This window comes from Aythya ferina (genome assembly GCF_964211825.1).
Source record: "Aythya ferina genome assembly, chromosome: 16".
NCBI lineage: Eukaryota > Metazoa > Chordata > Aves > Anseriformes > Anatidae > Aythya > Aythya ferina.
The window spans coordinates 15,536,429-15,663,401 of record NC_140315.1 but is presented as its reverse complement, the minus strand read 5'-3'; the positions used below and the strand labels follow the sequence as shown (position 1 = coordinate 15,663,401).

General features: G+C 38.1%; 3 protein-coding genes and 1 long non-coding RNA gene across 16 annotated transcripts; 1 reads left to right on the top strand and 3 right to left on the bottom strand.

The window, feature by feature from the left end:
* Positions 1 to 8,048: 8,048 nt before the first annotated feature.
* STAU1 (staufen double-stranded RNA binding protein 1) lies at positions 8,049 to 38,935 on the bottom strand. Of its 11 annotated transcripts, none has more exons than XM_084538473.1 (17): positions 38,785 to 38,935; positions 33,990 to 34,056; positions 28,611 to 28,887; positions 28,274 to 28,398; positions 26,375 to 26,531; positions 24,814 to 24,952; positions 23,921 to 24,086; positions 18,217 to 18,315; positions 16,667 to 16,897; positions 15,998 to 16,141; positions 15,200 to 15,346; positions 14,365 to 14,437; positions 12,158 to 12,477; positions 11,285 to 11,407; positions 9,676 to 9,761; positions 9,529 to 9,576; positions 8,049 to 9,037 (listed from the first exon to the last, which is right to left on the bottom strand). In XM_084538473.1, exons 3-17 carry the CDS (start codon positions 28,801 to 28,803, stop codon positions 8,950 to 8,952), a joined length of 2,139 nt encoding a protein of 712 aa, XP_084394599.1. In that variant the 5' UTR covers positions 28,804 to 28,887; positions 33,990 to 34,056; positions 38,785 to 38,935; the 3' UTR covers positions 8,049 to 8,949. The 11 variants fall into 11 exon arrangements, with proteins under 11 accessions (XP_084394599.1, XP_084394603.1, XP_084394604.1 ...); XM_084538477.1 differs by having other exon boundaries at positions 16,667 to 16,879; XM_084538483.1 differs by having other exon boundaries at positions 8,941 to 9,037; positions 9,529 to 9,571.
* A 459-nt stretch (positions 38,936 to 39,394) lies between these two features.
* Positions 39,395 to 43,007, top strand: LOC311445440. The gene is made up of 3 exons (XR_014698407.1): positions 39,395 to 39,651; positions 39,790 to 39,915; positions 42,163 to 43,007. It is a non-coding gene; the product is annotated as an uncharacterized lncRNA (long non-coding RNA).
* A 2,364-nt stretch (positions 43,008 to 45,371) lies between these two features.
* On the bottom strand, positions 45,372 to 67,719 carry CSE1L (chromosome segregation 1 like). 3 transcript variants are annotated; one of them, XM_084537544.1, is made up of 25 exons: positions 67,603 to 67,719; positions 65,086 to 65,181; positions 64,391 to 64,533; positions 62,551 to 62,652; positions 61,990 to 62,135; positions 61,594 to 61,684; positions 61,210 to 61,317; positions 60,336 to 60,428; positions 58,824 to 58,991; positions 58,595 to 58,724; positions 57,806 to 57,871; positions 55,744 to 55,946; positions 54,776 to 54,860; positions 54,003 to 54,064; positions 53,007 to 53,143; positions 52,743 to 52,846; positions 52,177 to 52,274; positions 51,191 to 51,341; positions 50,465 to 50,673; positions 49,644 to 49,741; positions 49,350 to 49,435; positions 48,225 to 48,306; positions 47,649 to 47,795; positions 46,597 to 46,828; positions 45,372 to 45,903 (listed from the first exon to the last, which is right to left on the bottom strand). In XM_084537544.1, the coding sequence occupies exons 2-25, from the start codon at positions 65,168 to 65,170 to the stop codon at positions 45,814 to 45,816; spliced, it is 2,916 nt and encodes a 971-aa protein (XP_084393670.1). In that variant the 5' UTR covers positions 65,171 to 65,181; positions 67,603 to 67,719; the 3' UTR covers positions 45,372 to 45,813. The 3 variants fall into 3 exon arrangements, with proteins under 3 accessions (XP_084393670.1, XP_084393672.1, XP_084393671.1); XM_084537546.1 differs by lacking the exon at positions 67,603 to 67,719 and adding an exon at positions 66,844 to 66,982; XM_084537545.1 differs by lacking the exon at positions 67,603 to 67,719 and adding an exon at positions 66,785 to 66,917.
* Positions 67,720 to 68,067: 348 nt separating this feature from the next.
* Positions 68,068 to 102,631, bottom strand: ARFGEF2 (ARF guanine nucleotide exchange factor 2). Its single transcript, XM_084538472.1, has 39 exons — positions 102,417 to 102,631; positions 96,440 to 96,470; positions 95,464 to 95,587; positions 94,611 to 94,757; positions 93,538 to 93,717; positions 92,844 to 93,063; positions 92,116 to 92,187; positions 91,670 to 91,818; positions 91,151 to 91,281; positions 90,369 to 90,603; positions 90,029 to 90,128; positions 89,659 to 89,798; positions 88,941 to 89,049; positions 88,242 to 88,443; positions 87,407 to 87,518; positions 86,584 to 86,789; positions 85,632 to 85,716; positions 85,363 to 85,534; positions 84,143 to 84,294; positions 83,828 to 83,956; positions 83,291 to 83,449; positions 82,000 to 82,147; positions 81,187 to 81,286; positions 80,112 to 80,152; positions 79,860 to 80,029; positions 79,045 to 79,196; positions 78,762 to 78,934; positions 77,318 to 77,478; positions 76,800 to 76,930; positions 76,581 to 76,710; positions 75,981 to 76,116; positions 75,038 to 75,176; positions 74,894 to 74,948; positions 74,540 to 74,654; positions 74,131 to 74,261; positions 73,503 to 73,671; positions 72,963 to 73,101; positions 72,405 to 72,522; positions 68,068 to 71,593 (listed from the first exon to the last, which is right to left on the bottom strand). Exons 1-39 carry the CDS (start codon positions 102,553 to 102,555, stop codon positions 71,417 to 71,419), a joined length of 5,379 nt encoding a protein of 1,792 aa, XP_084394598.1. The 5' UTR covers positions 102,556 to 102,631; the 3' UTR covers positions 68,068 to 71,416.
* Between the last annotated feature and the right edge of the window lie 24,342 nt (positions 102,632 to 126,973).

The window sequence follows — 126,973 nt, the reverse complement described above, 5'->3', positions numbered from 1 at the left end:
TGGTTACAACAAGATACCAGGCAGAGCTGTTCAGTCACATACTCTAAATTGTATTTAGTGTTAATCCTGTGTGACTTTTAATATCCTTGCTTAAGCAAACTGTTAATTTGATATCAAACTTCTGCTAACTGAAAAGGGATTCTGTGGCAAGGGAACCAGATCAAACTTACTGCATGATAAATATGTCTTCTGGGATCAGTGGAAGGGGTAGTTTAAGGATGGTGCTTGAAATGTGATGAAAACAATAAAAGATATGTAGTAAATTGGTCAGCTAATTTGCAAGCATGTCCAAAGCTCTGCAATTCTGCTTCAAAAAGCCATATGAGATACTTTAAACATTCTGAAACAAGTAAACCTGTATTGTTTTATTAATCTTGTCTAGTAGTATCTACAGGCATCCATACTGTGCATACATTTGTAGGTATTGTATAGCACATTTGGCATAACAATGTGTAATTCAGCTGCCACAAAAATGCTCTTTCCAAATGAAATGTGTTCATAGACAACTAATTGTAGAAAACAGCTTATCAAACAAGACTTGTGGAATAAATTTAAATCCCATTAATCCAAGTTCCAGAACACCAGGAAATGAAAAGACAATCATGGGATGGATATTTTAAGAAGATTACCAGGAAAACTAATCTTGTTACAGTATAGTGCAAGCCCACATCACATGTACGATTCAAAAGGAACTGTAAATGTGATTTGTGTTCCCTAGCTTGGCAGGGAAGGAAAAATGGGAAGGTCTGGGCTGTTAAGCAGCTGAAATCAAGCTTAGTGTCAAATTTATTTGATGTCAGTTTTTTATTCCCTTTGGCAGAAAAATGTCAAAAAAACTCATTAGCTAGATGAATTCTTTAACTCAGGGCTCTTTGTATCCAAGACTCATGAAAGTTCCTCAACTGGTGGCAAAAAAAAAAAAAAAGAAGTCATAATATAAATCACAATTCTCCTTGTGTTTTACCTGCACAGGAATCACTTCCATAGCCCACTGTTGGCCAGAGCAGCCAGCCTGTGGAAGCTTTGCTTCACAGACTTTGGCTAACGAGACGCATCTCCCAAAGGACAGCACACACTGCTCTCACGCAGGGTGCTTGCTCATTGCATCCAAAGGCAACAGTTGTGCCTCCGTAGTCTTGTGTCCTGTTTGCCTTTCAATTATTTCAGCGCCACCAGTAAGACTCATGCAGGAGCAATTGCATTGTCAAACCTTACTAGGAGTGGCCAAAACTAAAGTGATGGCTAAAAGGCAGCTAGTCACATGTTTTTTTTCCTTTTATTTATTTTTAAACAGCACTTGACTTCTGAAGAACGCTTTTATATCATATGGCAGCCTTCACAGGCATGTCTTTGACTTCTACACGGAAACACTGAGTAATGGCATGCACACAGTCATTGTTTTCTTTAGTGTCCAGAGGAGGGAAAACTTGATGAATAAAAAAATACTTCTGAATTGCTAAAAAAAAAAACAAACTTTATTAAATTAATGGAATTATCTAAATATTTCATATGCCAATATCTGCTACATTGTTTTGTTCTGCTTTTTAAATCTGAACTGGATATGAAAAAAATACAAATTTTAATTGGGATGCAACCTCTGACTTCCCAACCTAATAACCTACACTAAAATGCTAGCACCAGATGCCTTTGATATTCACAAATTTTCTGATAAATTATGATTTTCCAGCATGAAATTTTGTGGTAGAAAAAAAAAAGAAAAACTGCATCAAGAATTTCATGAAAACTCCATTGGGTCAGCAACTTCCCTGTTCAGCACTATGAAAATCAAAATATAACAGTCAGCACACTGACAGGGTATTGAAAAAATCTGAGCATCTGCCAAATCATACACACTGGCCTTTTGGAAGTATGAAAAAATCCAAACACACAAAATTCATAGAACGTATAAAGGGTCAGTATGAAAGAAACCACCATAGTTTTGATTGTGGAGCCAGACAATTTCTAGCCTGTAGCTAAAACTAGAAATAAATGAAGACCATGAGTAGCCCAACTGAATTTCAGCAAGAGACCCAAAAACGAGACACACTGAAATTTGCCAGTTTAATAGAAATCTTTTGCACATAAATGAAGTTTATTTTTTTTTTCTTCCTATAGATTGTCAACAGTTTCCTTCCCAAAATGATAGAAATGGATCACAACCCCATTGTGACTGTAGTAGGAACCTCAGACCTGTTTGTGGTAGCAGATTAAAAGGTCAGCAGCTATTGATCACCAGGGACACAAAACACTTACATGGAGAAATGCCAACCTTGATTTTCTGATGACCACAAATCTTCCCAAAGACGCTGTGGTATTTTAGGGTATAACTGTTACAGCAAGTCTTAAGAGTAAGCCTGAGCACTCCGCCTTGCAAGACTGGGTTTAACGCTGATCTAATTCATTTATGATCTTTAAGGATGATCCTTATGGGTCCCTTCCAACTTGGGATATTCTATTATTTGTTCAGGTTCAGCCTTAAAATTGATCAAAACATTTTAATTTTTCCAAGCTCAGAGAAACCATTTAAAGAGTGGAAACAGTAAATGCCTGTTAGATGAGCAGCTGCCTTGTTAACAGCTTTGCACTGAGGACACAGCAATTTCTAATGATACTAGTAATATTTTTGGCTAAAGGAATAATTTTTTGAGAAAAATGTAGCTTTGATGGCTCTTTTATTATTAGCAAATGAATTTTACATAGGCATTGATGAAAGAGACTGCTCTGTCAAAGATATGGAGCAAAAAAAAAAAAAAAAAAAAAGGAAATTATGGAGCAATATGGTGTTAACTTGAAAGTGACTTTAGAGAAGAGTGTGAACACTTTCATCTTGCAAAAATTGAACTGAGTGCTGCTGGTCCATTTACATGGGACAGGTTTTTCAACTGCAATGTTGAAAGAGTGTACAAGAACACATTACAAGACTATTCAACTTACACAGTACAAGAGAAAGCACAACACAGTTATTGCTAATAATGCTTAGAAGAGGCAATTATTTAAATGTATTTAGCCTTTGTGAATTTGTAGTAGCACATTTTCAAATTTTTGTCCACTTTCATAATTAAAATAACTTTGTGACTTAACATTTTAATACATAAGCTCTTCAGTATCTACTTAGCTTTAAAAGGACTAGACAAACATTTTATGCAAACACAGCATGTAGGACTGTTTCACTGAATCCCCCTTACCAAAAACTACTGATTTATTTATTTATTTTTGCAATGATACCTTTGTTTCCCAATTGTTTTTTCTTGGCAAGAGCTAAATAGTCTTCTCTCCATTAAAACCAAGCTGCTGTGTGAAAGCAACAATGAGCGCTAATTAGCAGTATATGCTTACTGTGATGTACTTTGTTGCAATTTTAAGTACAGCAACTTGGGAAATTGCACCCATGATAAAATACGGAGTAGGAGCTGGTGTCTGTTGTGATGCCCAATCATACCCAAATGGCTTTTGCATTTGGACTTGGACATGAAAAATACCAGAGGTTTTGTCCCTTTAACATGTGGCTAGGATTGCCTCTTTAAGGAGCATTTGATCTGCCTTCTCTTAAAAAAAATAAAAGAGAAGGAGGGGAAAAAAGGCATTTAAACATTGAAACGTATTTTCTGGTTAGAAATAGTGAAGAATGAAAGAATGGTAGCTTAGAATGGTACTACTGAAACATACTCTGTCGAGAATATTTTTTGGTGTCGTTAACATTGGATATTCAAAAATTTAAACACCTTACAGCAGGTTGCTAAAACATTGAAATTCAAAATGGGAGAAGGAATACAGTTTAAAAACACTATTTTTTTCATTTCTAGTTGAATACAATTTATTACATTAGAATACTGCTAGTGGTACACAAAATCATTTGTCTGAGAATAAAATAAACTCTTGGATAAGTATTCACCATCTGTATGATTTTATTCAGTTCTAATCCAGAGATTAAATTAATATCCTAGAGATTTTAATTTGCTTTAACAACTTAATTTTCCCCAGCCTCCTTCCATGGGATGTTCAGGTTCTTGCTCAGAAGTTCCTGGGTATTAAAAAAGTATATGAATCCGATCAGCAGATAAAGGGTAGCAATACAGCATGTCACAACCACAAAGATGAAGTTGAGTATTTCCAGATTGGTAACTACCTCTGGAGCAGTATTTCTTCATCTGAACTTAAACAGAGGAATCATCTATATAAAACTACTTAAATATAGAAGCCCTTAAGGAAGCTATTACATTGATTTACGCTTGTTCTGTTGGTTTCTATCTGCAGACAAACCAAACAATTATGTGGTCACTTCACAAAACAAGAAGATTATGTGAAGTGATACATACGCATCGTATCCCTTTCCTGCAGTTAGGCACTTCTGGAACCTCGACCATTTGTCTTTATACATTGAATCAGAATAAAAATCCTATTTTAAACTTTGGCCAGTAAGTTAAAACACTATTTTGATTTGATCCTCAGGTAAGAGAATAATTGCAGTAGATTTCTACATACGGCTACATTTAACCCTGATGTATGTTACTAAAATTAATGTTCTCAATTCTCCAGCCAAACAGCTACCTTGCTAACTGCAGATTCCCCAGCTGAGTCAGACAGGATTTATCTCAAGGAAATACCAGCTGTCTAATCAAAAAAAAAAAAAAAAGTCTATTTGACACAAGGTGAGCCAGTATAAGAGCTTCAGCAACAGCATTGTCATTACAGTTAGAACTGACTGCAAAACAAAATTCCATTTTAAATGCAATTCAAGGTATGGGAATGTATTTTAGTATCATGGAACAAACATGTATCACAGTGAATCTGGGCTGCTGCTCATTCTGTAGGCACATTCTAGGTATCCTACAGGTCAGCATTCCCAAAACTAAATTTTGCACAGATACTTCTTTTCTTTAAGATCCATCGTTCTTAGTTTCAGGATGGAGATCATGAAAAATCATGTTTCTTCCATTGGGAAGTCAGGATTTCCTACTAACAAATATTTTGCTTAAAATATTCCCTGACCAATTTTTATTATTCACCTTTAAGTGTTGCAGTTTTTCATCTCAAGCATAACAAACTGACCCATTCAAGAAAGCACATAAAAGTCCAAAATCCTTGAATAAACATGGACTACCCAACTACCCTTCTTATACATCATCTTTAGCATGCAACCTGTTACTTAAAATAGAAAACTTATGCAGCAGTTGTTAAGCTTGATAACACAGCGCTGGAAAAGGTTTCATTTGTTAAAGTTTTATATGCAGCACATCTACAAAGCCACTTCTTGGGATCTTATACACGGCATTGAAATGGGACATTTGACTGCATCCTTTCAAAAAAATTGTGGCATGGTATCGCTCTTTTGACAAGAGCCATTAATAAGTGCAGCTGTATGTATACTAGTAATAATAAGAAAAGGCTTTAAGAAAAGCAATGCAAAAGCTGCTAGAATTTAGACATTAGAATTTAGACACAAAGGCTTAAGGCTTTAAAATTGTAGAAAGCAGTAATGAATGCTTTCCTTCCTATACCAGAGAATACCAGAGAATAAGAACCTAATGACCAGAGTCCATCAAAGTGAGGGAGTACACGCAGATAGGACATTTTCTTTGGTGAAGGAAAATATACTGCCTACACTCTCTTTGCTGATTTTATTTACAAGCTGAACTACTGGAAATTTAACAAAAATATTTCCAGGATCTGTTTTCCAGAGTTCTGAGCTGCTACTTTGGAGCTTGGTATGCTCTGCATGTTTTTGAAGTAGGATGGATAGGCATTAAAAAAGGTCCAAATGAACTAGACTGAAATGGACTGAAATTCAGTGGCTTATTCTGCCACGTGACCTCTCCTATCATCCAGTAGTCTCTCTCCTCAGGAATCACCCTCAATTATAGAAGTTACTGGAAACCCCTCAGAATTAAACCTCCTTCCTCTGCACTTGGAGACAGTGGCTTAGGGGCAGCTCTCTATTTGCAAAACGCTGGCTATATGATTTAAGAGGCTGAAATGACATGGTAAATTCTGAGAAGAAACAAGGTCACTATCTCAATAATTAGCAAAACAGTTACAAATCTGATGTATCCTACTAACTACTTGGTCATCCTTATTCCCATTTAAACGTAATTTTAAAGGGATGTTCTCTGTAGCTGAACTGGAACAGTATTATGAGTGCAAAATTTCACAACTCATTAAATATACAGTAGATTCTGGAACACTCAGATTAGTAGTGTCATGTTGCCAAATGTTTTCAGAGAAACATAGGGGGAAATGCATTCATTTACTAAAGTTTGTGGCAACTTAAGCAGAATCAAATAAGGTAACAGGAAGTACACTGAAGGGACCAAGGGAAAACAACCCTAACCAATGAAAATCTGATTACAAAGTCATTTTAGAATAAACCTTACATTTTTTGTTTTTATAATGGGATCATTTCTGAACAGTAAGACTGCAAGCGTGTACATAGAAGCCAAGCTAATGTACACATTCAGAAGCTCCAGCAAATTCTGTTGCAGTCAAAAGGTTTCTTAAAGATCCCAAACTGAAAGTAAAAAGTTCAAAGAAATAATCTAAAAAGGTGAGGTGTCTTGCAGACAGCACTTTGCTAGTACTCAGAAATGTAATCTTTATACCAGTACTAGCCTGCTAGATTACTGCAGTCAGGGTTTTTCACATTTGCCTCAGAATAATTGCAGTATAATACATTATACTTCACATTATACTCCTTTGTGGAACACTCTAGTATCAGTTGAACTAAAGCATAATACAAAACCTTTGGGTGATTACATATAGTATGTAATCATTCTTCCTAGTCTTTGCTGCACAAAGCACAGAGGAGCCAATAGAAACAAAACAAAACGAAACAATAATAAAAATGATTGTAGTGCTCTAGAGAAAACACACTTATCTAGAACTCACTTTGGGTTACCTAGAATCCACAGAGACCTGAAGTCTTCCATCATGTGGCTCTTATTTCAAGGTCTTTGACAAAAGAACCTTCTCTTACATAGCACCTCGAAGATGAAGAATGCATTTAAGAGCATAGAAACAGAAGCATCTATTGCAAAGTACCTTAATGTTCACATGAAACGTAGCATTATCAGCAAATTAATGCTGCAAAAAAAGCTAGAAGTTCCATTCAAAGAGAAAACTCTAAGTTGCAGCAGCTAAACATAGGCAGACCGTTTACACTACTACCAATGTGATAGCTGTTTTCCAATGTTAATTGGTAAGTAGTTTCTAAGTTGTAAGAATTTGCAATACAAAGCCTCAGCCTAGCAAGTTTGTTTTAATTTTTAAATGTACAGCATTTTAGTTCTACAAATGTAAAAAAAAAAACAAACAAACAAACACAACTTTACAATGTTTTTTGCACTTAAAATGAGCAAACCCAACTTGATTCAATAAAATTTGGTATGCAGTTAGTGTGGCCCAATTGCTTTCGATAATGCAAATAAAATGGCCAAGACATTTAGCTTTAAGACATAGCATGTGCAGTAACAGCTTTTTATGACAAGAGTTACTACACGCACTGCAAATAAGTGTTTAGGAAGTGTTGCTACAGATTACCAGTTAAGTACACACTGAATGTAGTTCACATCCAAATGACACACTGCCATGGGTCAGTCTACGGTGCCAGTTTTTGTTGCTAGAAGGAAAGTTTTGTTTCACTTTTAAAGTACTACCTCCCAAAAATTACTAGGTGCAAGGCAAGGTTATGACTCAAGTTACAAGCAAACAAGGAAACTTAAAAGTAGAGACTTAAACTTTGAAATCATTCCAACCTGTTGTGCCAGGTTTCTTTTCATGATCATAACATTAGTTTAAGCTCCCATTAATACAGCTGCACTAACACACTGTGGCACAAATAACAAAATGTACCCACGTTACTTTTGAATTTCCTTGACCTTGCCAATTTTTCACATTCTCCACATTACTAAATAGTAATTATTTATATGTAGTTGATAACCATTGTACAGTTACTCCATAGCTTTACAATACCGCCCGTACTATATCACAAGCATTACAAATCCTATAAAAAAGCAGCCCCTGTAGTGGCATACAAGAATAAATTAACCAAAAAATTTAGTATTACCATTTATTGGTGACAAACACTACGTTTTACTTACATTCCATGGGGAGAAAAAATTCCAGCGTAAACAATGAACTGAAGCAGTACTTAACTTGCAAGGCTATCGTGCTTTACCTGGACCATATGCAAAAACTTTACTGCGCACAGTTCAGTGCGCAATAACACAACATCAAAAGCAACACAGTTTATATATAAACATAGGTAATTTTTTTCAGCCCTACATGGAGATGTAATTAAACAGTATAAAGCACTCAAGGAAAATCAATCTGCGGTTTTATATGCACTACATTGAGATCATATCCTGTAATGTAGTGAGCTGTGTGCCATCTATACACATAATCTTTAAAACATAGATCAGAGATCATTTAAAGTCATGTTGCATTCAAGTTCCCATACCCCCACTCAAGAAAACTAGAAATTAACCAAAAATGATCAAAGTTTAAAATTCCTAAAGTGTTTTAATTCACTCAACCGTTGGATAATTAAGCTAGGTTTGCGAAAACATTGGACTTTTAAAAAATGGTGGGCACACAATTTGTTTCCAGTGAAACTTGCTATTTCAATAAAAACAAAATAACCACATACATGGATATGATCTTCCCAAGTTAGTTCACAGATAACATGTCAGTCTCAGAAGACAAAGTTTCTAAACTGTGCTATTGTTCTAGATACAATTAAGAAACTTTTAAATGAAAAATTTATAGTGTCATTTCAATCAAAACAACATAATGAAACTAAAAATTTATCACTGTTTGAAGAAAAAGCAACGGTTATGATTTAGACACTACAGTAGGTTGTAAAGACTGTAGCACTCTAAAACAGTTAGGTTACATTAATAGGAAGCATTTGATTTTCTCTGGTGCTTTCAGGTTTGGGTCCAGTCAAAAGCCTTTTTAGGCAGTGCTGTCCAGTGTTTGTCCCAAAGTGTTTGAATTAGCCGGTTTGAGAAGAGGGTCACTTTCCATTTCTTGTTTCACACATCTACAAATGAGGAAACACCTGTTACATGTGGGATAAAACACCACTTCCACAAACAAGACACTTCTAAAATCTATTGCAAAGGATTTGCTGTTCAGATGTCAGTCTGCTTACATGTAACTGACCTCTATTTTTAATCAGTTAGCACTTTGCTAATCCCACCATTTTGGTTATCTAAATGACGGAACAATTTATTTATTTTTCTAGTCAAAAATAATAATTTGCAACCCCCCACATTTCCTCTGAGAGCAAGCTGTGAAACCTATACATTGTTTACAGTTTACATGCAGGAGATTTCTAGAGGCTACTGTAACACTCAAACACACTGAAAAAAGTCATGTTATTTATAAATATATGTAACTAGTTTAAGCAGAGGAATCAAAGTCAGAATTCCTCTGTGTCACAGCCATTACATTTTAACCACTTGCTCTCGCATTAAGTTTAGTAACTTGCATATGACACACGAAAATTATAAACTTGATCATAAAACCTACCCTCTCATCCTTCTGAGGAAGGTAACAGCCCTTGGCATTTTAACTTCTCTGGCAAAGAAAAAAACCCTCATATTTTATTTGTTTATAATACATCTTAGGGTTACAGGTTTCCATTAATGCAAGGGTAAGTCAATGGGTCACACTCACACAGACATTGGTCCATTTCCTGTTCTTGGCATCTCTGTGGTTTGTTGGTCCAACTCAGACAGCAACTTCAAAATGTTCAATGCAGCCTAAACGAAAGAAATAGCATTCAACCATTCAACTTGAGTCCATTTCATTTATTGAGTGAAACCAAGAGTGGGACCCACTTGAATCAAAATAAGTATTCTAATTTTGGTAATATATGTATTTTAAGATGCATAATTATGGTGGAAAAAATGCAGTGGTGATCTTGCCAACAAACAGCAAAATGGTACTGTGACTAGGGGATTCCCATAGCATTTATTCTAGCAATGGGGAAAAACTAATTAAGTGATACTACTGCTATAATGGAGAAAGAAAATAAATTAATAATGGCTCCAACTGTACAGAGCTTAGGTAAAGGACATTAAAATACACAGAACCAAGAAGTCCTTTGCAGAAAAAGACAGAAAGAAAGAAAAAAAAAAAATCAAAAATGCAGTACAGATAGGGCACATGTAAATCCTTAAAGAAAATATATTTTGTCAATGTGGCATTGCTAATGTGAAAGTCACCTCCTTTGAGAACCGAAGAGACCTTTCAGTTTTATTCAGATCAATTTCATGTGTACGTCTTCAAAATATCCCTGATTAGGTATTCATCTTTCAGTAATGCATGCGCCATATCTGAACACAGGAAGGTTTCTCACATCAGCTGAATAACAATGTTTAAATTCCTCAGAGGCTGTCCTTTTCCTTTCCTCTACCACACTGACTTGTGTGTGTATTCTTCCAGGAGCTCTTTACAGCAGGGTGTAGAGATAGGTATGAAAATGTCAAAATTAAGTGATGAAGATCAAAGAAATCTCAATTGCAATAATTTTATAATGGCTGTGTTTCAGAATTTGTAAAAAACAGTAAAAAAACAGTTTTTAAGTGTACGTATTACGAACTCTTTATTGTGTGGTCCGTACACTGGTCACCAGTGTTATAACTCTTTCCAAGTTATAGTAGTCTGTGTACTAGGAATGTGCTACGAATATCTAATGCCTTTTATAGAGAGAGCAGAAGACAAGGTCCCTTACAGTTTACAGACTAGAAGACTCACTCTTTCACAAAGAAATATTTCAGCTACTGTGAATAAAAAGATCTTATTTATAAGGGAGCTTAACAGATTTAGACATCTCCTATTTAACAATTCATTGCATTTCTTCCCTTTTGGATTCCACTTCAGCAGAAAATCTGGTAACGTGAACCCAAGTATTGCAGTTCCTGATGAGATATCAACTTGTTCCGTTGAAGAGAAAGAAAAGTGATATGCTCTTGTGTTTTAGAAGTTCCCTTTTATATGTTTTCTTTAATATGTGTTCAGACACAATATTGAGATAAAACAAATACACTTTTTGTAGACACAAAATCGTGAGCATATATCAAGTGTGTTAAAAGTTAGGTTAGATTCTGAAACTATTTCTCAGTTATTTCAGTAACCCATGATACCTTTGACAAAACATAGTCACGGAATTGTACAGCATTTAATTGTTATCCAGCAGTAATATGAAATCTTGGTCTATCTGCTGCATCTCTTAGAGCTCACTGAAGACAAAAAGAAAGCATTTCAGCAATATTCATCATACCATATCGTGGCAAGATTCTACGTCCTTTCCAATTCCATGGCTGATCAGTGGTGGCTGAGAGGAACAGTTTATAAGAGATACAAACTCATTCTTGTTATTTTTTGGAAAGTCTTTATATTCAACCTAAAGGAAACAGAATGATTTAGTTCTTTTCAGTTAACCAGGTACAGGAAATACATCACATTTTCTAAAAATTATTTCCCCATATACACAGCCAAACCCTACTTTTATTGATTCTCTGGCAGCCAGGAAGAACCATTTACTTTGAAGTTTGAATTTAGTTGCAATTGTTTTGAGTAATCACAAGAACTCTGCAAGCCTTCTGAATAACAGTTGCTACATAGTAATGATTGTTTCTGAAATCTTTTTTCTGATCATAGCTACCTGCATTTATTTTTTTTCCTATTTGACTTCTTATTCCATGGAGTTCTTACTGAGAGTAATATTCATAATGTATCAATATAGAAAAGTAAATGCAATTCTAACTAAAGGGACCAAACTCAAGAAAATGCAAGGCTTACAGCAAATGTTAATGTATCAAGGATTTTTCAAAAAATTATTTCAGATCAACCAAGTACACATTATGTTCCCACATCACGACAATTTGCAGAAAATACTACTTTCAATTTCATTCTTCAATGAGACCTAGAGATTAGTGCTGAATTAAGTCTGGGCATGTAGTGCATAAATGCATATTTGAAAACCAAATAAATGAGCTGTAAAACTCAGTACACTTTGTAGGTAAAGTAAAATGTTTACATGAACTTCAGCTTAACAAACAGCTTCAGAGTACAGTGCTAAAAAAAATTTAAACATACAAGACATACCAGTTTGAATAGCTTTGGAAGAACTATTGTAGAACTGTACATTTACCTGGATTCCTTGAACATTGGAAAGATAGTCCAGCTGCTCAGAGGGCCTAGTAAGTGGTCCATGGGGTACGTGGCCTGATGAGTTGTTATTTTTTAATATGGTCTCAGCAGTAGGAGAAGTACCACCATACAATAGCTCTCTAGCAATCATTGCTGTTACTGTAGCCTTGGCAGGATTTGGGGCTGCCCTATTGAATTCTTTGGTGTGGTGTCCTTGATTGGCTCCTACAGCTTGTGCAACCTCAGGGACCATGGGAAGAATTCCAGCGGGAAGCTGCTGGTGACTGAGATAAGGCATCCTAAACTCGTCTTCTTTATTACCTGCAGAAAGGAGAGGTGCCATCAATACAGAGTTTGCTAACTGCGTAAATGATTCAGTGCAACACCTGCTTTTGCCAAAAGGAGCACATTGACATCCGGGAGCAGTTTCTCCACATTAGTCAAGCTTACAGACATCTCAGACAGTTGCAACCACATTCTAGATGTATCTTTTGGTTTCAGAATCATTTATTTCATGATTTAAAGGGTAGGAGCAAATAATAACACCACAGAATGGCTGGAGCCATGGTTAAATATTGTAAAGACAGTAACAATGTAGCCCACAAAGTTTATACCATATATAATGAGAATGTAAACAGGTAGGTAAGATTAAATGTAAACTTAGCACAGCATGAAGCAGCAAGAAAATATCCAACCACCATCAACTGATACCAATTTATTGATCTTACAGCCTAAATTAGTTTTAAGAGGGATATCAGCAGCTTTTTCTGGGAAACTCATACATAGAACTGTGGCAAAAAGTTAGAGGTGTGCTCAAGAAAGATGGCGAAGACAATGCCACCAAAATAAACAGAGGAGTCAGTATTAGGGCTGAATAGATAAGTGAAGTTCAACAGGACTGAGCTGCCACAAGACTAAGAATGAAAGACAAAACTGGTAGATGGAAGAAACAAGGAAAAACAGGAGTGATAGCAAAGTTTGAGTAAGGACTCAGGAATTTTACCTAAGATTTTATGAATGCATGAAAACATTACTAACATCCAAGTCAGTCAATCCCATTTGTTTATAACGTGAACAACAAAATTATACTAAAAGAAACACAGCATCTGAAGCATACTATCCAAGACAGAATTTTATCATTGACAAACTTTCTATAATGACTCCTTTCAAGTTTACATTAGAGAAATCAAACTCCTCTATGCTTGGTGGCCAGGATTTTTTGTTTGTTTCTTTCCAGCCTATTATCTGTAGATCCACTCACTCTAACAATCAACTGTCTGAAATAAATGCAGGCACAGATCCCTGATTTCAGGCATTACAGGCCAAGCACAGATGAAGAGGCTGTTCTGTACTAAAAGGCCATTCCTTCCCTCTAACTCTACTTTAGGAAGACCAACTTCAATCAGCAGTGACAACCTTTTCCATTTTCATCCCAGGAATAGTCTTCAACACAGTGCAGTTATTCCCTCAACACCTGTAAGGTGATGCAACCAAATGTAACACAGCTAACTACCAAATTCAGCAACATCCTCCTCCCATTGCTACTCTTCTTCAGACAGGGAGTAGCATTTCTGGGGCATTCTTCCAAGCCGCAACCGTTCTTCCAAACCTGGAAGGCTGTTCCCAGGTTGCAGAAACACCAATCCTTTTCCATGGAATCTGCTTCCATCCTCATTTAGACCCTACACCAGAGAAACTTTCTCTTGAGTCAAAGAGGCTGATCTCTCCTCCTCCCCTTATCTTTTCCTCTCACAGAAATTGCCTCAACTTCATTTCTGCTTTTAACAGGAGAAGCCGCTTCCCTGGACAAGAGTAATGCCTGGTCCTGAACATTCTTGCACTAGAAAGCCCTAGACATCAATTAAAGCTTGCCCAAAAGACTCTCCTGCTCACGGTGAGAGAAGCCCAGACACTACAGGTAGGAGCAGCCGCACTGCCACCAACTGCTTGACTGACACATTAGCACACACAGGCTTCTGGATCAGCCAAAAGCTGAGCAGGAGACCAAGCAAGCCAAATACTGTACTACTTGGGAGAAATAAGCACTTTGGTATTTCAGCTAAACCCTGGCATGGTATAGATTTAGTTTGCAGGCCAGCAGTTGCACACCTCTGCTCATTATAGTATGTTAAATGACACTACTGAAGGGACTGAGAAACATGTCTTACATGCCAACAGGGCCATGCTTCTTTCAGGAAGGTTACTTACTAGTTGAAGTTTCTTCAGAGCCTGGCTCAAAGAAGGTTACTTTTCTTCCATCACCTGGTTTCTTCACTGGTGTCTTGAAAATAAAGAAGAGAGACCAAACAACATCCCTTAAAAAAGCTTTTCCCAAGTTTTCAAGATGTAGGTGATCTATCAAAATTTTACTTAAGAGTTTATTATTCAAAAACCTCAACTATTACATAGCCATCAAAAAAACAAGTTCAGTGATCCTTATTCACTGAATGAATAAAACTGTCTACAGATTATCGTAGTGTTATTAGGAACACAGATGTTGAGAACTTGAAAAAGTTACTTAAGCTAACTTTAACATTGCTGATAACAGCATGCATTGGACACATACATAAAAAGGAGAAAATTAAACCAGACTTGGTATTTTAACTCCACAGTAATATCTGCCGAACCAACAGATGAAGAAAGAATGCAAGGCTTTTTCATGCTAAGGACCCACCAAAGAAAGAGACCTGTAACAAGCTTTTGTCTGCAAATATTCATAAGGCTATCTGAAACTATTGCTACCACAGAATCCTATACAGCTTACATGTTTGCAAGTTTCTAAGACCAAATACATCAGTTATTCACAGGTTGAGCCATTCTGTGAAGAATACATTAATTTAGCCTTCTGATGTGACTTTGATTTTTTCTTGCAAAATTGAAATTCTTGATGTATCCAAAATGTACTGTTATTTAGAGAACAGTCACCTCAATACAATAGTCTTCTGACTAGTGCAGACAGTATGAATTTAGTATACTGTTACTGTCTTCAAAGCTGCTGTTTTTTAAACTCATCAAACAGTGACTGATACTCAAAGAATATTACCTTCTCTTCTGTCTTTAATGCTGGCTTTGGAGGCTGAGGTTGAGGGATTTTGAAACCTAAAATTTCCAACATATTTTCAGCTGCATTGCGTTTAGCAACTTTTTTGTTTGTGCCCATTCCTTCAGCAGTGTGTACACCAACTTTCACCTGGACAAAAGAGAAAGAAAGCAAATAAAATCTTAAGCAGTAGTATTAGGACTCACTCATCAATCACCTGCGTCTCAAGTACAGCATGAGTCACAAAATAGCTCAAGTAATTATTCTAAACAAGAAGTATCCTGCCATTTATTATCCATCATCATTGGCCTCCAAGCACAAAGCCAAACAGACATAGCATAATCAGCTGTATTTCATCATCACATCTTGGCACCAGCCTAAATGCTCAAAAGTGGCATCACGGTGGATGTCCTTTTCCAGGCTGAAGTTACAAGTTTAGCAGATTTCCTAATGTACTGGAAGGGAACTGATTTTTCTGCTTTGTCCAGGATACAAGAGAGACTTGGAGAACATTAGAGGATAATAGATACTCAATGTCAAAAGAGCTACTATGCTCCTAGCAGAATGTTATTCTTCCCATAAATTAAATACAGTAGGAAGTTACAAGTAGACTTCTAGTGTCCTATGCTATTTTTTTTTTAAATCATGACTCCGATCACATTTCTTGAACCTTCATCTTCCTTGGATGGAATCTACTACATAATTTCTTAATACATTTAATAGAAATGTGGCCATAATCCTGTTAATTTTGTATATCATCATGACACTCTGATTACAATAAGCCAAAAAAAACATACAAACCTGCATAACAAACTCCCTGCGTCTTGGAAGACCACGTTCTGTGATAAGCATGTACTCTGGTTCCTTTTCTTTCTTGGCCTGCTGTATCTGGGCAAGTCTGCTAATGGGATTCATGCCTTGACCATATTCTGGACTTGTTTGCAGCTACACAGAATAACGTTTAGGAAATAAGCCAAAAATTGTGAATATTTAGTTCAACAGACAAAACGCAGCGTGCCACTGAGCTCACTCATCTCTAGAATTTAAAAACACTAAAGTAACACTTACTTAATGAAACACCTTTACAGCCAAGGAGAAACACTCAATTTATTTGGCTCTGCTGTCATGGTTGACCACATGTGACATACTGGAAATAGCTTCAGAGGGGACATCATACGTTAGAGGGGAAGGGTTTGCAGGAGAATTTGCAGAAGTGAAAATCAGGCAAAACCCTAAACTGTAAAATCTAAGGCTTGAAAGTCAGAGCTTCATTTTTAGATACCACCCATTCTTTTATCTCGTTTCTCTTTCATTCTGAATTTACTGTTAATCATTGTAATAATGGTGAATCCCATTTAGAGTGGGAGCAAAATATTTGTAGTACCAAACTACATTTGAGTTAAAAATTGACTCAAGTGTCTCTCATCTGACAATTACTTACAACAGTTGGATTTTCAATTTGTCTCTTACCTTCACTATTGATTTTGTTTTCTTTTTGATTCGCGGTTTCATTTTCTCAACTGTGGGAAGGGGCGGCAGTTTTTTCAGTTCTTCTAGGACTGCTATTGCAGCATTTTTCTTTGAGATCTTCTTGCTCTTTCCTTCACCTTCACCCATGAATTCCCCAACTGACACCTTGGTTACAAAGCTCTTCATATGGGGAGGACCACTTTCCTTAGTCACCTGTTTCAGAGGGAAAAACTGAGTGAAAGCGTGATAAACACTTAGTAAAAATGGTAGGGCACATTGTTTATAACAAAATTCTCTCAAACACTACAGGTAAAAAGATTTCAGATTTTCATACAATTCAGAAAATGACTACGTAAATCATTCCCTAATAACATTTTCCCACCCAAATAAAAATGTACTTTTAAAAGATCAGATGCAGCAAGAAGTAAACAGCATTAACATATTATAGTCATTAACCCATCTTACTTCTTGAATTACTCCTTCAATATAAAAATGATTGCTCTATTTCATCAACATGTACTTCCACACATAAATTCACCTCACTAAATACATCATGTTACAGCAATAGAACATTACTGAGAAAGCAATTATTTGGGATCCAGCAATTTAGTTTAGAAATCAAGAATTCTGAAGACATCTAAGGGTTAGCTACTTGCTACAGATTTAGTCTTAACTCCATTCATAACAAATTGTAACTTCAAAATATTCAGAGTCAAGAACTGAAACTGAATTAAGAACTTCCACCCACAACTGGCTTTGTGTGACAGTATATTTTTACCAGTGATGCTTATGCCAATCTGTTATAATTGTAATATTTGTATAAAAATTCATGAAACAGTTTTAAAAGCAATTTAGTTACACACGATTGCATTTTATTACTGTAATCATTCATGTAGTTGACTGAAGTGTTACTCTGCCAGCTCAAGAAGGCAACACGATACATTAATATTTTAATGCAACAACGATGGTCCTATGGAAGCTATTGATTTAAGGTAACTAAAATGATCAAAGAGGGGCAAAGAGGCAAGCAGCCAGGCCAAAGGGAAAGGAAAGTAAGATGCACATGAGGTCAACTCATGGCAAGAAAAGAAACCTGTCTATGAGATTCTGCAACTTGCGGGTAGTCCACATCAGTGCTTAAGTAAGCAAATACTTCCATAAATAATTTCTTTTAGAGTGAGTTAGACTTTTCTGTCTGGACTTCACACCTCAATGTTCTAATCTGTAATGTAGGCTTGTGTTTTGTTTCTTTACTATAATACTATTGTTTCAAAAAAACTTGGAAAAGATTGCACAGATAACCACAGCATAGTTGTTCACTCACGCTATGATTTTAGTGCATGAATCTGTGAACAGGTGGATTTCTTTCTTTCTTTACTTAACCATGTAAATTCTGAGACAATCAGAGTGACTGTCAAAGGTAAATGTGTATTCACAACTAACAAGGCATGTTAAAAGTCAGTTGTTTGGATTATCTACAAAGACTCTACTTAATGTGTACCCTTAATATTCTAATAAAAACAAATCTAAAGCTTGTAAAATAAACATACCTCAAAATTCACAGGCAAGTTCCTTTTAAGTGCAATCTCAAAAACTTGGCTTATTTCAGATTTATTGAGATTTTCATCATCTGGTTCTTTTCCGTTAACCTAAAAGAAGCATACTCTATTTAAAATAATGATCCTATTAAATTGAATTTTATTCATCCAACCAGTTTACTGAATTCTCAAATTTTAAGTAGTTTAACTTTTACTGCCATTTTACGTGAATGTGTATAAGTGCAGCACACATACTACAGAACTAAAATTTAGGAAGCTCATTTAAAGTGTATGTGTAAAAGCTAGCAAACCTCCATATTTTCATGTGCTCATCAAAGGAAAAAACAAATAGAATAAGGGCCAATGGGTTTAAAATCTATTTATAGAAAAACAAACTGAAGTGTTGAATGAACTGCTTTCCACATGGAAGTACCTTTATGAAATACAGTTTCATATGCTGATTGGACATTTGTACCAAAAGCACTAAGACAGTAACAGATAAGAGAAAGGGCAGGAAAAATACAGATTCTGAGAATGGGACCAATGTTGATAAAGGATGGATTATTAGACCCTGGCATAGTCCTGTCTTTCAACATGCTCCCTGTAAGTTCTTCATCTACGGATTTTTCTCATCATTTGAAAAACATGCTATCAGGAACTTGCCTTAAATCAAATAGTGTATATTTCTGACATCTTACACCTGCTAGAAGGACAGCAGTGCCAGGTGGAGCTTACCTACAGGCACTTCTACGTATCTCCAGGTAAAATTTTGATTGAGATTCCAAAAATGTCTTCACTGATGTTGGTATCAACATGAACTAAGAGGCATGGTAACAGCAACAGAGAAATTTTAAGACTAAGTGTCCAGCAGTGATATAGGAAAGATTATGATAAAGATGAATAGCAACAATTACACCAATTATATTACACCATAAAACTGGTTACACAACCAGCTAACAAAAATTATTTAAATATTTTATTGGAGCAGCAGAAATATGCTAGAGAGTTCTTTCTGATTAAAGCTAATTTTGATAGCAAGCATCCCCAATCTCTGTTACTAGCAAGTTAGATCAGAACATGAAGGACATTTGGTTTCCACTACTCAAAGCAGCCTCTTCCAAGCTCAGAACAAAATATGGGTAAAATTAATCTGTGGTTTTCACACCTTCCTACTGTCCCATCAGATTTTTACACTGTTCTTATGGATTGACCACATATTTCAGGTCTGAGTCACAACGTTTCAGAACACATACACCCCAACATCCTTTCTTACAAAAATAACATCTGATACTTCTGCTAACACTACTACATCCAGTCTTCAACCTCTGAGCCAGATGTGTACATAGAACAACCTTCAGGTCTGCAAAAACCAAGACCACACGATGGCACCACTCCCAAAGGAGTGAAGAGCACCACAGCACACAAGAAATGTCGAGGCAATACCTACACTACAGGAACCCCACACTACATCTCAGCAGGAGGCACAATGCAGGTAATATTTGTCAAAATTAAGACTGAAGCTAGAAGTCAAAATATTCATCACCATATTCTAAAACCAATTTCAAATACAGGTGGTAGGTTGAAAAAGAACAGCATCATATTCCAGGAAAAGGATTACTCCATTATTCCATATTATTCCATTATTCCATATTCCAGGAAAAAGGGCTTATTTTATTATGGGCTAAGTGTTACGGCAAGTTTACTGTCAGCACCTATAGGAATGATCTTTACTGTCTTTAACTTTACTGTCAACATATTAGCACGATCACTTTATTTACAAATATTTTTTCCCATCCTTACAATTTCAGATATATTCCAGCTTCTCACATTCCCACATTTTTCCTTTTTAAGATGACAGGGCAGGGCTTCTCTTTATTGGCTTAGACTTTTTGTGTTTAAAATCCTTTCAAAATAACATAAATAGTATGCAATTACCTACTACATTATGGTGTATATTCTTGACATATCATTCCAGGTCTGTTCATATATGTTCATATGGTCACAGGTACTTTTTTCCCCTATGTTTTTATTCAAAATGGGTAAATTAGGTACTTTTTTTCAATGTTTATACTAAAAAAAGTAATTAATTACAAAATATTATCAGACTATAACTATTCTACTATTTTGTCTCTATTTGAGTCCTAGACCAGTTTATTTTATAAATCAAAGATAACCACACCCTCCCCCCTTGCTGCATACCTCAAGGCAGATAATCTATAAAGTCTGCTTTTAAAGTAGTTTGCACATGTGCATTCCTCTCCAAGGAATCTATGCCTCTAAATCAGAATGAGACCACAAACAAGCATTTACTACACTTAACTTTCATCAAATTGTTCAATCCATCTCTAACAAATGAAAAGTCACACAAAGAAACAGAAGCGATACGTTAAAAACTCCTGGATAAATTGTAAAAGCAACGTACGCATTTATGAGGGGTCTCCCCTTTTCTAGGAAGTCTTTCAACAAGGAATTCCTCAAAGACTGCATATAAGCAAGTTATGAAAACCAGCAGAATTGCTGATGAGAACCACATTGCTTTCAACATAGCTATCTGTCTATTTTCTTCCACATCAAGGGATATAAAGTGCAGCTGATATTTAACAGATAAATTACGGAAAAGAACATAGAAGCAATTCTGGTTTTGCTGTTTTCATGCAAAGAGTTCTATCTAAGCATTGTGCTAGAAACCATTGCTTTCTAAGCTTTAAATCTGTGCTTTATTATCTCTGTCTTTGAATACACAAATAACCTTTTCTCCATTAACACCAGTGACAGGACCCGCGGGAACAGGGTTAAGCTGAGGCAGGGGAAATTTAGGCTTGACATCAGGAGGGGGTTCTTCACAGAGAGGGTGGTTGCACACTGGAACAGGCTCCCCAGGGAAGTGATCACTGCACCGAGCCTGTCTGAATTTAAGAAAAGATTGGACTGTGCACTTAGTCACATGGTCTGAACTTTTGGGTAGACCTGTGCGGTGTCAAGAGTTGGACTTGATGATCCTTAAGGGTCCCTTCCAACTCAGGATATTCTATGATTCTATGAACCTTATACTGCCTCCTTGCAGAGTGTCTTAACTTCAATCATACACTTAATTTAGGGTGGAATGGTCCTTTGGAGGTTTCCTACTACAGCCTCCAGCTCAAAGTAGAAATGACTTAAAATTAGATCAGTTGCTCAGACAGGAATTTGTATAGTTGAGAGCAAATGTTATTATTTTTTTTTCCTGCCACTTGCTTCCAGATTTGTGCTAAGAAGGTATGGGAAAAGGCTATTCTTACCCTTAAAGGATAGTCATTTTATTCAATGATTTCTTCTTAAGCATTGATTATTTTCTGGCTAAAAGTACAAGAGTTCAAGATTGTACAATTTATTTATACATGTGCACGCTAATGGAATATGCAAAAATGTGTTTAAAAGGAAAATTACTGGCAACATCAAATGACAAGAAGTATCACGATGACGTCAGCTTGTGAAATCTTGATTTGTCTCTATTGTATACACGTTATAGCAGAATCTCTTATATTGTACACTGTCATATCCCTCAAGGACCTTGCCTCACTGAATGCATAAACTAAGAGTGCTCACTTAGTGCCAAAATCTTCCTTATTTTATCTTCATCTTGTCTAGTGCAAAAAGCTATTGCAAAGATAGTAATTCCCTCAGATACTCCTAAAACCACAATAGTTCAGAACCATACATATTAATGAACCTAGTGTTTGAGCACCACATTTGAAATTAAGACCTGATTGGAGTGTTTGCTATAATCCAGCACTCTGTGTTCAAAGGATTGCTCTCCTTATGCATAGCTCTATTTCTCACTGTTCACTTTGTAGACAAGTCAAGCATAAATTAAGAAAATGACAATACATGTTTCTTGTGAAAGTTCACCTAAAGTGACTTGTCCAGCATATGTATAGAGGGGCCAAAACAGAAGGGAGGTTGCAACTGGCTTATTCACAAAACAGTTCTCCCTTCTTGTAATCTCTTGCATTGCTGACAACAGCATTTCCCTTGTCATGTCCTTAAAAACAATAAAAAGAAGAGATACCCTCTAGGTTACTTTCCTAACCTCTTGATTCACAGAGTTTACAATGAATGAGACATCCTATAGAAAAGAATACACAGTCACATAAAGACGATTACAGCATTTGCTCTCATGACCTCACATTACTCAACTTTAAATGCAACTCTACAAATATTCAAAAAGTCACTTGCACATAGGCATTTATGAAGTGAACAATTCTGTTATGTGCGACCCTATAATTTTCTGTAGAGTTGGACTCCTTGGGTCCAGTACATAAACTTCCACTAGTTAAGGTGGAAAACCAGCTGATGACAGTAGGACAATCTTTCAGGACGCTGAACACAAAAAGAGGCTATTATGCATCAGTGACATAGAATGACAATAGTCAGAAATTTAGGGCTTCCCTGCATTGAAAAGAAATATTCCCCCCACCCCCCATTTGATCTCTTCTGCTTGAAGACCTCCTGCTTGTCCCTGACCACACTCCATTACCATTTTTGATTTCAGTGCAAAACTAATTTTGACTGTCAGCTTCTGTTCCCACAGTCACTGTCTTCCCTGATTACAAGCTTTTGTAATTCCTTGACTCCCTTGTTAGTAGCCTCCATTATTCACTAATTTACATTCTTCTAGAACTCTGTTACCTTAAACACTATCATCAGTGCCTCCTAGGCCTCTTCCCTGAACTATTTTTCACTAATTATCTGGGCAATGTTCTCTCTAATTTTTAACTCAATGTCCGTTTGCTTCACCACACGTTTCCTCAGTTCTCTTGCTCTATCATTCCTGGTAGTTCCTTTTTTTTTTTTTTTAAAAAAAACCTTTTGCCAAATTCTTTGTTTTCCTTCTTTTTCAGCACATAGTCAGACTACGTAACTAACAGTTCTTACACTCCCCAGACTTTAAGTTATTAGTCCAAGCCTCCACTCCCTGGCTTTAAAACCAAGGCCTTGTAACTCAGGCAAGATTAAATACACACTTTGTAGGAATCTGTAGTCGGAGTAGTCAGTCAGCACATATAAAGAGGGTGCACGCAGTCAACTCAACCCCGGGAGCTCATGTGTATACACAGTGAGACTTCCTGCCTAAGCAACTTAAAAATAAATAAATAAAATAAAAATAAAATAAAAACCAAGGGTCTTTGGAATGGGAAATGCTGGGCAGCCATAAACATATGGAGGGATACAAGTTTGCTTCTTATTATTCACATTTATATATTATTCATATAAAAAAAAAGTGTGCATGAGTTTACTACTTCCATGAACTTTCTGCCCTGCTGTTCTTTCCAAGATCACATGGGAATTTTGCCCAGGAAGCAAACCCTGATCTCTGCCTCTGCTGGAATGTAAGTACCCTGTTTAGACACTTCAGAAGTTTGCATATTATCTGTACCTGATAAGACATTAGTTCCTATCTATGTTTCCAGTGCTCATATCTGACAGAGGTCTATAGCATTGCTGTGGAAAAATACGACAGCAAAAGAATTAATATAACTTCATTTGGGAAAATTCTAGTTCCACAGAAAATTATTATTTAAATTGTTTCTAGTGACACAAGTAGATCAACACTACCACACAGAATTAAATTTCACAACTATCATTTTCCTCTCAATTTGGAAAAAAAAAAAAATCTACAACAATATCTCAGTTTATCTTAGCAATTTATGCTTAGAACACTCAGATTAATTCCCACCTCTGGTTTCTCAGGCAAGGGCTCATTCTGCAGAACTTTCAGTGCTTTAGCAGCTGCATCATGCTTAGCAGCTTGCCTTGTTCTTCCTTTCCCATGAAACTGCTGCCCTCCAATTGAAAGCTCAACTTGATACAGTAAAGGCCCAACAGGAAATGGGTAAAAGTACCTACAAAGAGAGAGATTTAAATAGGTAAACAATTTTGCTTGCAAAAGTAAACTATCAGAAACATAAGATATGCATGGATGAAGCTCTTGGGTATCAGGAAACACCACTCAGCATGAAGCAGTAGTATTAAAAAGCCAGATTTTCAAAGTCTAAAAGATCTTAAGGAAATCTCTCTAAAACAGCGTATCAGCATTTCTTGTTTTTAAAATATGAAAACATTTCTAACCAACTGGAACAGTGAAAGACAATATATGCTTTGACAAACTTGGCAGTCCAGCAAGTTTGGAATTCTTGATTCCAATGCTCATAACTTTGTTTAAACTGAAGCTGCAATTTAAATAGTCGGGTTTAGAAAAAGGATCAAGCTGTTTTCCTCACTATTTGTTTTTACACAGAAAGGAAACACAAGAAATATTTAGTTGTTCACTTCAGGAAGCTGGATATACCCAGCTTTTTTCCAGGTTTTGAAGTGCCCTTCAAAACACTTCATCATTGGGTTCAATTCCTTCTTCTCCTTCCTCTTCCCCCAAAAGAACCATTTAAAAAATTTGCAGTTATGCATGGGATGTACTTATCAAAACCTTATGCCTCATAAACTAGCTGTATGTCAAGCTGAATATCCGCTTAAGGGACGTTGCATTTTTGGTGTTTTTTAGAAGATAGCAACAAAAATGAAAGTGATTCAAAGATTTGGGACTGTAAAACCAAACCATTAAACAATACGTACCGTGGAGGATAAGTACCACCTCTCATAGTATAGTTGTAAGTGGACCTCATCCCCGTATAAGGATCAATAGGTTTGTACATAGGTTTCTTTCCCAGCTTCATGCAAAGTGCATTCAACTCCACTGTGGGGGTTACACTGTCTAGATGAAAAGGAACATAAAGCGTCTGGCTGTCACAAGAGACTGAAGCAATATAAACTCTCATCCTGTCTCCAAGCACAGAAAAAGGAGGCTACATTTTCCCATGTGCAATACTCTTAAATAAATGAGTTCTGAATATGAATACCAATGAACATGAAGAAATTAAGTGTGTGAGATGCATATTAAGTTGGCAGCCTAAAACAAGGTTGTAAGAGGATTTTTTACAAAGGTGTAACTTTTTTAATAGTATGTTTGTAACTATTTTTCTGGTAAACCTTTGTAAAGGTACTGATTTATTTATTTTTACAGTGCATTTAACAACGTGGTGTGCAGAACAAATGTATTTTTCTTAAAAAAATCCTTTTAAATTAACAGACACTACATATATCTTCTGCTTCTGTTGTTTACTGATAATGATCAAATGTTTCTCTTTGTACTCAATGACTAAAAGGGATCTTTATGACTTCACTTTCAAATTGCAGTTTGCCTTATGACAAGGAAGGTATATTGCTGCTGACAGCTCTAAACATTTTTCTCAATGCAGACTTCACGTGGATGAGAAATTGACTCACTGACTATTCTCATTTGATAAAGACCAGTCACATAAATGGTCATTTTTTTTCTATCACAAGCCTCACTGGCTCAAAAACCAGCGTGTACTCTAGTACAACAGTGTTTTGATAAAAGGCAATTGCCAAAATAAAGTGAAATTATGGAGCATATTCACAGGAAAAAAATAGGTAATTGCTAGTTTCTATTTCCCCCGTTCACTGTACAAAATGTTTCTAAAGAACAAATTCAAGTGATATCAGAATACAACTGGTATTAAAGATAGGTTTTACCCTTTGCTGAGTAAAATAATGGTATCCTAATAGCTCTCAATTCAGGTGACACAGGGAACATGCAAAACTATCGCATGTGCAGCTGAGACATGAAGCTACTTTATACTTAATTTTACATTTTAAATATATCCTAAAAGCAATCTTAGTAAACTAAGAAGTTGCCTAAAAATAACCACAACTTAAATGCTATTATACAATTCAACATCAACTTCTCTTTAAAGAAGTGCAATGATGCACCTTCCGAAGTTCGGATCCTATTGCTCAACACAAATTTGTTTTGTTTTGTTTTGTTTTTTAACCTAAATTTCGAAAGAAATCTTTATTGTAAAAATTCTGAATTATTCTGTAAGAATCGCTGAACATATTCATCTGCCTATGCAAAAAATTATGATCAAAGATTAACACCAGATGACTTTCTACAAAACCCAGTTATTGTTATTTTTAAATAAGCGAAAGATAATTTAAGTATCACGATTTTTATTCATCCTTATGAAACTTTAACATACATGCCAAAAGAAAGGTGTATTGCATACATGCTTTTTGTGTTGTTTTTTTCAAACCATCTCGTTGAGGTATATACCTGGATTCTTGCCTTCGCTACGAGATGGACGAGCTGTAGGTTTAGGGAATTTTGTCCCTTCCAATGCTTTGGCAGCTGCCGCATGTTGCGCTTTTTTAATACTAGTTCCTTCAGCTTCCCAGTGCTGGTCCCCAAGGGTCAGCTGCACTGTAAACACCTCAAAATAGAGAAATAGAAAACAAACTTTTTATTACAAGTGGGTTCAGAACTCACATCATTTATTAGGACATGTCATGGAACAGTGAGTCGTTAGTGATGCAGAAGTCAAAAAGATAGTAACCAACACTTTTCTTAACTACTATGCCAACTCCAGATTTTAAACACTTGGGACATCTACAGGATATTCCTGATTAGTCAACTATGAATTTCACAAAAATTGTAGCCAGCACTATCCTGCATATTGCAGGAGATCATATAGGCTATAAGAGAGAAGAGGCAATGTGCACAGAGGTGACCACTGCATGGATAGCTGGTATGCCAACATTACTCTGAATAGCTGCCTTGAAAATCAGATTGTTATTCCATAACAGCTTGTTGCTTTAACACATTTTTAAACTATATTTTCCAGTAGTTTGAAGAAAGGTAAGCTCACACTGCACCACAAAACCTCCTACATGCCCCCAGGTTAGTGCAAGCCTATCTGATTATAGAGCAAAACTCTGTGGCACTTCTTTTTAAGTATGTGGGATAAGGAAGAATATATATTGCCCTAAATTTTCACAAATTAATCAGACAACAGAAAGCTAAAGTCTCCCTGGTAATTAAATGAAGTTTAATTTCAATCAGAATAAAAATGCAAGTGAACAGATGCTCTGATTATTATTCCAATACCTTTTGTAAATGCAGACCTTGCCAGCTTTGCACATTGAAGCTGCCATTACACATATTATGGATAAAAGATTTTAGTTCTTAGTATTATTCATTTTGAAGGCAATTCCTCTAACATACAACACTCACACTGTTCCAGGAAACACTTTAAGGAGAGGATGTCAGATTAGGATATCCCATGTTGTTTTTCCTTATATGCCTTGACCTCAGTACTCATACAACAGAGATATCTAATGAGTATTGAAAATGTAAATAATGCTAAAGATCACATTTTCAGTATTATTTGAAGTTACACAAATTGTTTGTATATTTGCCATATTCCTGAGAAGTTCTCTTTCTACACACAAACAGAACACTACACAAATTATATATTACTGAGGTTTTAGCAAACTGTAAGAGATACACAATGTTATGTGATGAACAACACATCGTGGTTTATCTTAGGCATTTTGATAATTCCCATCATGAAGGGCTAAAGATCTGTTTGCTAAATTACATAACTACATAGACACAAAAGCCCTACAACTCATTATATAGTATTTTTCCTGCAGAAAATTAGTTTCCATAAAACCTCCTGCAACTCAAAGGATAATTTAGACTAAGACACTATTTTGATCTTTTAAAAATTGTGGGATTTACCTCCAAATATTAAAATGCACTACAGGAAGAACACAGAAAATTTGAAGGTAAGATGCAGAACACAAGTTGAACTTCATACCAGAAACAGATCATGAAAGCTCATACTTAATACAAAATTGCTGAGCAAAAGCTGCAAGGGGCAAACCTTGCTTGACTAAACGGAAACCAAACCCAAGCACCTCATAATGGAGCCATCAAATAACTCTTCAAAAAACTAAGTGGTTTTAGGTAAGTTTAACCGTAATATACTTCGGGAAACCAACCTTTTAGCACATATTACAGCTTCACACTCCCTTATCACTGGCGTTTTGATGAGTTTCCCATTCCTCTCTGTTATTCTGTATTATCTTGCACCAAAAGCACGTACTTTGCCTTTCCACTAAAAACGTGAAAGATCTTGAACAGAAACAATAAACTTATACGAATATTTACCTTAGAATGAGCTGGACCTTGCTCACTCAGAAGTTTATATTCAGGCTGAATCTTGTTGAAACGGGCTAACTCATTCACAAGACACATTGGGGTTTTCTCTTTGGGGTTTGCCATGTTAGAAGGAGCTGAAAGATTACAGAAAACAGATAAATGAACAGGTAGCAATGAACTCTACTACCATTTTAACTAAAAATCCCACATTGTCCTAACATCTAGATGTCTGCAATACAGAGTTCACATTACAAGCTACTATAGCTGGATAAATACTACTTTTAAAATATTCATAGGCCCAAGACATCTAGAATACATACATTTATTAACAGACACTCAATCTTACCTGCAGCTGCATTGGTGGATGTAACAGATGCAGAGGGTAAAGCAGAATTTTGGATAGGTCTACCTGCATTTTCAGAGGGCAAAGAACTAGTAGTAGAAGGAATACTCAATGGTTGTGAAAGAGATGGGTTCTTATTCAATATTTGGCTCCCTGCAAGGGCAGTAGAAGGATTCTGAATTTGAACTTGAGACATGTTCACTTCCAACCAGAGAAAATTACTGTAGGTAAACAGCTTTGAATGCAGGCAAACTCAGTATAATGGAACCAAATTGCTGACCTAAAATGTAAAGATGAAAAAAAAATATTATATTGAATGTTTAGCAGTCTTTAAGTAACAATCTATTAAAAATTATTTCTCAATTAGTTAAAAAAAAAAAAAAAGGGAAAAGGGGAAAAAGCATTCAATTAAGCAGGCATTGTTTCCATTTTCTATGCAGTGAGTCACTTAGACATACAGTTTTAATAGCACATTTCAATCTCTAAGCTCTGTCATTTCAGTTCCATATTGTTTTAATTTGTGAAAGAGTAGCATAAAAGCCTTAATTATGCTTGCTCAGTTAAGATGAACAACCTGTCTGCTCTGTCACTGAATCAACTTACAAAGCAATCCTGTTACTTAAACTGATAGTCACTGCTTACACACTAGCTGTGGAGCAACCTTCCTGAACAGATTACACTTCATGCATTTTACCATTTCAGGTTCTTACCTTGGAAAGGCAAGCAACAAATGTATTATTTACAGAGCAATTCTTTAGAGCATGCACCCTATTGTAATCACTTTTTCCCCCCTCCAGGCTCACTAAAGAGAACATCTAACCATTTAGGAGGAGAACACAACTGGCGTCTAGCAGGGAGTGACAAAATCACTACTGAAGGAAAAAGAAGGTATAAGAGTTTATAAACTTTTTAAGTGACATGCATTTTGAAGGGTACATCTACTTGAGTCATAAGGTGTCTCAGGCCATCAGTTGGGAGTTATTTGGCCTTACAGTCCTGTAAACAAGGGTTGAAAGTGTTCGTAGGCAACAAAGTTAATTTAAGAAAAAACACCTCCAAGCAATGAACTGGCAGCAGGCGTGGTGAAGTATTGTAATAGGTCCTTCCTCCACCAACAAATTAGTGTGAGATTTTTCTTACACATGGATGCAACATTATCTTCATGCTCAGACAGTTAAACCTAAATATACACTAACAGGTTGCCAGTTTGAAGGATATCATTGCTGCCAGAGCTCAGCTGTCCATATCCGCTTACTATCCACATATCAGTCTGTTTGTTCAAAGTAAATTTTACATCCAAGTAAACAGGTTTTACACACAAACACACACACACGTATGCACCCATTGGTCCTGCCAGTGAATTACTAGGGCACCAAAGTCTTTTTCTATCCTCATTTATAGATGAAGGGTGCAAGTGAAACCATCACTCCAGATACCACCAGGGAGCTATTAGTGGCAACACAACTCCACAAGTGCTCTGTAAGCTTCAAATTCTGAACCTGTGAATGGACTTCCAAATGCAAGAGGAGTGGCAATGAGTCAGAGCGAAACTTTTAGCTAGCTAGTGACAGAACAGTTCCAAGAGGAGAATTTAGGGTAATACACTCATGGATACAAAGATTTTATTTGGTAAGAGGAAAAAAGCTACTGGAAAACAACACACACACTCATCTACTATCTGGAATATTTTGACTTTGAAGAACTATCATAAACACATCAGGCTTACCATACTACTGGTTGGATAGTTTTGTTTTTCACTAGAGAGGGAAATTAGTTCAGAAGAGCTCATTAGTTCACCAGATCTATATGTTGATTACAGGCAAAGCAAATTTTGTATTTGACTATTAAATTTGCAAAAGTTGTGCATTAGGTGCATTGTAACTGTAGAATGGGTATTAGGGATTCTTGTCTGAAGGAGCTCAAAGAGAAAGATGAAAAGTATGTAGACTAAGGCTCCAGGATAATAATTTTGCAATAGCCAAGTTTCATTCCCAGGAGCATTACTAGAAACACTGAAGTTTTTCAGATATATAATATGACAATAATTACCAAGAAAAGAATACGTAGTCTTGTAGTGCAATAAAAAAAGAAGCCAATTCTCTTTTCCTACTGAAGTTCAAAGCCCATCAAAGGCAATCAAGTTCAACACTTTGTAATCCACACATTTTGAGAAGAGGACACCAAACTTTTGGTTTTGAAGTCAGTAATGTTAGGACCTTTCAGATCATGCTGGAGTGGAAGTCTGAAATTATTCAAAGAGAACTCAGCCTAGAAATGCTTCATTTTTAAAGGCACTATTCTGCCCTTATTTGCAATCATCTGGTTATAGGGAACATGGAAATTCAACACCAAGATACGTACATTAAGGTGATTTGCTAGTTAACTGTCATACAGTGCAGAGAAGGATAGTATACCTTCAGTAGCAAAGCTCCACTGAAGAAGCATCTCATCAAATCCATTCCTGGCTAGAAATCTGCAAAGGTCTCCTGAATTCAAGCAGAGCATCACTAGATATTTAAAATCAACAGCCATTTTACTCTTTTTGAGTACTTTCTATTTACAACTTGCATTTCAACTTTCATTGTCACCATTACAGTTGGTATATAGTTTCTCTGTATATTGTATTCAATTTTCCAATATTTTTGAGGTGTACTAAAAAACCCACCCCTTATATTTCCTTTTCTCAAAACTTACTCTGTAGTTCCATACAGCAATTCTATAAGCCCTAGATAGTGGTTAAAAATTAGATAAAACCATAACTCCTCATTCCAAAACCAGTTCAGAACAGGATACTTTACATCACCATTCTGCTAGAAACCAGCCTCCTGGACACAGTGGAGGCTACTACTACTACTGCAGAGTACAACTGAACTTTATCTGTATATCCCCAGAACAACCAAGACATTTTATAGCCACCTATGTCTACTCACAGCAACTGTTTCAAGGACGTCAATAAGGGCTTCAGAGCAAAATCCAACATTACTCAATGTGAAGAGTGCTTCAGCTTTGAAAACATTAGTAACAAAGTATTTTAAGTTGACTTTTATGTATTATTCTTGCCTTCATCCTCTTTTACTCCCATGATACTAGTCAAATTGTTATACTGATCCCTATTTTTTTGTATTCCAAGAAAGTCCCTGTCAAGGATATTATTAGTTCACTTTCTATATTTACTGCAGAATACTAGAGAACCTTAGCCAAGGACTTCTCAGACTGTTTTCTACTCTGATGTCACTCCATCAAGAGTTATAATCATCAGAGTTCAGTCTGAAAAAGCTTTTCTTCAAACAGCTCTGGTGAGAATAACATTAAGGACAAAAAATTAAGCTGTTACTCGCAAAATCTATGGAGACTTGAACTCACATCCTAGCACTTGAAACAGTAAAGTTTTGGAAACCCACCCAATTGTGAATAGACTTCAGCTGTTCACATTCCAAAACCAGGCAAAAAGAAAATCACTGTAGACACCATAGCATCCAACATGCTTATTCTCAGTGTGGAAACCAATTGCCCAGCTGCTTTGATAATCTGGCTGCTCTTAACATTTAAACGGACTGTTGAGGGTCTAGGAAAGCCTTTGAAGCTCTCCTTGGTGGAATTCACCACACACCCCCTTCCAGCCTTTCAAGTCAAGAAGCTGGAAGACTTCAGCCTTCACATCTAACCTTCTGGGAATCCAAAAGGATTCCAACCTCACAAGAAGTCAAGTGCCACAAGTTTAAGCACAGCTCACCTTATGCACCCATAAGATGGCAGCAGTCCCACCTGTCCTTCTTTGCCAAATGCTTTGCAATCACAAGCGTAACCATGATTTAATGACCAAAATTACTGTACAAATACTTGGCCTCTGGAACTATTCATTTAACAAGGAAGAAAAAATTGTACCCAGCAGTATCATGTGAGCACTCCTTGCCATGACTGTTTCTATAGGTGAAGGAAGGAAACAATGCCTAACAGCAAAGCAATTTTAAGGAATCAGAAAATCTAAATCTTTACTTGGAACAGCAATCTGAAACCTGTAGAGCACACCAGAGTTCAGGGTTTATCCCCATGACATTCAGTTGTGGATAGCTGGGCATGCCACTCTTTTTCCACAGCTGAACAGAAATTTACTATCAGAGAGACAGCTAAATTGCAAATGACAATAAAACTGCTTCCAATTGATGTGTCATTCTTAGCTTATCTGTATTAAGTGAATGTTTCTACAACAATTGGTACATCATCATCACATCATGATTCTACGGACACGTTTCTTCTTCAGTCACCCTACACCATCGTCATGTTTTTATATCCTGATCAGAAGTTGAATTTACATCCAGCAAGTTATCACCAATTCAGAACTATTTCAGAGCTCATTAGATAGAATTTTGGCAGAACCAAACTACTGCTTCATAAATTCACCCTCATCACGAGGCAGTTAAAACATCTTATGGATTGTTAAAATCCCACTTCATAAACTTCTGACAATTTTAGACACTAAGTGGTAATTTACACAATCATGTTACAAGTTTGTCTATACAAACAGCAATTCTGATTTCTTTTTAAAAAGATTTATTTAGTACTTTGACAAGTAACTGTTTGCTACTGTTTGACAAGAACATTCTCACAACGCAAACTAGGATTTTGTCTGTAATTTCTCAGCTATTTGTGCAGCTTACAATGCTGTTTTTGATTTGTATGAAATATTTCACTACGGTATAAGAACCTACTGCCCCTCACTGTATGTTCAATTATATGTTGTTTGTGGATAATGGTTTACAATGCTTTTTCAATGTAATACGCTCTGTACCCTATAATGGCTTTACAAACTCATAACTCTTCAAGAAAAACACACCATAATCTAGAAAGTTGAGCCTAACAATTTATAAAGGCTGTCTCTGTGGATGAAGAAACAAAAAGCTGCTAGTATTTCAGCTGATTTTTCCACGTAACCAGGGGTTAACTACTTCAAACTTTTCAAGACGAATGCTGCTACAAATTAACAGACCCCTATACCATACTGGAGGCATCGCTGGAACTTACAGACTAACAGAGATTGAAAGACAGATAGGTAAAGGAACAAATGTTCTACTCATACCCTCTTAGAGTAACTTGCTAATCACATACCTTGCTCAACCCTTCCACATTTACTTTTTGCTAATTCAGACATTAACATTTTAAATTCCATTGAGACAGTGCTATGCTAGAATAGTATCAAGTTTTCTCGGGGCTTTTTTTGTTTTGTACCATAATTGCCAAAGGTGTTACAGATAGAAGCTGGAGGGTCAAACAGCAAACAGACACTTCACAGGATAATCAAGTTTTTACCACAACTTGTGGTTTCTTCAATATAATGCAAATAAAAGGTAAGAAACTTCAATGCTTTAAGTAAGTTTCCTGTACCTTTACGAGATCCAGACAGTGAAGATTTGGGCTTAGTTCCGAATAGGATATTTATGATGGAGAATGCCTAAAAGGAAAAACAGAGAGTTAGCATTTCACTTCCTAAAACTACAAAAAGATCTGTAGTAAATGTCTCACCACAGCATTATTTTTACCTCATCCTTTTGGTTGACAGGATTTTGTATGTCCATTAAATTCTTACTGGCAGACTGCTCAAAACAGCTATGATTTCCCAAGCAGAAATTCCAACCTGATCCCACAGTTGTCTTTCACCACTCTTGCCTCAAACTTACATGAGCTTTCTTACACAAAGAGTGGAATCTCACAGCACTCTTTGCAGGACTAAGAATTACTTGTGATTTGTTTTCCTGCAGTAAGGCTTCCAGTGTTGCAGAAGTTCATTGTCTAATAGCCCTAAAGATCAGCTACCAAAATTAGACCTAGAACTTAATTCACTAAAAAAACACCAAAACCAAGGCACCAGAGAAACTTCATCAGCTATTAACTACAGAAAGTGGCTGTCAGCGTTACCTTCTGGCCACACGTCTGGTCTAATGGTGACTTCCCTCAGACGTCTAAAAATCAACCTAGCTAAAAACATTTTAGAATAAAAACATTTCAGTACTAAATATGAAACCTGTCACTTGCATGGACTGTTCTAAATAGAAATCAATGTATTTTATTTTGCTTACAAATATAGCACAAAGCATTTAATCTTCCTTTTCCATGACTGAAGCCAACTGCACACAGATGGCAGACAACATTGCTACCAGCAACAAACTGGGTAAGATCTCAACCTTGGTTAAGGTTAGAAGAGGAGTTAAATAAACATGGTCTTGAATTTACTTCAGTTGTTTCAAAGTCTTACAGTGAATCTTAGAACTGTAACCAGTTATTAGCAGTCCCTGAGAACACAGGGGGATACAAAAGCCTGAAAAAGGCAAACCCTGTACCTTTTTTTTTTTTTTTTTTTTTTTTTTAACTGGAAACTGAAGGTGGGAGACAGAAATATTGCAGTCCTATTAGTTTGACTTCTCTTCTGAAGTGTTTCTGGAGGTATAACTTATTAAAGCATCTGGAAAACAATTAAATGAATAACATTCCAGGCAGGTTCAAAACCAAGTTGTATATAGACAACTGAATTCTCTCCTGCCATCCCTGGTGGTCAAACAAGGCTCAAAATGAATCTCACAACCTCAGCAGGAACGAATGCAAAGTTCTAGGCAGGCACTGCTGATCAAACATAGGACAGGAAAACCACCAAGTGACACCAGCAAACTGAGAAAGGAGTCACAACCAACATAACAGTGCATTACCTAAGACAAGCCAAAGCTGACAGGCTGTTTTCAAAAAATAAGTCATCCTGAGATCCAGAAACTGAGAAATAGCAGGAGGAGTTCTCCATGCCCAGTGTTAGGGAGACCCCAGATAGAGCACTGCAACTGTACTGTGTGGGTATCGTGCTTCGAGCCCATTGTGGACCAGTTAGCAAAAAAAAAAAAAAAAAAAGGCAAGAAAAGCAAGAAACACACAGTTACAGAAAAAAAAAGAAAAAAAAAAAGAAATAAAACACCATGTAAAAGAAACCTTGAAGGGTTTGGGCTTGTATATGCTGAAGAGGAGATGGCTGAAGGGGGCCCAACAATCAGCAGTCCTCAAGTATGTAAAAGGGTTTTGGGTGGAAAAGACAACCTGTTCTCCGTGCGTACAGGAACTGAACGAGACGTGCATCAAGAAAGTGCATTGAAAAAAAGCTTTCTGATGGTAACGATTGCAATGTACTGCACCATGCTGGGTGACAGAGGTCACTCAGCTGTTGGTGAACTGTGATTGATAAACGTTCAGTTAGTATGAGATTGGCATAACTGCCACTGCAGACAGATGGAGTACCAGTCCTGTTCAGCCCTGGATTCCCAGCACTATGCACATGCCTCTGTCTACCTGACTGCAACGGAACACTTCCTTCTCTCATCACTGAAGGGCATCGGCCCCGCAGTTAAACAGCAGGTTTGGCAAAACGGGGCTGGTTCTGCCATGGACTCGCTCTGATTGCTGACAGGCCAGCTGAAAACACAACAGAGACCAGATTCTCAAACAAATTTGTTTTCTTGATGGTCAGGACCAGAATAAGGAAACGTGTCCTGATCTCTCAGATGTGCACATTTGGTGGACCAGAAGTGACTACATTCTCATTATGCTACTTCCTACGAACTCGCATGTGCATCCCTTTAAAACATTCTTTGCATTTGTTCATGAACTACTGGCACCAGAGAGGGAGGGCTTGTTGTGGAATGGGAACAGAGTAGGACGAGAAACAGAACAGATACTTGATAAAATCATCAAGACTCAGACTTGCAATTTCTTCTTCTCAAGCACTTCTTGAGGTCACCGACTATAAATCATGTCTTCAAGAAAGTCTTACCTACCAGAAATGAGCTTTTAAACTAAACATTTTTTTTTCTGAAACTGGATGCTTAATACTGTATTGCGTCTTTACAGTTGCTGCCTCTGCAGTTGCACAGCAAAGATGTTCAGGTTGTCCTCATCAATACCAAACCGTTCACAAAGCAGGAATGTTTGTTTACCCATTTCACAGATGTGGAACCAAAAAGCCAAGTCCTATCCCTGCAACAGGATGCAAGGATCTGAGGTGGGACCTAGGCACAACTGAAACAAGTAAGTGAACTTCAGAACAGCACAAGACTTACTACCTAGCCCCTTGCTACCTGCATTTTACATGCCCAGAGCTCTATTACTACTCAACGTCAGCCAGTTCTCACTTGGGTAAAAGCGAGGCAGCGCAGCAGTGCTCAGCTGCTGCTCAGGAGTGGTCCCCATAGAGCCGATATAATGGATGAGGTCAAGCCCGAGAAATCAGAAGTTACGGCCACATCACCAAGATAGACCAACTGGCCAGCATACCTAAACCTTCACCTGATGTTCACAGGCTGAGGGAGATCACTGTGCGTTACCTATTTATTACCTAGCCAAAACAAGGGTTAGAAAGGCTTCCTCCCTTTTCTTAGAAGAACTTTAAGTAGCTCCAATACAGTGGCTGAGCCTCTTTCTTTTGTTGCACACTCATTCTGGAGCATGAAGAACAAATTGCCACAAGTTCTCACAGGTTTGTTGAGATGGCTTATTTCCTAACAAAGATTTGAAAACCCCACATCACCAGTAGCTTTGTAGTATGTAGCAAAAACATTACAGCATTTCACTTCTGCAACTGTATTCAGAACAATACTTAACTATGTACAACTAAGAAATTCAAATAAACATGCACTGCCAATGAAGACGAAAGAAACCTATATGTTTTACAGACTCAAGGCTATTTACACAAAACGTAAACGACTAGCTGAACAATGCTGCTTCCTAGACAAATCTTCTTCTATAGCATTTGGGCAGGATAAGGTACACCTCAAAGACAGCACTCATTGAGGAAAAGGATGATGTTCTTTCTGAGCACAGATAAGAAAAATCTTCAAGGACAGAAAACACTAAATATTAGGCAAAACAGCTCAGGAGCTAAGACACAGATTATTAATTAGAGAAGAGGTGATGAAAAGTTACAATTTGAAAGTAAAATTTGAAGGAAAAGAGGGAACTAGCAGATGTACACATAACCCAGTCATAACTTGAAAGAATAAAGCAGAAAGTGGAACGGCAATCACAAACAAATGCTTAGACACTCACTTCTAGCCAAGAGATATTTCACGTCTACTGTCAAAAGGTATCTCACAGAATTTGATTACATGTGTATATTTTCTTCTGAAGTTGCACAGGTCAAAAAACCACAGCCACTAATTATGGTTAACACAATAATCAATGCACAGATCTCCTCCACTGTTCCAGCTGCATCTTCAGGAACTCTAATAAAACAATCAACCCCCTGGCAAGGACTCTAGACAATGCAATTAAAAGACATTTTTTCTGAAAGTTCATATGCCCTCAGAATAAAGTTGCAATTTTTTCAGTGAGCTCTGGAATACAAAGGGCAGCTTTCAGTCCTGCTCTGACTCCACACAATTACAGTTATGTTACCCAGATTAGCTTCAGCCCGTGAACACCTCAGTTCTGCCCTGATATACCCGACGCTTTGACTTGTACTGATGGTGGAAATGTGATTAGTGGTAAACATTGTGAAATTGTCAAGGAAAGAAAGAACGGCTGCTTAAAGCAAGAATAAGGAATTGTGGCTTGCATATGTCCTGTATGAAGCTTTGGAAGGCAATTCCGATCTAATATCAGAGAACAGAATATAGAGTAAAAGATACTCCCATGGACTCTGAGCACACACCGGGCTGTGACAGACACCCCGTTAATTACCGACACGTAACGTCTCTGCGGCCAGCTAACCGCACGCCGCTGCGCGCCTCAGAGGATGCCCGGACACGGCCGAGCCCCCTTCTCCACACGACAGCCGCGGCCGCAGCCCCGGGAGGCGTCCGGGAGACCCAAGGCGCTTACGGACCGAGAAGCCAAAGCACAGCACGGCGGCGGGGCGGGCCGGGGAGCTCGGCGGGGCGGCCTTCACCAACAGTCCCAGGGCACGCGGGGAGCTGGCGGCCGGCTCCGTTATGAGTGCCACACACACACTCACACACACTCACACACACTCACCCCGGGCCCCTCCAGCTCCGCAGCCGCCCCCAGGCCCCTCAGCGCCCCCCGGCCCCTGCAGCGGGCGGCTCCCAGCCCTCGGCCCCAGCCCCTCGGCGCCGGCACCGAGCCCAGCCCCGCGCCGAGGCCGGGCCGAGCCCCCCGCGGGGCCGCCGGGGGCGGGGGCGGCGCTCACCTGGCGGCCTGGGCTGCGGCTCCCGGCCTTGTGGCGCGGGCTGCGGGCGGCTCAGTCCATGGGCCGGCGGCGGGGGGCGCGGCGGGAGGCGGCGGGCACAGGGCAAACACTAAAGAGAATGAGCGGGGCCAGCTCCGGCCGGGGAGGAAGTGACGGCACGGCCGCCCGCGGGACGGAGAGGGGCGCAGCCAATCGGGGAAGGGCGAGCCCCCCCTCCGGAGACGCCTCCCTGCGAGGGTTCCGCCAATAGGCTTCGGGCAACGCGGTTACGGCTCGGGGACTACAAAGCCCGGCGTGCCTGGCGGCGGAGCCGCGGGCGGCCTCGGGGGAGGGGGGGGGACTACAAGGCCCGGCGTGCTCTGCGCGCCTCGGCGGCCGGGCCGGGCCGGAGCGGCCCTGAGGCGGCGGGGCGGGAGCGGGGCCGGGGTCGTTAGCTGCAGAGCTGCCGGTACGGGGCGCGGAGAGCCTAAAGAAAAGAGCTCCCGCCTCAAAGCACAGGCAGGTGGGGGGGAAACCGTGCTGAGCCCGAGAAGAGGTGCGAGGAAACCCGTGACCGGACGGGGGAAAGCTGAGGGTACGGAGCCGGCGCTGCCGCCGGTCCCACGGCCCCGCCCCGCTGAGCGCTGCAGCCCGGGACACGCTCCCGTTCACCTCAGCGGCTGCGGGTGGCTGTGTTCGCGCTGAGCTGCGCGGGTGACGCCAGCCGGGGCGGTTCTGGCCGCCCAAGCGGCCCGGTGCCCGCTGACCGCGCACGGCTCAGCCTCGCGCCCCAGCCTCGTGTCGGTGAGTAACGGCCTCACCCGCACCTCGGCCCCGGGTACCTGGGGAGCGCTGCCTCCTGAAACCACCGGGAGCAGAACCACGTCCGTAAGTGAAGTCAAAAACCAGATACGAATGCACTTAGTTTGCAACAGGAAAGCAAAAGTTCCGATGCGCTACGACTGAAGTCTGTAATTTCAGACTTGCGATACATATCGAGCCTTCAGCTATTGTTTTTTAATCCAGATAGCCTCACCATTCAGAGTGAAAACAAACCACACGAGCAGCAGCACGCAGCTGGCGGCTTCACTTCTAAGGTAGCAGAGGTTTCCCTTCCTGATTCACTGGAGCAAAGTGCTCCGCAGGATTTAAGTAAGTGCTATCATTACGTTTAACTGCTTTAACAACACTTTCCTTGTCTTTATGAGTTCTTAAAGCAGCACAACTGCTTTTATAACAAATAAGCACTAGCAAAACAGCAAGAAAAAACACAGTACAATATTAAGCAGACCCCACTTGTGCTAGAATAGGTCAATCCCTTCTATCAGAAAAGGATACTATGAGAACTTTTTGATTTAGAAATACTTTATCTTTCTTAATAGGTAAAAATACATTTTAAATTACAAGGTTGCATTTAAACCCCATGGCATCATTAAATTGCAAGTCAGTAATTTCTGCCATTGTTCAGCCAAAGAAAGAAAATAAAAAGAAGTGGCATCCAGCCCACAACATTTACTAACCAAATACGTGTAACTTAAATTCTACAGTAAATGCAAAAGTCTTCATATTTAGAGGAGAGAATCACAACTACAACATTGCAGCAAAACCAAACAAGAAATTATAACCAATATATCTAGAGCTCCATATCCATTTCTGTATTTAACACTGGTATGGATACCAAAGATACCATGAAGAAAATACATCATACACATAAAATTAATTGACAATATAGCATTTAAAAGACATTCTCCAGTATATAAGTATATAGATATATATCCCATATCACATTTAAACACTTATTCATATGCTCTTGTGGTCTGTTGCATAATGATATGTGCTGTTAGATCCTTTAATTATCCCAAGCCAGCAACAGTTACATTTCAGAAGGAAATGAAATTTCAACTGTTGTGCAATTGTTACTGCAAAGGCTTAATGTTGCCTGTAACAGAAACAACATTTGTACAGTTATTTTTGTAGAAAGTTAGGTGGAGATACGGAAATAAAAAGCTGACTTTTTTCCATACTGAATTTCATTAAAAATTCTGATTTATGTTCTCTCATCCCCTTCTCTATTGTCCCCTCCCCAGTCCCTCAGAAAATTGTGAATGCCTGGGTAAATGTAAAATTGTCATGATTGGGACAAAAAGCAGCCAAATTACAAACTTGAATATAATTTAATCGAATATATATGTAATTCAAAAGTCTGAGAAACTCTTGGTGCAATACCTCACATATCCACTGTATTTGTCCTTTCATTTGAAGGATATTTACTCCTTTATTATGTGCATGATTTACTTATTGAAAAATGTTACAAAAGACTTTTCTTTTTTATGCAACAGTTTAAACAGAACAAGGACAGAAACCTATTTCTAGCTAACAATTTGTAAAATATTTGCATCTTTCATTTTCTTATATGAAAGCAGTACTGTAATTACAGGTATTTCCAGATGTTCACCTAGAAATCTGATATTTATTATTAATATATTTTGTTACTTACTTTGAAATATCTCTTACATCAGACACAAAACCAGTGTGAATTTCCCTTCACAGCTTTTGAAAATGAATTTATTTTTTATTTTTTACAAGGAAGCTAAATATCTGAACTGGCTGTACTAAAACCCCTTTCATTCTACTTTTCTGACTCATTTGTAACAAAATATTTTTTTCCACTTTCTATTCCTTTAGGATTCATTTCTTCACAATAACAAAGCATTTCCTTCATCTTGCATACAATACGTTAAGTCCAGCATAAGCTTTAACCTTACATGCATTACTTATTCTGAGAGAAAACTCTTAGGCCTATAGTCACGTTGCAACTAGCTGTCAACAGAAGTCATGAAGGTTTTACGTACTAGCTGGTACTATTATAGCCAGTAATCCCTAGGAGTACCTCACATTTCTTCTAAATTACTTTAAAGGCAGTAATTGCTTCGTTTAAATAAGTAAGGGTAGAAAGCCAAGGGAAAATAAAGTATCTATTCTGCTTTTGAAGTTTTTTTTTCCCTCTCACCTACTTTTTGGCTGATAGAATCAACAAAGCACTTAGTTATTAAAAAAATACTGTTATTTCTATAAAGGAAAGATTATGGTGTTTTAAGACAATAATAAAGGTTTGACATCAGGAGCTTTGGGACAAGAAAACTGACATGCCATTTTGGAGCATGGTGCACAGCTGCACCCACACCAGCACTCCATGAGTAGTGTGTGCCACCTGGCAGAGGCAGCGTGGTTTGTCAGGTGCAACAATTTACTCCACCAGATACAGCTGGATGCCTAAACCTCCGTACTGCTACAGCCAGACTGGTTTTATTATCCAAGCTAGTGCAGGCGTATATACGCTGCACTGCAGGAAATGCACCTTTAAAGTTTTCTCAAAATGTTTTCAAATTGATTCACCAGCGTTTTAGCAGCACTTTTGACAGCATGAAGCATGCAGTCTCAGGACAGATACAGATCACTCTTCTTTTACAAGAATGAGCGAACTTCAGGGAAGGGTGAAGAACTGTAAACAAACAGATTGCTGTGAACAGCTGAGCTGGAATCTCACACAGTGCCTTGTGGTTGTTTTGTCCTCGCGAAAGACAGTATAAAGACATGCTCTGACTGCTTTTGTCTGGCCCGTCCTTGACAATATTACAGGAAAGCTGTTCTTGCTGAAAGCTTGTGGAATGAGTACAGAAGTACATTTAACAGTCAAAGAAGTACATCTCCATGGAAGGCACCTTCAAGCAAGCTACTGAGCGCCTAAAGAAAACCAAGTTTTCTGAAAGCATAAGTCAGAATGACTGAAAGAATATGCTCTGGCCTCATTTAATTTTTAGAATGAAATGCCTGCCTCGCTGAGAGGATGACTCCTATATTTGCACACGTTTATATGAAGAGACAAAGAAATAGGACTTCGCTTTAGTACATGCTGCCACCATTACAGGAATGCTGGTAACCTCATGGTTCATCACAACCCATGTAAACAACATAACCAAACATAAAAACAAGACCAAACATTAGTTGGTCTTGAAGGTTGTTTGTTGTTTTTGAAACCAAGTATAACAGAACACTTTTTTTTTTCCCATTATAGAAGACTCAGAATGTTATTTAGAAACACATCACCACGAGTCAGTAGGATTAAGGACAGTAGGTGAGAATTCTGTGGGTTCAAAAGATGTCCATTTACATATTTTGTGTTCAAAATGGAGCAAATAATCCCTTTTCCTTTGAATATGAATAAAAACTTCTACCATTATCAATTGCAAGGGAGAAGTGTCTCTTTACTTTCAGAAGAGGATCTCAGGTGATGTGCAGGAGTTAATTGTTTGAACCTGAATTAGATGCTCACAGGTCCTAGGAAGATCAAGGTGACAGCAAGTGTTTCCAGTCTGAACTTTCTAAACGAAAAACTGGCCCAACTGTGTAACAAAGAATACACTGAAGGGTGGCTTCAAGAAGTTCAGCTATCCTGTGGAAACTGTTACCACATTGCTTGCATCGGTTTTCATTCAAATTAGCAGATAAATCTGGTTAGATAAATTCAGGAACATAACTGTCTCCTGAAGATTGAGGATTGGAGGTGTCAGAAACAGCAATAACCTGAATAAAGATGAGGGCACTGCCAATAACATTTGCCTGTACTCTGAAGCACAAATGCGTTTTCTTGCTGGCACTACACTTGAAATTTTCATTTCCCTGGAAGGGTAAGTGCTCTATACAAACACTCACATGCCTTATAGAATCTGCCAAATACATCAGGACTAAATAACATCACTAACAGTGCCATGGCCACAGCCGTGTCAACAAAGTCCAAGATACTAAACAGTGAGTGAACTGAAGGACAGTTATGCCACTACTATTTGTTGATCTGAAGTCACTTAGGCACTTATTCACACGCAGTGTCTGTTCAACAACAGAGTCATGCCTTGCAGGAAGTGCAAGATAGTGAATGTAAGATTCACTGATAAACTTCCATTCAAAAGAGCCCATTTCCTTGGTTGCCTCTCAAAAAGGTTCTGGCTTGGTGCAGTAAGTTTTGTCCAGATCCATCTACGTTCAGTACTGGTAAGAAACATTTGTTCACTCACTTCATATACCTCAGCAATCTGTCCCCTAAAGAAATCTTGTTCAGAACTGCAGAACTACAATGATCTAATACAACGAGTCCCATTCTAACACAAGGTTATCACACATACATCGGCTGTCTACTTGACTAGATGCAAAGGTAGCATGTCAAATTACTGTTACATGAACGCCACCACTACCAATTTAATTTTGATCTTCTGATGTTGACATTAAAAACAAAAAATTGTTCTCCCGCTCATCCAAGAAAAAGATGAAGTTGTAGAGCAGGCAGTGATCTGAATAGCTTTTTGGCTTGCAGGTTATGAATGACCACAGCTCAGTTAACACTGACATTCGAGGTAAGCATTCAGTTGCTCACAAACATCACACACATCTCCCCTGTGGTTTCAGCCTGTCTAGCAGATCTATTCTACAAGGTGGTTCTGCAAACTTGCAACACACACAGTCTCATCAGCATTAAGGCAAATGCTTTTCACGATCGCCACCGTATTATTTCACTCTTGAGTACTGCTTTCACTTTACACCTATGAACAAAGAGGGTCTGACACTGCACCAGAGTCAAGAAAACATGTTGATGCTGACTTTTTTAATACATTTTTAGGCACTTAAGCAGTTTCCATTGTCTGACAAGTAACTCATTTCTTCACACATTAAGAGATATGACCAGCATGCATTTATGCATGGCAGCCACAGATAAAGTTCTTAAAGAACTGAAAAAATGACAGCTGATTCTGCCTTGTGTTTTACCTTCAGTAAATTCAGTAACTTTTCTTGATGCAATGCTCAGCTTCAACAAGCATTGTAACAGTAAAACCCCAAAACTGATTCAAGTAATATGCAGAATCTCTGTGGTCAAGTAACTTAGAACAAAACCAAACCAACATCTGCCATGTGTAACATTGCTTAGTATCATGTAAGTCTGACACTTTGCTCTTACTCAGAGTTCTTCAGTCTCTACAACTGAATTTATCTATATCCCTGCAGTACTCGTGCTCTAACAGCCTACAGTTTAGCAGTTTGGTGTCCAGGCCATCTGAGAACTCAGTAAGGCTCAGGCACTTATCCAGTCTCTTTTACGCAACCATAACTGTAATGTAAACTGATGCACTTAGAATTCAAGGCTATCACATGTAATCAGCATATTCATTAAGACAGGGAGAACATCCTAGTTAAACAGAAAAAAAAAGTCACTGCTTCACTTGTAATAATACATCACTAAAAATCCACTTGGGAAACTGATGTTTGCTCTAAGAGGGTACCATTACATGCTTTTACTGCATGACTCTGACATGTCTTGTCCGAAGAGAAGGGGTGCACCTGTTGATGAATATCAAAACAGTAATAGCAGCTTTGGATCTTCTGCCAAAGTTTTAGATTTGCTCTGCATGATCCTACAATGTATTTAAGCTATTACTAAAGGTAAAGAAAAATCCCTACAGTCCCACTATCTTATATTCTATCCTAAGATTAAAACACTACCTTTATTTTTTTTAAACCAGCTACATTCTTCTAAAACAGTAAGTGCACAGTGACAGGCATTTTAAACAAGTACTTCTTATTTATTCACAATTTAGATAAAGTTTAAGGAAAGACAAAAGAAATACAAAGGACAACATCAAAATGAAAAGGAATTTTAGTGACTGAAGGGAGTTTCTACAGCCAGTGCTCTCCATACATTTCCAAATGTTACCCAAATACTGCAGATGCAGATTTCAAATAAACCCCATAACAAACCGCTATGACTATTCCCTTTGCAATTAAACTGGGAATGGAAGTTAGCCACCATTTATCTATCATTACACACACCACCAAATTCTTTCAATTTCTGCTTAAAGCCGCATTTATCTTTTACAAGATGGATTCTGCAATACATTTTCAAGTAGCTTCATTTTGTCGGAGCTCCACTATAAAAAAAAAAGTCAGTGTCAACCTTCTGTATAACAAAACAGCTTTTGATCTTGCTTGTGAAATTTATGCAATTCAGAGCAGTGTCACACTTGCAGCTTGGAGGTATCCTTGGAGATACTGCAATGCTTCTGCATTCAGACTAGTACTCAGCATTGATGGAACCTTAAAATATGATAGAGCAGAAGTGTCAATGTGCGTATACATTAAGCTACTGCTACATCCTGTTAATTGCCGTGTCAACACACTGTACAAAGTCAAATGACATCCTGACAGCAGCAGTTTTTCCACTGTAAATGCAGTTGCTGGAATTACGATTCCTGATACTGACAATATTGAGTTTTATGTAGTACTTATCCTAATTAAACATGAAAGAGGAGGTTAGCAAACTATCAGTTATTAAAGCAGGTATCTGGATACAGCAAACAGCAGATCTCCCAAGCAATCTTACTTACCAAAATCCTGAAAACAAATACACAATGGGATAAAAGTCAACTTAAATTTAACTTGTTTAATTTAACATGAGTTGCCTGAGGTTTCCTGAATACATACAATTGAACTGGAGACAAGTGTTAAGCTGTATACCTTCACGTGGATAGATTTTCATGTAAGAAATGGCATATTAATCTTATCACTATAAGAAGGGCTAATATTTTTCACATTATTTAGGTTAGTAGGAAAAAAACATACAAAAGCTATATTTAACGAAAACAAAATAGAAAGCAATACCTAGCATTCTGCTTATGATATACTTCATCTTGCTGAATTATCAAACACTACCAGAAGAGACCCACTGTCATATAAGCATTTTTTCTCTGTAGAATTATGTTTAATGTGCCGCGTATGAAAGTCACCTACCCTGCCAGGGCACGCAGTAGACAGTTTGTGAAGAGACTGTGCCAGATGGATTCTAGGATTGTTCACCATTTGACCTACAGGATCGTGCTCTTTTTTCCCAGCAAAGGCTAGCTGAGAGAACGCAGTCTGATATCCTGGAGTATCTTCTATGTCAATGAAGTGTTCTTCATCAGGGATAGTGTCATCCTCAGGCAGCTCAAAGAGCCCTATGAGGGCCTGTAGCAAAGGAGTCCTATATGGAAAGATGTGGGAGGAGTGTAGAAAAATACATTAGAACAGGGTGTTTTTTTTGTTGTTGTTTTTTTGTTTGTTTGTTTTTACAGGAATGTTCAAGTTATTCAGAACCCTTTCAACTATTTAGTCTTTCCAGGTACTAGCTCAGCTATTGAATGTTTATAGTGCCCAACCTGAGCTGAACTCAAAGAGCTGTGGATGTGTATATTTTACAAGCATAATGTGGGTGTTCATAGTTCAAACAGGAATAATATATTTATTTTTGATCAGGTCAAATCCTCATGAAACTTACCTATGAGAAGTAATTCTTTTACAGATTACACCTTTCCTCTAATAATACTTTTCTTCTAAATTCTCTTTAACAGTTACTGAGTTCAGGCTACCTGACAACCTGGACTGCTAGACTGGCTCACAATCTTACCAGATAGCTTTCCCCAAAAAGCTACTGTCACACTAAGATCTTACAGTGTCTTGCTCAGGTAGTAAGTATCTGTGATAAGGTTTCCTGACTAGCAGAACAGCTATAACAAAAACTGGTCCTAGCTTTTCAGAAACAATATAAGCTAAAAGAAAGGTAGTCTATTTTCTTAAATGCAATTCTAGCTAGCCCAGTCAGCGCTATCTTCATCACAAAAATCTCAAAGCTGTTCTGGCACCTGCTTTGAAAATGTTTTACTTCTTGAAAAGTGTGAAAAGCCTTAAACTAAGCCTCATAACAGTAGCAGGCCTGAAGAAATCACAACAGAGTATTTTGATGAGTAGTTCACATTTTCATAATCAAGTAGCTTCACCAACAGAACTTGAACTGTTCTACATACCACAGTTTGGTGTACTCAGTGTCCATCATAGGAGGACATTCTGTTAGTATTTTTGTAATGCCAACAGCACAGATTTTCTTTTCAACTTGTCCGGATACTTTCTGTATTTCAGGAATTATAATTTTCTCCAAAACCATTCCAAACATCCTATTACGACATTAAAAGAAGTATTAGAAAGCCTTTTCAGCCTTTTAGTGACAACAATCAGAAACAGTATGAGTCACTAGAAGAGAGAGAAAAACAGAGAATTTGTTACAGTGCTGCCCTGTCATAGTAGATGGCCGGTAGAAATTAGATAGTAGAAATTTTTCATGAAGGGAGAAAAATAAAAATATCACTCTTCCATTTTTATGAGCTGCTCATGAGATTAATGGTCTTAAACAATCAGGAAGGAACTATGGGCAGCATAGCAGAAAAATAAACATTGCTAGTCAAAAAAATTAACCATAGTAGAAGAAACGTCTGGCTAGTCAAATTAGTGACAAATGCAGTTTGCAATTTTAGCTAAAGGAGACAACCATTGTCTTTTAAAGTAGAAAAAGTTACACGGCAGTCTTAAATAAAAATCATACTAACTTGGGCTGTATGCTGTCAAATATTTCTTGAAGAGCTAATGCCCCATATTTTATGCAGTACAAGTTAATGAAGACTAGGAAACCTATAATGAGAGAAAGGATAATCAGCAGCAAAATACATTATAATAAATTTGTCAAGGGGATAAAAATGGTAATCTTTGCAAGTGTTCAGTTTTAGTGAAGTACATTAACTTGCTACCTTGAACCCTGTCTAAAAACCTGCAGACCTTTTCACCTACCCTAACATGGCAATAACCCACCTAGGACAAGATTCAGTCATTTCCCCTTATATCACTTTCAAAGCATTAGAAAAGCTATTCCCAAACTTTTCAGATTAAGGATCATAAGAAGACTTAAATGCTTTCCCCTGAAAACTTCATGCAATGCAGTTATTCAGATCAGGTGTGAACCCCTTTTCATGACCTTTGTACCAGAGCACAGATACAAGGCATTAAAAGCATCACTTAATTGGTTGTGAAAGGCCACTCTAAGTCATTCTGTCATTCTTCCTCCTATCAGTAGGAGGCATTAACCAGATTTCACAGGGTTAAATAATAGATACTGTGTAATTTGTGCAGCAATAAAATCATTAAAATAATTTAAGCAGTATGACAATAATCTTCCAGTTATAGCAGCAATAACCAGCATACCTCAGTTAATTTGTCACAGTTCTGCTTGTTTACCACAAAACCTTATCAATAATTTATAATATTAAGGCAGAGTGACATGGATCCATAGACTATTTAACAATAACTACTACTATAAATAAGAGAAAGGAAATGTGGCCCATATTATTGTGTTGTGCAAGATTAAATTGTGTGTTGGAGATTAAATAGAAACACTTTCAGATAACAATACACAGAGTAAGAAAGCAGAAGGGAATACAGATTTCTTTCCCTTCATTTCCAACTCTTTCAGTTCCAATGAGGTTAAGTGTGACCTTTTGTGTCAACTTCCCCACATACCACCCTTAATTACACAAATAATTTGAAGCAAGTCCCTGATGTTAGCAGCTCAGCACTCTCCCTTTGCATAATCACAGGACATGACTGCATACTTATTCAGTACAGCCGCACGTTCTAAACTGTTGGCATCACCGAAGCTTTTCATATAGCAAGAAACTTACTTTTAATAAATTTTGTTGTTTTGGAATTTTGAAGTCTTTGGAAGAGTAGAATGAAGATCTGTTTCCTGTACTGGTCAACTGATTCACTAGGAAGTTAAAAGATTGGTTATTCAAGCCATACTAGTATTTTACTCATGTCATTTTACAGAATACATGTATAGAACTGTTCAAATCTAATTTACTGACAAATGTAGCATTTTTCAGTTGTTAAACATTAACTACAAAGTGTACAAACATACCAAGTATTAAAGTCCACAGAAATTATTTTTGAATGTAATATCAGCTCGTACTCACGGAGGCATGTGCTCTATAATACTATTTAGAAGGTAGAATCCTTGATGGTCATTAGCTTTAGAGGCAATCAACTTCTGAAACACACCTAACAATCCAGGCTGTAAGTAAAACAAATATATAACACTATACAACAGTTCTTCATACATGACCTACCAGCAAGCTGACCCTTACCATCTAAAACACACAACATGGCAAAAGCTTTCACAACCTAAAACCAGGATTCTTTCTGTAGGAAGGAAGATTTCTCTTGGGACCAAATGATCTTTCTTTGAGCCTCAAAATTAGCCTTGATCAAATGAACACCAAAGCTAATTTGAAAATGCATGTCTGCTTCATCATTGGCATCGTCTAATCAAGTTTGACTACAGCAGATCATGCAGCAGAAGTAACAGAAGCTAAGCATGCAGAGTAAATATCCCCATAAATCCACTAATCCTCAGATTTTCCAGCATTTTGACTCGTCCTCACTCACAATTCTGGAGACTGTTCCAAGAAGAACCTCCAAAATTTCCCAATCCAGTGTGTTCCACGTATGTCAGGTAAGAAAGTTAAACCATAGAAGCTTAACTGCTTCACTGTACTAAGTGCAGGAATTTTGCATCTTTATCAATAAAAGATGAAGGATTTCCCTTTTCCCCCATAATGCAAAACCATTCCAGAAGTCTGCACCCACGTGTTTGTTTTTTTTTTTTTAATTTAAAGTACAAATATATATTCTGCACAAACCCAGGTATCCACTAAAGAAAAAAAATCCTTATAATTTTTGATCTTAAATCAGTATGCCTAGAGGCAAACACTGCTACTAAAACAATCCAACTTACAATTTTGTCAGCAGCAGCACTTGCTATTGTGTTGGCACCCCGCTCTAAATAAGCCTGCAGGAGTCGGACCAAAGGCGGAATATTTCCTGTCCTTTCCCATAACACTGGCTGAAGTAGATGAGGAAATAATGCCATATAGGATGATGGGATTTCATTTTTATGCATCTCCAGAAGTAGGGACATCACTTGAAACACATATGGAATGAACTCTGGAAAAGAAATAATGACACTTATAAATTCAGAAAAAATGGTCACTTGTTAAGTCATAAGAACCATGTATCTATTGATTAAACCTACAGTTGTAGGATATTGACAGAAATATTCCAACGAATAAAACATTGGAGAAAGTATACTGCTTCTCAAATTTAATTATTCCAAACATTTACAAACACTGTATCTATATATACATACACACTTCCTGTTTTCTCTTTTGGTGTTTCAGAGGATGGAATACGAACTACTAGAAACAGGGCAATGTAGGTAATAAGAGGATTTGGGGATAGTGATTATCAGATACTTTTAAGATGGAGTTTGTTTAAAAAAATAATACAGTTGATTTATCCAATGGAACGGCTCAGATTCTTTCTAGAAGTGTTTATTAGGACTGTGAACATCCTGTGTTCTCACTTGAGTTTCCTGTGCTACAGAAAAAAAACCTGCCAGAACATAAACCATGACAATCAATTACAGCAGAGAGAGCACAAGCACTTACTGATTTGAATTTACCTTGCACGTCATTCTGTAGTATCTCAGTGAACACCATAAACAAAGCCTCTTCAAAGCTGCCAACTGCATCAGGGTTTGCTTTGCATGTTATCCTTATTGACAAGCATATTGATTCAAACATGTAATGGTTAAAGTGAGGTTTGCTTGGATTCTAAAAACAAGTTATGAACAAATAAATCAACTTAAACTTGCTGCCAAGTCACTTATTTAGCAAAATTTATTTTTAGATTCAATTGAATTCTAAAAGAGCAATTGGAAGTAAGGATACTATGCCTTATTAATAGGCTGATGAAATTATAGATTAAAGCAAATATTGAAAAACTTTGAAACAAAAATGAGTTTGTTTTTCTAAGTCTTTCGAATACAGGTGTTTTTCAGAATCCCTACATGAACTAACACGCAGTTATAGTATGATGTAACAAAAACTCTGCAGCTAAGTTTAAACTACCCATAGTAGTAGTTCATTGGATAGTTGATTAAGGTATTCTAAAGCATTCCCTAAATTAAAAATCAAGAATATTGAACATGGAAGAATATTAGTCCAACTTGAACAAGGGAGACTAAGAGAATTTTACCCACCAAAAGCAGGTGGGTAATTTAATTTATTCCCACATTTCAGTGTCTAAATTTAATCTTATTCTCAGAAGTTTCCTGGACAAAGAATAAAGGAGTTGCAACAGAAACAGATTATTGTAATGGTGGCTCCTGCACGAGCAAACATTTATACTAGAACAAATTCATATTATAAAAAGATTTTATATGCTGTTCTCAAATTTCAGATGAAAGTGGGGGAAAATTATTTGGAAGGACACCCTAACAGGAATAAAGTACTTCACTGGGAGGCTATTTTTACTTATTTTAATCAAAGTATTGAACAATTTGTGATATATTAACAGAACGCAAACAACAAAGTATACATAAATCTTTAAAAACATTGCTCTAAGAAAAAAAGTGTCAACACTTGGCCCAGATAGCCTGCTCTTTACCTTACTGACAGCCAGCAGTTTCTGTGTAAGCTGTGTGATGACAGAAGGGATGTAGGGAATTATCGATTCCTGCAGCAGAGAAAAACTCCGCATGATTGCTGCAAATATATTGGAAGTTATTAACTTCTGGAGAGAGGTGGATGGCAGAAGTATATGTCTAAATCTTTACTTTTACCATTAAATCAGATCCCAAGGAATTAAGTACAATAAGGATGAGTACCTGTTGCAAGGGCAATCAATCTATAATCATAACAAAGGATAAAGCAAAGCTTCATTATTGCCATTCTGTGGACAGAGCACAGAAGACTAAGCAACTCACCCAAAGTAAAAAGATGTTCTTCACAAGTCACAATACCATTATGTTTAGTATTTCTCTTTAGTTCCATAAATTTACTGAAAAATGACTTAATACTGGCTGGTAAATAACTGTAGGCTGTACAGACCACTTTAGCATTTTTGCACAAAATTACACTTTTCTAATAAAAATTTCAGTAGCCTCTAACTATAAGCCTTCACCTCAAATTAACCAAGTTACTCTTACAGTGCAGGACTCGCACAGCACTTACCTTTCATTATGTATTCATTTTCAGATGAGCCAGGAAGCGTTAGTGCTTTAAACAGGTTTGTTAGCAGCACTTCTACAAATGGTGCCATTTCTGCAGCTGTAATACTGTAGGAAAGCACAGGGTTTTAATGATTAAATACACTCACAAACTTCAAGCATCTTACAGTACCATAATAGCAAGAAATGAAAGATCCCCTACCAGTATTTCACCCATAATGCACAAAAACTAGATAGCAATGAATTTAATTTCTGCTTGGAAACTTACAGAATACTATTATTTGTCCCTCTCATGGTAAACAGTCTTTCAAGAGCGTGGGCTGCATAAGTATGGACCACAATACTTTCTGCTTGAAGATGATTGATTAAGAGAGGAATAGATAACAACAGTTGTTCTTTAGGTACCTAAAAAAAAGTTATAGCAACAAATTATATAAATTACAGAAAAATACAGATGGTTCAACACTAGAACAGAATCACTGAACTCGTCCACTGTAAATTGAAAGCATGGCAGAAAGAAGAAATCTCAGAAGGCTCCTCCAGTTGCTAAAACACACCTTGACAACTGAAAGGTACTGTCCTGGTTTCAGTTAGAACAGAATTAATTTTCTTCCTAGTAGCTGGTGGAATGCTGTGTTTTGGCTCAGGATGAGAAGAGTGCTGATAACACCCCGATGTTTTAATTGTTGCAGAGCAGTGCTTATACCAAGCCAAGGACATCTCAGCCTTTTGCTCTGTCCTGCCAACAGGCAGGCTGGGGGTGCAGTAAGAGCTGGGAGGGGACAGACCCAGGACAGGTGACCCAAACTAGCCAAAGGGGTATTCCATAGCATCTGACGTCATGCTAAACAATACATAGGGGTGATACTGCCTCCGGGCAGTACCTATTTCTGTCATCTCCTGTGTATTTCCCCTAGAACATCAATGCTCTATATTACATGCATATATTCCTAATGTTTATTTCTTTTTCCACTTTACTTTGTCTTAATGGGTAATTAAATCTGAGTGGGTCACAGGACTAAGCATGCAAAGATACTCGGTCCTCCAATAGCATTTGGAGGGAATATAGGCTACATGTCCATTTGATATTTATAGCAGCAGTATCATTTACTTTCAAAACTCAAAATTCAGCAGAAAATGTTATGTGTGGCTGTCTAAACACCTGTTGAGTTAACATATGGCCAAGTAAGATAAATTAGGCTTGGCAAGTGTAAAGTAACAGACCACAGAATGTTTTTACTGTAACAGTAGAACAAAAACTTACTTGGCTCCTAAAAATCATGATATATTTGATACCATCAGCTTTTAGCACAGGGAATTCATTCACTGCAATAGAAAAAAAATACACATTACTGAACATATTCTACATATTAAAAGTGACATTAACCCCTGAATACCCATCCCAGGTAATACAACATTTTTCTGTTTTGCTTAGTTTATGCATCTCTGTCTGGGCACTCTGCAATAACATTAAACATACTGTGCAACTGCTCAACGTTAAAGTTCCCCTTCTGGCTCTGATTCTAGCAGACTCCAATGGCATGTTCCAAGACACTCCACTACCCTCTGAATGTCATAAGATAATTGCTAAAGTATAAATACATCATGTTGCTTGAACCTAGACACCTGTAGTCTCATCAACACACACTAGTACAGGCTGCAACCTAGACTTCAGTATTTTACCTTCTCCAGGTTTTGTTTAACACAGATGTTTGTTGTAAGGTCTCAGTTACAGAAGTAAAATTACTTCGATTCAACAAGTTAAAGCATGTCAGCAGATAGCAACCATGTGTGTACATGCCCTGATCTTGCAGACAGCACGTGATAATCCACCTTTGTTTAAAAACTCATTAATCACTGGTCAAACTAACTTGAATTACTTCCCATGCACCAGGTGAAAACAGGCTTCTGGCTCAGAGATAATGCTGATATAGGAGCACATTTTAATTTGTACTTGAGCCTTAAGAAACAATGGTTACAATTGAGGTTCTAGACATATCACAAAAGATAATGCATGAAAGCTAACATTAAACTTACCACTAGGAGACTTTAAGTCAGGTTGAATGTGATTCACAAAGAATTCTGTCAGATTAACAAGTTCATTAGCTTGTGTTATTCCATGCTAAAAAAAAAATAAAGTATGTTTATGTATATGCTATCACTCAGTTCTTGTATCTTTTTAATAAAAGCATTATAAAGTGTGTATGCACTTGAAAAGATGCAATTTTAATAATCCCAAGCAGAGGACCACCCAACTTCTTAACTTTTCAGTGTCTAGGTTTCAGCTGTAACACTACAGGGGTTCAAAATTCGTAAGACCTGAGTTGAGGAATAATAGCATATAACAGTAATAACGAACCACAGTTTCAGGCAGAAAAACATTAGCAGCTTATTCACTTGTTTTTTTTTTTTTTTTTTTTTTTTTTTTTAAATGACAAGCCTTTTGAAAAGGAAGAGTTTAAGAGTCACATTCCAATTCCGAATGAGAACAGCAAAATTATAATAAATACTTCAGTTTTACCTGATTGCCATTTCCAAGACAATAAACACTAAAACAACATGAGACATTATGGAATAGAACGACAAAAACTGTGTCACTCGGATTCCTTCTAGCCTGCTCAACACCATTCATCATCTTCTGTAAAGCTGGATTTGGCCATTCCATGGCTTGTAAGCTCTGGCTCAGGAGCATGTGAAAACTCACAGATGCTGGACCCAAGCCAATTTTGTTTCTTTTCACTGTTTCACACATACTAGTAAGACCTGCTGAATGGTCACATGTGCTTGTTGACTTTGCCCAATCCATCTGAAGATGATATACCATCACATTTCCATCAGCTGTGAAAGTATTATATTACAGATGACTTTTAGTCTCATCAACATTAAACTACTACAAATCTAATTATTCCCATTTAGAAGCAGAATAAAAAGAATCGCATCAACCCTCTAGTCCTCATAGACATTATAATTTTTGAACACTTATAGATTAAAAGAAATAGCAGTACCTTCTGTGTCTGAGCTTTGGATGCCAAAGACGTGACAAGGTAAATAGCTGCATCTTTGTGCTTCCAGTTAACAGATGGATTCTTCGCATATTCCTGCAGCATGGAATTAACGTATCCAGAAAAAATCCCTGTCACAGGCCCCTCAAAAAACTTGCACAGGCCTCTGACCAGATCACAAGCTGCTCTGCGTCTGGTGTCAATATCTGCACAAGAACAAAAGGTTCTTTGGGTATGAGAAAATACACAACTCTTTATGTTACTAAGCATAATAATAAAAATGTATCAGAAACGCACAGCTTTTCAAGCTACAGCCACACTCCACATTGATGCCTAAGAACACATTTAAGTCTTTTTACTTACTGTAATACCAAGGGCTGCTTGCACAACAAAATGAGGAATGGACACCGACCAATAATACAAGTGTATTCAGTGTTTTCAATGTACCCTACAGAAAGTTTCAGCAAGGATGCAGGGGGAGGCTTTTTACTATCTTGATAAGTACACACAGAAACGTACTGATTCTGGCAGTTGAGTTAAATTATTCCCTGTAACAGCCTCTGTGGCGATGTGTTTTAGACTGGTGACTACAACTGTCTTAATTACACACCAGTGTTTTGTCTCTTGCTGAGCAGTACTTGCACAGTGTCAATGCTTTCTTTTTCCTTCTCTCTCTGCCTTCCAAGCAAGGAGGCTTGAGGTGGGCAAGAAACTAGGAAGGGACACAACCTGGACAGCTGACCCAAAGGGACCGAAGTGCTGTTATCCCATGCCGTGTAACATCATGCTTGACAACAAAAACTGAGAGTAGAAGGTTTTTGAAAAGGCAGACATTGCTTCGGGACAGGTTGGGCATCAGTATACTTATGGAAAAGTGGTAAGCAATTGGCTTTTCCTTCTGTTTTCTTCCTCTTTCTCTCACTTATTAAACTATCTTTATCACAACCTATGAGTTTTCTCAGTTTTACACTGCCTAGTCTCTTCCCCATCCCATCACAGCAGGGTGGGGAGTAAGCAAACTGCTGTGTGGTGCTTAGCCACTGGCTAAAAACAATGAAACAGTATTTTTTTTGGTAACTAACTTGTCAAAATTAATTGTCTCAAGAAAAAAAGAAAAAAGCTCAGCTGGTCTTTAACACTACATACTGACAGAAGACTACATACTAACATACATAACAGAAGGGACAAAAGGAAAATAAATCAAGTGAATTTAGAAATACACTCTATATTGCATTTAAAGACATCTCAGAAGAACACAAATATGTCTTGTCTAAATAGCTAACAAGCTTTTATAAGCTTCACTAATACCTGTAATCTTGGGTAAGAATGATAAAATATTTGCTTGAAAAAAAAATAGTCAAAACTTTTTCCTCTACTTCCAATGTACAGAAATTTCTCAAACCTATTATGAAGTACCAGTCATCTAAAAGAGTCAGTGTCAGTCAGTGCAATGTCAGCGGCACAGAACAGCCCATACAGAGTTATCACACAGATCTAGATTTGGTTCATTTGTGCGCTGACCTGGCTGGAGACAGACAATCAGAACATCAAGTAGCTCTGTTAGCACAGTGCTGTGTTTTCAGGACAGTTATTACAGTGGTTGGAACACAGTGCCAGCATGCAAAGGCAGGCTGCCATCCAGCTGGGTTCATCACAGATTTGTATGCAGAACCGGTCAGAGTTTCACTTTAAACACGACAGACTACCAAATAGAGGCAGAGAGTCTACCCATGTTATTTAAAACTCCACACACAGGAACTAAATACACAACTACGGCCACTACTCAGCATTAACTTACAGGCTATATTTGCTGATACGAGAACATGCGCAGTGCAGGAGACATACGGATCCAATTAAGAGAAACTATTAAGAACATTGGTCAAAACAAAAAGACACTGGGACGGGCACATCCTGACAGTAAACTTGACAAAAAACCTGATAAAATATCTTGAGGAAGAAAGCTTCCTAAGTTCAAAAATAAGTTTTAAAAGCCTCAGTATATTGCTTCAGCTCTTTAGAACTGTATTTAAAGACCAAGTATTCTTAGTATAAATCTGTGGATTACCAGATCCTTCCAAATCCCTTCTTATATATTCTTCAGAATTATCTTCAAATGCTTCTTCATCAGCAGCTGAAAATATAAAATACATAGGAGTTATAATACTGAGATCTGTTTTATGCTAAAAAGAGGTATCATTATCAACTTACTATTTTTTTCAAATACTTCTCTATAACATTCATAGAAATTAATCAGAAATATCCAGCCTGTTATCCAGCCTGAAATATCCTAGCCTGTTCAGCTTGCTGCCCCACAAACTGCAGTCTTTCATACTCATGAGCTAATGCATTCCTGATTTAAAAGACATATTCAATACTAAATGTACTTAAAGGAGTTTTCCAGAGTCATAGACTTAGAGAGAAGCTTCTTACTGCTGTAACACATTTGGAACACACTGCATTTTAGATATTGTATCTAATTTAGATAGATTAACATAAACCCATCTTGGAGAAACAGACATTACAATTTAGTAGGCTGTATATCCATGCCTATTTAGGCTCCTTCAATTACTCTGGTATTCACTTTAAGCATGAAAAAATATTGATGGCACATGACTTAGACATTCTATATTTTTCAATTTGAGATCACAATAGGACAGAAAAATCATTAGATACATTCATACAACAAGTTTACAAAGCCCATAGCACAGCAATTTGCTGTAGAAACTTCGTTTTGATTCTAGTACTCAAGCACTCGGGATGTGATCCTTAATTCTTAGTCCTTTAAAACAAAACATTATTATAATTACAGTTATATTTTACTGTGTCTTTGAAAATTTCCATCTTGAAAAGTTACCTCTAAATTCCATATTGGGAACAATAACTTTTTCACAGATACTTGTCAATGTATTCTGGTCTTCAAAGAGATGCTTGTAATGTGGTCTTTCACAAACTGAGGCCAGAAACTGGATTGCATTGCTAACCAACTAGAACAGAAGCACATACAAAATACATACAACTTTAGCATGAATGAATAATTTATAATTCATTATTAAACTTGACAAGATCAGTTTTTAACAGCTTACCAAGTCATATTTCACTTCCTGGCCTGTTGTGACTAACAGATTCCAAATCGCTGTTACAAAACGTGGCAGGTAGGGTTGGAATTCTTCATCATATTTTTGAGCATATAAAGCAGCATTATCACAAATTTGTGATTTCAAGAGCTCCAGTAACCCAGCTTCTTCTTCATCCTCACATAAAACAAAAGTAGGAACTTAAGCATCCACATTTCAACACTAAAGCATTAAAAGTATCAACATATTTCAAGGAACACAGTATTATTTTACATTATTTTACACAGTATTATTTCTAAGTAGGTGAAAGAAATCCATCCCATTTTCCTGAAACTACTGTATTTTGCTGATTTGTACTGGAAGTGCACTACAAATCATACATTTGTGCTATTATATCCATAGTTCATGTAACAGTACTACACACTTTAAGTGATTTAGAACTGATAAGATTCAGTGCAGAATTAATCTTCCTATTACATTTGTAAAAGGTAATGCAAAACACTGAAAATACACGTTCAGGAGGCACTCTATCTTGCTACTTTAAATTGATATAGTTGATAGAAGTATTTTTTTTTTCCCCTTCTTCTCTGTATCAGCACATATGTTTTTTGGTACCGCAAAGCAAACTGGAAAAATATGTTGGAATAATATTAATAATTAAAAAACAACACACAAAGAACACCTTCCCTTTTTTTAATCCCAACTTTCAATTTTAATGCATGTCAGCATGCAACTGCATGGATGTCTGTGCTGGGCAATGGCCCACAGACAGAAGAGCAAGAAAAACGATAAGCAAAGCTTCTTTTGCACCATCATTAGCCTAAAATGACCACGAAACTATAGCACAAGATGTACTTAATGTGCCCCCTACATATTGTAAAGGCATTTATAGTTTTATTGGCTCCACCACGTGGCAAGCTACTGTACTGCATCTGGAAGATGACAGCATTTAAAATGAGGAAAGCATTGCACAAAATGAATTTGAGCTTTGATGACTTGGTATCACTTTTCACATGTGAAACTACTAATACTTATAATTAAACAAAGACAACAAATAGTAAACTAAATTACTTACAGATGTCATGCCTTATATGTTCAAATATTTCAAGTTCTTTAAGATACCCTGTTTTCTAAAACAGCACATGAACCATCTGAAAGGTATAGAAAACCTGAGCCCTATGACTCAAAAAATCAGGCTTAGACAAACTATTTGTATTTTCACATTTGTACCAAGGTTACTTTAGCAAATCCCCTCAAAAGAAGATATTCACTGACAAGTATTGGTGATTTGATTTCTGCACACAGCTACCTATACCTGTAACTAATATGTAACTTCAAGAACTGGAAACCAAATTCTTAGACAATGGAGCTACCTCTCTTAAATCACATTTCCTTATAGTCATTCTATTTCTTTGTTTACCCAACAAAGGGAACATTACATCACCCAGAATTATACCTCAATTCTCTTATCAACCCTCTCCACCGTACAGAGGCAAAACAGGAGGTTTATGCAGTACTTACATCAGTCTGCAAAAGTTTATTATCTAAAGTCAAAAGAGTATGAAAATTTGTCATCCATGTTTCCATGTTATCTTCAAAAAACTCAGGAAGATCCTGTGAAGGAAAAACATAAATCAACATTTTAATTTGTGATTGTACTGCTCAGATAATATACCTTTGTTTTAAGTAATACGTATCCACCTTATAATCTACTAAGGGACAGTGAATTGTGGAAAATAAATCTACAAAACAAAACACTACCACCTTGCCCTGCCCTACTACAAAAGCAACCCCATAAATGAAAACCCTACAGACAGAGGCTTTGAAGCACATTTCCAAAAACACTAGTTGCTTACACCCTATATAGCCTACAGCTTTATATGGAAAGAACTTCATTGCCTCTGTCTCTTAGAATAAGAAAGCACAGACCTTCCTTTTAGCTCCAACTTACTCTTTTGCCCAAAATAGGAAGAGCAGCCCAGCAATCAAGTCATGATCATCACACTTCACAGGGTTATGATCATGTTGAAACACTATACATCACCTCAGCAGAGTCTATTTTTACCATTTTTCATACAGCGCATTTGTTTAATGCTAAAAAATTTAGATCTCATTAAAATAAAAAAAAACCTCTACTAGAATTGCTTCCTACTATAGTGCTAAAGTTACTAGTTTAAACTAATTGACTTTCATCTACTTGACTGAATTCGTATCAGTACAGATGCATTAATAAAAGAGCACAGCAAGTTCAAACTCAAGCATTTGACTTTTGTCTTTCATTGCTCATACTCACAGATGGCCTTAAAGGCTGCCTCAAATGGATTCTATAAATAAGAGCATAACAGCTTTGTGAAATTAAAGCAAAAGTATTAAAAAAACAAGGAGATTCATTCACCTGAAAATTTAAACTGTAGAACAGCTTCGCAATTAGAATGAGAGAAGAAAATAGAACCTTCAAAGCACTAGCATCATTTGCATGTGTGCTGCAAAGTTCAATAGTTGCCTAGAAAAAGACACAAGATTCAGTGAAGTAACACACACACAAGCCACATCAACAAGTGATAATGAGAAGTATCACATGACAAAGTATTTTTTACTTTTCTTTTAAACCAGAAAATACAATTCTTTTTCTTCCTCTTACTGATCCCATCTCATTCCTCGCTCTAGCTGGAACACCATTAATAGTTCCAACTGTTTCTAAGTTTTCCTTTTGTAGACATTTGCAACAAGCAATTCAGAATGCTAGACTTGTTTTTAGAAATTACTCAACAATAAATACCTTAAAGAGGTTTGTCAAGGGCAATGCAAAGGCATCAAGTACAAGTTTGATCTCTGTCCATAATTCATTTGACTTAAATTCATGGCGGTACCTGACAAGTGAAAAGAAAATACACAAAAAATATAACAGTCTTCACATTTCTTCCTAAATTAACTTGTGTACACCTGATTTTTCACACTGGACCTAGAAACAAATCTGGTCAAGCAAACACAAGAACTAAACAGCATCGTTAAAGCTATGAAATGTGTAAAACTTGATAACCACTTGAATTCTTACTAAAAAGTCAATAAGCATAACTAGAAGCCACATAGGTAAACTTTGTACATAAAAAAAAAGTAAGTCCAGCAGTAAAAAGTCTGAGTCAAACAAATTTTTTTTGTCCCTTATTTCCAGTACCTTTTAAATAAAGAGTGAGCAGTACGAAGGACCCCATTAATGACATGGAAATCTCCACTTTGAAAACGATTCACCATTTCTGTCAGCAAGTCTGGCCATTTCTGAGGGAAGTCTTCCCGACCAATAATACTAATAGCATCACTTAACTGGAAAGGAAATATAACCATTACATGATATAATAGCAGACTACTTATAAAAAGAATGCAGCTATCATGCCAGATGTTACAAATATTTAAGAATGCTTATTGTTCTTGTCAGATTCAAAAATCATCAGGTTAAGCATCTACTATTTTTCATCACAAGAAATCTCACTTTCAATCCAATGTATGCGTACGTGCAGTTTCACTTTCTACAATTAATATACTTAACCACCTAGTGCTGGAACTTAGAGATATATTTTTTAAAGTGGGCAGAAGTACCTTCAACAATATACTCCAAGTTATTTGGATAGGGGTGATGTCACTGGAAGGACAAGGGAGTGCTGCCAGTAACCACAGCCTCTTAGACACACCTGCAATATTCTAAAAGTCTCATGGACACAACCATAAATTGTCTTGTTACCTGCTTTTGTATTTGTTCTGGGCTGCTAAGCATCAAGGGCACTATGTTGGCTTTAATGGCTATCCTGTCCGATTCACAGATTTTGTTCGGTTCATCCTCCACCTACAATTAGAACAATAATTAAGTCATAGACATATTAGTATACTCCAGGCACTGTGCAAATACCATTATTTCGAAGCCAAGGAATTTATGCAACTATTACATTGTTGAATGCTCTCCTCTTTCAGCACACCAAATCATGTCTGTCCTCATTTCTGCTAACCTCAGAAATTACTGTGTGCAAGCTGCCTCAAGCTTTATTTTCTAGAAACTGTATAGGAAGATAGGTGCAGGTGACACAAAAATGTTAACATGGGCTTTAAGAAATAGCCAACCAGTTCAAAACCTTGTCAGTCTGTAGTGCTAAGTGGTAGTAAATCATGGTATCACTATTAAAGAAATAAAATACCATGGCTTATCACCAACCAGTGACAGTCACATTATCTGTGATGGCAGCACTGAAGTTTAGAAACCTAGAAGTCATCCAGCACTGCAGAGTAATTCGACAATCTTAAGATGCCTTTAACCAGATGGCACTACTACACTTGTACTTAGATAGATGAAGAGGAGAGAGGTGGTAGTGAAATGAGCAACAGCAAATCCTTCTTGTTTGAGGTTATTTATGAGATTTTTTTCCAAGGAAATTAGGCTTCTTTTTTTTTTTTTTAATAAGACATGGAAAGCAGCATGGGTGACTATCTTAAAAATACTTTAAGTAAAACTAAATCCAAGAAAAAAAAAAATTAAGTACACTCTTCCCTCTCTCCAGAAATGCCCTACACAGCTGGCTTTCCGGGGTCTACCAAATCGAAGCGCTTAAGTAAACAGAACCCTTTTCCTGCATCTGAGCTTTGTCTCCACCCATGTTCAATGCTATTAAATTATACCATTTGATCTAAGTAAGGTAGCCTTGAGGCTGTTCATATTCATACAGCTTTTGAAATGAAAGCTTCGATTTTGAAAAAAACTATGTGCTTGAAGTCACACAGCAATCCTACCAGTTCCCTGGATGCACTTACTGCAGAGCATCTCCTCCTACTCTAACACAAAACCTCATTCTGAAGAACTTCAGTAACCCATACCAAGGAATACACATTTTCCGAGTGCTATTTCTACTTTCAATACTCAGTGATAATAAAGATGCAATAATAAATAATAATAAATAATAATAAATAATAATAAATAATAATAAATAATTTCAATAATAAAGATGCAAATTTGGAGAAACAACTGAAAATGCAGTGTTAACAACACAAAGTTCTAGAAATTTCATGCTAGCGTGAATGTGCTGATTTTAACAAATGTAACCAAATCTAGGACTGCAATAGCTTCTTAATATTTGCATGACAGGCAGGGGAAGAAAAGTCACATGCAAATTTTTAAATAGGCAGAGAGACATAAAACAGGAGTGCACATCTGGTACTCTTTCAGACATACAAATCGTTCTTTCTGGGAGACAAAATACAAATCCTAGCAATTAATATGTTTCATCACTGAAGGATTTGAGCTCTTGAATGTAATACTTTACAGCACTAATTAAATTCCACTAATGAGGAAAGTTCTAAATGATTTTTTTTCCTGACATCTTCAAAATAAAGATAAAATGAAGTTAAATGGCAACAGAGGAGGTTTTAGTCCCTTATCTGTAAGTTGCGCTTTGTGTTTGTTTCCTGTATGATCTATCTTCTCTCACAAAGTGAAAACATACAAGCATTCTTCAGTTCAAGGTTACTATAGAATACAGTATTGGATCCTACAAGGATTACTAAATCTTAGCAGAACTACTCACTAGAATACCTACAATTCTCCAGTTCCTCTTAATGTAATTCTTGAATGTTACAGATGCACAAACTTTGATGACATTTTCCTGTGATTTCTCCAGCAGCGTTAAGAGTAACAACGGATAATTCTGGCTTCCTTCAACTGACTCAAGAAACTTTTCCGCTGTAAGAGAATACAGTAAGGTTAGCAAAGGCTGAACTGATTTTCTAACTGGAGTCCTATGATTTCTCAAAGGTCTATTTAAAATGATCAACACACAAACACGTCTCCAGAGCTTCACAAGAACACTGGGTAAATAGCAAAACGTACTGTAGCTTCTTCATTACTAAGCTCTTTAATGCCACTGCTATTAACAAAAGCTCTCAATTCAAAGCAGGCTGTGGAAATATAGCCTCCTCAGCATTTTTAAAAGCCATGTCCTGACAGAAGCCAGCCCCTGTTCATCATAAACAGCATCCCTGTTTTAAATAACAACAGAACAAAAAAAAAATCAGGAAAAAAAAATGAAAAGCAAACAGAAATTAAGTTTATATTTACATCCATCCTTCATTAGGTGTTAAGTTTTTATTTTCTTGTTGTTTTTTTTTAAAGGAGACAGAGAATTTCTGCAAAAGAACTTTTGCATAAACTTTAGCTGAAAGTTTAGTTTGTTATATGCAGACTGAAGAGCTAAAATGAAACCAAACTTCTTGGTCTCACATGACAATCACTTACCAGGACGCCTTATAGCAGGATCCGGATCCAGTGTTTTCTTTAGATACTCAGTTAAGGTCTGTAAATTGGCATCGCTCAACTCCATTTTGGCAGAACCTATGACCCACAAGTAGTTTTGTTAAAAACACAGATTAGAAAATCCATCCTATAAGCTACACATACGTAAAACTTGATTCCTCAGAAGACACCCATCCACTCTTTTTGGCTACACCTCATAAAGCATGGTCTCATCTTACTTGTCTGGTGCAATAAAACAACAGTTAGTGTGCACTAAACACAAAAGAAAAAAATATCAAATTTTTCAACTCCACATAGCCGTTACTGGTTGGTTTATTGAAACCAAGCTCCTAAAATAGGATCACACATCCAGCGAAGCATTACTCAGGTACAGCGCAAAGACGATCACTTACTCTTTCATGACAACACGAGTTGGGTTTTGCTTTTGAGAACTACTGTCAGCCACAGAAACCTACCCCTGGTTGAAAAGCTGAATAGCTCTGCCTCAGGTATTTGCAAATCAAGCAATTCAAAGTGCATTGGAGAGTAAAGGTTTGCTTAAAACTAAATACTCATTATCTACAGAAAACTCTGAACAGAAAATGAACTTCTATAAAGATAAAAGACTGCACACTGACAAAGGGGTTGTCCACTCTGCAAAAGTAACTCAGACTAGGGTAGGCATTCATTTAAACAGCAATACATATTTCAGAATAACTTTGTGCAAATAAATTGAATTACTCCTCTCTAGTCATCCTCCCACAGATATTCTCACACTCACCACAGTGATAGGGTAACTTCACAGCTTCAATTGAAATAATTAAAATCACAGTAACACTAAAACAGCATCAAGAAATGCTGTAATGGATGTGTTGTGTAGGGTATCACCACCTATTACAGAATTATTTAGATTGGAAAGGACCCTTAATATCACCAACCACCACCAAACACTACTAAGTCCACCACTGAACCCCATCGCTAAGTGCTGCACGCACCCATCTTCCTCACTGACAGCATGGCTCATTTGCCAGAGAAATAACACGGAACCAAAGGCTATTTTTCCTCTGGAGTTTCTAAGCGTTAAGACTGAAATTTACTCACCCCACTTTGCATTTGTTCTATGTTGACACTCAGTGCAATAAACACAGTTTCTATTTAAGCACGAGTGCAAAGGAAGTGAGTTTTAATAACTCCACTTTTATTCTGTGCTAGCTGTGTCATTGTAAGAGGGGGAGCAGTGTCCCTCCCTTCTGGGGGTTTACTTGCCTGAAGCCTTTTTCACCTGTTCACATCAACCAACAAAACCCTAACAGAGTACAGGGTAAGCAAACAGCTCCAGCAATGGTCGGCTCATTTGTTCTACAAAACAAGCTCATGTGTCAGTGGTAGATGCTGAAACAAACACTGAAGCCTTTCACTATTGAGGGTGGAAAAAAACAAAGATCTGCTTTGAAAAAGCTGGCAAGACTGAGGTACAAACCCATATGGAAATCATTTATAAAAGCCCGAACAAGGAAGCCAAACTCAGAGCACTGTTTGATTCAGTGGGGATCCTGCCTAGCCTCTTCCAAACGCCTGATGCCCACACGGCACACAGGGGTCGAGCTGGCTTCGGGCTTGTTCTGAAGGCCAAAGGCCTGAAGCCGCTGCTCCACACCGCCCACAGAGCTGCGATGTTCACCGCCGGCTCTCAGCTCCTCACCCCCTCCTCCAGCTGTTCCTTCCCCGCTGCCTCCCACGAGGGACACGAGCGGCCCTCACCGCAGCAGCCCCAGGCTTTTCGCTGCGCGCCGCTCTGCGTCCCCTCGGCAGAGCGCAGAAGACAAGAAAGTTGCAAACTCGCCCTGCAGAAACCCCCACAGGCGCCCACCGCTTCCCTGCGGCACTCCGGCCGGCAGCAGACAGCTCAAAGGGGAAATTAAAAATAAATTCCCCCAAAGCGCGGCCGGCCTCGCGCTGCCAGGCGCCTCAGCGAGCTGCTCCGGCACCGCCGCCGGGCACGGCCCGCCTGAGGGGCGCGGGGCGGGCTGGGCGCAGGCCGCCGGGTCACCGCCACGGGGATCCCACGGGGATCGATCACCACAGATCACCTCCGCGGCCCCCTCCCCTCCCGCGGCAGGAGGCCGAGAGGAGGCCGGCGGCAGGGCCGGGGCGCGGAGGGGAGCCCTGGGCAGCCCGGCCCCGATCCCGGCCCCGGCCCCGGCCCCGGCCCCACCGCCTCAGCCCGGGATGGCGCCGGGGGGGGGAGGGGAGGGAGCAGGGCCCCGCCGCCCTCACACTACCTCGCTCCCCGCCACCTCCCCGACTGACAGCCGCGAATGCCAATGAGCGGAGCCGCCTGCCAGCCGCCGGCCAATCGTGGCGCGCGGGAGGCGGGCCGAGGCGCCCCAGCATGGTGAGCTGCGCCTCTCGCTGCGCCGTGGGCCCAGCGGGCCGAGCGCGGAACGGAGCGCCGCCGAGCGGTGCCGAGGGCCGGGACGCGGGGTCGCGTTAGGGCCGGGCGGCGCAGGCGAGGCTCACCTGGCGGCTGCCCCGGGGCGGCGGCGGCGGCGGCGGGGCGGGCTGGGCCGTGCGGTCCGGGGCTGCGCCTCACATTCAAACCGCGCCGAGAGGGCGCGGCGGCGGCACCGTGACGGCAGCGCGCGGGGCGGAGGCGGGGCCTGGCCGCCGGGCCAATGGGCAGCCTCCCCTTCCGCGCGGAGAGCCAATCGCGGCCCCGCTCCACACACGGGGCTGGCGGCCAATAGGCGACCGCGGCCCGCTGCGGAGGGGCGGGGCCTGGCCTGCGGCTGAGGGGGGCGCTGTGAGGGAGAGGAGGAGAGAGGGAGGAAGGCGGGGGAGGGACGGGGCTGCCGGCAGCCGAGCCACAGCGGCCTCTGTGCCTTACACCACTGAATAAGGGCCCGAGGGACCGTTAGCCATTACCCCGCTGAGCAGAGGCACCCCCATCCCAATACAGTCCAAAAACCGCACAGAAGACACGCATCACTTCTTAAAACTTTATTGATTTACCACTTCATTAAAGCATGGAATATTATAACAGTACTATACAGCATATTTTCATGTAGAAAACTTTACATAGTTTTTTCATATCTTATAATTTCCCTATTCTCTCAAAAATGTATACATCCGTCAGGCAAAGTACTGCTCTTTAAATTATTGGTAGTAAATGCACTTAATACGGAGGTCCTCGAAAACATAGGCATTTTAAATAGGTGAAAACATACATTTTACACAGAAATAACAGTAAAGGTGCTGAATAAACAATTTACATACTAAAGGGAGCCGCACTTTTGACAGGAAAAGCTCAGTTTTAAAAGGTTTTGTATTTAATCCTTCAATAGTAAGACAGCTAAAAGTTGGGGGCTGGTTGCTTGCATTAGTGAAAGCTGTTCTGGACTGTTCTGGTTACAGCTCAGAAAGAGACATGAAACATGGATAATAAACCTCTTAAAACAACTTCCTTGTAAGATGGTAGAATCAACATGGAAGGGAGGTTTTAGGATTCTCATTACCATCCCTCCCCTCCTTATCTGTTTCCTACAAGGTTCAAAAATAAGTAGCAATAAATATCATGCAGTCTCCATATTAATACCGTTACAGGTAAAATCACCTTATAGTTTAATTTGTTGCATAACACTACTTCAGACATCTAACCTTATTTTTATTACTCCATGTATTGCACAGATGTTGATCTCTCCCAGGCCGTGCTGACACAGAACCCTGCTCTCGTTCATAGTTCCACCGCAGCCTGGAAAACTACTACAGGCAGATAAAGTCTTTAACGTCAGCAGAGTCAGGACAAGATCAGAACCAGCAGTGATTACTGCAGGAGTTTTGGCTCAGCATTTTTAGCTTCACAGAGATGTCTGTGGGTTATGATCTTTCTGACTGTATAGAGGAAAATAAAAAGCTGATGCAAATACCATTGTTTTGGGTATTATACTTTGCAAACCACTCTTATTGCTTTAACAGCTACAGTCAACTCAGAAAACTGAGACAGGATTAAGGCTGTGTCTATCCCCCTGCATTCCAGTCCCCCCTTCTCCTTCATGCACTGCAGTAAGTCTAGAATGTTTCTAATGTCACGTGCCTAATTTCAGCAGTTTATAAATGGCATAAATACAATAAAAGCTCTAGTAAAAGTAAGAGTCTCTCAGAACTAAGGCTGAAGGAAAGGAATGATTAAAGGCCCTAACTCTATATGTAGAGATAGTACAAATGTTGCATGTTAAAGAAAGCCCATGATGCAGTTATAACTTCAGATTTGAAAATTATGAGACCTGTTTCAAGACAGGAGTTGTAAGGCTTTCAGAACCATAAAATAAAGAAAAATTACACAACTCTTTACAGTTTTTGTTTTGATAGGAGATAAGGGTATACATTCAATGAGGCAGTGACATTCAAAAAATCTGAAAAATATATATATTAAGGACTATCTAGGGCAGAAAGAAAAAAGAATGGCCTGTTCTTACATATTTAAATATAATTAAAATAAATACTTTTTTTTTTTTTTTAACTGTAATTAAGTGACATTACCAGGGAACAAGCAACTATACTAAATGCAACACAAAAGGACATCTGAAATGCAGCAAGTTAAATATTAGCATTGCTTATTTTTCAGTCTTTTCCTATGGTAAAATGCAGCCCTGTATTTCCTCCTACAAAACATTAGTGTATAGATTTATCTACAGGATGTTTAAAAGTTAGAGAGCTGCAATCATGGTTTACTTTTCTTTGGTTAAAAATAAAATCACGAAAGCCTTACTGGTATTATTGCCTGCAAAACAATTGACAAACAGTGCTTACACAGAACAAGCCAATTTACTGAAAAACGCTGTAAAAATCCTTTGGCAATAGCTCAAAAGAAAAAAAATGTTATATTCCAATGCTACATCAACTATGGCTGCCCTACCAGGAAACTCAACTTATAATGCAAAATAATAGTTTCAACACAATACCATTATTTCATCGTTGTCGTTAAATACTCTTATATTTGAGGTTTGCTGATATGAGTAGCACAGTGATTAGTATAACACTTTTGTTTACGTGTACTTTAGGAAGTGGAACTTCTCCATACTTATCCATTTCAGAAAGTCCAAACCTTGAAATTAAAATTAGTTCAAAGGACAAAATTCAGTCCTGCAGTACTGCACTTCCAAATCGTTGTTACATCACAGAAACCTTATGCATTTTGAGGAAAGGAACATCTCCAGGGTAAGCAAAGCTGTAGTGTTAAGTCACATTTGGTTCATTTATACTTGAAAAGCAGAGAAATGTGTTGGTTACTGTTATACTACATGAATGATCTTAAGTTTAATTTTGCTAGAGCTGTCATGGGAATTCAATTTTCACATCACAATAGGAACTAACAGCTGAAAACAAAAGTGATTTGCAGAAAGACAAATCAGAAGTTGCAAATCTGCAGTAAAAAGACAGAACTGGATAGGTAGTAACGATAAGACTTATTGCTAAACAGACATAATTGCTACTAAATACATTATGGTCAAGGGTAAATACGTTTTTTTGAACCCTGCTTTGAACCCTGTTTTTAATATTACTGTAGATGCTTTCTGTCCATGATTTGGCAATGTATGAAAGTCAATGGAAGGTTTAGAAGTTTTTTCTTAATATCTTTTACTCAGAACTAACAAGCTAAATGGGGTAGATACTACTGCGTACTCCTGATGTAAAACCTTCCATAACAATAAAAATGAATCTTGGTAGGTGAAGTACTGAGAATAAAAAAATAGTTTTAAAGTGACTTACTAAACAACAGGAAAACCGCTTCCTCAAATATCCTACGGGCTGTTCACTTCAAAAAATATGACACACTGCTTGGTCTAGCCATGTGCACACAAAGAAAAACCCAGAATGATCTTGGGTGGTCATTAGCCACTGCAGTATAGTTTATTATGAACACGTGCTAACATCACAAGGCTATACAACTATATTCATTATTTCCAAGGGGCATAATTTCCATCAAAGAATCCAGATGATTTATAAGATTTAGTTGGGCTGCAAGACTGAGCAATCGATAAAAGACCAGAAGAGACAGACTTGATCGTAAGGATGACGAGCATCGAAACAGACTTTACATCCACTGTATTAACTTTGTAAGCAACGATTTAAATAAAAACTGCTGATAGTCTCATAGGATGGACAGGGTTTATTTTCCCCACCCACCCCCCCAAGCCCTCCCCAAATGCCATTGCGGTAAGGGTAACTTGCTGCTCTGTTGATAGGCCAGGGTTCCGTTTTTTCCCCGCTCACTTCAATCCATCTCTGGAACACAGCTTTATGTACAAGCAGAAGTAACCAACTCTACTTAGAGCTACCACAAAGGTAAGTTCGTCCCAATTGTCCGTATTTGCTCCTCTGTTATGCAGATTTTGAACACAACACCTACACGCAGGAAGAACTTCCGTAGCACAGCTCGAAGCTCAGGAATCAGGTCAAATTGCATGATTTCACACAAGTATGGATAATAGGTTGAAGCATGTGCCCTGAACTATCAGAGAACATATGAAAAGAGAAAGTTATTCTCTATTCCTGTAGGAAAGTGCAGAGATTTTCTCATAACACCGTAGCAATATGGACATCACTGAATTGCTGCTAAATGGTGAAAAATCAAATCACCACTACCACCAGTTTCTTCAAATATTGATAAATTGCAATAAAACATTCAAGACTATACAGGAGTGAACTGGAATTACAAAATTAACAATACAGGGAAGAAATGGAAAAAAAAAAAAAAAAACACACTGAGAACAAAGAGCACACTTTTAAACTTTCCAAAACAGTTGGAAAAAATAACTTTTGGATTACTTCTGGAGAAAAATACAAAACACCCACAGATTTAAGCATAAGTTTTTCTGCATGTGATAGCCCAGGAAATAGTTGCATTCACCTTTTCTTCAAAAAGGCTGAGATACAAAGACTGTTTTGCACCACTACTGTCAAGAAACTAGATTTTCAGTTTTACAATGATGAAGTTTACTTCTGTGATTCTATGCAGCTATAATACAGCCTAAGCACATCCTTTACTGCACACTCATAGTGCTTTTGTGTGAAAGTTCTGCAGTAACTGTATCAAGGTTTCTATACAACTCAATTTCATGGATGAAGTCCAATTCTCACTATGTGGAATGCTTGCTAAAAGATGGAATTGTAATGATTACTGTATTTCAAAGAGAGTGCACACTACATGCATCAGCAAAACAGCCATCTTGTGATATGTACAACAATACCGACTGACTTCTATGAAAGCAAAGATGAAAACACCTGAACGCAAACAAAGATGGCATCCAGCCTGTTCTTACCTTTTCGTCACTGATTTTTAGTGTTTTTGTTAAAAGCAACAGCAGGAGATTGGTCCAAGCTTCTCTGTGGCTTTCTGAGTTCACGGTAATAAAATATGCCAGGGCTTCAGTGCATACACTAAAGAGATGTCACAGTTCAAACAGGCCATAAAAAAAAACTACACAAGAAGCATTTCTAACATGCACTGTTTGTCCTCTCATGGTGTATTTTGTTTTCACGTAAGATGAAACATATGTTCTGTTTAGATTATTTTATCACATTATACCTCTGAATCTTGATTTGTGCTCTGATGTGAAAAGTATTCCTTCACTACCTTTTTTTTTTTTTTTTTTTAAAGAGAAGTCAGTCAAGCAGGAAGGTGTTTCATTTATTTCAAATTGTTTCCTTTTTCCTACATTTGCTTTTAATAATGAGCAGCCCTTTATATGTTTATGTATCTTCGTATGCTTTGCATGCTCTGCTCAGCAATTTAAAAATGGAACATCCTTGTATCCAAGGATACACCATGCATATTTCACTGAAAACAAAACACACCTGAACCAACTTGATATTCTTACCTAAGCAGTCGTCTTTGTATAGCATCCCAGGAATCTCGGTGGTTTTCATCCACATACATTCGGAAGAGTATTCTCAAGCAACAAGCCAAGCTGCTCGTCTCTTGTTTTAAGAGATTGGGTTTTGATTTACCCTTGAACCCTAGAAATCACACACAGGAAGAGGAGAACATTCACAGTTGTAGTTATCAATCAAAACGTAAAGTTTATCAAGTACATCTCCATTAATGAACAGCAGCAGGCATCTTTTTTTTTTTCCAGACAGTATTTCTTCCTCCTTGATTTTGACTGACACCTAACATATTTTTATAAATATATTTAAATGCAGCAGTAACAACTGTACAGTGCTGCTGCAATCAAAAAATAAGTAATTTAGAAGACAGAATTAACCTGAAGTCATCAGAAAAAAGACAAGGAATAAAAGCATGTAGTATCAGATAAAACGTAGAGAATATTGCAGTAGCATACTTTATGCACCTTGATAGTTAAAAGCCCTAAGAGAGCTCAGTATATTTTTTTAACCAAACTAAACAAAAGCCTCACCTGCTCTCCACAACACAGTTCGTTGTTCATAATTTGAATTAAAGGATTTTGAAAATGAATGAGACTCTTGCAAACAATCTAGTAACTTGAAGAGGTGATGTGAAGACATGTATTTATACATTCCTTGGTCCTCTGTGTCAATGTGGATATCTGCATCCAATGCATCTCGCTAAACCAAAGAGATCAAGACAGAAAGAACAAGAAAGAACACTGTCAGTAATATGTGAAGCATCAAAGTGTCTTAAGACTCTTAGTCTCTTGTATAAAAGGAGTATACCATACACCGCTAACTTGAAATTCCATTTTTAGGTACAAGTGAAGTATTAGTACAATACGCTACAGCAAAATGTCCTGTTAAAGCTGTGGGCTTTTTTGTTGGAATATTTCAAACAGAAGTTACAGTACATGTATATCTAGGTTATTGTTAGTTTTTCTTACCAATCTGATTGTCAGACTGCCAGGGAACACTGGAGATGGTCAAAAATCACTGTGTAAGAGTAATGACATATATTCAAGGCAGTACGTAGAGCTAGAAATACAAAGACTACATGCTGTATTTTGTAAACACTTTGAAGCATTCAGTAATGTACTTCACTGCTCAACAGGTTATTTACGTATCTGATGGTACCTGAGCTGCAGCCATGTGCTCAGCATCTTCCTTCTTACTCGTTGCTGGATAGAACACTATATTATCAATTGTCTGTATCAATTCCAGCTGTACCACACACTTTATAAGGAGGCCAGCAAACAGTTTTTGGTCTAACGAAACAAAAAAAAACACAGAAGTCTCAGAAGCAACTTATGACAGCCTACATACAACAGATTAGTGAAACATATTACCATTATCATTTTCATATTTAATGATGCTGTGAATTACCTTATAAAAATACAATTTGCCTAAAAGGAATAAATGCAAGTTTTAAAGAAAGTTTTTCAAGTTCACTATCAAGTACCCTAAAGCTTTCTCTAAAAGACTACAGAAAGAGACTTAGAGTGGCTATAAAAGTTCATGTAGTCAACTTGCATGTTTTCCTTACTTGTATAAGGACCACCTTTCCAGCTTTCATCCATTGGATTTGAAAATTGACTATGTCCTCTTTCTGAAGCATTTTTATCCACACTGCTTAAAGATTGGCGATCTAGGTCCAAATCCTAGAATAAAATTTAGAGCAACTTTTACAACCCAAAATGCTAACTACCAACCAGCTGTGCAAATCTTAGATTCAAAATATTCCCCGCATTAACTCTTTTTATCTTATTTGTCATTACTGTCAAATACAAGTTAATGTCAATTCCAGTATTTGTTGTCAACAAATACAATGCAATATTTCAAAAGCTAACTTAACATACAACCTTTCAAGCTTCTTTTATTGCACTGGATTAACTCTTACCAGATGTTTTTCGGCAGAATCTTCCTCCATTCCTACAGGCCTCCAAGTAAGCAAGCTTCATAACAGAGGGAGGGGAAAAAATAAAGTAAATATTGTTGCTCTGAAATCAGGTATTAGTATAACAACTACACTCTATGAACTTACATATGAGGAATGGTAGTTTTGAAGATTTCTAGCATACAATTGCATGTCTGGCCCCAGACTTCCGGGCTGAATTTCTGTCCATTTAGTATCACCAGGTTTTCTAGGCAGTTTGTACCTGATCGAGCCAACTGCTCATTATCTGTGAAAGACACGTTCCATATTTATCAACTTTTACAATATCAGTGTAAAATTAAGCACTCTACTATTGCTCCATCAACATTTTTTTTCCCAATGTTGTGAAAGGCATGTACTTCAGCTCAAACTACTACATAAATCTACTACGTAACTACTACATGAACTACATGACAGTAAATTCAAGCTCAGGACTCTACAAAACATAAAAATAGTGTTTGAAAATAGACTTGATGAGACTGAAATCCAAACAGAAAAGACAAAGGACAAGAAAGAAGCAGAAAGGGAGTGTACACTGGGATGAAGGAAGGAAAGCATGAATTTGAAAGTTATGATTTCCTCCAAGCTAGTCCCCCCATTCCATACTAGAAATATGCAAGATTTCAGGTGTAAGAGTCTGGTCCCAAATGAAAAAAATATTTAGAAAGACATATCTACAAACACTAGATGGTTGAAATGGAGAGAAAGAGGGGAAAAGCAGATAAAAAATCAGAATGCATACACACACACACATATATATGTAAATGAGATATTTATTCCACACAGCCAAATGAAGAAAAGCTGTTGGCAAAAGATTAAAGAGCTGTACTAAAATCTTTTGCTTGGTCCCAGTAGCACCATAAACACATTAATAGAAAAGCTGCCTACCTGATTAGATAGAACAACCCTGGAATATTTAAGATACTGTACACATCTATTAAATCACACATTGCCCTAAAGGTAGTTTTTATTCTTCCAAAATTCAGCTTACTTCCCCCTTCTTAAGTAATAAGCATTTCAAAAATGTATTAATCAAAATTAAATAAGCTACCTTGTTTTACACACCAGTGTAACTGTGCAAGTATGTCAGGAAGAAGGATCTCATTTAAAGCTTCGTAGAATTGCGTAAAGACATCACAAATTGCATAAAGTGCGTGGTTGCATGTAGTGGTCATCCATTCAGATTTCTGTGACAAAAAATTAGAAGCCTTTACTTGTATGTAGGTTCTGCTGTCATGATAGCACTTGGCTTATGACTGGCTATTCAAAAAAGGAGGTAGTCTATGAGAAGAACTCAATTTAGATAAAACTGGAAGAGCCCCCAACACCTACTACTGATGGTATCTTTTCAGAAGCATTTACTTGGCCATACGGTAACTATTCAGATGACTATGCAGTTTCACAGAGCGTGAATATTCTCCTTGAACATATTCAGTCAGGCAGAACAGACAGGTCACTGGATACTAGGAGAAGTTTTCCACATGGAAGCTATCTGCATTTGTCATGTTATAGATATCACTACAAATGGAGTTTGGGGCAGCGTGGGCTGGAAATATACTGACATGGCAAATGATACAAGCTGCAGCCTGGATCATTTGAGTTCTTAAGAAAAAAATACTCCAGAGTTTGCTTACTTATTTGCTTGTTTTACCTCTGTTTGTTGTTCAGGAAGTTTCATATTATCAAAAATCCGAAAAACAATTCTGAACAGATCTTGCCACCAGTGCTTTTCAAATGTATGCCCATAACTCTTCATTATTTCAAACATCACTGTTAAGCCTCTATAAACAAACAAGGATGATATTAAAATGTGTATCTGTGATCCCTTCACTAAATGAATACAAACCAAAAACCAGAAAAGCCTTATTACCTTGTTCGAACATCTAATTTGCAACGATTGATGATACAAGAAAGTTCAAATAAAATAGGGAACCATCCTCTGACCCATACTCTGTCCCCAGGAGCAACATTCATGTCATCACTTGTGTATTCTCTTAATACCTTAGAGATGAGCAGGAAAAAAATATTAAATAAAATCTCAAAAGTCTTCTCGAAAGTCTTTAATTATAACAGGTTTAGATACCATTCATGGCACACAGACAGAATTGAAAGTTTAGCTTAGTTTTTAGCTTAGTTTCTACTCTAACACTCAACTCCCATCAAATATAAGTCTGAGACATATCTATTTGTGAAGATAGCTGGAAAAAAAAAAGAAAACAAATATTTCAAGCCAATCAGTTTTACTTAAATTCTGCTAGAGGCTTGAAAAACTGCAGAGATTTGTACATCAGGAAACAAGTTTAACAATGATAGGAAAAAAATAATACAAATAAGGCAAATTTATACAGAAGAGGACAGTGAACAAAAACACAGGGATTAAAAATATACCTGTGGTCTTTCTGAAACGTATTTTGCACAATATCGGATAAGTCTAATTGCTTCCATGCTCGTGTCCGGGAACGCAACATTACAGGCAAACTCAGAAAGACATTTTACTGCATCTTGGAATGAATCAATTGCTGCTGGAAAGTGCTGTTGAAAAATATTTGCTGTCAAGAACAAACAAAAAGCTTATTAAAACTTACTGGTATTGAAATACAGATATGAACTGGTATTGATTTACTGAAGCCAGGCATGGCATACCAGTACTAAACATACAAACATGGAAGGAATAGATCTTCTGGATTAGGTAGTTTCATGTCTTCCCTTGTGCTCTTCCGCATCCTGTCCTTCCAGCCCCAGCATCACATGTTCTCAGGCTGGGCAATTTCTAATTTATATTCTAAAATTCTTTCATATTTTCTCATCTGGTTCCATTCCCATTCACAGCATATACCACCCAACAATATCTTAAAATATCTTAAAAAATAATAGGAGTAAAAAAAAAAAAAAAAAAAAAAAAAAGAGTAAGGCTTGATGTTAGCTTCCCTGCTGTATATGAAGTTACATAAATTTATCTAAGCCACCCAAGCCTGAAGTTATTCAGATTCTGTATCAATAAAGGAAAAAGCATTTGATTTCATGCTTAATGGACAGACTTTAGAAAACAAATCCAATGCATGCAAGCTTTTGAACAGCCTACAATTCCCAAGATCTACGTATTTCAATTCGGACTCAATCTTTGTAGGTACCTTCCAACTGAACTATTCTAATTCTAGTTCAAGTTGACAAAAGAAATTTTGCTACTTGTTGCATTTATTAATGCCGTCTATCACTATTCTCCTCCCATGCTTATTAAATATTCCAATATTTAATGGGAGTAGGGCAGTTTCAGGACACTTAAAGCTCCCATCAATACACTGAAATTCCACTTCAAGAATATTCAAGTCAGTTGTCTTTCTTTGAAAGTGGCAGCAGTATATTGTTCAAATATAGTTTTAGAGCAGGTAGCCTGAAATAAACTCTACAAGTAATCACCTATCAGTGTTACAAGAATCGTGATCCCCACCATATAAAACTGGAACAGCATGGAAGTTCGTGCGATCTGTTAACACAGTTTTCCTAATCAAAATTAATTTATTGCAACAGAGACGGGCAACCTAGGAACTTACTGAATTTATTCCTGATTTAAAGAGTTTTGTAGCAAGGAATTATTTTTTTCATATCCACAAGAAAAAAATCCTATCCCATTCCTATCTATTTTTTCCTGTCCATAAAAATCAGTAGACTTAACAGACCTAGCTGCAGAGTTTTAAGAGTTTACTTACAAGACATTGAATTTATTTACTAGGGAATACAAAGCTCATATGCAGATGGGCCTTTTAAACCAGAGTCACAGCAGCTAAGCTAATTGGTGTAGTTGCATCTGTTAGTTGCATCTGTTACTACTTACTAACTATATGTGCTGTAGTTTGAAAGGCCAGCTCCACAATATTCCCATCATGGTCTGATGCTGCTTGGTGAAAGACTGCAAAGATATTTTTCCAGCCCGAGCGAATATTGCCAGCTTGAGAGTTCACCATCTGAGCAATACAGCGTATTACCATGTCCCGAATAGTTGGAGATCTTAAAAAGATGGAAACCAACACTATGTCAACTACCATTTCCACATACAAGACAATTCAACCCACACAAAGTAGAAATAAAGCAGGTTAACAAATACCACTCCCTCACACCTGTTTTTCTTCATAATATGCTCAAAAGGCCTTAAGAAGTCTTTCTGGAAACGGAAGTTGGCTAACTCTCCCTTCTCAAGAAACTTCATGGACAGCTGCCTTAATGAGTCTACTGCAAAGATGGCAACATCTTCATTAGGGTTACATCCAACCTAGAAGAAATACAAATTTTCAAGCACTTATATAAGTAATACATTAGCCAGTAATTTTTCTATCATTTAAGTTTCATGGTCAGTCCGTGAAAATTTCAAGCATGTTCTAGTTTTTAGATATTTAGAAAATAGGGAGCTGTCTCAGTCATTGGAGACATCTAAGCAGCTCCTTGGATTTTGTATACAACAGTAGCATAAGAAAAAAACAGCTAGACATTCGAAAAACAAACCACAGAAAATCAGTTAGAAAAACACATGGTCCAACTTCCTAAGGAAAATAACTTTGTTGTTTCAGGATTATCCGTACATACTTTAGACAAAAACTAACTTGGAATTTGATCAGGAGGATAAGAAAGGCATATATGAAGAAGTATAAGCATAAAATCGTATAATAAAGTGATTAAACATCATTCTCAAATATTTTCATGCCTGTTTATACCCTTTAAATGTTGACGTCTTTTTCACTTTTTGTGCTAGAATCTGGTTGTCTAATTAAACATTGTTAGCATTACTCCAAATCAACTGCTAAGAAGTTTGCGCCTTCAATGTATTTTTTTATTTTTACATCACAACCTATACCACTCAAGAACATTAGAAGAAAAAGCTGATTAAACAAGTCCTGCCACGTTCATACATGTTCTTTAACCTGACTTTTAAAAATACCTTGTTGAAGTGATCTCCAATCACTTGCCAAATCCTTGACCACTGCAACCTAATGCGATTCATGTTGTAATAGGATATCTCCACTATCTTCTGCAGACTGAACATGCGTGGATGGTGTGGGGAAGCCAGCTCATCCATAGAAACAGCACACAGCCATCTGACAAAGTCAACTGAACATTAAAACACTACTGTAAATTCAGGATGTTACACTATAAAAATTCCTGTAACCCACCACACAGTCAGCATACATACCTATCGCATTTCCATCCAGTCTAGTCGATCCTGTAAATATCCTGTGGAAGAAATAAATGCGTTGCAGATTTAGCTGCACATCCACAAGTCAGTCACATCTCAGTGCTGTAGACAATTGTCAGCATATGTCCTGGAGGTACGTCACAACCCTCAACACCATAACCTCTGCAACTGTTTTAATCTTTGGTAGCAGCTCATGTACCTTTCCTAAGTCTAAGCAGACCCTTCCCTGCTGCAAGTCAGTCTGCTATACTTCTTCCAGGAAGAAGCATTCCACAGCAGGAAACAGGTACTGAACAAAAATATGAGCCTGTACAAGTAGCACTGGAACTCTCATTTGGTTGATAACATGTTAAATAGCATTGAGGGAGTGAAGAGACATTAAGAGAACTTTGCTGCAAGACTCTGCTGGATGCCAGCCACCTGCTTGCTCTTTACATGGTTTGAGAGTACTCTGTGTTGTGGCTGTCAAAACAGCCACAGAACTATGGATCATTAAGTCCCTTCCTCCCCTTTAGCTCTTCACAGTCGAGAGAAGTTAAAATCACTGACTGTGATCCACATAAATCACCGGTAAGTGTAGAATACTCCCAAATCTGTGATGTAGTATATACACATCATGCTATAATAAATACTACAATCTTGAATATGTAATTGATTCCGCTTCCAACATACAGTTTATGATAGAAGCATCTCTTTATCCAACATTTTAGAGACGGATGAACAAGATAATGATTTGGACAAGAATACATTTATTAATAAATGAAAAGCTGCAGAAGAGCAACTAAAGAAATGCTGAAACACTGAGGTTCGCAAGACCAAAGAAAACAGCATGATTTTATAGAATACGAACATATCTTCATTTCAGATACCAGTCCACTTCGGGCTAAATCTGGCAGAAGAAATCCACATACACAGGATGCATGCAACACAAATTACACAGACAGTATCAGCCTCTTTCTCACTCTAGAAATAGGCTTCAAGAACAGAAGTCTCTGACAGTCTGCAAATAATGTGAGGATGGTCAGTAACTTCCAGCCATGTTTTCCCTAGAACAAGATCAGATTTTAAGTACCTGTCTACTGCTACCACTACACTCTGTGAACTGGTCTCTCCCACTGACTCTTGAATGCTTGCCATATGCCGTTTATCAGCTCCACTTCCAACAAGGTTACCTGCAATAACAGCCAAAAGAAATCAGTACTTAGCATTATGAAATCATGACCTTATAGTAACCTTAACTTTATACAAGTAAACAAAGATAAGCAACTACTGCATCCAATTACCTTGCAAATTTATACGGAGAACATGGTGCCTTTGCCTGATCTGTGTCAGATTATGACAAAATTAAAAAGCACTAAGAGGCACTTTTTTTTATGAGGGCATTGTGTCTTGGCCATCATGTTAATTAAGATGCAATGCTGTTAATAAGATTGGAACTGAGAAAACAGCAAGCCCAAAACACAGAGATAAGGAATTTCTTTGGAGAAAACAATTATCAGTCACTGTAATGTTCCTAAAGATAAACAATTTGTTTTTATTTTTAAATAGAGCATAAAAAGGAAGAACAGGTAACACTGGCACGAAAACAATTACTTCATTTTTATGGCAAAACAGCTTTGACAACATCACATTCTAACAACTAAATCTTGAGTTTTGTTTAATAGCTTAACACAACCGAAGTCATTAAAATAGGAATGTATTTGGTAATCATTAAAACATCTTTAAGTATAAATTGTTTTTTGTTTGTTGAAGTTCCATTAATCCTAATATAGTTTCCACTAGAAGCAAGTAAAAACATTTTGGTATCTTATAACATTCAACTTTCTCAGCCATAATACTTCACTTATTTATGCATCTTCATGAAGTCTAAGATTAATCATCTTACCTAATCCCAGGCCCATAAACTCTTCCCCTCCAGATGCATAGCCTTTAATGCTTCCTTCCCTTTCACGCCCAGCGCCAGATAAATACCGAGTTTTCACTCCAGTTCCTATAAGTTGCGCTAGTTCCAGCTGGCTAATACATTTCAAGATCTGAAAACAAAGACATGTAAACGCTGTTTCTGAATATCATACATTAATTCCTAACGCTCTCCAGATCGTCTAACCTTTAAAACAACTTGGGCAACTATAATAGTTCTGATGTAAGTGAAACATTACTAATACAACTGGAAATAAAGTTGCATAGAATGATTCATTCACTACCACCAGCTGCCATGAATCATTCCCATATTAGAAGAACAAATAAACAGTAACAAGAAATCTAACTTGGATCTCTATCAGAAGAGACCATTTTATTACTTCTGCAGCATCAACTTTCAAACCTATGAACAACTTCACCATTCCAGAAATGAAAAGATTGCATCATTGCAGCTCCCGCTACGCCATGATGTTCAGTGCACATAGTGAAAATGCCACAGCTGTGCCTTGCTATAGGCACAGAAGGGGCCTTTTCTTCTTTCCTTACACCCGCACTGAAACATCCCTTTAACTGGCACAAGCATTTGTAGGGGTGTACTTTAAACCGGGTCCAAGTGACTTGTCAGCTAGAGTCCCTTTTGGCTCCTATCACCATGCGGCCAAAGACTAGTGCCAGAGAAAATAACACAGCAGGAATGACCCTTTTAGCAGCATCACAGAAGATTTACATCTGATTGAAGAGTTTCTGGGAAACATGCTTTATGAAAATATATATGATCCTGATAGATTATCCTTGCCTGTCCCTCAATAAATTATTCTGGCCGCAATTCTTCACTCAATTGTGGTGTAGAAGTTCCCAACCACTGCACAGAGAAGTCTTGAGCTGTGAGCTGGAGCGTTTTTGTTTGTACGAAGAAGAAGGCAATAGTTTCTGTGCAGGATTCCCTGAAGTCAAATGCAGTTTCAGTATGGTTTTAATTCCATATCAAATGCACCTTCAAACATTACAATACTGTTCACACAGTGTGTAGAGAGCCTGCCAAAAAAAATAGTGTCCTCCACTCTCTCTTTATTTTTTTTAATAAACAAAATAATGCACTTGTACTGATATTTCAAGCAGAGTTCTGACACATCCTGGGAGGTAGATGCACTTACTACAGACTGAAAGTATTGAGCACATCAGAAGAGCAAAATCCTCCAAGTTCTTTTGGACAAAAGGACAGTGCAGTTGCATACTTAAGCTATTCAAGTTTTTACCTCATGCCAAGAGTTCCCAAGATAGTTGCCATCTGTGTGAGCAACTGTAATAAGTGTCTTAATGGTATCTATGTTCTTCTGTTTCATTTCTGTAATACTGGAACTGGCAGTCAACAAGGAAAACCGAGCAAGGGCCTGTACATAAGCATCTCGTTCAAGCTATGAGACAGAGAAACAGGTCATTGTAATCAAGTCTCTGAAGAGCTACAGAAGGATACTTCTCCAGCATGCCCAAGCAATTTTTTTCTACATAGTCAGTGACTATATTAAAACACTTCTCAGCAGAATGAAAATAGGCAAGCTGGCAAATACTTTTACAGGACTTGGAAACAAAAGGAAAGCAGAATTTGAGAAAAGCTTTAACATTTAAAGATCTTCAACTGAAAAGAGATGATACTGTTTTATTTGACCACTTCAACAATGTATGTAAGCCTTATTTTCTCTGTGCAAATTATTTGCAATTCCTCGTTCCTCCACCTTCTTCCCAGAATCTACACTGCCTACATTAGCAACACCCATGCTCAGTCTCACACAAACCTGCATTCCAAAGATACAGGCTATTCGAATTGCACATCGTATTCCTTCCAAACAAAGGGATGCAACTTCTGTGTCATCACAGTTCTGCAAACCAACACTGTAAGCTGCCAACAACGGTGTCCATACAAGCTAAAGAAAGGAAGAAACAAAGTTCAGGAGTTTGCTAAGGTTTTAGCCCAAAACACTGCACAGCTTGAACCATGTATATCCAAAATAAAATCCACCTGTTAATTCTCTCACAGTCATTTCTCCACTTTTTTTTCCTTGCTTGAAACTCTTAGCAATGAAAATACATGGTAAATTTCACACACTTACTTTGAACATGGGCCTGACATGGTCCAGATGAGTGGCACTAGTAAAAGGAGCCTTTGCATGGCTTACTGCCTCCATGAGAGCTTTAGCGGTTTTAGCCATTTGTTCCATCTCCAAGTTGTACAACAGCCTCCGCTGCTTCTCATTAGCTACACCTAAGGGAAACACCACACAGATGATTTGGTTTGTTTTCATAACAGCACAATCCACATCTTCTTACCGAGTATCACAAAAATTAAATTAAGGTGTTCCAAACAGAATCCAAATGCATCCTCCACAAGTGTTAGAATTCAGGAAGCTGTCACAGGTCACAAGCAAGGAGTTCTAGCACTAAAACCCACATACCAACTTAAGACTTTATTCTACACAATGCAACTAATTCAGCACTTTATTATATGCCATGTGTTGTGACCTAATCACTAGAAATCAGAGAGGCATACTCTATTAAGTCAAGCCACTCCACTTATAAAAATGGATGGAAAATCCTTCATTGCTTAGGCTGACATGCTCAGAACAAAACTGGCTATCACCAATTTGAAGAACAAATTACTAACTGTTTTTCTTTACCCTTACACTAAAGGTTGCAAGGTTGCAACTTCACTTTTCACGAAGATAAATTGTTCCTGTTCTGATCTAGGAAACTTGCAAGTGGCACAAAAACACCAGAAAAGCACTATGCTGAAGATTCAGAATTTGCTAAATAGAATTAAATGAATAGTCACTATCCTGAGGAAGCACAGAGTACAACCAGAGATAATGGTTTCTACAAATATACTACATGCATAAGTCTCTTTCAAACATTATCATAATGTGACATAATGAGACTGTGACATTTATCAGCCTTTGAACTACATGTATGCCATGCTACTGATAAGGAAACAAAAGCTTACCTGCTGTCTAACATTTTGCTAATTAGCAAATCAAGCGCTACCACCTTCAGTTATTTTACCACTTCCCTCACACTTCCATGAAAAAGACATTAGTTTCTAGTGCCTCTGCAATGGTGCTGGATGCACTCACACATCTGTTTCCATCATAGAAGTAGCTGCATTAATCAATAACTGAGACAGTTTCATTCCAGATATAGATATTAGCATTCTAAATTTAATTTATTTATTGCACAAAGTTTTTTCAAAAGGGCTCTGAACTCCACTACACCATCCTGAAAGTTAATGCAATAGTTCAGAATACTGTGGTCATTTCAGTTTCTAGTTCCTTCTTACTTGGTTTACTACTCTTGGTTGTAATTGCGTATTCTTTTGTCTCTTTCATAGCAATTTTCTTTCCTTCTATTTCTTCATAGATCGTGGATAAATACTCTACTGGAAGGTCTTTACTGTCATTGATTCCTCGATTCATTTTAATGTATTGTTCCTTTGTCATTTTATTCTTTACCTGTAAAAAAAAGAATCAAGGTATCAGATTTTGCATACCAAGTTCCAAGGAAATCTGAACTTTTACAAATCTGGTTTTGTTTCTTTTTATTTTCTACCTGTGGACTGTGCAAGTCTGTAGTCAGCATTATAATAGAGTATGCCAAAACATAGGCAGTGTCAGCACTAGCAAAAAGTGTTTGCCTATGAAAGGGGGAAAAACAAAACAGGTTATTAAGAGGCTTAATTCCTCTATCCATTATCTCTATTTCAACATGCAGGAAAAATACCCAGAAGCAATACATATTTAAATAGATCACAGACTTAAGTTAGTCTTCAGAAATGCATAAAGCCCCAAATAATTTTGGTTTTTATTTGTATCTTAAAACCTAAAAGCAACACCTTTGCAAAGCTGGATACAAATGATGACGAGGGGAGTTTCAAAGGCACTCCCAAAATTTTATATTTTATCCTTCTTTGGGTGACCACACAAAAGCTAAGGAACAGCCTATTTTTCACTCCCAGGCTTTTATCACGAATTATACAAAACCGACCCAGTGATACATCAACAGGACTACAGAATGGGAACCAATTAAGCCTGTACACCTAGCGAAACATCACAGCTAATTTGTTTATTGCATTAGAAAAGAAAACACTGCATCCTTGATGTCAATTGCAAGCAAAAACATATAATATCTTAGCAGTTATTTAAGCCATGTAGTAGTTACTATTGCTCATTGCTGTTATTTACTCTTGACTAACCCACATTTGTCAAAAACCAGAACAGGTAACACACAGATAATTTAACATACTTAGGGCTTCCCTCTTCCAGTAATTCCTTCTAGCAAGTATTTGGAACCTAATGAAATGCCACCATCCATACACTTTCTAAATGTTTTACCTAGCTGGTGAAGATATTCTGCACCAATATAAGTAACAAGAACTGCTCTCCCATGCAGACCTGTAGAAATACCTGACCCGGTAAGAGTAAGTGTTATACCTTATGGCTAAAGGCCATGAACAAAACAGACATTTTTCAGGTACTTATCCAATACAAACGTTTTGATTTACCGTTGGTTGCATTCAATATATCTAGCAGCAAACTTCTCCATTAATCTATCAATCTTCTGGGCTTCACCTGGCAGCCGGAAGCCTTCCAGAAATATACGTAGAGCAGAGACAAAGTCTTTCCCACAGAAATCAAGCTGGTCTACATAGGCATACATCACTTCCTTGTTAAACTTGTTACTTTCCCCAAGAAATTCTCCTACTTGAGTCTAAAAAACACAAGAGACAGTTATTACTGTGTAATCCAACTGCCAGCTTCGCAATAAAGTCTAAGTACAAGAGTTGCACACTAGTGAATTTTGTAAGACTTCACTGAGCAGGCAGAGTAACTGTTACAAGGATGACAAGAAACCAGTCTCAGTAGAAATTGGATTTAGCTTGCATATTCTTGCTTCCCTCATTCCCCATGGTGAATTCTGCGTTACTGGAGGGCCAAGGAAGGGTGAATTGCACCCAATTTCACATGCAGTGGACTATGCTTTGCCACTGCGCCACGTGATATTTCTTTGCTGGCCAGATCACAGAACGACAGAATCATCTAGGTTGGAAGATACTGCTGATGTAGATATATAAAGCCACATGTTCCTGTTCACGGGGATCCCTTCAGCACTTTATTGTAAACACAATTACTTTACTAAAAAGCCAGGGACAGCAAGTAAGGAGAAAGCAGTATTGGGATTAAGTACATTCATTAGAGCCTTTAGTTTCTAGTTATCTTTTAATTAAATATGAACTCTGAGTGCATACACAAATATCAGACGATGACAGGGGCAAAAGTATTCCTGTTAAAACATTATGAACTATCTTATGTTGCCCATAGTCTTACAGAACAGAGACGTTCTTCTTGGTGCAGAAATTGTGCAATGTCCTCTGCTGTAGTACCAAGCATTCCCTGCTCCTGTAGAAATTGTATTCCTCGCTTTGTTTTTTTGTTAAACCTATTCACAAAAACAGGGAGAAAGGTGATACATACAATTGAAAACATTCCCACCAATAAAGTTTTAGTTTTAAAGAGCTCTTCTAAACCAAATGCCAACTTGCAGTTTTGTCTCTTTCAAAATTAGAAAAAGGACAAAGAACATGCAATAAATACATGAACTGTATCACGCAACAGGCTATATCTCATAAGGTATATTCAGTTGCTAGTGAGGTTATAAATTATTGCTACCAATAAAAACTGACCCATTTGAAACACCTGAAATTGGGGAATTTTCATGAAACATTAAAAATGTTGCTGTTCATAGCATTTACAGGCAAAGATCTCCAAATAAATGAAACAGAAATAAACCATTGCTGGAAAATCATTTAATTACAACTATTTCAATAATAGACAACAAATGGTTTAAGAGCTAGAAGACAACATTAAGCCTGTCTGCTCAGATCAGTATATATACACACTTTCCTCTCTTGCATGGCTGAACCAGCACAAAGGAAAGCTATGACACCACACACCACTCCATCCAAGATTTCACTGAATTCCTTTTTGACTATGACAGCCTCCAATGTTAGCTCTTAACAACAGCAGGCAAGCGTCTTCTAGATTAAATTCAGCTTGTTAGCATCCTTGCACGTGTGACTGTCTAAGACCATAAGAAACAATATGGTTGTATGTATCATTTCTTTATTAGCAAGTTTTTATTTTCTTGTCATATTGAACTTACAGCTCTATCCCATGTTCAATTATTTCCTTTTGTTGTTTGATAACTTCAAATTGCTCAGGGTCATCTGGTACAGAGGTCTGGGTACCAACACTTCCAACTCCTGATGACACAGTGGAGTCCAAGGAACTGACACTACTCCGTCTCCCTCCACTCTCAAGGCATTTTCCTTCAGCCATTTCCTGTTCAGATGGTTTGTACAAACCTATTTATGAACAGGGAGAGACTTAAGTCATCCTGTTCAGCAAAAAAAAACATTTAGTCAGAAAAACTTCTACTAGATGTTTATGAGCCAAAATTCTTATTTGAGTAGGCTTACTTTTTGACAGTCTGCACTACGTGAATAAGCTACATGGCTGCAATTCTGAAACAGTTCAGCAGAAGGAAAAAGAGCATCAGAGCCTATGGAGAAAACTTGCACTTTAACCTCACAACTGCAAGATTTGTCCCATTTCTTGCTCTACATAAATCAGCTTTTCTAGTGTTGACAATGGCCTGGCTAATAGCCTTAAAACAGAATCTGGTTATTTGAACCAGATGTTCAAAGAATCAGTTACTGCAACATCACTAATAACCATCTGTAAAAATATCTTACTTGTATAAACAATTTGTCATGCAAAAACGTAGCATCTACATTGCTGAATAAAACTTCCAAACCATAAGGAAACACAGGGACAAACTTACTTAAACAAACCATCTTACCCAAGCTAGCCTGATGATTGGGGTTCACATAAAGGTCTTTGCTCCATTCTACCATACACTTTAAAATAGAAACCAAACATTCAAGTCCTTTTTTCCTCAGGCTTAGTTCCTAAAAATATTCAACAACAACAAAAAACAAAAAGCAATACACATATATATTATAGTTTTAGGATGCATTATGAACATTAAGAACATACAGCAAGTATATAGCATCAGATCTCTCCACAAACAAGACAAGTGTCTCACTACCTTAGCTGTTCAGTAAACAGTCTTATTCAAACACTGAAGCAAAAGTCTCTTGGTATTGCTTTTACTTTCTGGTTAAAGGAACGCAGAAAAAAATAAACCAGCAAGTACTGATGCAATTCTAATCAAAGGAATGAGGTGCACTCCAGATGAAGGTACTTCTGGGGCATAAATCTCAGGAGGAAAGTCATTGGGTAAAGCAGAAGGTGGCTCATTTGATTCTCTCTCCCTTGGCAAGCCAACAAAAGAGCCCAGAACAAGCTCAGTATCACAATGAAAACACACACAGTAAATCCAAGTAAATCAATCATATTGCTTCATCATCCAATTTAACTTATCTAACACAGCTAACTAATAAGTAACATCAGTATATTATGAACCATGCAAACCACTGGAAGTATCAATAATGTAGAGATATCATCATTTATGGAAAATAAAATCTGTACCTGATCTTCAAAAGTGTTATTTTTACCTGCAAAGGAGTCATTCCCAATTCATGCCCACTTCGTCCCTGTGCTATTTTGGACAAATCATTTACAAGGCGTTCAAATATATTAGCAGCGTTTAAATCACAGTCATAGTTAACATAAATATCCACTACACACTGGGCATCTAGAAAATAAATGAAAGTGCAAGCATTAGAGTTCAGCGTAACAGCATTTTTAAAAGGAAACAGACAGTTTGAGCAGGCAGTGAGGGTTAACACAGGCATTTTAACCCAAGCACTATGGGATCAAATAAATTTTTTCACAGAATTTCTTAAATATTATATGTAGCATTTGTCTTCAAAATCATTTTACTCTGCTGCCAGAGGAAGCATCTGCTTTTCACAATAGAAATACCTGCACAAATTCTAGTTAAAGTCTGAATCACCATCCATTTGTGTTCAAAGGAGCTTGAGGAAGTCTCTAGAATATTCAAGAAGATCTCTTTGAAGAACACCTGCAAAATAAATGCAGTAAAGGACTTGATCTGAAACTTGCTGGAAATAAATCAAGAGTGCAAATTCATTTCTACTCAGTAATTTCTCTTGCATACTAGAATTCAAATGTAGTAGTAATTTACCAGTTTACTAAGCCAACCAAGCTAAGACATCAACTTCTAAGTTCCCATTGGACTTTTATCATGGCAGTATCCTTATTTGAGAACTACAGCATCATTAAAATGATAGAAGTTTCTCACCTCGATCTGCATTTTTAAATGGGTCTTAAAATTTGAGAGAAGCGTGAGAAAGATGGCAAGAGAGAGCTCAAATACATCAGGAACAGATGAGACTCCATTCTTAGATAATGCTACACAAAGGTATTGCTTTATTGCATTGATGAACATTTCATGTGTCCTGAAAACTGGACCAGCATTCTGCAGTACTGAGAGAAGAAGCTGAAGAGACACTATCTTAGAACGCAATTCATGGGATCTAGAAAAAAAATCAACATTAGTTATTGTATCTCTGAATAAATATTTATGTACTACTTCCACTTCATGAAAAAACAACTGCTATTTTCTATTTTAAGACATGTCAAATGGGAAAAAAAAAACACATAAGCCTGCAAGCGATGTTGGACAACAGCTCCAATCTTCATTTAGGAATTTTCCAGGAATATTAACAACTTGGACTAGGATAACAGATACTTGCAATTCAATCCTATTCAAAAGGATTCCCCTCCTAACACTGCTGCCCTCGAAAAAAATGAAACTCCTCACAAATACCACAAGGCCACTTCACAAGACCACTTCAACCGATACGGTTAACAAACCGATCACACACAGAAAAGAATCCCTCAAGTATTACATTTCTAATACTATGAAGCAAGTTTCAATCTTAGATTCATCAAGCTAACTGAAAAACGGGCCTGACAGGTGAATTCGGAATGCCTGCTTTAGTATACAGCAACTACTTAACTGCACTCCCTGTCTCCAAAAAGTATCTAGAGAGGAGAATGCAACGAATACAATCTCATTACTTGGGATCTGGAGGTCCATCACCAAGTGGTTTCATGGAGAGCTTGCACAGTGACCTGAACACAAGGAAGGCATCCTTCTGTAGAACATGGGAAAATTTTGCAGCAGTTTGATGTCCAGATACATCTGTTTCCTAAAGAGCAAGAAATAAAACATTAGATCCTCAGTGAAACAAAGGAACAAAACGATTGGGAAGATGCTACAGCTCTTCTGAGAAGGCATAAATGAAACCCTAAAATGGGAATACACGTGACCTGGGTTTTTTTTTTTTTTTTTTTTTTGAACACATGTTGACTGCCTTTCCCTCTTCCCGTCAATATTAAAATAGAATTAACAATAAATTTTAGAACAGTTATTTTCAACATCTACCTAAGCTGGAGTTGCCGCTTCCCTTTTAAACCTAAGGACACACACATGAAAGCTTCTGTTCCTTCCCTCCCCAAAATCCCACATTATTAGTTTGCGTGAAAAGAATGTTTCTCTTTTCTATCCATACACTGGCATCCAGTGAAGTTATTTACCAGGTTATCAGTAGAGGAAACAGACTGTCCATCATCTGGAATTCCATTCGTTTGTACATTTTCATTACTGGAGACAGAAAGAGCAGTATCTGCAGTTTCTACTGCAGGTAGAGCCTTAACCAGTTCTGTTACCTGTTTCTCTTCAGCCACTAAAGGAGAAAAAGAAAAATACAATTGAAATCACTCACTGACATTGTCCCATGACATTTGTGAAGCTCTACAACTGACTGAGACAGAAGCAGCACTAATAAACTAGAAGAATTTTTCAGTTATGAGCAAAAGAGGAATCCTTTAAGACAATGAAAGACTGCCCTTACTGCTTTAGTAGGTGTTCTTTACAAGATGCTTAGCAGTAATATTAAAAAAAAAAAAGTACGCTTTTATAATGAGAGGAATAAAATTTTGCAACATGCACGCATTTATTTTACTTCAGAAGATTTCACTACCTTTCACAGCTGACTCAACTACATCTTCCAAGATGCCTTTAACCATTTCCTTTCCTCCATCAGTTGTTTCATCTGATGAAACAGAGATAGTTTTATGAGTTTTGTACTTTTGTTTAGGAAGAAGACAAAGAATAAAGGGGACAGAGACAGAAGTGTTAACAGTTGTAGATTTTCTTCACTACCTCTCATTTAAAACCATTTATAAAATGCCATATGAAAATACTAATTTTATTTCCTTAAATTAAATCAAAGCACTGATATTTTTAATGCAGTAGTTTTGTCATTGTATTTATCAACTGTCAGGAATTTTTTATTCTTTCATATACTTTCCCAAATTGGATACAGTATATGGATATGATAACGTCTTCATAAAATGCATTTTTTTTTTTACCATGACATTTCGATTATCTCAAAGTAATTCTGTCACCTCAGGTGTACCACAATTATCCTCTCTCCTTTCCTTCCCTATCTAACTAATCAAGTCAAATTCCAGTATAATTCTATATACATAACTATATATAGTTTTACTAGAATTCTAGGGCAGATGAAGAATTTTTCTTCAATGATTATAATGTTGTAGACAATATGTAATAACAGCCTGTATACTCTCAATAGCTACCAAGAAGATGTAAATATGATTTCAACCAATAACCCCAATCATTTCTCCCCAAAATAATGTAAGAGAACAATTTCCAATAGAAACGTAACCAAAAACAGTACTTGTTCACCTGATGCTGAAGGAATCAGATCCTGCCCTGACTTCAGGTTTCCATATTCTGTTCTCTCAGGCTCACCATTAGTTAATTCCACACTTAAAGGCACAACACATTTGTCTTCCTGATGGTTGTGCTTTAACTGACCAATCTTTGGAGACCTGGTGACCACATGAGTTGCAGGAGACACGGATTTTTGCTGATTTGTTTTTTCTGCTTCTCTGGATTCTTGTACCTTGAGAAAGCATTATGATAAAGTTAATGTAAGGCAGAAAACATGATAAGGAAAAATAAATGCCTACGGTAACCAATGTTCCCATGAGAATTCATGTGCTAATGAGGAAAAACCCAACAATGAAGATACCATCACTTGGCCACTCCAGTCAGAAACACTTGCTTTAGCTTAGCCACTCCAGTATCAAGTTCATTTTAAAAGCAATTTATCATTTGTTTGTACAAAGCTGTTCAGCAAAAGCTACAATGTGAAACCTTGTTATCAGCAATAAGTTTCATGTGTTATTTTTAACCAATTGGTCAAATTCCTTAACTTCAATATGCTTCATTGCAGAATTTGACAGCTGTTTTAAATTTCAAATCAACAGATATCTAACTACAATGACAGACCTATACAAAAAAAAAAAAAAAAAAAGTATTCTGTTCATTTGTCAAGCCTAGATGTTTGATAGAAGCAAAAGTAATAGGTACATACAGATTGATTTTCCATCCGTGTAAAAATGACATTTAGCATCTGTGTAAGTGTAGCTTTGGCGGTCGTCTGATTAATAAGATTTTTACTGGCCAGATAGATGTTGTAACAGGTTCTAACTGTTTGAAGAACTGTTCCTTCATGAATTTCTATATATGGAGATGTTACTGCAGTGAGGAGAGCCTGAAAAATTCCATAAAACAATAGAACTGAGGAAATATACTTTATACAGGTCTTCCATAAAAATCTGTGGTTTTGTTATGAAACACATCTTTTTATAAGACTTCTTTATAAAGAAATACTAGTTTTCTGAAACTACATTTCAAGCAAAAGAAAATTTAATATAACTTACATATATCTTTGTTCTCTCCTGACCTGTTATAGTGTTTTTTATCAGAATTAATTTTCCACTGACAGTTTTCCTGCTCTGAACTAAACAGTTACCATTAAGTTTTATAGCTTTATTGCTGTAAAACAGTCAGCTGGCCTAAATTGTTATCAAATTAGATTATTAGAAAGTTCACCAATTTCTAATCTTAGCTAACATTAGCCCACGTAAATACATGAATCAGATCACACACAACTGGTACTCCTATGACTTGAGAAGATGAACTGCAGCAGTCTGAAAAAATTGACAAGACAGCAGACAGACTAGAGCAACAGTCCATGATACTGCATTACATTAATGTGCCTTCAAGTGAAAGTTCCACAGAGTGATAGTATAAGGGTGATAGTAATTCAGTAACCTGATGAACGTGAGCATTACTAACCTAGAAGATGAACTCCAAGTTGTCCTATTTCTACAACATAAAGTTTCGAGGCCATGGGTCATTCCAGAAAGTAGAACCAAAGTTTATATACTATTCCATTATATTCCGCTTCACCAAAAGAAAATTTATTTCACATATCAATTCAAACTCTCTGATAGCCTCCCTAAATTCAGCAACATAGCTAATGTTTTAAGAAGTGGAGAAACTGGGTCCTAAGCAGCATTTCACATTTAATTTTTTTTAGTTACAAAATCAGAGACAAAAATAGCAAATTACAATCATGCCAAAATGTGCCAAATAAAATACCTTAATTATCTGCAGTTGTACTCCTTCATCTGTTTGAGGACCCTGAAAGCAATTGCAAATTGTATCAACTATTCGGTCAATCAGTCGTTTTCCAGGAGCTCCGCTATCAGGGGCATTGCCAGTGATATGTCCATATGCAATAAGTTTCTACGTAAAAAGAACACAAGTTAGTTCTACGATTCGGACAATCACATACTGTTTAGTAAAATACAGTTAAGAACAGCATAAGAAGGGCGACGGGGGGGGTAAGCAGCAAACCTCACTTAACCAACTTTAACATAAAAATTATCACCTTCAGTAGTCTGGGTCCTAAGTACTTGTGGACAAAACAGGATTTAATAAGCAATACATTCTGCCATTCATAACATTTCTGTCTACCACTACCAGACAAAACCTTTTATTGTCAGTCTTTGTACCTACTCACAATAGAAAAGTTCTGCCCAAGAAGTTAGCTAGAGTCAAGTCAAAATTGTTTTTTCTTTATGTATCTAAGGAGGAATGAGGTAGAACAATCCCAAAGTCTGACCTCCCATCACATCAGCATTACAAGGGACACCATGGTAAATAGACCTTTCAAACCAATGCAGATTAAGTATCTTTACAGAATAACCCAGGAGCTTCAGTGAATGTTTGTTTCCCTACAGAACAACAAACGTGCATTTCCTGCTTTCACAAGATGCACTTTGAGCCAAGTCTGATGACAACCTATTTTGCACGATTTATGCATCAAAACACCCATAGCAGATATCTGCATAGCTGCATGTTCTCAGGATATTACTTCTGCACTCGAAGCCAACAGCATGCAAGGTAACCGCACGTTACTCCATTTCAGTCTGTCCGAATTGAAGCTTACCTGTAAACAGTCCAGGGAAGTACTGACAATGCGCGGTGACTTGGACTGGCAGGCCAGCTCAAACGGAAGGAAGTACTTATCTGCTTCAATGAAGTTTGCTTTTGGTGGAGCATCAGTGCCTTCTCTAGGTCAGAGGAGAAGAGCTGTTAATTTTTCTGAATACGTATATCACAGCAAGCTATCCATCCTCTCTTTTCTGATTAAAGCTGAATAGTATACAGAAGCATAAAAGCCTAACGTATTCTCTTATGCATACTTTCTTTAGAAAGTTCATTTTTCTTTAAAATCACATTAAAACAACTTAATCTTTTCGTATATTACATCTGACCTTTTATTTATTCTTCAGCTTACCTCTTCCCCCACTACACTCCAGTACTGTCCCACTACCTGTAATACTGGAGAATAACTTAATGATAAAATTTCCCAAATTATTCTGAATGACTTAAACAGAGCCTGTAGGAAAAACAGGAAAAAAAAAGAAACATTTTGGGGGCTCAGTTCCTAGTATTGTACTATGATTTTTAGACGTGTCGTTCTAAAATATTGTTTAAAAAGTTTAAGGAATTTAATTACATAAATCTAAATTTAAAAATTATTTAAATATAAGTAATATTGAAAAAGGTGTTCTTGATGTATGTATTTAGGATCATATACCACCAAACCTAGAAAACCGTAAGGAACAGTAGGTATTCTATCAGGCTGCATTAAGAACAGTAAAAGGAAGTGAAAAATTAGCACCTGTTAGAAGTTTTGCAATTATTTCATAGTGAAATTCAGAAGGCAGTTACAGCTTGAGCACCCAGAGCCACAGATGTTGTGTAATTGGGAAACATGGGCCAAATCATGCTTATGGCAGAAAGGTAAGTAGCTGCATATTCACAAGTTCATTGCAATAACTTGTATGTACTCTTACATTTCCACTACCAAATTATTCAACCTGCTGCTTTCTTGCAAATTACAGCAATTAATAATTTACCTTTGCTTTTCCAGCTCTGTTTTTATTTCATCTGAAAGAAAGAAAAATTCAGAAGTTAACACCTAAGATGTTATTGATAACATCACCACAAATACGGAAAGCATAATAAAGCAAAGCTGTTTCAAACCATTACACTCCATTATTAGCTGCTCCTTTCCTGTAACTTCTTCAGCATCCCAAGCCAGAGACCATAGACAATTACAAAATTTATGGCAAGGCATAGCTCTCAACTTCTACAGGAAAAAGCTTTTTTTTTTTTCCTAAATATTCTCAGTAGAAAGGTATATTTAGAAAAAAAAACTAACAACCCAAGCGTACTTTTTATTTTAGGGTAAGCCTACATCACAGAGAGCTCAGGTTTGAGGAAGTCTTTAAGCCGCTGCAGGAACCATGAGTTCAATGCATCAGAGCTTCCTGTTAACTACAATGCTGGTTAGTTCGCTTCTGACAAACCTTACAATATGACATCAGCTGAATAAACAAACTCTTACTCAGAGATAAGGAATATTAAATGGATGCTGTCATCTTGCCAGCAGCTTTTTTTTAAAAAAGTTTTCCCTCCTCCTTCTTTTTGAACTTACAGTTTTGGGGAGCTTTTCATAAGAGTAAATACAGGAAAAATGCATCCTTCATTTCTATTACAAACACCAGCAAATCCTTAAGATCCTAGCATCTTTTTGTTTGTTTGTTTGTATTTCTAATACATCACCATGATGCACAATGCAGACTGCACTACACCAGACACAAACTGAACACTGACACACAGCAAAGAGACCACATGCCATAAGGGTGCACAGCTACACACATTTGTAATACCATGTGGAATCCTGTCCCTCCCATCCAACCTCACATCCCTGCAAGTTACCACATCTACAAAACTTGTTTAAACTGCAAAGTTATCAGAAACTGATCATTCACTGTGCCTGGAGGAGGCACAAGGCGAGCTTGTTGGGAGGGCAGCCTGGGGTAGGGTTGAGATGACTGCATTTTCTCCAAAATAAAAATTCCTCAACTAGAGATTAAGTTGTTTATATATATATATAAAAAATCAAACTATGCTAAAAACATGGAGCAATGAGCCCACCCAAGAAAATAAAAGGTTGTTTTGTAAAATTTAATACTGCACAAGCAAACAGGTTTCATTATTAGCATCGATAGCTGAGAAAAATCTAAGTGCTCAATTCTATGTTTATAGAGTAACCAAGCGATGAGTTTTCCCCTCACCAGCACCCCCAGAAAATTCTTTATACACAACTGAAAGACTTTTTTTTCCCCAAACAAATCATCCTCCCCCTCATATTGTTAACTAGCAGATCAGCATAGCAAAAAATGTTTTAAACGCAAGTTTAATGGAAGTTTTAGCCTTAAGGAAACATGATCCAGGCCCATCTTAGGTTTAATACTGCAATAATACCTTCACTGAGATAGGTATATTAGATCTTGTACTAGAAAAAAGTATAAGAATAGTGCCCCATATTAAAGCAATGATGATTTTACTTTCCAAAACCTTCCATAAATTAAACAAAATAAAACAAACAACAACAACAAAAATCTAACCAAGTTCTGATGAAGTTCCCCACTATTTTGTTATATAAAGGGTTTTCCAAAGCAGCATGAAAGTGTCTGCATCACAATAGCATTTTAATAAATAATTCTGGCAGAAAAGAATAAGTGAAAAGACAAAAACAAGTTACAGCCATGCCCTTGCTACTGATTGCATCAAAATCATTTGGAAATCTCCACATTTGAAGAGCTCATTTGGTCTGACCACCAAGAGGGAGTGAAACAAACGGTTGCCTAACTGAAGTCTGTTACCGTGAAGCACTCACCAAGCCCAGGCCAGGCAGAGCCAGCCTGCAGCAGCCCTTTGCTACTGCCACGCTTCTGGTCTGTGGCTGTGCCCCTTCCTCCTACAAGCAGAGCAGTCCCAACACGGGACTTCAGCTCCATGCACCACACTCAGTGCAAGCCTTTCGGCGCTCCCACCAGCCAGCACAACCGGAGCAGCCATTTCTTCCAGAGCTTCTTGCCATAACGAAAGCATTTGGCATGAAGCACATACCAAAAGTAACCCCTGTTCTGTATTAAACTGTTTAAGTTTGTGTATAATGAAAACTACGTATTAAAAGGAAGGACAATTGCTGGCTTGAAGTTAGATGCACCCCGCACTAATGAATGGTCAGGTTCATCGCAGTGGAAGCAAACCAGTTTCTGTGCAGAGAGCAGCAGTTTGTTAGCACAAGGACACGAGCAATGTCGTTCCAGAGCTTGTCAGAACACCGGAGAGCAATGCCAATACAAACACACGGAACAGCAGTAACAGCTTTTCTTTTTTTTTTTTTTTTTGTACAGTCCACTGTATTGCCTAATTCCAGGATGCCTTAAATTTAAAGCAAAAAGCAAACATGCAAAAAGACATCCTACATTTATTGATTCTATCCCTCTGTAGAGAGCCCTTTACAGGAGGCTGCCACAGTGAAGCAAGATCTCGCTTTGCACCAGCACTCCCCAAGTATGCCAGCCAAGAGGCTTTACTAAACCAAGAAACAAACTCACTTCAGCCATTTGTCATTTCTATCAAGAGACAAATACACATACAGATTCCTAAGCAAAGGCATGGCTGAAGAGATTATTATTAAAATTAATTAACAAACTAAACAAATTCTGTTGCTTACAAAGCTCAAAGGAAGTGCCTAGGCAATCAAATGTCACAGAACCAGGCTGGCTGCATAGTATGTTATTAAAAACAGTCCTCGTAGGGTAAGATTAATAGTTCTGAGAGTCTTTATTTGAGAGACCCAGGCACACAATTAGCATTTCACCCATACGAACTGCTGTGATACGCGCTGCCTGTACTCCACTGGAAATTCATCAGGATACAGACTGTTTCAGTAGACTTGCTAAGAACCGTGCATGCCCAGAGCTCCACAGAAGTGCTTATTAGGCAACTATTTATATACAATACACTGCCTGTCTGTTTAAGACCAGTTTTCTTAAAAATCGCAGTTTTCTAAACCAGAGCAGAACAGCTTCTCTGTTTAAAAACTTTATTTCTCCTCGCCTCTCCTGGGGTTTACTGGCACTATGAGCACTGGATACAACTATTACACCTACTGATGAAGCAAGAGGCTGAATGAAGGAATCCATTCAACTCTGCTTACTCAATATTTACCCTGTATATTTCAAGAGGGGGATGGACAGAGCAAATTTTTTTTTTTTTTTTTTTTTTAATAACTGAGAAATGGTTTTGTTACCAAACCCATTTCCAAGGACACATCTATCACTGCTTTGGGCCAACAGTGCAAGCTAACAAGCCCTGTACAGTTCAGAAGTGAATAAGCGCTCCTTTCACCCTTCCCATGTTCATACTCTATTTGAGAATCACGCAGAATCACAGAATTTTCTAGGTTGGAAGAGACCTCAAGATCATCGAGTCCAACCTCTGACCTAACGCTAACAGTCCCCACTAAACCATATCCCTAAGCTCTACATCTAAACGTCTTTTGAAGACTTCCAGGGATGGTGACTCCACCACTTCCCTGAGCAGCCTGTTCCAATGTCTAACAGCCCTTTCAGTGAAGAAGTTCTTCCTAACATCTAACCTAAAACTCCCCTGGCTCAACTTAAGCCCATTCCCCCTCGTCCTGTCACCAGGCACGTGGGAGAACAGGCCAACCCCCACCTCGCTACAGCCTCCCTTGAGGTACCCATAGAGAGCGATAAGGAGCCTACAACACTTCTAATTTCTACAAAGTCATGAAGATATTTTGCAGTCCAAAACTGCAGACTACTGTTCCAGTAAAACACCCATTGGGAACGGAAGAACAGGACAACAGCAGTTTAGAATTAAGTATCACATGTGTTTCCTAGATAAGAATGACAGCAGTTTTCAGTGGTAACTTAAGTTCTCAACAGTGAAACACATTATAAACTAATAAAAGAGAAAACAGAAGCATGATTCCTGTAGTTAGAAATATATTCCTGTCTCACCAAACAAAAATTTAAAGCATGTGTAATTAACAGAAACACTACTCCAGTACCACCACAGAACAAGCTGTAGAAATAGCAAAAGGTTAGGTAGGTTAGATAGTTCCTGAATACACCAATTCCTTTCTATTTAGAGCAAGAATTTACTTGTGACCCGTACCGTGCTGACTGCTTTATAAAAGATACGATAGCTCAAAGCTCCATTCAAGAGATCGTTGTATAAAGAAGACAGCATAGCAAATGGAACATAGTCATAGGTAGAGGGGCATCATTTGAAATATGACATGGAAAATTAAAAGACAATGTCTCACAGTTACCAGGTCCATAAAGTTAACTTTACATTTCTCTTGAATTAATTGTACTTAGATTTAATTATTAAGGGATAGCTGAACTTTACTATTATTGAAAACACTGTAGCTTCTTTCTTGTAAAACTATTTATGTAGATTAAGAAGTCTGGCCTGAATTCTTTGGACTGCAAGTAATGTTTCTTCCCACATTCCCTAGCATATTTACTACAGCACAGGGCTTGATAATTAAGCTAGCACTTTTGAAATTAAACTGACTTTTATTTAACAAAGTATAAGCTTAATTAAGCTTACATAAAATAAAACTTTTAAAAAAATTAATTAGAAAAGAGCTTATTCTACACAGAATAAAGTTTAAAAATAAAAAGCACACATGAATGTAAGGAACTGTACTCACGTTGTCACCTTGAAATGATGTAACATTTACCAAATATAACAGAGAGCCTTTAGTACAGTAATCAAGGCCCTACTAGTGTAGAAGAGTTGGGCAACAGAAGGTTATCTATTCATGCTGACCTCTGCTTCAGTCCAGTCAAGTAGTACCACAGACGTTTTTTTCAGCATGATTAACAACATTATTATCTATCATCACAAGCATTAACTGAAATCAAACATGCTATACGTTAAAAAACTGAGAGGTAAAACAGCCCTAATCCAAAAGACAAATGCCAGTAAGTGGCTATTGCATAATACTCCTCCCCTCGTATCATGTCTTTGATGTGGTAGTAAACAAAAGCCTTCCTACTAATCTTTCAAGAAAGTTCCCTTTCTCAAAAAGTATTTATGTAGCAGACAAGCAGGTTTCCAGTCCTGTAAATGGGTTAGGTGGACGTTGGTGGGAAGTCAGGAAAGGGAATTAGGAAAAGTAATCTCTGTTGCTCACAATGTCAACTTTAAATAATAATAAATACGCTTCTATGTAGTTACTACTAGATAGTTAGTGCCTTCAGATTTCTTCAAGGTAAGGACTGTGGGCAGGAAGATAAAAACAATGGCTTTTTTTCAAGTTCGCTTTCATAATACATTTGACAAGACTTGCCTCTGCTCAGCATCCTTACTCACTCAGCCGGTCTCTCCTGTTTCAATGTTCTACATACAGTAAATACACTCAAATTAAAGGAAGAATATTGGTGCAAACCAAGTGAAACTGTAAGAGATACCTGTGCTATAAAATAAAAAGGCCACAAAGAAGTCTACCTGTAAGAGCTGTACTGCTTTTACCTAGTTTTTTTGCCTACATGTCACGCCATCTGCTTTCACAACTTTAACACCTAGTCCTGTACTACGAAAGGATGGATTTGCAGGTGCAGGTTTGAAGACCAGCCTACGAAGTTTGCAGAAAGTGCCTCAGTTGTGCAAGACACCACACCGTATGTGGCCGCCCCAAGCTTTCAGCCCGTCCACGAGTCAGACGGAAGGTATCGGAGGACTGCCAGGCCCGGGACAACAGAAGGGCCCCTCCAGCACCCCGTGTCCCAGCCGAAACGCTCGGGGTTGATTCCCCCCAGCTGAGTCCCGGCGGGGCAGCCCCGCGCCCCTCCCGCTTCACAGACACCGAATGCAGGCGGCGCCTGGGCTGTGGGGCTGTTCCCCGCCGGGACGCGCCGTGACAGCCCGAGCGGGGCCGGGAAGGACCGGGCCGGGCAGCGGCGGCGGCTCCCGGCCCGGCGGGGGCGGACTCACCCAGCGCCACCTGGCAGGCTCTCCGCAGCTGCCCGTGCGGGGGCCGCTTGGCCTCCTTCTCGGCCTGGATCTTCTCGAGGGCCCGCGACACGAACATGCTCTTGGTGCGGGCATCCTGCTCGCGGCCCGGGGGCTGCATGGCGGCGGGGCCGGGGCCGCCGGGGAGCTGCGCCGCGCCTCCGCCCTCAGCGGCCGCCGCCACACCGCAGCCACGGCGCCGCCATCTTGGCGCCGTCACGTGACCCAGCCGCCCTGCCCGCCGCCCCATCGCGACTTGCGACCCCGGCAGCAGGCGGGGCCCGGCCCGTGGAGGCCGCTGGCCGGGAGGCGGTCAAGGGGCCCCGACATGGGGGAGGGGAGGAATGGGCTCCGAGGTCGTCTGTTCCAACCGTGCCCCTCTCACCACCATCACCCACTAAGCCATGTCCCCCAGCACCACGTCCAGCCTTTCCTTAGACACCCCCAGGGACGGTGACTCCACCACCTCCCTGGGCAACCCGTCCCAGTGCCTGACTGCTCTTTCTGAGCAGAAATGTCTCCTCATTTCCAGCCTGAACCTCCACTGCCACAACTTGAGGCCATTCCCTCTGGTCCTATCACTGGTTACCTGTGAGAAGAGGCCGACCCCCAGCTACCCACACCTTTTCAGGCAGTTGCAGAGAGGAATGAGGGCCCCCTCGAGCCTCCTCCAGACCAAACACCACCAGCTCCCTCAGCCGCTCCTCACAGGACTTGTGTTCCAGGCCCTTCACCACAGTAAGTGGAGCTGGGAGCCACGTCCTGCCCCTTCAGTTCCAGCAGGCTGGGTCAGCCCTGCCGAAACCAGGCTTGGTGCCTGTTATAAATTGCCCCCTTAATTAATTTTTCAGAGAGCATTGTATTAACCAGAGAAAGGAATTTACTGAGTAAGCCAACAGCAAGCAAAACAGCGCTGGGCGGCCGGGGAGTCTTGGCTCCACCAACGGCGCGCACCTCACCCCCGCCAGGGTCCCTTTTTATATCTTGGTAATTCCGGGATTACACAGCACATCCTGGTATATTCTGCGATTGCGCGCACTGTTGCTAGGGGGTCGTCTCTGTCCCTCTGGTGGTCGTGAAGATGACGGCCGTAGTCTTCCTCGGTGTTGTGGTTCAACTTCTTTTTTTATTTGGTCATGTTGGCCCAGCGTGAGACAGGAAGGCAGGATGTTGATACACTAGTTTAGCAATTTATCAGGAGATGGTTACATGAGCTTTGCAGCAGTGTCTTTGAACAAAAGAGGCAACTGAGATGCAGAAGGAGAGAAGGGGAGGGGGTTCTCTTTTTTGTTACATTAAGCAAAAGAATTTTCATAGTCTCTAGGCAAGCATTATACAGCTCCTTACTTCAGCAGGGAGCTTTTGCAACTCCCGCTCCTCAAACAGAACTCCTTGTTTTTTATAATACAAAAGACAATGAACAAACATTTATGGTGTATTACAGCGCCCATCCGCGCTTTTTTAAAACTCGTCCCCTTGGCATGTCCCTGGGAGTTGCATCCCCCGAATGTGTTGGGTGTCAGGTGATTTCACTAGCAGGACATCCCAACTGCAAGCACTGTTATTGCTGCAATCAGTTGCATTGATTGTGTTGGAATTACTGAAAGGGAGGTCACGTTAATACAATACTCCTCATTTTTATAAAGCTTTTAATCTGAGCATCCCAGCGTTTCCATTATCGCTGATAACTTCCACAGAACAAGGTCTGTGAAGAGACACTAAGAATACAGATGTTTCAAAGACCCAAAGTCATGTTAAAGATGAATCATTAAAAAATAAATTTCACGTCCCATAAATTTAGTATCCATTTATAACCTGATGCCCAATTGTTTCTTCTCCTTTTATCCATCACCCTATGTGGTAGGGTGTCTTATTCCCCAGATCAAATTCTGGACTCTTTGAAAGCCAGTATAATCTATGGAAATAATCTGCAGAGATAAATTACTCATTTGATGCCCTCCTTTAGCAACTTGCAACCATCACTAGCATGCAGTCACCTCTTCCACATCCCTCCACAATGGGCTTAATCAAATTAAGACAGCAATATCTAACTAAGAATACAGGGACCTATTAGATTGTCTATACTGTGATTTTATTTCTCAAACACTGGCATTCTTATCTTTTAAAATGTCATTAATAGACACTTAGCATTGTCAAGTTCTACAATATTTGTCTAAAAAGCACTAACAAAGGGTCCAACCATAAACGCCTGTGTGCAGCATTCATAGTATTACTTCATGTGGAAAATGGGCAGGTGCTATGTGACCACCTCTACTGTCCAGGGGTTTGTGTGGACTGGCTACATGGAGCTGAGGACTCTACTTACATGGAAAACTATGAGTTAGAGTATAGGAAATCAGACGTGATGAAGGCGGACAAGAACAGGGGGAAGTGCCTCTATCTGGAAACAGTTTTTAAAGCTACTAGCTAAAGACTTGGGTTTTCCCAGGAAATCAGCAGTTCCACCGTGGCTGTGATACGAGTACAATTTTGTGGTTTGTCATTAAGTCACAAATTGTCAGGGTGTAACTGCCTCGAAAACCTCCTAGTTATACCTGTTCTCTTGGCAATAATAGTGTGTTCAGCCTCTTCTAGTATGAGCAAATGCACCATGTAATAAATGTGAGACAATGTTGGAAGGTTAAAGTCCTTCTGAGCGTTTATCAGCTGAAGCTGTCATTAGGCAACCGACTTGAACTTTCCTCCACATTAAGTGATTAATACAAGTTTAGAATGGATCACTATTCCATGTCAGAATCACAGAAATGCAGGGCTGGGAAGGTCTTCAACAGATCATTTAGTACATCTCCAAGCACTAAGACAGAATGCTGCCTCTTACTGAACAGCTCCAGTAAAGGAGATTCAATAGCATTTCAGTTTGTTGCCTCCAGTGTTTCACTAATTATGCAGTTAGGAAATTCCTAACATCTGGTCTGGATGTTAACTGCTATCCATTAGCAGATGGATGGACTCTATACCATAGAGATAGGAATAACAGAAAAATAGAGACAAATAACATAGGAATCAGAGTATTGAGTGATTATTATTATTATTATTGAATTTGCATATTTCCATATTGTGACTAGGGTTTGGATTTTGTTTTCTATCAAAAGCCTGGTTGTTCCTAAATTTTTTTATTTTTATTTTTTAATTTCTGGTCTCTTATACAGAAGATGTTCATCCCTGTAATCATATAGGTATGCTGACTTCACTCTTGTAGCCTCAGTAACGTAATTGTTTTTACACTGAGGAGATTTCGTCCATTTCATCCTTACACTGCATGCTGATAGTCTGTGTATTAATTTCATTGCACAATACAGTGAAACCAGCTAGCCTATGCTTCTTTAGTAACAACTAACTCCAATAAAAATTTTGAAAAATGCAACTAATTTCAGAATGCTGAGATAGACCGTATTTTTCTTGGTGTTTTCCTATCAGGGTTCAGTATGGTATTATTTTAAAATAGAATGAACTGGGCAATCATTGTCTATATTTGCTATTTATTTTTCCAAGTATGTTGCCGATGTAAAGGTGCAGGGTTTTAAGTCATTACATGGTCTAGTATTTGGTTTGGAGTATCTAGTTCCATGAAATATGTCATAATATCCTTTGGGCTTCTAAACATCTTAAAGTTTTAAACCATATTTGTATATCTCTGTATGTCTGTGACCACTTAAGTGTTACATTTCTGAGCTTATCACCTTGGGCATCAAGTGGTTGAGACAGTTTACATGCCAGGTCGATGAATTCATTTGCATTAAAGACCTAAATACAGATAGCATTATGGGTTTTAATTGTACTTTTCAGACCTTGTTCCCAAAATGCAAAGTCTGAGAAATATGCTTTTCAGGTTTATATTCATTCAGTGTGTCACCAGGAGGGAATTAGGAAGATGTCTTGCTGTGCACCTCATGACTCAGCTGCCTTCTTTAATTCCTACTCTTGGCTCCATCGTAGCTCTGCTATACCGCAAGGTTTCAGATCCTCTCCACAGGATATCTCACTGACTATCTTAACAACCAGGCAACATCTAATTTAATTTGCCCTGTCCTGAAAAGTAAAAAATTCAATACGAACCTTGAGAGCCTCATTACTGACAAAAAAAAAAAAAAAAAAAAAAAAAGAGGAACAATTTCAAATTTCTTCTGGCTACTTTAATTTAGCACATCCAAAATAAGAAAAGGTTTAATAAGTCTCCCTAATAATCTTTCTAATAGAAAGGGAGAGATGAAGACACACAAAAAAGTAAGAACAGGATCACCTGTCACAGAGTCAAGTACTGACAGTGAGAGAAGTCAAAAGACAAACTGATAGTTCTTGGACTCAAGAGTCACTTCATTTCAGTGCTGAAATCTGCAGTCTCAATGTAGAATATGCCTCGGAGAACATGATGGCCTTGTGTTAGGGACAAGTCAGAAAGGAAGATTTGGCTGATGAAAGTTAACCAGTAGTCAGATTTTGATGAAAAATTGTCATATTGGGGACAGTGACAGAGAACACTGTAGCTTCCACTAATTTGTAATCCTAAGGAGCCATGGTAATGCAAATAAGCCCCGTCTCTTGAAAAGCTATCAGTTTAGCAATAACAAGACAAAATGTGTAGTTTTCTTGTACCGATATATTACACCTCCACATGCTAGCATTTTTAAATGTGTAATTTTTAAATAACACTCACAATCCAAGAAAAGTGGATCCAAAACCAGTCCCCCAAGAATTGCCCACATTTGTTATTGCTGTCTATGCATCTGATTCTTCTTTCACTTCTATTAGTTTAAATCAAGGGTAATTCTACAGTTATCAGTGAAATTACAGTGATGCAGAAGTGACATAACTAAAAGTCAAATAAGGCCCTTAGTCTTTTTTGAGGGATGCTGACTTAGTTATTGACACAAAAAAGGCTGTAATTACTGTCAGCAGCATTTGCAGAACTAATTAAGCAGCAGAAGCTGTTCATGTATTGTCAGCCAAATTATCAGTTCTGATTCTAGGACATTTATTGTGGGACAAGATTAGTTTTCATTGGAGAAGCAAAATGGGTATGGTCTTGATTTTAGGGAATAGATTGAGCAGACAGTTTTACAGAAATCTTTTTTTAGTTACATGTCAAGCAAAAAACTTGCCTTTCAAATCTTACAGCAGTATTTGAATTCCTAGGTGTACGATTACATCTGAGGTTATGGTTTGGACTTAACAGAGACAAGAGTGAATACCAGGTTTCAGCTACAATGAGCTTTTTGAGTGCTAGTGGCATGTGAGGAATATGAAGCTAGTGAATGGGAAGCTCTACTATTTAAGGTTTGAGTTATAGGTAGGCTCAAGGCTGACACTCACTGAGGTTAAGGAAGTTGGTTTTGGGACTGCACTGAGTAATGTGCTCATACTGAGAGAGAGTTGGAGCCTATTTAGTTTTCAGACAACTTTCGTTTCCCCTTATGATTTACAACAGAATTCCTGTTATGAGTAGGACTAGAATTTTCAATTGTTAGGATTGAAACTCACTGGAGCTCTTGCTAGGCCTATTTTACATGGACTTAGGTTGGATCTTAGGAAGAGCTTCTTTACTGAAAGGGTTGTTAGACATTGGAACAGGCTGCCCAGGGAAGTGGTGGAGTCACCATCCCTGGAAGTCTTTAAAAGATGTTTAGATGTAGAGCTTAGGGATATGGTTTAGTGGGGACTGCTAGCGTTAGGTCAGAGGTTGGACTCGATGATCTCGAGGTCTCTTCCAACCTAGAAATTCTGTGATTCTGTGATTCTGTAATTTGCATGAATTAGGGGAGACATTATCATCAAAGGCTATGGATATGTAAGGCTGAAAGTGATTGCTTACTTCAAGTTGACAGGAGAATCAAGAGTAGGTGCAGAGTTAGGAAGCAGGCTGAGCTTTGGGTTGTGACTCTGTAGGTTAAGCTAGAGTTTATATTAGGTTTCTGGGTTCACAGTAGGGCTCATAACATCAAGTTTGCCAATTGTGTTCATCTTTTGAAATAATAAAGATCTATTCCCAGCATTACAATTATGGTCATGGTAGAACTAGGTTTATAGTTTTTATTCTACTGGGGAGGTGAATTAAGTTCAGGCCTGAATCTGACGGGGTGGTCACATTAAGTTTACAACAGAATCTATTGGGATAGTGCAGACTGTGCTCTGTTTTAGAGAGGGGTGGAGATGGGTTTCCTCCTTAGGATCAACATAACAGTCAAAGTTAGGACTGAGGTTAATTTTTAGGGTAGGGTTCTGATGCTTTTGAGTACACAAGCCATTATTCAGAAAGATGTTCAAAAAGCAGACAAGACAAATTTAATGTTGCTGCCATCAGGCACTGATGAACAATCATGCTTCGGACTGCTAGAGACCAGAAGCTGAGAGCTAACTGTGAGGTTAATCTTATGGCTAGGTCTAGACTTAGATAATAAATCTGCTAGGGAAGATAAGCCAAGATCAGTCCTGCATTTACTGGAGTAAATAAGAGATGTTTGGAAAAATAGTATTAGTTTTTGGGAGAAGAACTGCTTGCTTAGAGCTATCTGTAAGGAGGATGGAGCTTATTTTGAATATCAGTAAGATGATCTCTATACTGTCTAGGAAACTGCGCTTAGTTCAGGAGCTAGACAATTAAGAGAGACTTTTTGCTTAAAGTTTTCCATACAGTTTATATAAGGGCTAAAGTTAGATGTGAACTTATGTGGGACTGCTGAGTTGAGTCCTAAGTTTAGGTTGCTACTGTTACAAGTCAGCAAACCATGATTAGTTTGGTGACTCACATCCTTTTAGCAATTCCTATTATGCATGGCATCAACATCATCATTATTTTAAACCAAAAGAGACAGTCAGTCATCCATGCCAAATGGAACATCTTTCAGGAAACAGTTTCACACATGCAGGATAATCTGAAAAAAAATTAAATATGTCACTCCCCACTAGATACCACATGCCGTAAACATCACCATATAGAAAATTAAGATATCTCGAACAGGTTTGCAAATTTATTTTCTAGAAACAGGCTTAAAAATGATAAATGTCCTTTTGTCCCTAGAAAATTGTTTGGATTTGCCTCAGGAAAAGAGTACAAAAGATCCTGCATGTTGCATACAGTGTGTTTATGAGATGCATTTTTTTCTGCTTGACTTCTCTTCATTCTGTTCACCAGTTTGCCTTTGTTTGACTTTTGATACCCTAAGAAAACTTGTTATTGCTGTTTACTCCCTAAAACAGCAAATGTGGTAAAAATCTATAGCTTATTCTTGCAAATATAATAAAACAGGAAATGTGAAGAATGGAAATATATTCTGTAGCACTGTTCAAAAACTGATTAAATCCTTTCAGCCATTCTGTAGTTTACAAAATTGAGAGGACAACATAACTCTCCAGCAGAGGGCTTTCCTTAGCCACAATAAAAACAACTCAGAAATACTGGTATTTATGCCATAGCAAGGCATTCACCCTCATGATGATATTCTGCCTAGGTTGGGGTCCATGACAGAGAATATTAGGGCTATTAATTATGCTTTCCTGTTTTATTACCGACCTGTCTCTCGTTTGTTTGGGCTATTATATTTCTGCCACTGTGCACACATGGCAAGGATCATGTGCTAGGATTTCCCACCTGCAACCCAGAATCACTCTCATTTCTGTTTTCTTGAAATAGAACTCTCTTCCTCTTTGTTCTTTTCTTTCTCTTTCATAGAAATTTGAGTATATTTAACATACAGGCACATTCCGTGCTTGTTGGTAATGAGGAGAGAGCATGCAACTGGATATTGAGGACAAGGATCCTTGAATCATCTGTACCAGACCAATGAGTTGACTTGATCAAAGACTGCTTGATTATACAAGAAAAAAATGTGGAAGAGGTGGAGAATAGTTCCTTTAAAAATCAGAATTCAAGCTGATGGATGCAGCTTTTAGGTGACATTGGTACCTTTTCCCATTACTTCCATGCCAAAAAGATTACACTGGATAACTGAATATTATTCTGAGGTGTTTCCTGAGGTGATCTCTGCTCTGGCTGGGTAATACTTAGGGCACTTACAACTGGAGACAAGTTATTCCCAGAGAGCATTTTCCATGCTAATTTATATAAGGACAACAGCTGCAGAAAGATGGGTCAGTTTTGGGAGGGACCTGGTTGGATGAAGCTTCATGACTAGAAGGTTTCAAGAGAGGCAAGTCAGTGGGACAGAGAGGGATCTGGCTGCACCTTTGCAAGTAACACTGCAAAAAGGCAATGAACCAACAAGTATGAAATGAGAGTAAGTTCCATCCAACACTGTGACAAGCCAACAATCCACAGCATGGCCTAGTTCTCTAGGGTCTGCAATGATGGCACAGTGAAAAAAGGGAACACTTTCACATTTTCTGAAACACTTGACATCTTTTTTATTTGCTATTTTTGCCTGAACTGCCCTTATGGGTTTTCAAACCACTTCTGCTGTGTGCAATCTATCCATCCAGCTAGGGAACAGAAACACTTCTAGGTAATTTACATAACCAACTAACATGAACAGCTTGAATTTCAAACACCAGTTGTCAGATGGAGACAATCATGGTAAGTTTGCGATAGAAAATGATCCATAGACAGAATATTTATGTTCTTTCCCATCACCAGTGTGTCATCATGAAAATCTTGCTTCGCTTATAAATCCCAATTCTTCATACACCATGCGGGGGGGGGGGGGGGGGGGGGGGGGGGGGGGGGGAAGCATGTTATGGCATCAATATGTGGAGTGAAAATCAAGATCCCAAACATGCAAAAGACAAACAGAAAAAATTGAGAGACCACCTAAAACCACATCTACTTGGGAGCAGCCTGTGGGAGGAAAAAACAGGCAGCAGCCCTGGGTAAACCCTTCCCTCTGACTTACTAACTTTGCTCATTGCTCCTGCTGATGTTGGTGTAACATTGCAACTAACTGGCTCTTCAAAAATCAAACCTGTTATTTAGGTGGTAATAAATACTATTTGAATTTACCCTGATATTAGACATAGCACTTGAGATATTGTTCGTAGCTGAGAGCATGTCTGCACTAGGCTTATAATTTGAAAAAAAAAAAAAAAAGAAAAAAGAAAAAAAAGTAAGAGAGCTAGATGCCTACGCTGAGTAAGATGAACAGTTTCCAATCATACCGTCATGTTGTTTTTTCCTTTTTCTGATCTTACACTTGTTCAAACTAGTTTTTTTCACTTGAGGGCGCCAAAGATCTAGTTCCATAAAGGGAATGCACAGCACTACTGCTGAGAAATGTCACACAGCAAAACAAACCAAAACAAAACCCGCTATTCTTTGACCTCTAAAGTGCAAATAAGGACTTTAGTTACACATGTCAACATGATGAAATCTTCAGTTCTAGAGGTGGAAAGAGGTTATCATCCTAGAGATCATAACAGAAGACCACATGTCACCATCTGATTTAGATCAGAAGATGTTCAGAAGCTCGTAGAAGAGAAGAAGGTCATGAGTACTCCTCTGTGACCCATACTCCTTCCACACAAGTGAGTAGACAGACACATGGCAGACTTGGCCCTTTAGGCTAAACAGAGACCTGAAAATATTGCTTTTATTTGCCTCCATCACATGTGTTTCTAGTCCCTCCCAATACATACATGTCTGAATTCATAGCTACCATTTAGCTCATTTTAGTTCTACAAGTCAATATTTAATTCAGCTGTAGATCTGGTTCTCTCACAGTCTTAAAGAGTTTACTTCATATTATCTTTCTCTTCCCTCTAGCTTCTCCTTTTCAAAAAGCTTTTTATGGCATTAATCTACACAGTAGTCATTAATATTTTTTAAGATCTATTAGCAGAATATCTACTTTCTGTCACCTCCTCACAATTGAAATGTCATTCAAGCTGTAAGATACTTGCTAAACCCAAGATGCAACAAAAGCAATATTCCACTGATGTCATACGCAAAGCTACCTTTCATAGCTATATCACATATGACTAATATATTGGTCATGCTAATGTGCTGGGTTGTATTTTGAATGTTTCTAATGACGTTCTGTAACTATTCATATGACTACTGTTTCAGAATAATCTGGCAATTGAGTTGAAACATTTACGGTCTGTTTGAGCTACAAGCCCACTTCCCACCATGGTTTCAGATATTTTAAACTCCCCTGTCCTCTTGGAATTTTTCAACTGTTTTTGATTATTTTATTGACAGTGCTATATAAATGAGAGGGCAACAAGACAAGATGCGTTAATTTTTATACATGAAAAATCAGAGGCTGAATCAAGGGTCACTGTGGGTCCTCTAGATGCTGATTGCTACCATTTTTCTGCTACTACGCATAGTTTCATATACTACCCACACCTCCTTCCTGAGCTAAAGGCAGGTGTACGTCCCAGATAACCCTCCCTCGACTACTTTATGCTATTAAAAAACAGATGGCTCAATTTGCCATCTAGTCAAGAACAAGCATGGAGGTCAGCATGTGGAAGAGCAGTCTCCCCCCCTCCTTGTGGGGCTTGCTCAGTTGCCCATCCTGCTATAGAAATGCAATCTGGCTAAGACAGACTACTTTCCTACCCACTAGCTGAGACACTGAGCACAGTCACCTGAATTCCCAGGTCTCACTGAGGTGGACATGGAAAGCTTGCAGGGGATTATGAGCATAAAACCTGTCAAAACTGAGAGGCATGAAGGCTCCTTCTAAATGTGCTTATATGCCCTTTGGCAGGTGGGAGGGTTGTCTGCATTCGTGACTAAGCAAGGCATCCTGTGCATGTCTGTGCTCACGGACAATGAAGAAAAATATGTGAAGAAAAGTGACAAGAGAGGGAATGAGCTAAATTATCGGAAAATCCTTAACTGTCTTGGACCTCCTGGAAGGAGAAAAGCGAGATACTCAAAGAACGTGTCCTCCCATATTGCACACAGGGTTATTAAGACAGCACCGTCAACAGATAATAACCACAGGGGACAACATAAGCAGCAGCACAACCTTGTCTCTATTACATGACGTGGAAACCACAATGCAGTAAATGAGGCCAGGGGGAAAGCTATGAGGCCTTAAATCTGCATATACTTTGTCTACAGCGTGTTGTTCCAATCGACGTTTCCTTTAACTCCAGTATTGATCAGTGACTTGTACCCACACAGTAATTTAAAACTGAGTTGTTTTCAGTGAGACTTGTGTCAGTATGTATGAAGAAAGACAAAGTTTTCCGTAGGGTAAATTTCTGATTTTCATACACAGTTATGGAGGTGGCACATGTAAATCATCAAAATTTGCTGTCCCTGGGTACTTGTGACACATTTGCTAACCAAATGGCACGGGGGAGTCAAACCTGAACCAAATGCATCTCTCTTGCTTGGAGAACAGTACAAAGACTGCGACTTGGGGGAAAAAAAAAAAAGAAAAAAAAAGTTGTAACTATTTACCAAAATACTCTGCAATCTACACCAGGCACTAGAGAAATATACAACAACAACAACAACAGATTCTGCTTCTAATTACAGATGTAATAAAAATTGTGATCCTTTAACCTGTGTAACACATCTGCTTTCTTACAGTAAATTACATAAACTCCTGCATGGTAAGCACTGCTTTATTCTTAGCATACAGTACCATAGGTGTTCTTGTTTCTTGAAGTTTTAACAACTCGTAGATAAAGTGATTTTTGATCTGAGAGTAAAAGACAGGCACTTAACTTTTGGCCTTTTTCAGACCAATAAGTATTGATAGTGTTTTATGTGTCATCTTTAAAGGAAATTTCAAATGCTTGCAATGTTTTCAAATGCTTGCTATATTAAAATGCAGCCCTGGGAATTTAGAAATATGTTTAGTATAGACAAATTGTTAAGTAACATTTTACTAAAATTAATAAAAAGCAGAAGGAGAAAGAGATTAAAAATAATCAAAAGAGGGGTATTAATTCATTTCTGCAACAGTTAATTCAAACAAAGCCAAAACACAACCAAAGAACTTGGAGGCAAAAAGTTTATTGCATTATGCACTTCAGTATGGTCAGTCTGATGGGAAAGACTTTGAGTAACCTGACTTTCAGAAGCGATGGGTGCATTAACTCTGTGTAGAGGCCGTAAGTCAGGTCATGGTGTTACTTACTCACAGAACTGTAAGGTCAGAGGAGAAAGAGATCTGTATTTACAAGAAAATACTGTGCACACTGGTTTCATAAGCAGTGAAATCCCCTGTAATTTTATGGCTTGCATTCAGAAGCTGAGAAAGCAGAAGTTTTCTGGGGATCTCACAAGCGTTCCCACAAATTCATTTTTTCTCTGATATTTTGCTAGCAATCCAGTTAGCCAAAGAGAACTACAGCTAGCAGTACAGCTGTTCTTGGGGCAATAAGAAGCTGCTGACATGTAATGTGAGTTTGCCTCAGCCCAATACAACCATTTCTAGGCTCTGCTGGAACAGAACGCACTCTGAAGTGCTGTTCAACCATGGAGAGAGTTCAGAATGAGGCAGAATGTGAGAGAGGTTTGTGCCAAACAATTTTATTGGCTCGGCTGGTTTACATCTGGCATATATTTTAGCTGAAACCTCAAAAATTGTTGATAACATGGCTTGGATGACTGATTATGGCTCATCCCTATAGGTAAATGCCCAGCCTACAAGATCATCCATTTCAGCTCTTAGTGGCTTGGGTGTGTTTTCCATTTAACACAACCCCACACTGATGTGTTGAGTCCACAGAGTTCTTTACTCTAGATTAAGGAAGGCAACAAAGAACAGATGAGGTCTCTTGTGTGACCCCTCCTCTGACACATACCTGTAATTTATGTGCAGAACAACCCACAGCTCCAGTCGGATGATGGCAAGTTGGTTCATTTGAAGATACAGTAAGCAGAAAATGGGATCGGAATTTCTTTCGTATTCTAATATTGTAATATATACCAAATTTTAGCATAATATACAAAGACAAATATTAAATATGTCCTAGGCTTTTGCTTTCTGTGCTAAAGTGAGGTTGAGTCAACAAGTCCCAGTAAGATTACCGTCGTAGCTGAAGAAGGTACTCTTCTAAGATGAGATCAAACCTGGCAGCCTTGTGAACTTTGTATGGTGTGAAATTCAAGCATTTGTGAGGCAAAAATACAGATCCCCAAAAACATCATATTACCTTAAAAGGCACAAGATTTTACAAAATTTGAAATGGGTATGTTCTCTACTAGCCTTCTGATCATAACAATTCACATTTTGAAGATTTTCTGTCCAATCCCCCAATCTATGCTTCCACTTCAAAATTAAAGAAATGCTCTCACAGATCATGGTTATTCTCCTGAAGCAGCAGTGGCATACCATCCATGACAGGATATGTGAAACTGAGCATAGAATTTGCGTTTTTTTTTTTTTTTTTCTTTTTTCTAACCAGAATGTCACTCAAAATAGCCCTGACTAGCAAGATTGAATTAGAATGATCTCATCCAGAGATCTCATAAAAAGTGATCACACACTCTTTTTCCACCATTCTACGAACATCTCTGTACTTTGATGAGAAAACAGAAAACACATGTCTTCTATAAATTACCAGGACAGATAGGACAATGCTATGATTCCCACAGTTAACATGTACCAAACTTCAGAACAAGCAGGACACGGAAAGCAGCACATCAGTCTTCTTTACAAACAAATATTTAGGAACCCCCAAAAGGGAAGAAACAACATGCATTCTCAAACTTAATAGCTACCAAGCAGATAATTAAGCTGCTAGTAAGAGCACTGTGAATATGATAGATATACAAATATTTGCACATGAATGCAGTATCTCTGTTTTACAGTCTCAAAAATTAAAAGCTAAAATGTCAAAATGGAGCCGTAGGGTTGGCCTGTCAAAGAAAGAATTGCCACCAATGTGATAACAGTGGTAGAGACTAAGAGCTCTGCCCTTTTCATGTTTAGGGATGCTTTTGGTTGATGATTTTGCGTTGTATTAATGAATCCCTTTTGCCTTCCTGATAAGTTTCTAATTGCTCAATGTATCACACACACACAAAATAGTCTACATGAAATACAAACACTGCCTCACTGCGGGCTGCTTTCACCTGAGCACCAAATGCACCTGGGCTTTCTGACACATGACTGTGATTTAAATACAATGTCTTAATCTCCCAAGACTCATAGTCCTGATGTCAAGTTGGATACACTTGGCAAACAGTGCTCTCATCATACTGAAGTGAGTTGGCAACTGCAGTGGAAGAATAACACATTTGGCATCATTCTTAGAACTTTTAAAAAATATTTTAAGACCACATTAGCTGATTTTCTGAGGGGAAAATTAGAGTTCTTTGGCTAATTTAAAAGAAACACAGAGTAGTTCAACATTACTATTGAATATGGCACTGTGCTGCATACATAACTGGATGAGGTGTTCTTATGGTTAGAGGCATACAAGGAAAGGAAGCCTTTCAAACAGAGCAGAAGGCAGATAAATAGAAAAGGAATACATGTATCTGCATGTATGTGTGAATCAGTGCCAATTACAAGAATTACCATTAAATTGATGTAAAGACCTAGTTGTAGCAAATATGTCTGTAGTACAAGATGTAAATCAAGTGCATACAATGCCTAACAGGTGGACACAGTTCACAGTTTGTATAAGCTACTTCCTTGGCAAGAAGCGTCTCTGGATGTCTGCCCAGGGGCCAGGTGCTCCTCACTGATTGACAGGGCTAACCTCGCAGCACTTCCCCCACTGGCATATTGCTATATATTTTATGTTAGGAAGGAAACCTCACCCTAAGAAAGATGCAGAATGGACAGAAAAAATTCTTGGGAAAACAGCACTGCCTGTACAGTAGCTCAGTTCCCAGTCCAGCATTAGCAGATACTCCCTATAGATCTTTTCCCTTCTGCTGCCCATTTTTAATCATTTCCAAAGGGAATGATTCTATTTATTCTGCTTGGATTCTAGCTGGTTTCTCTGCTGTCCAGTAATGTACTAGTGGATCTCCCAAGGGACTCCACATTTGATTCACTGTCTCAGCTCTCTACATTTTTTTCCAACGCTGCATGCCCTAAAATCAATAAATTCAGTCTGGTAAAGAGTTCTCCTATTGCTAACAGTACAATTGAGGTAACTGGAGGATTAATAAAATAAATTATTGAGTGGTTATTTATATGACAATTCAGGTGGTATTAGCAAGGTACTTCATCATGAGGTTTAAATACAATTCTCTCCCTCTTATGCCCACAGTCTCCTTCAAATCCAGATCTCAGACCTTCTGCATCTTTCGGGTCAGCTTCCTGCCATGCGCCTTACACTGAACTCCCATTCCTACCCAGGTCAGATTTGTAATTTGAGGGAAGGACTCTGACAAAATATCTGAACAGCACCAGGTAACGTCATGATAAGAAAATACAAGCATTTGACAGGAGGAGCAGTATAGCTGTATGTACACAGTGCTGTGCCAGACAAATTAGATCAGCTCTTTCTGTAATTAGTCCACATACAGTGCTTCACTAATGCAATAATGCTCTTCCAGCAATAAAGACCTAGGAACTAGGAACGATGTTAGAAACTAACATTGGTATTACTGTGTGGTGCTGACAGTTTACCTTTTACCTTGATATTTAACCCTGAATTAATTTACAAAGGATAATAGTCATATATAGAACACTTGAGATTTATACAATTCTAAGTCAATGGAATTAAATTCTGCTTTCCTTGTGAAGCCAACAGGACACATCAGATTTTCAGCTGTCGCTTTCGCAGGAGAACTTGGACTTTCTTGTAAAAAAACTGTAAAACTAACACATTGGCTAAACTCCCAAATTTGCATTTTTCATGTTTTCAGCATTTCAAAGGAACAGAAACACATCCAAAGAAAGCAGACACTTCTCACACAGAATAATTTTGTTAAAATCCCACATTTCTATAACAAAACATATTAGAGAGAGGGCTTTTTGGTGTGTGTGTGTGTTTTATTTTTATTTTAGTTGTCCTGGCAAAAGAGGCTGCTTTGTGAAATCAGTAGTCATCTGCTACCTGCAAGGTACATGTACAATATGAGACTCACATGACTCAGTACTGTAAACTGTATCTTCAGATGTGCAATACAGAAACAGCTAAAGACACTTTGATCCCAAACTGCAGGCTCTGTTCACTGTCATATTAATAAATAATTTGTAACAATAATGGCATCTGTTAGGAACATAACAGGGTTTAGACAACCAGAGGTGCAAGAGAATCTGAAGATAAGATTTTAAGTGTTTGTCTATCCAGATATGATTATCTTCATGAACATGGCTTATTTTACCTGTACTGTGCACTCAGTCCTCCCTCTGACTGACATCAGTGTGCTTCTGGTGTGTAGCAGCCCTAAAAATGATCATTTTAAGAAGTTTAACATACTCAAGCTTGAAAATTTGAGACTATTGTCCTTTTCAAGTCTTTAGAACAACGTCTATGTCAGAAAAGCTTACAATTACTAAAATATAGAGAAACATCAGAAAAAAATTGTCTTTAAAAAAAAAAAAAAAACACCAAGAAGTGTATTTACTAAATATATATAGCAGACAGTGAGAGAGCAGATGGGGAAAATCACTGTTTTTGACTGCAGAGTGAGAAGTCTAATTGAGTGGAAAGATGCAAATGAAATCGAATAGCTCCCAAACCCTGAAGTGTCAGAGAGGTGGAAGACCCAGGGCTGGATAATCACTCACTTGCAATTTTTTCCTGTCTGAGAGGTGATAATGAGACTTTACTTGCCACAAAAGCACTTGTTAGATTTGCATGTATCTAAATGCTATAGGACTGACTTGTTACACATCCTATATTGTGCACAGAAAAACCTATTTTACATTTTATTTTGATTTTCGTTTAGATAATAGTGTAACTGTTCAGATATTGTTGACAGAAACATGTATTCGGTAAATAGGAAATAAATAACACTATGCAGGAATCAGGAAGAGCCTGGTTATAACGCAACAAAAGTCAGTCAGAATGTCTTACACTAAAAGGAGTTAACAGTATTTGCAGACTCATAGGATTTTAGCAATTGCTCCTCTAATCCACATCTGTATAACAGCCCTGATTTTCCTTACTAGTAAGATGAATTCAGCCACAAGGAGAGCTATTAGTAGCATCAGGAGCTAATCTGCTAAATTATATGCTCTGACCTTTCTGCTGATCTTTATATTGCATAATTTCTTGCAAGAAACTTAACAGAATCAACAGAATCAAGAAATGTCCCTGGTTTTTACCATACAGTACAGATTTTACTCATGTATGTTCAGAACTCTTCATGTTTTTCATAAGCCCAGTTCAAGACAGTTCCTTCGCTCCTTGATTCAGATTTAAGAAAACTTGTTTCCTTTCCTCACAGCAGGAAAGGCTTCCTCTCTCTGCTCATTACTATAGTAATTAATTCTTAATTTGCTGTTAGGTATTCATTAGAAGAATCTTCATTTAGACAAAAGGAGCTTTATTCTGGTTTCATCTCTTGTATCTTCTGCCTACTGGGCCAGCATTAACATGAGCAACACAACAGAAGTTCTAGTGAGCTCTCCAGTCACACTTACTTTACTTAACATTCATTTTCTTTATTCTTTCAGTGTTTCCCAAATACTTTATGAGGCTAAATACTATGGAACAGAAGAAACACTTTAGTTTCTGAAAAAAATTAAGGAAGCGTGTGGGGAGAAATGAGGAGAATAGGACCATTTCTTTCTGTCTCCTCTGGAGTGGTTCAGTGTATAAAGTTGTACTGGGCTGCTGCCGGGAAAGTTAACATTCCAGCCAGACCCAGTACAACCTGGGGTTTAGCTGCCCAGCACGGTAAAACCACCACAAAAGTGTGAAATGATTTTTCCATGTTGTCACTGCAAACCTTTCCACTGCTCATCCTTCTTGAACACCTCTGTCTCATCATGTTGGTTATTACAATTTTCTTTAAAAAAAAAGAAAGTATTTTAGTACTGTAGTTTTATCCCGTACTTTATTACTTAGATCCCCGCTACTATTTTAAGGAAACTTCCTATGCAAAAATGTAGTTGCAGTATGTTGTACTGACACAGAAGAGGGAAGCTGTAAATTTCTGATCTGGTGTTATTAGGAAGCATGCTCAATTTGAAACCGAAATCATTCTGTAATTTGTTCAGCTGGTGGAATGGAAAAATAATTAACATATCACAGGTCATTCAAATGAAATGTGGAGACTCGGATTTACTAAAGCCAGCCCCACCACCCTTATGCACGTGGGTTACGTCAATGAATTCAGTGTGACTATCTATGTAATTACCTTGCCCAAGCTTAGTACGTTGCTGTGACCTGATGCATACCAAACAGGAATCTGGCCTAAGCCTAAACTTCATGTACTTAACTGACTTCTGCCCCAGGATTTTGGTCCTTGAGGAATGGAAATGCAGCTCTCGTGCATGTCATCCCCAACGTACCAGCCATTCAGAAGAGAGAGCTTTGTCTACACACTCCTTAAGAGGCACTGTCTCCTTGTGCCTGGGTGAAAGCAAGCAGAAGAGGCATTTTTCTCCTTCTCCAGGGACTATCAGGGCTTGGGGCTGCTGTCTGAACTTTGCAAAGACTTTCAGAAAAGTCTGAATCGTGTAGGTCTTTCTCATGGCTTGGAACTGTTTGCATAGTAAGACATTATGAAGATCAACAGTGGGTGTAAATGTGTAAAAAGGGCTGCACAATGTAGTTCAAGTCAACACCCTCAGAAAAGAAAAGAAAATCCTGTATAGAATTTATACTTTACAGTCACCCAACACCAGGGTGCATCTAAGAGCTACAAAATCTCAATCTCATACATGCCAAAGACAAACACCTTACACTTTGGTATTTTTTTTCTTAAATAAATAAATAAATAAGTATTCTGCAGCACATTATATACATCTAATTCAAAGTAACTATTTTTTTTTCCTTTCCATAGAGCTGTGTCTACATGGCGATGTTTTTCTTCAGTTCTGAAAAAGAACTTTTCTTCACTTCTCCAGCTGAGCATTTTGAAAAGCTTTGGATTTTTTACATTTTGACTTAATTGGCCAAATTTTTATCCAAAATGAAGATTTCTTGAAAGTGCTGAACTTCAGAAAGCAAAGGGACCATAACTGACATTTTTGCTATTGTTAATGCAATTTGGTTGTTAAGAGAAGCTTCAAGAAAAACACATCTGCCCTGTTCCCTTCCGTCTTCAGTCTAAGACACTCCGTGTGCTGTGTTCTGGGCCATTAGTGTTTACATTGTTTCATCTTCTGTGGCAAAGCATATTGGCCTCTTCCTAACTTTAGTCTGCTGTCACTGGCTTCCTGCTATGTATGATGTTACAGCATTCACACTGTAATTCAAATTAAAGTGTTCTGTGATTTCACGAGTGATACTGTCAGTTTAATGGCATTTTTATTGCTACTCTTATTTTTAATGTTTCTGTACAAAATCAGCAAGAGGAAAAAAAAAAAGCCCTTTATGATAATATCAATAAGGCAAAAAAAAAAAAAGTCTGATTCCCATTCTCTGATGGGACTGCTGTAGTCAATTAGTATTCTGTTAGAGCTTGGTGATGTTTTCCCAGAATGTCTTTCTACGCCTACGCTGTGAGCTCACAGCCCATGCACTGACCTTATAGAAGTGGTTATAATTTCATGGACTGCATCCAGCATTGATGCATGTAGCAGTGTAAGGCTATAGTTTCACAAATGGCTTTCAACTGATCTGCATGTGAGTTGCTGCCAAAGGAGGCAGTCCCATCCTTCTCTCAGCCTTGCCCTTACCACAAGACCTTAGGTCTCCTCTCATGCCAGCGGCAGCTCTTAGGGGTTGCACACTGAGCCAGTCAGGGAAAAAATCTGTCTGAAAAAAGGAGCTTTTGTTTTTTTTTTGCCTTCTGGTTAATTTTCAGCTGCATCAGCTGATCCTGTTCACCACAGTATCACAAAGGAGGTGGTGAAAACATGCAGCAATGGAGAAAGGGGAAAAAGGGTAGCCCACACTTAGATGGGCTTATGTCCAATAACGAAACCACAGCCTGAGCTGCATATAGGAGTAAATTTTTCCTAATTACGTGAATTCAGCCCTGTAGGTATAAAATACATGCACGATAACCATATAGAGAGTTTTACCATTAATACAAGTTGTCCAGGGAGACTGCAAATGCAAACTTAGGTATTATGACAAAGCTATCTATTTTGTGCTAATCTGATGTCTAACTGATTGAGTCCACCCTTAGAGAAAGATCTCTGGTTTATCAAGTGCGGACCTCTTTTGTTCTCAATATTTAGTGGTGAAGGGTTCACATATTATTTCACAAATGCTTATTACTGAAATCACTCCATATTTAAAAGAAATAGTTATTACTGCACTAAATTGCAGGTGTAGACAAAAAATAAAAATTACAGCTCTGCTTAAATACACTTGAAGCACTGAATATCAAAGCAGCAGCTGATGCAGCACCACATTACATGAGGTTTTGCTCCTTTCCCTTACACCAACGCTGGAAATAGGCCCCAATTTAGTCAATCACTTACGTGTGATCTGAACATAAACACGTGAATGATCCATTCATTCTCAACAAGCATCTTAAGCACTTGTTGCAGCTGAAAGCAAGTGGACGACAGGTTGCGGAGCTATTGCCAATCCCTAGCCCCCAAAATCAGGATCTGCATCTTCAAAAGCACTGAGGCACATGGGAAAAAACAGAGAGAGACTGGAATGGAAGAAAAGAATAAACAGATGGATAGTTTGTAGTTTGTTTATCTAATAAAACATTTTTTCTTTTGTCTCAAAATCTCTGTTGCATGAGGAAGACTTTTTTTTCTGCCTTTAATTATGTAAACAGTACAACTTTAGAAGTTGCTGCATAATATTAGCCTCCATCTGTTCATTTTTTTTTAAATTCACATTGGTTGTGCTGACCAAAAGGCAGGTGGCTTTTCCCATAGGATATACTGGTGGTTGATAACAACAAGACACAAATGCATTTAGGAAGAAGCAATTCATAAACAAAAATAAGCACCATCATTCATATTGTTATTGTTATTGTTATTGTTATTATTATTATTATTATTATTATTGTTATTACTTCATATACTTACTGTGAATAAAATACAAAAAGTGCCTTTTACTTGGTTATGTTAGCTCAGGGCAAATACTTTTTTCCAATACTATCTGCAAAACGTCCAGCAGCCTTTCTTAGTACTGCTCAAAACAACAAATTTCATAAGAATATTAATTTAACAGGAAAAAAAAAAAAAGGCAAATTTATTTTCATGGTTTCATAGAGGAAAAAAAAATCATGTGGAACAACTCCAATTTAATTGACCATTTCATCATCTGGTGAACTTCCAGTTAGTGAAATACAAAACTTGTCTTAGTCCAATCACAGTGAAGTTTGATGTACCTCTGTTCCTGGTTCCTAATTCTAGTGCTTTACCTAAAAAGAGCTAAGCTTGATGTCAAGATAATGTTTCTATATTGTTGACTTTAGAGAGTAAAGAGCATATCACATAGCATTCTATAAGTCAGGAAAAATAAAAATGCTTGTTGTACATTAGTTAAACACTAAACTGCTTAAAAATACCCTGATTTGAGCAAGACCTTTTGATTAATTAAACCAAAATCTTCTCTCAGTTCAAGAGCCCAATAAGAACCCTTAATTACATAATCCAAAATTATGTCAGGAAAGAGCATCATGAAAATCTAATTATGCACTTTTTAGTACGTGATTAGTTTTAACTAGGTGGGTATGATTGAGGAAGAGCCAAAGAGGGAAAATATGATAAAAGAGGTAAATCAGACAGTGGAAAGAAAAGATTATCAGAGAAGTGAATAATGACAAATACAACTCCCTTCCAGTATGTCTTCAAAAATTGGATTTCTTGACTTAATTATAGAATTATAGAATTCTACATTGTTTACAGCATGTTTGAAATAAGACATGCTTCTCAATACTATGCATTTAGGATTTGACACAAAGCTCACCGATGCCAACGAAAAGGCAATAGGCTGTATTTCCAATTAACTAGTGAGTTCAATACCAGGAATATGTTCCAAAAATTTTGTCCATGTCACCTGACCTTATGATGGAAACAACTGTCCGTTCTCATTGTGCTGTCTCTCTGCTACATGTAACAGTAATACAACATTTTACAAAATGTTCTGTATAGATTCTATGTCATAGTTTAAGCATATCCTTCCTTCTTCTCAAATCCCAAATCCTTTTTGTCATTAAGTTGTTGACTCTTGGTTTTCTTTGGGATATTAGTTATGAAATAATAAGGTACTTGAGGACTCCAAGGAGAAGCACAGGCTTCAGGCAGTGCTGTCTCGTCACACGCTGAAGTGACCTGAACAACAGCATGGTTAAAATGTAAATAGCTGACTGGAAACTCGTGTGACATTGTGGGGGCCCCTTTGAGTGTGTTCTGTAAGTCAAAGACAGGAACTGCGAACTCCTGCATTCTGGGTTTGCACATATTGTCACTGTGTTCTTGGGCAAGCCACTTCAGCTGTCTGTATCTCAGTTACTCCATTTTCAAATGGATGTAATAATACTTAACTTCTTCTGCCACACACTGTGAGTCTAATTAAGTGCTTTCAGAGTTTGACTGAATGCGTACAATATTATCCTCTAATCAAAGAGAATTCCACCCAGCCCTGCCTAGCAATTCAGTTCCTTTGTTCTTCAAGCTCACTCTAAGCCTCTCTATATTTGTCCTATGCCATTCTGCAGACAAGTTACCTGAGCGTTTTTCGTCCAAAAATTATTTTTATGCTGATTGTAAAAAAGGAAATGCAAATGCTCCACTGGCAGTTTAGGCTCCTGGAGAGTGAGAACCTGAGAAATTATTTCTGCAAAGCTCACTGCAAGCTATGTTTATATATCTTGCTTGAAGATAAATCATTTGTAGAAATTAAAGGGATTAATTCTTAGCTAGAATAAATCAGCAGTGGCTTTAGTGAAACCAGTAAACTGCGATGAAATATATAGGGGTAGGTGAAAGGTGATTCATGTCCACTATACACAGGCCAGGATCTGATTTCAATTACACTGGTGGAAACCTCCATTCACTACATTATTTTGACTGAAGTTTCTAGAATTACTCTGCATATCTACAGGTACAATGTCAGGTTTTAAATTAGCTACTGCCATTCAGTAAACAGTACCTGGAGCCAGGGCTTGTTCTCTGCTCAGTAGCAGCCATAAAAGCAAGCAGCATTTTAGAACCTATATAGAAACAATACACTGAACACCATGGTACCACCAAACAAATCCCTAGTGCACACACGACTTTAATGCATTGCAGAAATCCATTACTACCACCTCTAGAAGGGTATAGTAGGACTACTAAAAGTAGAGAGGAGGGCAGTAAAGGTGATCAACCATATGAAATGGCTTCCATATGACAAGAGACTAACAGATCAGGGTATTTTAACTTGATGTAGAAACCACTGAAGGCGAATATCCTAAAGGTCTACAAAATCTTAAATGGAGAGTAGAGGGAGAAGGGACCAGTGATCAAGCTCTATTTCTCACAATACTAAAGTTAAGGCGTACACAGGCAAATTGCCAAGTCTGAAGCAAAAGGGATTTTTAAATTATTTTTATAGAGCACATCATGAAACGCGGAGCCGATTGAATACTGGAAATTGCCAACTAAATAGTCCTGGAAAAGCCAATAATTTAAATGTGTGTGAAAGGCTTTAGCAGAACTCATCGCGGAATAGGTCCACAAGTGACTACTAAAAGCAATGGTCCAGGCACAACCTCTAGGCTCAGGAAATCACAGAATCACAGAATCGTCTAGGTTGGAAGAGACCTTCAAGATCACCTAGTCTAACCTCTGACCTAACACTAACAAGTCCTTCGCTAAACCATAAATCCTCACAAATCCTCACACTACCTTAAGCCAGGTAGGTCATATACAGTGCCTGAGTGCTGAAATTGTTTGGGGGAACCAAACTTCTACTGACCTATGGATTTCACGTGTACACCTTCGGTATTTCTATACCACTCAGTGAAATGGGCTGTGGGTGAGTTAATGCTGAAATGGGCTGGTAAATTTAGGGTGCCCTGTAGACAGACATTATGTAACAGATCTGGAAACAGTGTAACTGCACTCATGTGAGCTACCAGCTCTGTGATGCCTGCCTTTATTCAGTCCATACCAGCTCATACACAGTTCCACACAAAGCTCACTTCCAGCTTTAAGCTTCTCTTAAAGTTAGCTTGCCATACGTGGACTGTTTGAGACCCATTTTCACCAAGAGGTCCATACAACCAACTTGTACAGCAGAATACAGGAACCTATAATCCAGCACCTCCTTTAACACAACAATAAGAAAACACACAAAAAGACCCAGTGGAGATCCATACAGGAAAGTAATGTTCACATATATTGTCCCTTAGATGTACATTGTACCCTAGACTTTTTGTCATCCAGATACTGTTCACCACAGAAAGGCTTAATGAAGTGTGAAAGTGTGGCATACCAAATTCTACTCAAAAGCAGTATAAATGTCTACATAAATCAAAGCATGTGAGACTGGAGTTTACTCAGCACCACAATAAATAAATAAATAAATTAATAGGATCGATTCATATAGATCATATA

What these genes read in the sequence shown, in the direction of transcription:
- ARFGEF2 (XM_084538472.1), bottom strand. Translation starts at nt 102,555, where the DNA reads ATGCAGCCCCCGGGCCGCGAGCAGGATGCCCGCACCAAGAGCATGTTC. An exon ending in TTCCTGAACAACAAACAGAG is followed by an intron (nt 76,117 to 76,580) that starts GTAAAACAAGCA and finishes TTTTTGTCACAG; the next exon opens with AAATCTGAATGGATGACCAC. An exon ending in ATTCTGCCGAAAAACATCTG is followed by an intron (nt 74,655 to 74,893) that starts GTAAGAGTTAAT and finishes ATTTTATTCTAG; the next exon opens with GATTTGGACCTAGATCGCCA.
- CSE1L (XM_084537544.1), bottom strand. Translation starts at nt 65,170, where the DNA reads ATGGAGTTGAGCGATGCCAATTTACAGACCTTAACTGAGTATCTAAAG. An exon ending in AGGAAGTGAAATATGACTTG is followed by an intron (nt 58,725 to 58,823) that starts GTAAGCTGTTAA and finishes CTTCTGTTCTAG; the next exon opens with TTGGTTAGCAATGCAATCCA. An exon ending in TTTGACAGCATACAGCCCAA is followed by an intron (nt 47,796 to 48,224) that starts GTTAGTATGATT and finishes ATGTCGTAATAG; the next exon opens with GATGTTTGGAATGGTTTTGG.
- STAU1 (XM_084538473.1), bottom strand. Translation starts at nt 28,803, where the DNA reads ATGTCTCAAGTTCAAATTCAGAATCCTTCTACTGCCCTTGCAGGGAGC. An exon ending in AAGGTCCAGCTCATTCTAAG is followed by an intron (nt 26,532 to 28,273) that starts GTAAATATTCGT and finishes CTCTATTTTGAG; the next exon opens with GTGTTTACAGTGCAGCTGAC. An exon ending in CATTAAAGACAGAAGAGAAG is followed by an intron (nt 14,438 to 15,199) that starts GTAATATTCTTT and finishes TTTATTTTCAAG; the next exon opens with ACACCAGTGAAGAAACCAGG.